Source organism: Lissotriton vulgaris, chromosome 3_1 (assembly GCF_964263255.1).
Source record: "Lissotriton vulgaris chromosome 3_1, aLisVul1.2, whole genome shotgun sequence".
NCBI lineage: Eukaryota > Metazoa > Chordata > Amphibia > Caudata > Salamandridae > Lissotriton > Lissotriton vulgaris.
This window is the reverse complement of record NC_141689.1, coordinates 1,038,997,813-1,039,141,991: the sequence shown is the minus strand read 5'-3', so window position 1 is coordinate 1,039,141,991 and position 144,179 is coordinate 1,038,997,813.

Sequence of the window (144,179 nt, the reverse complement as noted above, 5' to 3'; positions counted from 1 at the left end):
TTTGGACATCATTGTCTTTCCTTAGATTTTACTACATAAATTTGGTCATCGGCTGACCAATATAACTATACTAGTTTCATGCAATTTATGCATAATCATGTTTCTATAAAAAAATCTTTATAAATCTTTGAAGGCTTTAATGCAACTGTCTTGGCTGCTTACTCGGCTGTGAGCAACACTCATTTGAATTATATTTGTTTGTGGGTTCTAATTTTATGATTTATGTTTTTTGAGCACTTTCTTTGACAAACTATAATGTTAATATAGATGAATACTAAAATTAATCATATGCATGCCTGTGATATTTTAGACAGTAATTTTGGAGCTTCAATTATTGCGGAACAGACATAATGAATTGTGTATATACATTTAATTGGGTGACACTTGTCAAAAAATTATACATCCGTTTGTAAATGTGAATATCATTAGGACACTATGTCGAGAATATGATTATTTTCATTATTGCAATCATGGCTGATATTATTTATTTTTTATAAATTATTCACTCATTGACTGTTCTGCTTTCTTAAAACCATAAAGCGTTGGCTCTAAACAGGTATGCGTTAAGTTGAAACAATGTAACAACAATTTGTGTTACTTTAGTCATTTAAAAATGGCGTTTGTTTGCAAATTACGAGCATAACTATTCACATTGGTCTGTCATTTGTTTTTACACTACCTTCACTGCGAGGGCGTGCACTTTACTGATTTGTCCCACTATTATGTTTATTATAAAATGGCTGATCTTTCTGAGCGTGTTATGTGATCAAGCTCCCAGGAGGAGTGAAACGCATCATCGGATGGACATTTGTCCTTTATTTTAAAATAAAGAACTTATTCTGCTACCTACTCGAGGATCTGTATCTTCTTTTGGATGATTTACTCGCTGCAATAACGAGGCTGGTTGGAGGTCCGCACCTGGTGTGATTCCGTCTTTCATTGGCGGATCGTTGGTTTTATATATATATATATTCACTGAAAAAACCATAGGTTTCACACCAGTTATAGTTAGGAATTAGCATTTAAAAAACCTATTAAATTCACTGACAAAACCAGTTATAGTTAGCTGGAAATTTTACTGATATAAAACCAATGAAATTCCACGTTATAGTTAGTTGGACTCACTATAACTTGCGCGTGCAATGCACTGCTGATGACGTCACATATTACATCACTCATGACATGGTCAGTGACATCACTCATGACATCACTGATGACACCATCCAGTGAATATGTGTCTTTCTGAAAAATAAATATTAGTGAGTAATGTTTAAATATTTAAATATATATATTAGTGTTTCACTTTGTGTATAAGTGGCTACATGTGTTGGTAAGTAGCTACATGCGTATGTATATGGGTTATTAGATGTTTCTCTTAGTATCAGTATGAGTGTCTATATGGTTTGGTGGGGGTATTACTTAGCACATAGATGCATGAGTGACTGACTCTCTGTTTGTATGTGTTTTGAAGACAGCATATGTGCAGGACTGTATGGGTGGATGAGTGTGTATATGTGTTTGTTAGTGAGTGAATGACTGTCTCACTAGTGTCTTTATCAGTAACTACATATGTTTTAATCTAGTATATGTGAATATTGATGTATATAAGTGAGTATATGTGAGAGTAAGAGATTGTAAGAGTTCCTGTTTAAATAAGTATGTGTTTCTATAAGTGATTGTTTAAGAGAATAAATATGTGTAATTTTCAATACAAGTAAGGTGGAAGTGTGTGTATAACTCTATATTCAAATAAATGGATGTTCAATAGTTTATTTGCACGTGTGAGTATGTGTGTGAGTAACTTTTGGATGACTGTCGGTGTGTAACAGGATGTATAGGTGTATCACTTCATATGATGAGTGAGTATATGTATGAGTGACTATATAGAACTGTTGGTGAATGACTGGATGTGCATATAGATGGTGGAATTACTGAATTGCTTGTTGTAACTGATATGGGTATCTCCATTTTTTTTTAAATTTCAGTTTCTATTTTTGAATATGTGTTTCAAGGGTTACATTACAGTGAAAGGAGGTCTGTCACTATGTCACAAGGATGGTGTCATCAGTGATGTCATGAGTGATGTCACTGACCATGTCATGAGTGATGTAATATGTGACGTCATCAGCAGTGCATTGCACGCGCAAGTTATAGTGAGTCCAACTAACTATAACGTGGAATTTCATTGGTTTTATATCAGTAAAATTTCCAGCTAACTATAACTGGTTTTGTCAGTGAATTTAATAGGTTTTTTAAATGCTAATTCCTAACTATAACTGGTGTGAAACCTATGGTTTTTTCAGTGAATTTCAAAGGTTTTTTAAATGCTAATTCCTAACTATAACTGGTGTGAAACCTGTGGTTTTTTCAGTGAATTTCAAAGGTTTTTTTAATGCTAATTCCTAACTATATAAGACCTGAAAGCCCACCAGGAATCTCCAGTATGCGCCAGGGGACTGCATTGCAGAGAGGTGTAATGAAGCCACAACCCTTTTTACACCTCTCTGCAACGCAGCCCCCGTGCATGTTTGAAGAGGGGAAACTAATTCCCCTTGCATACTGGGGGCCCCTGGGGGCCAATTAGCCAACCTGGAACCTCCAGTATGCGCCTGGGGCTGCATTGCAGAGGTGTAATGAGACTATGCCCCTTGTTACACCTCTCTGCAACGCAGCCCACTGCCGCGTTTGCAGAGGGGGAACTAATTCCCCTTGCATACTGGGGGTCCCTGGGGTCAACTAGTCCACCAGGAGCCTCCAGTATGCGCGAGGGAGCTGCATTGCAGAGAAGTGTAATGAGGCCACACCCTTGTTACACCTCTCTGCAATGCAGGCCACTGGCGCCTTTGCAGAGGGGGGACTAATTCCCCTTGCATACTGGGGGTCCCTGGATCATATCTGCCCAAACACCGATATTCCGAACGATTGTAAATGACTTTTCTTGAGAAACATTTGGATTTGGATTATCATGTCCTATACTTTGGAATTTTTGAAAGACTGACTTTGAGGATGCTATAAATTACTCAAGTCTGCCCGAATTGTGTGGGTAAAATTGATACCTAGTCACTTTTAATAAGAATATACTTATGTCTCGTCTAACATTTGGAAGAAATATCTAGTTATATGACAACGGGATACCGACATAACTTGAAGGAAATAAGAACGCCCTGAAGAAGTTCTGTTGTACAGAACGAAACGTTTCGGCTGGCTGTGGTACATAAACTTAAGGAAAATAAAAGCATTTGAATATACACCAAGATTCAGCGCTTCAATAAGTACTCTAAGTGATATGATTTGATTGGACTCATTGTGAAAGTGGTGCTGTGCCAAACTTTGGAATATTCTCCACTACTCTCTACTACTTACTCTCTCCCACTCTCTACTACTCACTCTCTACTGCTCTCTACTACTCACTCTACTACTTACTCTCTACTACTCTCTACTACTCACTCTCTACTACTCACTCTCTACTACTCTCTACTACTCACTCTACTATTCACTCTACTACTCTCTACTACTCACTACTACTCACTCTGCTACTCTCTCTACTGCTCTCTACTACTCTCTACTACTCACTCTCTACTCTCTATTACTCACTCTCTACTCTCTACCTCTCTACCTCTCTACCTCTACACCTCTACCTCTCTACCTCTCTCTACACGCACACATATAGACATATATGCATATATATATGTGCATATGCATTTATATATATGTATGTGTATATATAAAAAAAACAACTAAACATTTTTTTTTCTAATCAGCTACTTTTAAAACTGTCATTCTTTTTCCCCATGGTACACTCCCCGGTACGCTTACCGGTGCGCGTACCGGGCGCTCACCCCGCGAAAATCAAAAATTTTTTTTTTTTTTTTTTTTGCCCCGTGGGGCCCTTTTATGGCCCCCACATCAAACCTAGGGGGTCAAGGGGGGTCTACTCTGCCCCCTTATGGTCATTTCCCCCTTTGTTTTGGCCACCTCTTGTGTCTCGATCCTACCGAGACACAAGATGGCGGCCGCTCCGGACTGTTTAGAATGTTTACAGACACCCCAGAGCCAATCAGCTTTCTCCGCGCAAGTCGCGTGACGCGCCCGGTGCGCGTACCGGTGCGCTTACCGGAGCGCTGCTATAGATATATATATTTTTTTGAACCTTAATTACTCAAAATCCACTGGAGCACATATCTTGAGACATAGCAAAGGCACATCGGGCTACCAGTCCCTACAATTTTGCCAAGTTTGGTGGAAATCCATTCAGCCGTTCGGGCTAAAAGTGAAATCGACCGCCCTATGGAAATTAACATGGGGAAAACGCGTTTTGGGACCCCCCTTTTATCTCGGCCCCCGCTTGACGAATCCCCCCCAAACTTTCAGGGAAGGACCGGACCGCCATGAGACCATTTTCCTGAAAATTTCAGGCAGATTCGTCAACCGGCGCCAAAGTTATTCAAAATAGAATGTTGAGATTTAACATTGAAAATTATCCTAACTATAACTACCTACTGGCGACCGCCAGTAGGTAATGTATATATATATATATATATATATATATATATGTATATATATATATATATATATATATATATATATATATATATATATATATATATATATATATATATATATATATATGACGTTCACTCTGCTGCTTGAACGGCCCTCGACCAGCCAACGTTGATGCCGTCGGTAGTAGCAGCCGCTACCTCAATGTATAACCGGTACTGGATCCCACCAAGTAGAAGGACACAGAGACGGCACACCAGGAAAATCTTGCACAAACCCTTTATTGTGCACTCGTTAACCAAAGAAGCTAAATGAGTTCCTCAGTAATTATGTTCGTTACTGAGTATTTTCTTTATGTCTATTATGTATTGAAACAATTGTGGGACTATAAGTTTGGCAAAACACAAAATGGTGGTTACTTGATAAAGGCTTACGCCGAAACGCGTCGTCTTTGGTTAACAAGTGCACAATAAAGGGTTTGTGGAAGATTTTCCTGGTGTGCCGTCTCTGTGTCCTTCTACTTGGTGGGATCCAGTACCGGTTATATATATATATATATATATATATATATATATATATATATATATATATATATATATATATATATATATATATATATTAACGCTCCACAGTCAATAAGACAAAACCAACACTCGCGGTAGGTTAAACCTTCTCAGGGTTTATTGCACAAAAAGAAATTCGAACAGACGCGTTTCAGGACTTGCCTTATACACTATTCCTATAGATTCTTTCTTTACCTTTTTAACCCTTGTATGAAATGTTATATTAATTTCTTCCTTTTGTCAAAGGGGTATTGATACAGCAACTACCCCAGAAGAACCTTTTGTTCGGCTTCTTTTGGTGGTAAGTATATATATATATATATATATATATATATATATATATATATATATATATATATATATATATATATATATATATATATATATTCACTGAAAAAACCATAGGTTTCACACCAGTTATAGTTAGGAATTAGCATTTAAAAAACCTATCAAATTCACTGAAAAAACCATAGGTTTAACACCAGTTATAGTTAGCTGGAAATTTTACTGACATAAAACTATTGAAATTCCCACGTTATAGTTAGTTGGACTCACTATAACTTGCACGTGTAATGCACTGATGACACCATCCAGTGAATGTGTGTCTTTCAGATAAATAAATATGTTTTATATATGTATGTTAAGGTCGATGGAAGAATATTTGTTTAAATTATTGTCTTAATGGATGTTTTTTTTTTTTAAATGATTGGATAAGTGTATCTTAGTGAATACATATATTAGCGAGTGAAAGTAGGTCAGTCTCTCTGTCATCAGTGATGTCATGAGTGATGTCACTGACGATGTCATGAGTGATGTCACTGACCATGTCATGAGTGATGTAATATGTGATGTCATCAGCAGTGCATTACACGTGCAAGTTATAGTGAGTCCAACTAACTATAACGTGGGAATTTCAATGGTTTTATGTCAGTAAAATTTCCAGCTAACTATAACTGGTGTTAAACCTATGGTTTTTTCAGTGAATTTGATAGGTTTTTTAAATGCTAATTCCTAACTATAACTGGTGTGAAACCTATGTTTTTTTCAGTGAATTTCATAGGTTTTTTAAATGCTAATTCCTTTCTATATCGAGTTTCTAACCTTTTTTTTTTTTTTACAATTTGCTGTTTTTTTGTAAGTATTCATTTTTTTTTTATATAATTTTTTTCTTTTGCGCTCTGGGTGCGCGCTCCGGGAAGCTTTCAGCTAAGCTCTCCGGTAAGCTTTCCGGTGAGCTCACCTGAAAGCGCACCCAGAGCGCTACTGTCGTTCGTGAAAAAAAATATGAATGAAAAGTTAATAATAATGCAAAACATTTCGTACCATACAAATAAAATCAGTTTTTTTTTATAAGGAAAATGATTATGCATTTCCGTAAAAGTTTGATGACGTCACTTCGGCGCGCAACGTAAGTGCCCTCGGAAGCGCCTACGTTCACGCCGCGTAAACGCACGCAGAAGCGCCTACGATCGCGCCACGTTTGCGCCCCGGAAGCGCCTACGATCGCGCCGCGTAAACGCACCCGGAAGTGCTCCGGAGCGCGCAGCGTAAACGCGTCGGGTCATGCGAGCCTAAAATAACACTTTTCATTGGTTGCTAACAGTTTTTTTTTACAAAGAATGAAATCCCCACCCCTTTCCTTCACTACTGCTTTGTACTTGGAGAGAGCAAGAGCTGTTCTGTGTACTATCTTCATCTCCTACTTTCCTGATCTACAGCAATGGCTGCAAGAGAGTCATCCAGCAGTGATTCCGAGGCATTTTTAGAGGAGGACCCTCCTAGGCAGAAGAAAAAAATCCATTTCATGTGGAAATTTTATAACATCCCTGAAGGACAAAAAAAAGTCAACGCTCCAAAAGTAACCTGCAAAATATGTGGTAGTACTTTATCCAGAGGCAATCCTCTGAAAAAATATAGTTTGGGAAATGCCAATTTAATCAGGCATGTCAAAAGAAGACACCCAAACAACTTTGCGAGGGAGAGTGTCAGAGAGCTGGCACGGAAATTACCCACAGATGGCGGCAGCACCTCCACTGGTGGAGCATCACCTTCGGGACCATCCCGTCGAAGAATGGTCCCTAACATACAGCCAGAGTTTGCAGGCATCAAATTTCTGTGCACGGACTGTGACAAACTGCTCTGCTATGGGGAGCAGAGTGTTGAACTCATTGCCCTAAAGAAACAGCAACACCGCTGCCCTGACAGTCCCTAAATTTTCACATTTTTTTGCTCCTGTTGAGCCATTTTGGAATCCCTGTTTTTAGTTTTTCCCTTGACAAAAATCCAAAAAAATTATAAAATTGTTTTAAAAAGTCTAAATAAAAAAATCAAAAAAAAGTTCTTTTCAGAACTACCTCTAATTTATAAAAAAATGCAATTTTTTTGTGAAAAAAAATCTGTCATTTTTTATCTCCATTGTACGCTCCCCAGTAAGCTCTCCGGTACGCGTACCAGGTGCGCCCCCCGCGGAAATCGAATTTTTATTTATTTATTTTTTTTACCCGCGGGACCCTTTTATGGCCCCCACATCAAAACTAGGGGGTCAGAGGGGTCTACTCTTTCCCCTTATGGTCATTTGCCCCTTTTCTTTTCAAACCCCTTGTGTCTCGATTTTACCGAGACACAAGATGGCGGCCGCTCCAGACTGTTTAGAATGTTTACAGACACCCAAGAGCCAATCAGCTTTCTGCGCGCAAGTCGCGTGTCGCGCCTGGAGAGCGCCTATAGATATATATATTTTTTTGAACCTAAATTACTCAAAATCCACTGGAGCACATATCTTGAGACATAGCAAAGGCACATCGGGCTACCAGTACCTACAATTTTGCCAAGTTTGCTGTATATCCATTCAGCCGTTCGAGCTAAAAGTGAAATCGACCGCCCTATGGAAATTAACATGGGGAAAACGCGTTTTGGGACCCCCCTTTTATCTCGGCCCCCGCTTGACGTATCCCCCCCAAACTTTCAAGGAAGAACCGGAGCTCGACAAGGCCATTTTCAGGAAATTTTCAGGCCGATTCGTCAACCGGTGCCAAAGTTATTCCAAATAGAATTTTGAGATTTAACATTGAAAAAAATCCTAACTATAACTACCTACTGGCGACCGCCAGTAGGTAATATATATATATATATATATCCACTCAACACTCTATCATAAAGAAACTTCTTCAAACAGCATTTTGCATGGAACTAGCTTCCACCCAAAACCATTAATGGCAAGTATCCCCTACGGGGAATTCATGAGAATGAAAAGGAACTGCTCAAACGCTAAAGATGCAGAAAACAAGATAGAGGAGTCGTTGGAAATATTGAAAGCCAGAGGATATAAAGATCATACCTTGAAAAAGTGCAAAAAAATAATAGATCTAAAAACAAGAGACGAGATCCTGATTCCAAAAATGAAAAAACAAACAGAAGAAGAAAAACCACGCTTTATTACAACATACAGTAAAGAAAGTGGCAAAATTATGGGAAAATTGAAAAAATACTGGCATTTAATAAAAAAATAAAAAAATACTGGCATTTAATAGAAAAAGATCCTGAAATAGGAAAACTGGTAGGACCAAAACCAACTGTAACCTATCGGAAAACAAAATCATTGAAGGACATGCTTGTGAAAAGTCACTTCACTCAAAAAATCATCAACAATTGGCTATCTACACAACAAAATGGATTCTGTAAATGCAACTCCTGCAAGGCGTGCAAGATTGGAAAAAATAAAAAATCCATAATTGACCCAAATGGTAATACAATCACCATAAACGAAAAAATCACATGTACTTCAACATACATGATATATGTCATCGAATGTGAATGTGGCAGTAAATATATAGGGAGTACAACTTGCACCCTGCGCAAACGCATCCTGGAACACATTCGTGCAGTGAAAAACAAAGATTTATCATATGCAACTGTGAAACATATGATGCTTTGCCAGAAGGGAGAATGGAAATCAATGTGTTACTATGGTATAAAATCAGTCACCTTAAATGAACGAGGTGGGAATAGAACCAGAACATTGCGTCAAATGGAATCCGGTTGGGTTTGTTGTTGCTGAATAAACAAACTTAAGACTTCCATTCCTGAGTGCTTTGCATCTTTGCTGGTAAAATTGGTTTCGGGGCCAGGGTCCGGCTCCCACGCATAGCACCGACTGAGAGAGCGCGCTGTATACAGGATCACTTTGTTGGACATATATATACATATATAACACACCTACATGAAGAATTTTCTCGAAAGATGAGTTTATGAATCAGTTCTGAAATGTCTCTGCACAATGTCTCTCAGTTTTAAGTTCACCGAGTATGCTGGAGCCAATAATTCTTGAACACCTTTGCTGAATGAAGAGATGCTAGAAATTCTAATTCAGAGGTAACTGTAAGGTATTCCCTGATGCAATACCTTAACACAACTGAAACAGGAATCTTTTCGCAAGTTCAAATCATAATGAAGTGGAATGCCTTCGCTGAGGCGAGTCTCCTCACAAGTCTATTAACGAAAATGCCTTTACAACAGGAAAAAATATGCTAGATACGCACTCACGTTCTGCCAATAACTAGTTCTTAGCTCTCCTTCCGTGAAATAATCACAAAACCGGAATTGCTTGAATGAAGCGCCGCGAAAGGAAAAGGCGACCGCTTCGTCAGGAAAATCAGTTGAAGTGCGCAGTTCCGAGTCACTAGGACCGGGAAACCAGCTGCGCGCATTACTGATCTTAAACACTAGACCGACAACCTTGCTGAAAGATGGGCTGCCATCTTGGAAAAACGCTGCCATCGCCTAAGCAAAGACCTATGCAAAAGCACAGACCAACGCCTGGAGATGGAGCTTAAAGGCTTGAAATGTCGAAACTGATGGATTTTAAACACTACTGGAAGTAAATGAGGGTTCAAATTAGAGATACCATGTGCAGTCCTGACAGGTGGTGGTAGCATCACCGTGACGCCTTTTGGAGATCATCCTGTTGATCCAGATAATTTGGACACCTCTACTGAATGTACACTCATAGAACTCCCGCTGCCTGACTGGAAGCAGCTCCATCATGTCGCCACTTCGGACCTTACACGACAGATCTACATTACATTCCCACGCATGAGGCTGAATGACACCGCTTAAGTGACTTAGATTCAACTCTTCCCCCCTACTGAGATTTCAGATTGCTCACTATATGTCCTGAAGATGATCTTAATTAACTAAAAGATCGAAACGCCGTCGACCCTTACATATTCATGTGGAGTTCCTATTTTGTTGTCATTGTGATGCTATGTTTTTTAGTTCACCCTTACTTTGTCACAATACGCACGTTTTCACTTATGTGAGCCCCTGACAATACTTTGAAGTATCAATGCAAACCAATGGAAAATAAACCATATACGTTTCCCTACATTTCTGATCCCTTTATGATTAACTGTCTAGTTTAAATTGATTGTACATTGCCCCCCTCGGGTTTTTGCTCTGGACCTATTGAGGCCATCCCTGAACCATTGTTCTCTTCAAACACTTTTGACAGTTCCTGCACATAAGGCGGAACTGCACCAAGAGATCAGATTACATCCAGGAATCTGATGTACTGATCAAGAAATTGACAGAACATGGCTATCCCAGATATCTCGTCAAATAGGCAAGCAGGAGAGTCTGGTTTACCCATACAGACACAATTTTAGAACCACAACAAAGAGGCAACAAATGTGGATGCATTATTTGCATTAGCACCTTTAACCCGAATTAAAGACATTGTCAGAAAACATTGGAAACTAATGGAATAGCATTTAACCACGAAATAATTATCCATGTTTTCCTTTAAGAGAAGAAATAACTTGAGGGACAACCTTGTTAGAGCTGCCCTCCATACACCACCCAGAATTACACTAACTTCCCAGAGGGGATTCACACCATTCTAAGTGTGGTCATTGCTTGGTGTGCAAGTACTGCTTGAACACCAAAGTCTTTGTGCAGGTGAATGTAAACATTACGCGGACTTCCTTCATGAATTGCAATACTAGCAATGTAATGTATGCAATATTGTGTCAATGCAATCTCATCTACATCGGACAAACTATGCAAAAAATCAAGTGCTGCATCCTACAGCACCAAAGCAGTGCCGGTACACCTCTTGTGAAACATTTTCAACAAGCACAACACACACGTGATGATATCACATGGCAAGTAATTGAACATGTTTCTCTGGGTCCTCCAGGAGGTAATAATGACAATTCCTTAACTCGCGAGAACTAAATTGGATTGACAAAGTGGACTCGATAGCACATGATCTTAAGTCGGTGAACGACTGGTGACAGGTGGCCCTTAACTGAACTTTGTTCATTGTTTCATATTTTTAACGGGTTTATGGTAAATGTATGACATATATTTTATTAACCATAGCAGAGTCTAGGAACATCAAGGAGAAATTTTCGCCTCACTCTGCACTAAATATGCCCCTTTGCTTTGCATTCATTCATTAATGACATTTTATTAACCACTGCAGGGTCTAAGTACATCATGGAGGAATTTTCAACTCACTATGCACCAAAGATGTCCCTTTGTCTTCCATTCATACATTATGTGCCAATTGACATTACATTTGCTGACATATATCTTTATAGGCACATGCTGCCATAAGCCACATGCATGCCCTGTGCCTTTTGAGAATTATTTTGGATGCTCATAATCCTTGCTCGCATTTTCCCACAAGTTTTATATTTTTTGTGAAGTCCCTTAGTTGGTTGTACTACAAGTTCTACAGTCGTGTTTCTTTAAATACATTTTTGGCAGATCATGATTGACCGGCTATTTTTATTTTTACACATTTCCAGGTCTAACAATTGTTGGGCCCCTGCAGGAGTTGGTCAATGAGCTGCACCATGTGTGCGCTCTCTGCTGAAGCTGCCCATATTAGGCAGCGATCTACTTAGGTGCTGGACCTGCACCATCCTGGCTTGACCGGCGCCAGGCTGCGAATCACGGTGAAGAAGGGCTGAGAGTCCAGCCCAGACCCTGTGTAACTGGACCCTAAGCCTAGACCTTCGTTCTCTGGCTTGCCCGGAGCAATGCTGCATTGAGGATTAAGGGAACAAAAGGGGAAGGGATCCAATAGACGCTAAGGCCCCCTGAACTGAGCTGTAGGACCACCAGGAGTGGCAACTGAACTCATATATCCACCTAAAGAGCTCACACTCCATCTCAAACAAAGGATCATCAACGATGAATGGAGAACCCATAGCTCAACCTACTGTCGCAGTGGACAAAATGGAATGGCACACAAAAACAAAGAGAGGACGTGACTTGTGCCCAGATTCACCGGAAAGAGCCCCGAAGCTTGCCCGTGCACCTCCCGGAAGCTCTGAAATTGCAACCGCAAATCGCTTTCAGGTTCTACAAAATGTCCAGGATTGCGATGCCGACCATCACAACCACAAGACGGCTGAAGTTGGAACCTCTGGTGTGAGAAAAATCCCAGGACGTCTAAATGTACAGTGTGAACAATCGGGATAGATCAGTGGTCAAGAAGGAAAAATCGAAGAATTAACAATGTTTATATAAAATAAATATTTTTAATGAGTATTTGTTTAAAAAAACATATAGTGTATGACCGAAAGGTCAAACCATATGATAAGGGTAAAAAATGCTTCAATTACATACAATTCTAATAATCATGCAACATAAAATTCATAATCAATACATGAAATTTATACACAAAAATACACGTAATAAATCAAATAGTAAAAAAGAGCATAAAAACTCGACGCGCGTTTCGGCAGTGAACCGCCTTCTTCAGGAAACATAGAATAAATCCTGAAAATACATATGTGAAAGAGAAATGTATATTAAAATATAATCCATATATATATATATATATAATCATTTATTCAAATGTCAGCTAGTATGTAATTAGTAGTAGTTGCAAATGGCTACAAACACATTTTAAACAATATCAACACATCAAACACGACATTCCTTACTATCTAACTGACCCTCCATTACAATTTGTTCACTCAGTGGCAATGATTAGCAGAAAGGTGTCTAACGATTGTACAGTATCTGACTAAACAGGAACTGATCATAGATTGATCATTCGTAACCGGTCCCCACCTTTTATCATAGAAGAACATAACTGATAACCTCTTCATTGACAGCCATATGCTTGCTATATTTCAAACTTTACGTTTTATCACCCCATTGGTGGAGGTTGTAGATATGAGGTGAATCGACTCCTCATATATTTTTAGATAAAAATGCAGACAAAAAATGCTTACAATACATGATAAATTACTTACAACATTAGACGCTCTATCCATGCAGTAACAATGATGAAAGGTAAAATCCTCTGCAATTTTGATAGGACTAGTATAGATTCAAGGTGGAGATAGTCCTGGTAATATAAGAGGGGACATAACTGAGATAGGAACAAAACCTGAGATATATTTATTACAAGCTGCGACAGAATGGGTCAAATGCACTGCGCAAGACATGTGGATAGCCCTACAGTTTTGAAGAATTGGATACTAATATGGGAGGCAAAGAAGGGATGGGAGAAGGGGAATTTCAGTGTGAGCGAGCCTGTAGGTTGTAACATATTTGGTTACTAACTATTCTTATAGAAGGCCGCGGATATGTATTTACCTGATCTCCACAGTAGTAGGTAGAAATCGATACTAGGGATAAACGATGTCTTGTCCAGATGTGGTTTTATACGGTTTCCAAGTACACTCACATAGCTGGTAGATGGCCAGAAGCGGACGATATGGAAAAGAGGGAAGAGAATATCGGGCGATAACTAGTCAGCATTATAACTGTATTTATATATATGGTAGATAGTACGTGTTATTTTGACCCACCACAGTTCTACTATTATGTACACGTGCGCAACATAAATACCTGGGTATTTCCAATAGAGCTGGCAATGTAACTATACTAGTCCTATCAAAATTGCAGAGGATTTTACCTTCCATCATTGTTACTGCATGGATAGAGCGTCTAATGTTGTAAGTAATTTATCATGTATTGTAAGCATTTTTTGTCTGCATTTTTATCTAAAAATATATGAGGAGTCGATTCACCTCATATCTACAACCTCCACCAATGGGGTGATAAAACGTAAAGTTTGAAATATAGCAAGCATATGGCTGTCAATGAAGAGGTTATCAGTTATGTTCTTCTATGATAAAAGGTGGGGACCGGTTACGAATGATCAATCTATGATCAGTTCCTGTTTAGTCAGATACTGTACAATCGTTAGACACCTTTCTGCTAATCATTGCCACTGAGTGAACAAATTGTAATGGAGGGTCAGTTAGATAGTAAGGAATGTCGTGTTTGATGTGTTGATATTGTTTAAAATGTGTTTGTAGCCATTTGCAACTACTACTAATTACATACTAGCTGATATTTGAATAAATGATTATATATATATATGGATTATATTTGAATATACATTTCTCTTTCACATATGTATTTTCAGGATTTATTCTATGTCTCCTGAAGAAGGCGGTTCACTGCCGAAACGCGCGTCGAGTTTTTATGCTCTTTTTTACTATTTGATTTATTACGTGTATTTTTGTGTATAAATTTCATGTATTGATTATGAATTTTATGTTGCATGATTATTAGAATTGTATGTCATTGAAGCATTTTTTACCCTTATCATATGGTTTGACCTTTCGGTCATACACTATATGTTTTTTTAAACAAATACTCATTAAAAATATTTATTTTATATAAACATTGTTAATTCTTCGATTTTTCCTTCTTGACCACTGATCTATCCCGATTGTTCACACTGTACATTTAGACGTCCTGGGATTTTTCTCACACCAGTTGTTACCCTGCCCTAGGAGTCTATATACTACCCAGGGGGTCCTTGTTGTCTTCACTTGTTTACCCACAGCTTGTCTGTGTAGGGCTGTGCTTCTTCTGTATCACTACAATTGTTATCAAAGATTGTCAGTACTGACTGTATCATTAGCTTGTCCCTTGGTTGTTTATATATCTTCTCTATATTCACATCCTTCATATTATGGCCCAACTACCTACTTTTGGGTTCTCTGACAATGTATTTGCTTCCCTGGTAGGAATTAGTTCTGCAGCTAATAACAGTGGCGCTACTAACATAACCAATAATGAAGACAGTCGCAAACTTCTTGAGCTTAAAAAGAAATTAACACGCATGGAAGCCCATGGGGAATTTATGTTAGCATATCTTAAAAATGGCATCATCCCCATGGGACTCAGAGTACGGAATATCCCAGGCCTTTTTGTTCATCACAAGCCATTCCTTGAAAAATGGAGCCTTATTGCGAACAGGTGCTCCCGCGATCTTATGATCCTCATTATTGAAACCGCCAAAGAACTAGCCGCAGATATTAAGAAGGAAATTGATGATTTAGAGACCAAACTTAAAAACTCTGGCAGTATAGACGAAGCAATGAAGAAAATTGAAGAGGCTAATAAAGAACTAGAGTCATTCAGTGCGTATCTTAACAAACGCAAAAACGACAAATTAACAAAGGACAAACGTTTTTAAACACTGGAAGGCACTTACCCATATTTGAGGCAAGACTTCTACAAACAAAATCACTATAATGATGAAACTAGACCCACTCCCCAGAGAGTCAACAACTTCACAGACTCCTCAGACTCAGAGAATGAGGGAAATAGCAATTATTATGAGGCAGAGAACTATAATCAACATAATGGACCTCGTGCTAAACAGCCTTTTTTAGCCAACCGGGGCCCACGACGAGGCAGACCCAGAGTCCACTTTCAGAATCAATCCAGAGGCAATTTCCAGCAAGCCCATCATCACCAGCAACAACATCAACAATACCAACATCAACCACAGGAACCCCAATTCATCCGCGAAACGCGCAATCGTCAATATTGGGGCCAGGGGATGTGATCCCCATCTTTAATCTGTCCTCTAAACATCTAGACATCCATACTGAGTCATTACTCTCGAAAGGTCTATCATATGTCCCCCATGCACAAGTCAATGTGTTCGAACTACAAAAAGACATTATCTCTTTTTTTCGAAAAATCAGATTGAAAAAGTTTTTTTCGGCCTCCAGTTTAGACACTAATGATATAACCCAGACAACCAGCCAGCTATCGCTACCTTCCACTTTCAATCCCTCCCTAGACCAATTAGGACCAGAGGTGGCCAGCTTTGAACTTGTTGTTCTTCAACAACTAGAAAGATCCCTTAGATTCATACCAAAACCCATATACAATCTAAGTAGAGACGAATCAGAAGCCCTCCAAAACCTTAGAAAAGATAACAAGCTAATAATCAAGAGCTGTGATAAGGGAGGTGGCATCGTCTTGCTAGACAGTGTTCAATATGAACAAAAAATGATAACCATGCTGTCAGATACTGCTACTTATTCTAAGATAAAAATGAACCCGATTAATTCAATCTCAAAAAAGATACATAATCTAACACTAACAGCACTTTCCTCGGGAGAGATCAACCAAAAAGAATTTGACTACCTCAACAATCATCAACATAAAATTGCATGCATTTATGGCATGCCTAAGATTCATAAAGACCAAACAGATCCGCCCTACAGACCCATCGTGTCCACGATAGGCACTAATACGGAACCACTTTCTAAATTTATTGACTCCCACTTACGTCCTCATGTGCCCAAAATCACCTCGTATATTAGAGATACAGGCGCAATGATATCAAAAATAGAAAATTTACCATTTGATCCCAACAAAGATCTGTTGGTGACGATGGACATTGAGGCGCTGTACAGCAACATCCCGCAGCAGGAAGCAGTATCAGCAACTAGTTGGTTTATTGATACCTTTAACATCTCATGTCCTAAAGACTTCCTACTAGACCTGTTAGATTGTCCTCTCTGAGAATATTGTTGAGTTTGGAAATTCCTTATTTCGCCAAGTTAAAGGCGTCAGTATGGGGGCATCTGTGGCTCCCTCTATTGCCAATATCTACATGGCAGCCTTTGAAACTAGATTCATCTACAATGAGGTAGCCCCTTTCTATGAATCTATCTCCCATTGGTCCAGATATATAGACGACATCTTCTTTATCTGGACCAATGGGAAAGATTCGCTCCTTGAATTTCTTGAGTGGATCAATCTGACAGATGTGAATCTCAAATTCACTGCTCAATACAGCGAAACACAGGTCGAATTATTAGATATCTTTATTAAGAATCAAAACAATAAACTCATTGTTGATTTGTTCATTAAATCGACAGCGAGAAACACCCTACTTCATTTCAAAAGTTTTCACCCGCGGTGCCAAAGAGAGAGTATCCCCTTCTCCCAATTTCTCCGAGTTAGGAGGAACTGTTTGAATCTAGCAGACTTTGACACCCAAGCCAAAATAATGAGACAGAAATTTCTCAATAGGGGGTACCCACATAGATTGATACGAGACTCATATAAACGAGCGAGATTCTACGATCGCGACCACCTCCTAAGAACTAAGCCACCCGCAACCAATGACCAACTGGTATGTATCACAAAACATTCCACTCTTGACAATACAGTCAGACACATTGTCAATTCAAACTGGCATATCCTCAATTCTAACCCCACCAGTAGTAAATTAGATAAGCCTATCTTTGCCCATAGGAGAAACAAAAATCTTAAAGATCTCATAGTACATTCTCGCTTTACAACAAGTAATACTCAATCAGAATTTCTGCAGAGATCAATCAGTAACAATTTCCCTGTTAGAGGCACTGTCAAATGCTCATCCTGTAAATCCTGCAGTAACATCATTGAAGGTGAGTTTTTTTAACATAATGGCTGTCGGACCTCTGCCCAAGACATGTGGAACTGTAAGACTATGAACTGTATCTATTTTATTTTGTGCCCATGCCAGCTTGGCTATGTAGGTGAAACCTCAAGGTCGGTCCAAACCAGGCTTACAGAGCATAGGTCAGCTATTCGTACAAATAAACAACTAGCCCCATTAGTGAAACATTTTAATGAAAATCGCCATGCTCCAGATGACTTTAAATGGCGCATTTTGGAGAAAATTAGACTTCCAAATAATAAAGGCGGCGATCAAGTCAGAAAGAAAAGGGAAGTGTTTTGGATTTTCTCCCTGGGAACTTTCAAAAAGGGCCTTAATGCCGAAATTCCCTGGGAGAATGCCATCCTTTAGCATCCTTCAGTAGCCTATTTTGAGTCATCTCTAGGTTTATTCGCTGCGACAGGTTTTTTGGCGAAACTGCCATGAAACCATGAATTTACTGAACCTATTTAGAAAGCTATACCTTTCCGACAATGGTTTTTCTTAATACTTATATGTCTTATGCATATCGTTCGCATGAAAGACATAACTAACATCATGTAAACACTCTATGCTACTAACTAAGATTCTACTAACTAGGAATCAGCATATCTATTTAGGAAATCATATCACTCCCCCGTATCGGTTTGCATACATGTATATAATTGATACATATATATTTATTGTTAGACGTGACCAAGAATATAGAGTCACACTATCTCAGTCCTGAGTGTAACGATCTCCAGGATCTATAACATTGTTAATATTGTCAATTTGGGGGTATTTAAGTATAACTATGAGTATGTAAAAGATTCAGATGAATATACTTTATATACCTTCCATGAATGGAGAAGTCCTGTTCTATAAATCAATATGTCGACATGTAAAAACACCTTCCTTAAATGTGTCCTTTCTCTGAACTCTCCATCATCATTAAGGATAAACATACACTATAAATGATGTTTTTCCCCCCATTTCGTTATATGGATATATGTTTGAACTACATATATATGCCTAATGATAAATAGTATCGACACTTCTGTTAAAGATGGATAATTCTAGAATTTAAAAAGAATATTTCAAATAGCGCACTATGGTGCCTCATAATACCAGGCTTTACACAAATTATATATCCATTTAAAAGGAAACCGCTATCACTTTGGAAGCGATTGTAAACTTTAAAATAATCAAACAAACCCGAGAGTGTTTAGGCGCCATTTTAGATTGGGACGTATTAAGGACTTCTATCTTCCTAGTAGTCCTTCGTTTAGATCTACTGAGATCAGCAGTAACGCTGGGACTTTCGCGCCAAGAACTGCGTTTAAATTGGACACCAATTAACAGGCGGCTATCTTCTCTTTGCGTGGAGGTCGGGTCCCCACATCACGAGCGTCGGAGCAGCACCACCCTGCTGTCCGTTTATCGTCTACTTTCTTAAGGTAAGAATTCCGTCGCGCTGGGCGCTCTGAGATCTCTAGCATTATGCTCTATCACGGATTGAGATGTAAATTTAACTGATCCTCAATTGTGAATCTTTTTACAGAGACGGCTTATCTTCTTTTTGTGTGGAGGTCGGATCCCCACAACACGAGCGTCGGAGCAGCACCACCCTGCTGTCCGTCTACTGTTTATTTATTTAAGGTAAGAATCCCGGTTCGCTAGGCACTCTAAAAATTTCTAGCATCATGCTTTAGCACGGATTGCGGTTTAAACCGTTATTGACCCGCATTCGTGACTCTATTCACAGAAACTTCTTTTACCATTCCTTCGAGTCAACCAATACCGGGCAATACTCACCGGAACTGCAATCTTTTATATCGCGTGAATATCCAAGGTAACTTAGACGCTTAGCAGTTTTCCAGTTATATAGGTTCTATCAATAGATAAAGTCCGCAATAATTACGACATTTCTAGCAACTATCAAGTCTATGTATCACTGCCATTAATATTGCTTTTTATGAACTCTTTTATTTTGTCCTACCAGCAATATTGTGATCAACGTTTTTAGAACTGTCTACATCTGCGCTACTTACATTGCCAGCTCTATTGGAAATACCCAGGTATTTATGTTGCGCACGTGTACATAATAGTAGAACTGTGGTGGGTCAAAATAACACGTACTATCTACCATATATATAAATACAGTTATAATGCTGACTAGTTATCGCCCGATATTCTCTTCCCTCTTTTCCATATCGTCCGCTTCTGGCCATCAACCAGCTATGTGAGTGTACTTGGAAACCGTATAAAACCACATCTGGACAAGACATCGTTTATCCCTAGTATCGATTTCTACCTACTACTGTGGAGATCAGGTAAATACATATCCGCGGCCTTCTATAAGAATAGTTAGTAACCAAATATGTTACAACCTACAGGCTCGCTCACACTGAAATTCCCCTTCTCCCATCCCTTCTTTGCCTCCCATATTAGTATCCAATTCTTCAAAACTGTAGGGCTATCCACATGTCTTGCGCAGTGCATTTGACCCATTCTGTCGCAGCTTGTAATAAATATATCTCAGGTTTTGTTCCTATCTCAGTTATGTCCCCTCTTATATTACCAGGACTATCTCCACCTTGAATCTATACTAGTCCTATCAAAATTGCAGAGGATTTTACCTTCCATCATTGTTACTGCATGGATAGAGCGTCTAATGTTGTAAGTAATTTATCATGTATTGTAAGCATTTTTTATCTGCATTTTTATCTAAAAATATATGAGGAGTCGATTCACCTCATATCTACAACCTCCACCAATGGGGTGATAAAACGTAAAGTTTGAAATATAGCAAGCATATGGCTGTCAATGAAGAGGTTATCAGTTATGTTCTTCTATGATAAAAGGTGGGGACCGGTTACGAATGATCAATCTATGATCAGTTCCTGTTTAGTCAGATACTGTACAATCGTTAGACACCTTTCTGCTAATCATTGCCACTGAGTGAACAAATTGTAACGGAGGGTCAGTTAGATAGTAAGGAATGTCGTGTTTGATGTGTTGATATTGTTTAAAATGTGTTTGTAGCCATTTGCAACTACTACTAATTACATACTAGCTGATATTTGAATAAATGATTATATATATATATGGATTATATTTGAATATACATTTCTCTTTCACATATGTATTTTCAGGATTTATTCTATGTCTCCTGAAGAAGGCGGTTCACTGCCGAAACGCGCGTCGAGTTTTTATGCTCTTTTTTACTATTTGATTTATTACGTGTATTTTTGTGTATAAATTTCATCTATTGATTATGAATTTTATGTTGCATGATTATTAGAATTGTATGTAATTGAAGCATTTTTTACCCTTATCATATGGTTTGACCTTTCGGTCATACACTATATGTTTTTTTAAACAAATACTCATTAAAAATATTTATTTTATATAAACATTGTTAATTCTTCAATTTTTCCTTCTTGACCACTGATCTATCCCGATTGTTCACACTGTACATTTAGACGTCCTGGGATTTTTCTCACGCCAGTTGTTACCCTGCCCCAGGAGTCTATATACTACCCAGGGGGTCCTTGTTGTCTTCACTTGAAGTTGGAACCTCTTCATGTTCTAAAGAGCGATTGCGGATCCCTCCCATTATCTTGAAGAACCTGTCCACTCACAGCGATCTCGTGGAGCTACTGGAGGAACACTGCACTTCCACTTTCACTGTCAAGCCCTGGTAGGACCACGCCAGAATCATGCTCACCGCACCAGAAGACTACAGGAGTGTGACCAGCATACTCACGGATCAGAAACTGGAATATCACACCTTCTCCGTGACAAAAGTAAAAGCCCCGTGCTTTCTAATACGGGGACTTCCAAAACATGCATCCCTTGGACACATCACTCTGGTTTTAGCTGAACTTGGACTTCCTGTTAAAAAATATTACCTAGATTGCCTCACCTAGGGACAAGAACAAGAAGCTTCCCTTGTGCGTCGTAACCCTGTGTGCAAGCCAGGATGGAAAACCTGTAGATCTCTCAGCAGTCACAAGGCTCTGCTGCTGCACCATCACCACATAAGCACTTAGGGGGAGACGTCATGTGCTACAACTGCCAACGCTTGGGGCACACCTCTGCATTTTGCCACCGAAAGCCAAGGTGTGTATGCTGTGGAGGCAAGCAAACCTTCAACCAGTGCAACGGGAATAGAGAAACTGAACCAGCAAAATGTGCAAATTGCACAGGAACTCACACAGCAACCTATTGAGACTGTCCCTACCTGTAGAAAGCAAAAAAGGACAGACCATGTAAGCAACTCACCCAACCACAAAAGGTTTCTTCCATTCACCAGCAACAGACCAGGGTCGCCGGAAGACATAAATCCACAATCCTGGATTGTCACACAGGATCCCAATCCACACTTCAACCAACAGCCATAGAAAAGCGCACGTGAATGGAAGCATATATGCAGAAGTTGCAAGACCCAAACAAGACAACGCACCAAAAACAACCACCCCAGCTTCGTCCTGTGAAATAAGCACTGCTATCAACTGGCAGGAACTCTTCATGAAGATTGCAAAAGTAGTCGCAGACATGAACATTCACCCTGTGGTGACAACAGTGGCGAATCTTTCGCCAGACTTTTCCACCGTGAAGAAAACAACCAACATGGCAGCCAAAACTAAAAGAAACTCCCTCTTCTTGATGTAGAATGCCAGCAGCATTCAAAAGAAAACTGCGGAACTCCTGCACCTGATGGAAACTAAGGAGTGGGTATAGCACTCATCTCAGAGACCCATCTCCAAGGAAACCAGAAGCTCAACTTAGCAAACCACAGGGTGTTTCCGCACAGATCGCACCACTGGAGTCAAGGGCGGTGGAACAATGGTGATCGTCAGCACAAAAATGAAGCACCATGAGATTGCATTACCACCAGTGGGAAGAATTGAAGAAACTAGTATACAGATCAAGTCATCTGCAGGTCCTCTAAGGTTGATTGCCGCCTACTCATCCCCAGACTAGCTTCGCTCAAAGGGCCGAGATGCTTTATTGTACTTCAGCATCCAAGCATTAATTGGAGACGACCTTAATGCCAAGCACCAGTGCTGGAACTCTCGCAATGCAAACAGGAAAGGACACGCTTTTCTTGCCCACTCAGGGGAGAATAACTTTGTAGTCACTGGCCCAACTCATCCAACACACTATCCAGGCCCTGCACAGCATAAACCGGATGTTCTGGACATAGTCGTCATGAAGAACCTTCCCCAGTCTATGGAGCTGGAGACTTTGACAGCACTGACGTCTGACCACTGCCTAGTATTGATCACAGCTGGAGACGTGATTGAAAACCAACAACAGAACACCAGGCACAACTTCAAGAAGGGAGACTGGAGCCTTTGCAAGAGAAGACTGGAGGAAACACTAGTCCCTCATGCTGTATTGAAGACATTGACCAAGAGGTTCACCACTTTACAGCTGCAGTCCACACAGCTATTGAATGCAGCGTTACTCAGCAAAAAGTCCAACGCTGCTCCACCTATGACCTTCAGAATTGATTCAAGCAGTCAATAGCCTACAAAAACAGAGCTCGAAAACAGTGGCAAACGACCTGTACCCCCGACCTGTTGAAGAAGTACAACGTGCTGACAAAACTGCTAAAGATGCAAGTAAGCCAGCACAGAGGTGAAAAATGGGTAGCAGCTACAGCTAACTTGATGGACTCCAACAACTCTCTCTGGAGAATGATCAGACGTTTGACTGGAAAAAAAGGAACCAACCCCACTGATACAAGGAAAGACTAACCTGGTATGCAACAACAGGGACAAGGCTGAGGTCTTTGCTAACACACTAGAGGCATCCTTCAAGCCTAACCAGGCAAGCAAAATGGCAGCAGAAGTTGAGCTAGAGGTCACTAAGCACCATCTGGGGCACCTGCCAGAAACTGAAGCATCGACCATTGAGGAATTCTCAACTGATGAAGTACTAGCCCTGGTAAAGAAAATGAAAAACAAGACTCCAGGAAAGGATGGAATAACCAAAAAAGCCATCAATATGCTCCCAGATGACGCAGTGGATCGTCTTGCTGAGATCTTCAATGCATGTATGCAGCACGAGTACTTCCCTAACGCCTGGAAAGAAGCAAAAAATTCCTAATTTTCCCTAAGGCTGGGAAGCCACTACAAGATCCTGCTAATTACCGCCCTATAAGTCTGCTATCTGGCCTAACTTGGCTCTTCGAAAAAGTTATTCCTGCCCGTCTCATCGGCTTTCCAGCAAGTGAAAACCAACTTTCAAAAGAACAGTTTGGGTTTCGGAAAGAACACTCAACAAATCACCAACTTCTCAGAGTTGTGGACATTATTAGCCATCAATTTAACATCCGTAAGTCTACTGGAGAGGTTTTCATGGTTGTAGCCAAAGCATTCGACCAAGTATGGCACAGGAGACTGCTTTACAAGCTTATCTAGCTCAAGTTTTCAACCTACCTGGTCAAACTGCTGACTAGCTACTCTTGTCAGAATGGAAAGGGGCGACCACTCGGTCCCCCCGCACGTATGGCAGAGTACCACGATCCCCCCGGGAAGCCATCTTGGGCGGGAGGCGTGTCTCGGCTGGTATGCCCGAAGCGGCGTAGCCGGGGCGCGCCTTTTCCCGCCCTAGAGTGGGCTGGCCTAGACACTGACGCAGCTGGCCACGCCCTCGGGGCAGGTAGGGGCGGGTTCACGCCCGCCCTGAAGACGGATAAAAGGAGAAGCAAGATCCGAAGGCATCCTCTTGTTCCTGTGCTCTGAAGCTGCACCTCCTCGCTGCACGTGAGCTCGAGACGGAACGAAGAGCCAATTTTTGAGCGTTGTAATCTCTCTTTTATCTTACAGATACTCTGTCGGAGAAATGCCCAAGAAAGGCGGGAAGAGAATGACGACTGAACAGATGGTTCGGGTCCTCATGAAGGAGATGACCGAGCTGAAGAAGCGGGTGGCGGAGAGAGACGGGGAAGGGGGGCCGGAACGTCCGCCGGCTGGAGCAGCCCCAGGAGGGAGAGCCAAGAGGCCAAGGAGGGGACCGGCTGGGGGAGACGTCCCGGTTCCCTGTACCCCGCTCGAAGCGCCAACCCCAGTACCGGCGGAGGGGAACCCGATTCCCGTGGTGGTCACACCGGTGTCCAATGAGGATATGCCGCCCGAGCTGGCAGCACAACTTGCAGCGTGGTTGGGCGAGAGTAGTGAGGGCGCCACGGCTGCCGAGGCGCAGACGCTGATGAAGCAATTGCGCGAGAATCGGGGTGCAGCCAAGGTGTCCACACCGGTTGCAGTAATTGACAAGCCACAAGGGACGATTGCGACCGCAGAGGCAGCGTCCGGTGCAGGTAAGCGGCCATTGCCGATTGCGAGGGATGAGTCAGCACCCTCTCGTAGAGAAAGGTTGGGTCAACATGTGCCATTGGCAATTAAGGAGAAGATTTGGGCGGGGGAATATGTGAACATCTTCTCGTTGCTTGTTGATCATTATGAGGTGGAGCATGTTAAGGGTCAGAAGGACCTCATGCATCCGAGTGTTTGGCGCGCAAAAATGGCCGCCTTTAAAGTGAATGAAAATATTGGCAATTGGGGCAATGCATGGGGAATCTTTACGTCGATCTTGGGGGAACGTAGGCCCGAGTTGCTTGCCGAGTTGCCGACCTATCAGTCGCGAATCATGGGGTACTCGACATCATACCAGGGTAACCATTGGTTTTGCTACGATAATCTTTTTAGAAAGGCTAAAGAGCATAATAAAAGCTTAACCTGGGATTGTTACGATTCTTTGACATGGGATAAAATGAAGGAGACAGGTATGTTGAAAATGCCATTGGTAGGAAGTAATGTTGGCGAATCCTCCCGCCAATATGGGGGGACGCCCTTTCGTTCAGGTACGGGTACCGACGATTACTCGAGACCTGCCGGCAATACAGGAAAAAAGGGGTTATGCTTTAATTTCAACAGAGGTAAATGTACTAGGCCACAGGGATCGTGTAAATTTAAACATGAATGTAGTGGGTGCGGGTCGCCCCATCCTGAGTCCACGTGCAGAGCCAAAACGGGTGATAACGGGGGGAGAGGAGGCGCCAAACAGGTCTAACATAGTCCGAGGGGCGCCTTTACCTACCCCGATTGATACCTTGGCGATGATTCCATGGCTCAGTGAATACCCGGATCGTACTTCTGCTGGGGTGCTGCGGAACGGGTTTTCGTATGGTTTCCGCATCCCGGTAGGGGACTTTCAGGGTGTGGAGAAGTGTAAAAATCAACTTTCGGTCCTGCAGCATACGACTGTGGTACAGGATAAGATCCGGAAAGAGGTTAATCGGGGTCGGGTTGCTGGCCCGTTTAGTATACCCCCGGTACAGAATTTTGTTTGTTCTCCTTTAGGGGTGGTCCCCAAGAAGGACCCGGGTGAGTTCCGACTGATTCATAATTTATCAGCTCCACGTGGTCTTTCTGTGAACGATGCAATAGATCCAGAAGTGTGTTCGGTGCGGTACGCATCCTTCGATGAGGCCGTAGCCATTTTGAATCGCCTGGGGCCCGGGGCGCTGATGGCGAAGTCAGATATCGAGTCAGCGTTCCGATTGCTCCCGGTACACCCAGACGACCAGCGTCTCCTAGGTTTCATGTTTCAGGGTTATTATTACATGGATAGGTGTATGCCAATGGGGTGCTCTATATCTTGTGCCTATTTCGAGAGATTCAGTAGTTTTCTACAATGGGTCTTCACAAAGAAGACGGGTTTCCAACATGTAATGCATTACCTTGATGATTTTCTGTTCCTTGGGGCAGCCGGGGATCTCGAATGTGGCCAGGCCTTGGCCGAATTTTGTGTGTTAATGAAGCAGTTTGGTGTGCCATTGGCACCAGGTAAGACGGTGGGTCCTGCGACTTGCCTCGAGTTTCTGGGGATCGAGTTAGACTCCGATGAGGGTTGTTTTCGTTTACCAGCTGACAAAGTGGGGAAGTTCAGGGCAGCTCTGCAAATGTGCATAAATGGAGCTAAAGTCACGCTGCATCAATTACAGCAGTTGGTGGGACAGTTGAATTTTGCCCTGAGGGTTATACCGATGGCCCGCCCCTTTTCCCGTTCTATTGCCCAAGCTATGGTCGGCCTAAAGGAGGGTCATCATCGAACGAGACTATCGGCTGAGGTCCGCCAGGACATGCGCATTTGGTTAGCATTTCTGGCGGATTTTAATGGTCGAGTCATCTGGAACAAACCGGCCGTGTCCTCTGAAGAGCTGGGGCTATGGACAGATTCGGCAGGTAGCATAGGTTTTGGTGCCATCTTCGGCACGAAATGGTCGGCACAAAGATGGCCGGCATGGTGGCATGACAATGGACTAACAAGTAATATTGCTTTCCTAGAACTTTTCCCCATTTTGGTGGCCCTGAGAACCTGGCCCGAAGGGTTCAAAGATCACTCTGTGATATTTTGGTCTGACAATATGACCGTGGTCGAGTGCATCAATAGCCAGGCAGCACGATGTAAACTGCTTTTACGACTGCTCAAAGAAATTGTTTTACTGTGTATGCGACTGAATGTGCTATTCAGAGCAAAACATGTCCCGGGGGTGATGAATCAGGCGGCTGATGCACTGTCTCGTTTTCATATGCAGGCTTTCTCGGGTTTCCTTCCCACAGCGGACCCAGAGCCGGCACCCTTTCCCGAAGCTCTCTGGTCTCTCGGTGCCCCGAACTTCGTCACCTCGTGGGAGAGAGCCTAGCACCAAGGACAAGGAAGGCATATGAAGGGGCGTTTCGGTCCTATTTAGCCTTTTTGGGGACTCATAGAGAGGGGCTTTGGGGCCACGAGGAATGGGTAGTGAATTTTCTGATGTCCTTACGTAGGGCTGGGAAATCGGTGGCTACGGCCCAGAGGCATCGTGCTGCCATTTCCTTTGTTGCCAGGGCTCATGGTATCCAGGACCCGACAGCGTCTTTCGTTGTACAGAAAGCGCTGCGTGGGTGGCAACGCCTTGAGGGTCGCAGAATAGATGAGAGGCGCCCGATAGGTTTGGATAGGTTGGCCCAGTTGTTGGCCGCACTCCCTGCCACATGTTCATCTCAGTTTGAGACGGTGTTGTTCCGAGCCGCTTTTACGCTGGCATTTCATGGAGCGATGCGGGTAAGCGAACTGGTGGCAAGGAACAAACGGGATGTGACAGGGGGTTTGTGCCAGGAACACGTTCAGATCAGAGGAGAGACAATGACTGTCTCCTTTGTCAGGTCCAAGACCGATCAAGATGGGATGGGTGACTGCGTACTCATACGCAGGATTCCCGGGTCCTCCATGTGTCCGGTAAAGTGTTTAGAAGACTACCTAGCACGAAGGGTGGCATCATGGGGGGGGACCTTGTTAAGACACGCGGACGCCACCCCACTGACGAAATTTCAGTTTCAGCGGGTGCTTGCGTTGTCAATTACCGCTGCGGGCTTGAACCCGGGCGAGTTTGGGACCCATTCCTTTCGGATAGGGGCTGCTACGGAAGCTACAGCTAGGGGTCTTAATGTTGAACAAGTGAAACGAGTGGGGCGTTGGTCCTCCAAGTGTTATAAGAGGTATGTGCGGTTGCACATGTTGTGAAGCTGTAATGATGTACTCACGCTTCTTGTCTTTGTTTGGTTTTCAGTTGCGCAAGCCTACGAGGCGGGGCGAACTATGCAGTCGACCCAACACCGGGCCAGCGGTCAGACATCACCGGCTGCGAAGAAGGAGGTGTGGGTCGTGGGCCACTCATACGTGAGGCGTGCCGCGGACGTATTCAAAGCAGGTGACATGATTCACGTAGCTGGGGAATACGGGTACAGGGTGTCCTTCTACGGAAGAGGCGGGCTCTGTATTGACCAGTTTCAAGAATTTTTCGAGGGTTTGTTAGGGCGGACGAGGTCACCGCCGTCTGTAGTCATAGTGCATCTAGGGGGCAATGATTTGGTCACCACCGGTAGACGACTTCTCCTGGAGGCAATGCTTTCCACAGTAAGTTGGTTGGCGAGGAGAGTTCCGGGGTGTACAATTGCGTGGTCACATATCGTCCCACGAAGGGTGTGGCGAGGGGCTATTTCTGTTCCGGCTTTGAATCACTCTGTGAGAAAGCTTAATAACAAAGTGAGTAGGTTGTTCCGTTCCAGGACATTGCATTCTATTTCGCATGGCTGTATTAATGATGACAGTATGTATTTGGGGGATGGTGTGCACTTGTCTTGGGTGGGGAATGAGTTACTCATAGGAGACTTCGTAGCATGGTTAAAAACGTTAAAACATGACCTTTAGGTAGGAGCTTTGTGGGGGGTCCGGATAGCCGGTCAACTATCCGGCCTGTGGCGGTAAGGTCATGATCGGTGAGCACTAATTGGAAGATCCCTATGAGTGGGCGTCACCCAACACGGATGGGAGCGCTCGGGAGAGGTGGCCATTGGCCCCTCAACGGGGAGGCGGTCCCTTCTAAGGATGGGTCGCCGAAAGTAAAGGAAAGGCGGTCAAGGCCCCTTCCTGTGTAGGAGGGGTTACAGCCCCCTCCTGGGGAATTTCCCGGGGCCAGTGACGTCTGCGACGGCAGATGTGGTAAGTTGTGCGGGATTTGGGGGGGGGGTCTACGCTACCTTCTAGATACCTCACACGAGTCCTCGAACGACCTTTAAGTGGCGTCGAGTTTTATTGGTGCCCCCGTCAAGTCAAAGGGAAATTGGTAGTTGCACTTGAGGTACGCCTCAGTGCTGTCGCCCCTCACAAGTGGGGGGGGTATTTGTGGTTAGGGATCTTGACACCGGTTACGACCTTGCCGTTGGCCCTTAAACGTTAGGATGTACAATTTCATAATTTCAAGTAAATGTTTGTAGGATGTTAGTTCGGCTAGGAGAACCTCTGTATTAGAGAATCTGTTAAGGTTAGCCAACATCGCAATGTGGTAATGAAATTGTACATAATATAAAAATGTTGATTTAATGTTTTAATTTTGTTTTAATAAATACGGCCGGGAGGGTCACTCCCTCCCTCTTCCAAAAACTTCAAGAACTGTTTCCGGTTTCCCTCCTTTGGGGATTGTGTTGAGAGGGGGTGGCGGGTATCTCAGCCATATGGAAAGGGGCGACCACTCGGTCCCCCCGCACGTATGGCAGAGTACCACGATCCCCCCGGGAAGCCATCTTGGGCGGGAGGCGTGTCTCGGCTGGTATGCCCGAAGCGGCGTAGCCGGGGCGCGCCTTTTCCCGCCCTAGAGTGGGCTGGCCTAGACACTGACGCAGCTGGCCACGCCCTCGGGGCAGGTAGGGGCGGGTTCACGCCCGCCCTGAAGACGGATAAAAGGAGAAGCAAGATCCGAAGGCATCCTCTTGTTCCTGTGCTCTGAAGCTGCACCTCCTCGCTGCACGTGAGCTCGAGACGGAACGAAGAGCCAATTTTTGACCCACCCACCAGCCCCTGAAGACAGCAAGTGGTTTTGAATAAAGTTGTTGGATAACTCTGATTTTCGTTTACAGGTTGCGGTATTATCGTGATAATTTGGAGTATGTAATAAAGAATGGTCGATTTGTGTTACGTTTCGCAAATAAAGTAATTCTGCTTTAGTGTTTATTGGTAAGCATGCCTTTAATAAAAGTGTAGTTGCTACTGTCTTTTTTAGTTTGGTAATTTAGTTAGCATTGTCGTATTTATTTTGGTCGGGCGGTAAGGTCATGATCGGTGAGCACTAATTGGAAGATCCCTATGAGTGGGCGTCACCCAACACGGATGGGAGCGCTCGGGAGAGGTGGCCATTGGCCCCTCAACGGGGAGGCGGTCCCTTCTAAGGATGGGTCGCCGAAAGTAAAGGAAAGGCGGTCAAGGCCCCTTCCTGTGTAGGAGGGGTTACAGCCCCCTCCTGGGGAATTTCCCGGGGCCAGTGACGTCTTTTCACGTGGCGATACGAGAAGAATGCTCAACAGTACGCCCTATTCTTGCTGGAGTGCCTCAGGGATCAACTCTTGGCCCATTCCTCTTTAATCTATTTACAAACGATATCCCCACGGACTTAAAGAAAACAGGTCTTTCTCTTTACGCTGATGATGTTGCAGTCTCCCAATCCTTTAGTGAGAAGGAAGTGGCTAAGAACCTTGAAACATCGCTCAGCAGACTCTGAATGGTACAGCGACTGGCAGATAACTTTGTACACAAGCAAATCACAGCAACATTATTCACCAGAAAGCAGAACAGGAAGCATCCACAGATCCTCCTCAAGGGAGGAGATCAAATGGGAAAACAGCAGCTCCTAAGTAGGGTTGATTCTTGACTACAAACTCAGCTGGAGAAACCACATAGCGAAGACTTGCCAGAAAGCAACAACCAAACTACCCACGACCCATCACAGTGCTGACTGTGTGAACCAACTTCAAGTGTGACAAAGTGTCACAGATCAATAAAAAATAAAACAGACTACAAAACTCAAAAGGAGGAGTAATGAGGCTACCACGCACAGCCACTTATTATATTTATTATATAAGTCTTGGTTTGCTCCTCTCAGCCCAGCGATAATCTTAACCCTTTTTACGTGTTACACTGCTTTTAAAACAAATATCTGATCAATTGCTTTTTACCTACCTTGCTGCTACTCTTGCACTTGCTCTTGCTGATCACGCCCACACCTCAGTCCACCGCTGGGTTTCCCAGTTTGATGTGGAGGGTGCTGGCGTGTCTGATCACTTGCCTCTCTGGTTGGTGGGGATTTGTGGGCGCAGAGCTTGGACGGTCAGTAACCCAGAGCCTGTTGCCTATTTAAACCTGATGGCTTCCTCCTCGCGCCAAAGGCAAGCCTGTTTACACCCGTCCGCACCCAACCGGGACTAGGGGCCACGACCCCTGGTCCAAATGGGATGCACAGACTTGTGTATTCATCAAGTCAATTAATGGCTTACCGCTTCCCCCGTACCTTTTTACAACTAGGAACAGGGAGGAAATATGCCTATGCTGTGGTCCATCTCTCAATACAACCCAGAAACTTTCAACCACTCCAAAAGGCAACATAAATAATACCAAACCTGCTACACCAACAATAAAGGAATTCTCTTTTTTCAGCACAAACTGCTGCTCTCTCCCGAAGCATAAAGCCGACATCTTCGAACTTCTGATCAATGACCAACCAGACGCCTTATTTCTCACGGAAACATGGCTGCATGAGAGTTCTGGCCCTGATGTTGTTGTCTCTCTGTTGCCAAACTACGCTATAGTTAGAAAGGATAGGGGCCGCAAAATTGGTGGGGGTATAGCCATCATTTTTATAAAAGAATTTTCAGTGGAAATTCGAGCCTTTAACATTCACAAATTGTGAAGCAGCATTATTCAAACTGGACCTAACCCCGAAATTCACCCTCTCTGGAATACTTGTGTACCGCCACCCGGCTCTCTGCTCCTTGGGCCTCATCTTTTCCCAGCCTAATAACCCCTCTGCTCATGAGCACCGCCAATTTCTCAATTCTGGGCAATTTAAACCTACACCTGGATGAACCAACATGTAAAATCAGCACAAATCTAATCTCTGATTTGGCAGCCATAAATATTAACTTACACAATTCTGGCGCCACGCACGAGGCAGGTCACTTACTGGATACTATTTTCTCCAGCTTATCCAGCATTCACTGTTCCTCTGCGCTCCCCCTTTGCTGGTTGGACCATTTTATCACCAGGTTCAGTCTGGTACCCCCTGGTAACTCTGTTCACTACTCCTACCTTAAGGACATCAACAAGAGACTGGAAAGAACTTGACATGACAGTCTTAAACAATATCTTGTGCTCGAACATGCCCATCTCTAACCATAGGGTGAATATGCTCTCTGACACCGTGCAAAAATGGCTTCTCAATGCCATACACGCATAAACAAAGAGAGAGAGAGAGAGAGAGAGAGAGTAGAGAAACACTCTTCAACCCCTACTAACTTTATTCAAAAAACAAAAGAGTGATCAAGGGTGTGCATTTAAACCAAACTATAGCTTATACTCCCCAAGACGGAAGACAAACAAACGAGGTGGGGAAGGGTTAGTGAGGGGACATGTTTCTGCTCAATTTGGCTAAGCCTGCCAAGCTTCCATCAGGACCAGTAGGTACCCCGGGCGGTTTACACACACTAAGGTGTTACCTAACCTCGGGGTATGATTGGTCAATGAACCAGACTAACGATTTTGTGGACCGTCCTGGAATTTCCCCAGCGTCCAATACACTGGAAAGAAAAGAAAGGGACAAAGCGGCGCGCAGTGACATCAGAATTGTTTAATTGCTTCCCACGTGGTAAATGCAGACACACACTTACTTTAACTATCGTGGGTTGTTGCTAAACCATCCTCCACCTTTAACAAAACCACACTGTGCTATTTTGTGGCTAGACAAACTTTCTGAGCAAAAAAGATGCCGCATACGAGCCATCCTACACGGCACAATGATAAGAGAATACCTGAAAAACAACACAGCACCGAAAGGACTTTTGGTGACTAATGCCCCCAGAATTTTCCTAGACGATGCTACATTCAGAAAAGAGTGGCCCCAAATAGCGTGGCACTGCACCCGTGACTGGGGAGAGCTCATTATGAAGACAGCACTTCGTCTTTCAGAGGCTCTCCTAGTTGAAATCCAAATGACCGAGAGCCACTTCCGTACCACTCTTACAGGGTATAAAAAAAGACTAGACAAACTCAACAAGGAGGTGAATGAGTATAAAGATAATCTCACTCAATCTAAGACTCAACAATTACAGAAAGATCTTAAGCGCTGGTCTTTTGAAAAAACCTATCCCTATTCTAGCCCAGATTACACACTATCTAATAGAACAACTGCAGACACCGACACTTCAGGGGATGAGGGCTTCACGACTAGCGGATCTAGTTCCGGCAGCATAGGAAATAGATCGCAAGGGAGAGGTAGAGCTAGAAGAACACAGCACCTCACAACCATGGTACCCCTTTAACCAAATGGGGGGTGGGAACTTCCACCCAAATTACCAACAACCTCCTTTTCCATCAATGATGGGTTGGAATCCTCTCCCGATCCCCTTTCCCCAATACCAACAGAATATGTATCCTCAACCTTTTTTAGGCCGGGGCAGGGGCAGAAGAAGAGGGGGCAACCAAGTACACTGGGAACAAGAAGAGGCAGTGGGGACAACATCAGGAACAAGACCCTGGAGCAACGAGCGGGCCCCAGCAACCTAAGAGCTTAATTACCAATCTTTCCACAACGACTCTGAGCAGGGATGAGGGTAAGGGGGACGGTGGCAGCTTCTCCCCGACTCCGTTTGGCACCATTTGCGAGCATTCTGCTCTTCTTATGTTTTAAATTGCTCTAAACCAGCTCGTGTAGAATTTTAATTGTGTACTTCAAATAATTGTTTTAAAAGGGGCAAAATAGCTTGTTGCTTGTGCTTCACTCTGTTGAAGTGTTGCACTTTGTGAAATCTGTTTAAAATTGTACCGCATTCACACACGCACTGAGGGACCTGCTGTTTGTAGTTTGTCCTGTGCCTGCACGCACAGTCCGACCCTCAGCCAATCACGGGTGCGGAAGGCGGGGCAGAGGCAGGAACATCCAGGGAGGCGAGCGGTTAGCGCTCTAGCTCTCCCCTAACTCGAGGGCTATAAAGTCAGCGAGGCGGCAGCCGACTTTGCGGTAAGGGGGACGGTGGCAGCTTCTCCCCGACTCCGTTTGGCGCCATTTGCGAGCATTCTGCTCTTCTTATGTTTTAAATTGCTCTAAACCAGCTCGTGTAGAATTTTAATTGTGTACTTCAAATAATTGTTTTAAAAGGGGCAAAATAGCTTGTTGCTTGTGCTTCACTCTGTTGAAGTGTTGCACTTTGTGAAATCTGTTTAAAATTGTACCGCATTCACACACGCACTGAGGGACCTGCTGTTTGTAGTTTGTCCTGTGCCTGCACGCACAGTCCGACCCTCAGCCAATCACGGGTGCGGAAGGCGGGGCAGAGGCAGGAACATCCAGGGAGGCGAGCGGTTAGCGCTCTAGCTCTCCCCTAACTCGAGGGCTATAAAGTCAGCGAGGCGGCAGCCGACTTTGCGGTAAGGGGGACGGTGGCAGCTTCTCCCCGACTCCGTTTGGCGCCATTTGCGAGCATTCTGCTCTTCTTATGTTTTAAATTGCTCTAAACCAGCTCGTGTAGAATTTTAATTGTGTACTTCAAATAATTGTTTTAAAAGGGGCAAAATAGCTTGTTGCTTGTGCTTCACTCTGTTGAAGTGTTGCACTTTGTGAAATCTGTTTAAAATTGTACCGCATTCACACACGCACTGAGGGACCTGCTGTTTGTAGTTTGTCCTGTGCCTGCACGCACAGTCCGACCCTCAGCCAATCACGGGTGCGGAAGGCGGGGCAGAGGCAGGAACATCCAGGGAGGCGAGCGGTTAGCGCTCTAGCTCTCCCCTAACTCAAGGGCTATAAAGCACCTCGGCGGCTCAACGCGCAGTGTTGACGCGCAGTGTGGCGCCTACTCCTGCGCCTAAGACGAGCCCAAGACCAGCCCGTCTGCGCCCGTCCGCGACTGGACGGGGCCAGGGGCAGGGGGCTATGGCAGTTTCTACACATACCCTCGAGTCGCTTCATCGGCATGGTCTCACGTACACCAGTCATTCCCTATATGCCTTAAACAGGTATGCCACCACACGGTGCTCACATAAGGTACTGGGGAGTCTGGAGGGACCGTTTTCCTGTAGGATTTGTTGCACTCAATTTACTAGCACTGCTGTAATAACTCCTTGCCAGCTAAACTCTACTAACTGTCAGCCAAATCCGCTTGACATTCCAAATGATTTAACTCTTTCTTGCAAAAACCTACTGTGTAATGTTCGCTCCTTAGTCACCCATTCTACCCAGGTCTGGGATCTGATAACATCAGAAAAGCCACATCTATGCTTTTTAACAGAGACGTGGTTGAAGCCCCACTCTGTTCCGGCCATTACTATGGGGGTACCACAAGGATACAAATTAGTAAGGATGGACAGGCCTATTAAAACTGGAGGGGGATTAGCCATTGTTTTTAAACAAGAAATTGAGGTAGTGGTCACTGAGACCGTTTGTAATCCGCATATGGAGCTCCTCATTTTCACTGTAAACCCTAATTCTAGAGAAACAAGGAAGGGAGCATTAGTCTATCGACCCCCAGGTCCACCCGGGAATTTTTCTCTTCAACTTGTCGAAATACTGGCCCCACATATACAGATGGACTCTGATTTCATCTTGGTAGGGGATTTCAATGTCCATAGTGAACTTTCCTCCTGTGTGGAGGCACAGACACTCTTGGCAGATCTAACCACCTTAGGTCTTCACCAAGTTAATCAGGGACCCACGCATTTAGCCGGTCACACTTTGGACCTTGTGCTATACAATTCCACCTCCATAAAGTGTCTTCCTCCCTGCCAAGTGGATTGGACTGACCACTCTATCATTGAGTTTTATACTCGACTCAATCATGTGCCCAAGGGAGTACAGAAAACCTTGGCCGATGTCAGAAGACCCTGGAATAAATTAACGCCTGTGAGTTTTAGGGAGAAATTTGTTGAACCTAACTGGGCTGAATGTGGCGAAAATGTCACTGTGGCACTAGCCGCTCTCAATGAAGCGGTAACTATCTCCATTAATCATGTTGTTCCTTTTAGAACATACACACCCCGACCTGCCCCATGACAAGAAGTCTGGTACACAGATGATCTCAGGCAACTAAAAATCACGGCACAGAAATCGGAAAAACGATGGAGAGTCACACATAAGGCTGAGGATAAAGACTTTTATAGGACTTCCCAGAAAAATTATCACAAAGCCATTTGCTCTGCCCGGAAACATCATATAGCAGACCAAATAACATCTGCGGGTAAAAATGCGAAAGTCCTTTATCAGATCCTACAGACCTTTGTCAAACCTGCAGCTTGCGAAACAGAGGGGATTGAGTCCCAAGAACTCTGTAACAACATCTCACAGTTTTTTGTAATGAAAATAGAAGGCATTTATGCCAAGATCTTAGCCTCGAAATCCTCCTCTAACACCTTGAGAACTGTTGATAGTATGGCTCCCCCACACTTCTGTACCACAGAAGACAATGCTAACAAGCTTGTTGAATTCCCCCCTATGTCAATCGAGGACATTGGCACTCTAATTAATCAAACCAAGAGTGGATGCCCATCGGACATTCTTCCAGCTCGGATCATGTCTCTCTTAAGGGAGGATCTAGGAGAGGGGATTCAACGGGTGCTTAATCTATCCTTAGGATCAGGTGAAGTTCCTCTTGATTGGAAGCGTGCCTTGGTGAGGCCTCTACGGAAGAACAACTCCATTCCGTGGACTGACCTCACTAACCTGAGACCCATCTCTCTTCTCCCTTTCTTAGGGAAGCTTGCCGAGAAGTTTGTTAACCGGCACTTATCTAATTACATCGAGAGTGCAGGGGGACTAGATCCCTCTCAATCGGGTTTCAGACCTAGGCAAAGCACCGAGACCGCCTTGCTGTCCGTCGCTGACAACCTTCATATGCTTCAGGATAAGGGGTACTCCGTTATCCTGGTGTCATTAGATTTGTCAGCGGCGTTTGACACTGTGTCACATGAGATCATGACCTCCAGACTAGCTGACATCGGTCTGGGTGGCAAGGCGCTGGCATGGCTAAGGAGCTTTTTCAGCAAACGCACTCAGAGAGTTTGTTAACCGGCACTTATCTAATTACATCGAGAGTGCAGGGGGACTAGATCCCTCTCAATCGGGTTTCAGACCTAGGCAAAGCACCGAGACCGCCTTGCTGTCCGTCGCTGACAACCTTCATATGCTTCAAGATAAGGGGTACTCCGTTATCCTGGTGTCATTAGATTTGTCAGCGGCGTTTGACACTGTGTCACATGAGATCATGACCTCCAGACTAGCTGACATCGGTCTGGGTGGCAAGGCGCTGGCATGGCTAAGGAGCTTTTTCAGCAAACGCACTCAGAGAGTAATACTGGGCCCCTACCAGTCAGAGGAGGTGGAGATCTCAAAGGGGGTGCCACAGGGCTCCTGCTTGAGCCCAACGTTATTCAACATCTATGTGGCACCCCTAGCTAACATCATGAGATCCCACGGGTTTATCCCTGTATCGTATGCAGACGATACACAACTCCTCTTTCCGTTTAAAATCATGACTCCTGAAGCGCGTCACTCCTTTGCCCAAGGGATGAAAGAAGTAGCACATTGGATGGCAGCAAACCTCCTTCAGTGCAACGTCTCCAAGACGGAGGTGATGCTCTTTGGGGAAGCCAAACGACTGTGGACTCCGGACTGGTGGCCTTGTGATCTTGGCCCAGTCCCTGAGCCAAAAATGGTAGTGAAAGACCTGGGAGTCAAACTGGATCAGGAGCTCATCCTAAAACATCATGCTACTCATGTAGTAAGCTCCTGTTTCCATGTCATTGGACTTCTCCGAAGGGTGTTCCCCTTGCTGCCGGATTCCACCAGGAAAACTTTAGTTCAGTCGCTCGTGCTGAGTAGACTGGACTACTGTAACGGTCTGCTGCTAGCTGCCAATGAAGGGGTCATCGCTAGACTTCAAGTCGTGCAGAACACGGCTGCCCGCCTTGTTCTCAATGCTCCGGCCAGGACTCCTTCAAAGCCGCTTCTCAAAAAACTCCACTGGCTCACCATAAAACAAAGAGTGCTGTTTAAAACTTGCTGCATTATTCACAAGTGCCTTTCTGGTAGAGGCCCGGAGGATTTAAATAAGAAATTCATCCCATATATTCCCGCAAGAACCCTGAGATCCGGAGACCATGAACTATTATGCGTCCCCAGATTCTGGAAGACACGACAAGGTGGAAGAGCTTTGTCAGTGGCAGGCCCGAAACTTTGGAATGAACTTCCATTGGAAATCCGAGCATGCAGGGAACATTTTCCCTTCAGGAAAAAGTTAAAAACGTTCTTGTTTAATTATTGATTCTGTTGATATTAATAAACACATGACAGGGCCATTTGCTTTCTGATGTTGCCAAAGGCGCGGAGATACTCCCCAGGGAGTCGATTCCCAGCGCGGTATAAGTTTGCAAATAAACAAATAAATAAAATATCCCCATTGGAAAAGGACTTGGGGTTCATCCCCCACAGCTAGGCTGGACCGCTTCAAATTACACTGCGAATTAGCGGATTTCTTTCGCAAACTGAAACTAAAGAGTTTCTTTGAAAATCAAAGTATGGAAAGCTCCCAATTGAATACGAGTGATACCGGCTTCAGACCCAAGTCCTTTTTTACACCACTTCCTCACACGATTCCTCCTGAGCTAACAGCTTTTGAACAAGCTGTTTTTTATGAAGTGGAAAGCATACCAGATCCTTCACCCTACAAAAATCTTAAAGCGATTGAATAAAAAACTTTCGAAAAACTCCAAAATAATACCAAAATTGTAATAAAAGCCGTGGACAAAGGCTGAGGCCTGGTCATACAAGATGTGGAGGATTATGACAGAGAATGCAGAGGACTATTGAGTAACACAGACAATTATGTTATACTACAGGAAGACCCTTCACCAGCATTACGAAATGAAATCTCGGATTTGGTGACAACCGCAGAAGAAGCAGGTCACGTCACCAGGCAGGAAGCCGCTTTTCTGATGACATCGGAAGAAAAGATCCCATAATTTTATACATTGCCCAAGACACATAAAAACAGGCTACTGCCACCAGGACGACCCATTGTGTCGGGCATTGGCTCACTCCTGGAGCCTCTGTCAAAATACTGTGACTTCTTCTTAAAACCCTTAATACAAAGTACGAGTACCTACATCCTGGCCGTGTTTAGAGAGATCCAGATGCCATAAGATCCTAGTTTCTTGGTCTCCTTTGACATTGAAAGTCTCTACACCTGCATTCCCCAGGATGGCTCTATAAGGGTGATAGCAGAGACTCTGAATCAAGCAGTATGGGACTTTAAAACACCAACAAACTTTGTGGTGAGCTGTGCTACCCTGGCACTTAAATATAATTTCTTCCAATACCAGGACGACATCTACTTGCAGGCCACCGGCACTTCAATGGGCAGCACATTTGCTCCGAGTGTCGCTGGCCTGCATGTCTTTGATTTCAAATGTAAACACATTCTAGTACCTACCAATCCGTTCTCACAAAACATCTTGTTTTGGCAAAGGTACATTGACGACGTCCTCATGATCTGGAAAGGATCTGAAGCACTCCTGGAGTCTTTCTTCCAGTGGGTCAACACTCGTGGAAGAAATGGTTTTTCTGGACGTGACTATTAAGAGAGTGGGGAACCAACTAAAGACCAAGACTTACCAGAAACCCACCGCTAAGAACAATTTACTGCACTTCCCAAGCTTTCATCCACACCCACTGAGAGATAATCTCCCATTCGGGCAATATTTACGCTTAAAACGGAATTGCAGCAATTTTTCTGATTTAAAAAACCAGGCCCGAGAACTGACTGGAAGATTACAAGAAAGAGGTTACCCAAAAAGAATCATTGAAAGAAGCCGGAAGAGAGCCAGGAATCAAAACCGAGATGCCCTTTTGGGAGACATCCCCAGGGTCCCAGCGGATAATATACCTTTGACTTGTGTGACGACATACAACTCTATTTCCAATTTGGTCAGTCGTGCTATCAACAAACACTGGAAAATCCTCACCAGCAATAATCATGACTGGACAAAACCTCTGTTCTCCTACAAACGGGCACGGAGCCTTAAGGATTCCTTGGTCCACATGTGCCGCAACCACCACAGACCAGAAGACGAACGCACAGTCCTGAATGCGTGGGGCCTTCCACCTATCAGAGGGCATTACCCATGCGGTGGCTGTAGTATATGCCACCTCACATCAGCATCCAAGTTTCTGAATCTTGAGCAGGGGAAACAATGGGTACAACGCAAACATACGAATTGCAATTCGCAAAATGTGGTATACATGATTACGTGCCCATGCGGCTCAAGATATGTGGGCATGACTACAAGCAAAGTAAAACAGCGTATTGGAGAACATCGCAGTAACATACATTGCAAAAGGAACACGACTAAACTAACGGCCCATTTTATTCAACTGAACCACACCCCTGAGGATGTCCGTTGGACCGTAATAGAGCAACTGGAGAACTATGCAGGTACACAGGACCGCCTGTTCGAGAAAGAACAGTGGATTTACCGTCTGTCGACACATCTAGTGGGGCTGAATGATGATATTCCGTGGGGCACAGTAATGCGACGATGAGACGCTATTCTCTCTGTGCTCAAACGTATTTAAGATGTACGCAATTACGTTGCATAATCCTTTAAACTCACCTTAATGGATTTCCAACCTAGAAAGGATTATAGCACTTTGGACACAATCAGGCCTAAAAGCTATCAGTGCCTATTTCCATCCACACTAGACAAGCACTGTCTTAGCTCTAACACCCCCCCCTTTTCTCTAGCTCAGAGTGCCCACCGATAAATTGTTAGTTTTTTCACAATATCCTTTTAACATTCAGCTTCTGGATTACATACCCTTCTTCTGGAACAGGGCGCCAAACAGAATAGCTTCAGCTGTTTCATATTATTTGTTTGACAGTATTTGACTAAACCAAACAAAAAAGCACGTTCCTAACTTAGCCTCTGCGGACATTAATCTCCCGTGTGGTTTTTTAAGTGTCAGTGTTCAAACGACATGGTTAATAAAGGTCGCCGTTGCCACAATGAGTTTCTCTTTTAAGAAAGTTTCATCGGCGAGACGAATGACGTGTTAGTCACATGATCGCTGTGAAGCACTCTGCTTCCGCGATTTGCCTTTCCAGCAAAATTCGGGCCACGGAAGTGCCAGAGATAGATATACAGGAGGGGAGTCGCCAGGATTGAATTAAATTGATAGTCCTAGTTACCCTTGTTAATCCTTGTGGGGGTACTATTTGACATGCACCTATGTTTAAGACTAAAAACACATAGAGTACTACGAGTAAAAGCGCATGCGCTTACACCGCCATCTATCACTTGTAATAGGATACTCCGGCATTACAACCACCACCGGTTATTCAAATTAAGTTGGCTGGTGGATATAATAAGGGGCAACATGCATAAGGTAGAGCCGTATTGCGTTAGTACGCACCAGACGATGTCTGTTTAACGGGAGAGCTACAGGAGACTTCCCGGTTAGATCTAATACCCTGTAATTACTAAACCATAGGGCCGCGTTAGGCCACTAACAAATGTGGGTAGAATGGGTACGGAGATCCACATTACCACTTTACTTCTTTGACACTGGCGACTGGGTGACACATTATCGTTCTCATTTACCCTCAGAGTACAAATGCTTTGTTAGAATGTCACCTGTTTCTAAAAAGGCTGCGTGATGCCTTTAGTTCCTCTTTTGGTTACTGCGGGTTTAAATGAGGCACATACCCTGACGAGCGCTTGACCTGGGTGAAGGCCTGAATAGCCATAATGTTAGTAGTTAGAAGCGCAGGATGGGAAGGCCTGACTAGATCACAACACATTTAGGTGCCTGACCTCAGGTCTTTTGTCGCTGAATACTTACGTCCAACTGGTACTTGTTATATCAACACTTCTTGTGAGATAACTAAGAGAAGGCCCTAAGCCAGGGTATTTGATGAAATTATTGTCTACATTAATCATTAACAATCCCTTTTTTTATCTTTTTTTGCGGCTGCCACAGCAAAATACCTGACGTGAAGAACTAAACCCCCGCCGTGAGCCCATGGAAGCGGGACATTACGCTTTGACATGTAAGACCTCCCGAGCAATTAACATATACTCTCTTTTCCATACTACAGTGGCTGCACCTTTTTTCAGGATGCGGCAAATACTCGACAGAGTATTTAGGGACACACATTGTTTGACCACATGAAACTAGTAGGCACCGCACCGCACTATTACACTCCAGTAATTTTATGATCCTAGGTGATCTTAACATTCACCTGGAAGACCCCACATGTAGCGTAAGTACTAACCTACTATCGGATTTGTAAGCTCTTAATGTGGTACTACATAATAAGGGCCCAACACATAAAGGGGGCCATCTGTTGGACCCTATCTTTTCCAACTTGACCAACATACAATGCCATCCAGCACTTCCTATTCATTGGTCAAATCATTCCATGATCTGGTTTGATCTCTCCCTAAGGGATCTTCAGGTCCAGCCCAAATTCTGTACAACTCCCTTAACAAGAGATTGGAAAAAGCTTTATGCAGCCATCTTTTTTTTTTTTTTTTTTTTTTTTTAAACCTTTATTTACGAATGCACAATACACAGCGTCTGCCTACAACCCCGCAGGGCCGGCCGCTATGACATAAACAGGCTGAGTGAAAAGTAGATTATGAGACAGCACGTTGCCGAAGCAATCCTTCAAGTCCACATTATCGGTAGAGCAAAGTATCATATAAGTAGGATAAAAAAGGTTTAATTTTATGTTTTTGTCGAGAAGAACAACAACACACAAACACATGGTATCATAGTGGCAAGGGTCGCTGGGGGTGGGGGGGGCAAAGTGACGCGGTAAAAAGGACTCTGGCAAGGGGGGGGTGGGCACGAGCGGGAAAACAAAACAAGTAGTGAAAGTGGGGGAGGAACGTAAATCATGGAGAGGAGGGGAGAGGGACCTCATAGTCAAGCGGAGGGGAGCAGATATCACCGCGATAAGTATTCCACGGAGCCCAGACTCTGGACCACTTCCCTGGACGCCCCCGAGCCTCATACACAGTCTTCTCTCGGAACATGGACCAGTCCATATTCTCTTTCCAGGCACTGAGCAATGGTAATTCAGGGGAGCCCCAGAGCTGCGCGATGTCCCTTTTTGCGACCATATTGCCCAGGGTAACCCAAAGTGTCTGGGCAGCATTACAATCAGACGGTTCCCACACATTCAACAAACAGCGTCGTGCTTCGGGAAGCAGTGGGATCCCAGTGACACGACTCATAACGTCATGCACCCTGGACCAATACGCCGCAATCATCGGGCATTCCCACAGAACGTGAAGAAAGGTACCATCCATCCCACACCCACGCCTGCATCGTCCATCCGAAACCAAACCCATTCGCACCAGACGCACTCCAGTCAGATACACACGGTGAAGGACCTTCAACTGGATAAAGCAAAACCGTGCCGGAATAGCCACCTCCTTAGGGGAGGACACAGCTGACTTCCAGTCCTCGTCGTCTAATTCAAGGCCGTCAGCCGTCCAGGCAGCCCGGAGCTTCTCGAGTTGGTCAGTTCTGTTGTTGATAAGCTTTTTGTAGATTAAGGAGATGGTACTATCCGGGACGTGGCCGTCTAGAACTCGATCCTCCAAGGGGGAGGACTGCGGAATGTCGGTGCCAGGTGGGAAGACGGAAGACAAGGCGTGCCTCACTTGCATGTACCGGAAGTGCTCTCTATCATCAAGCCGGTATTCCAGTTTCAACGACTCAAAGGACTTAACCGTGCCCCGCGCCCATAGGTCCTCCACCGTGCTGATCCCAATCATGTCCCATTTCTCAAACCCTTTTGTCTTCCACAGGTTGCCCAACCGTTCCGAATCATACAGTGGCGTCTTACGTGTCAGCCTACCACCCCAGCCCGTGGCCACGGTAGCGTCCCTCCATGCCCGCACTGCACATTTCGTCGGGCCCGCAAGGAGTCGAAAGGGTGCCTTTGAATACAGAGCCCTATTAAAATTGCCACCGGGCAACAATAGCTTATCCAAGGCAAAGGCGGGGGCGGGCCCCAGAGCATAGGTCGCATGGTTGATGGCGCCCAGGTGCGAGGCCCAGTAGTACCGTCTAATATCCGGCAACGCAATACCCCCATCATACCAGGAGAGCGTGAGCTTGGACAAGGCTATGCGGGCACGGCCATCCCAAATCAGTTGACGCTGTAAACTCTCGACTTCACGGAAGTAGCGAGCTGGGACAGGGTCGAAAAAATTTTGTAGGGCGTAGAGAAATCGGGGGAGCGACATCATTTTAAAGAGAGCAGCTCGGCCCAATGGAGATAGAGGCAAATCGCGCCAGCGTCGAACATCTTGCTTGAGTCTACGGAGCGGAGCATACAAATTTCGCTCATAGCGGACCGATGAGGTCATGGATATATAGATCCCCAAATACTTAAAGCCGTCAGCCGCTACCAGGATGGGAAACCTGCGGGGCAGAGGCGGTAGAGTACCAGCTATAACGTAAACACAGGACTTGGTCCAGTTAATGATGAGTCCCGAGTTCTTACCGAAGGACGTGAGAACGTCGAAAAGAACGTTAAGCGACTTCTGAGGGGAAGTGAGATAAAGGAGGATATCATCCGCGTACAAGGAGACACGATCCTCAAGGTCTGGGGACCATTGGATCCCTTTAATAGAGGGTTCCCACCGGAGCCATGCGGCAAGGGGCTCGAGCGCAATTGCAAATAGAAGCGGGGAGAGCGGACAGCCCTGACGTGTGCCACGGCCTAAGGGAAAGGGGTCCGAGCATCTACCATTCACCGCGACCTGAGCAAGTGGCCGCTCGTAGAGGAGCTTGACCCAGGCGATGAATTTAGGGCCAAAGCCAAATTTGGCGAGGGCCGCCCATAGGTAGGGCCATTCGATAGTGTCAAAAGCCATTGTGGCGTCCAGGGAAGCGACCACTGCCGGCTCGGCGAGAATTGGAGCTCTCGCGAGAACGCTGTGAAGTCTACGCAGATTGAGGGCCGTGTTCCTATGGGGGATAAAACCGGATTGATCCGGGTGGATCAGGTCGCAAATCACCGTAAGCAACCGATTGGCCAGTACCTTGGCAAGGATTTTGGGTTCCGCGTTGAGGAGGGAAATAGGGCGGTACGAGGCGCAGCGGTCACGGGGTTTGCCGTCCTTATAAATGACAACTATAGTAGCGAGGCGCTGCTCAAGGGGGAGGCATCCGGCCTCAACCGCCTCGAGAAACATGTGACGCAGGTGGGCGGCCATCTTGTCGGGACAAAGCTTGTAAAGTTCAATGGGGAGTCCATTGGGGCCCATAGCCTTCCCCGAGCGCAAGGATCGGATAGCGAGGGCAATCTCATCAACTGTAAAAGGGGCCTCCAGGGCAAGACAGTCCTCATCCGACACGGTGGGCAGGGCAATATCACGCAACAGTAGCCTGGAATCAGCCTCGTCTCGATCACTGACAGGCGTGTAAACCGTCCGGAAATGGTCCACAAAGCAATCAACAATTTCACCCGGATCAGAGACACTCTCACCAGATTCACGAACAATGACCGGTACAACTCGACTCGCACGTTCAGTCTTATCCAGCCACGCAAGGAGCTTGCTAGCCTTGTCACCCACATCATACAGTCGGCCTAGTTGATTCGCACGCAACAGTTTAGCAGCATCCGTGACACAGGCTTTATAGTCTGCCTGCTTCAATTCCAGAGTATGCAGCAGTGCAGGCGTGTCATTCCCACCCAGCTCACTTTCAAGGGCAGTAATTTCGGTTTCAAGAGCCACAACAGCCTCCCTCTTCACCCTACGCTCTGCGGCTATAAATGATAGGGCGGAACCCCTAATAACCGTCTTGAAGGCCTCCCAAAGAACAGTGGGGGAAGTGACCGAGCCCACATTCTCAGCGAAATAGCAATCTATTGCCTTTATCAAATCTGAGCGGAGCCGGGGGTTTCGGAAATGCCAGGGAGGAATCGGGGGGACCCTGTTGCCAAGTAGACCGCCCACGGAAATCGTAATCAGCAAGGGGGAGTGGTCAGAGATACCCCGGGGAAGATGTCGCGTCTCCCGAACAGTGGATAGTGTGGAGGCCAACATAAAAAAATAATCGATACGGGAGAGACTACCATGCGCACCAGAGTGAAAGGTGTATTGCTGGAGTGTGGGGTGTAGTGAGCGCCAGACATCTACCAAGCCAAAAGTATCAGCCATCTCACTGAGCCACATCTGGGACGGCAACAACACCCTGGGGGGAAGTCGGTCACATTCACCGGACATTACAGAATTGAAGTCTCCGCCCAGGATCAACAATCCATCCGGAAGCCCAGGGAGAGTGCTGCCAAGATCGGCATAAGTGGTAGCCTGCAGTCCCGGGGGGATATAGACAACAACAAACACGATCTGTTTACCCTCCCACCTCCCAGAAACAGCAGCATACCGCCCACGGTCATCAAGGATAACATCGTCAATAGCAAGAGCAAGGGAAGACTTTATCATGATACCCACACCCCGAGAACCTGAAGTGAAACCAGCATGCGCAACCAGGCGATAACCCCGGCGGTCTAAGGCCTTACAAGCATTTCCAATCAAGTGGGTCTCCTGAAGGAATACAACATCTGGGGTGTGGCGTCTCAAGAATTGCAGTACAATGCCCCGCTTGATCCTATCACCCAATCCGTTTACGTTCCAAGAAAGAACCCGCATTTCACCCCCCCCCCCATTGCGACAAAGACATTCCACCCCCACCCCCCAGCAGAACCCACGATTCAAAGTCATTGCAGAATGTGAAATACCATGAAAACCAAGACAGAACAAACTAAACAAAACACAACCCAGTCCCCAGAAGCCAACCCCCAAACCGAAACCCGTTACAACACCCCCCTCCCTGCACCCCTGCTGACTAAAAAGCCACCCCCAACTGCAGTGTGCCTGTCGCCCCATATTATCTACACAAAGAACCCCCCGAGGAGGAAGGGAGAAATCACCCGTTCCCGCACCGCCACGGGCAGTACCATAAAGCACGAAGTAAATTTACACAGTACAATGTATAGTCTCAATCAGAACCTCTGGGGCCCCATATTACTCCTGGGCCGTTGCACCACCTTCAGCACCACCAGGGCCTCCACTTCCAAAGTCATCTGCCGGCAACGAGTCCAACCAGTCAGCAGCACGTTCAGGCTGATCAAAAAAGTAGGCACGTTCTCGAAATTCGATCCGTAGTCGGGCCGGAAACAGCATGGCGTATTTCAAGCCCCGATCTCTCAAGCGACGCTTCACTCCAAGGAAACCTGATCTTTGTCGCTGCACTTGGGGAGTGAAATCAGGATAGATGGAGACAGAGTTATTGTCGTATTTCAAAGGGCCGTGCTTACGTGCGGCCTGGAGGATAGCGTCTCTGTCCCGGTAGTGAAAAAGTCTCGCAATGATAGGCCTCGGTGGGTTTCCTGGCTTCACTTGTCCTCCTGGAAAACGATAGGCGCGCTCCACGGCAAAGAACTTACTGAGCCCTGCCGGAGCAAGTTGAGCGACAATAAGTTCCTCGACCAACAGGTCGGTCGATACAGCACCATCACATTCCGGCACTCCGACTAGGCGTATGTTGTTCCGCCTGGCCCTGTTGTCATAGTCCTCCATCCGCTTGAGTAGCAAATCGTGCGAGGCACGCAGATTACCAATCTCAGACTGCGCCTCAGCCATGTCCGTCACCAGACTCGACGTTTTAAGATCCAAAGCCTTCACCCGCTCATTAGTTTTGGCTAAGTCGGCCCGAATAAGAGTTACATCCACCGCCACAGTGTCTATTTTGGACACTACGGCTTCGAATTGCTGACTCATAGCGGCCTTAAGTCCAGTGATGGCAGCCAAAAGATCTTGGAGCGATACCTCCGAGGGGGACGGCATGTCCGTTTGAAGTCCTTCAGCACCCACACTCGTGACCCCGGGGGAGCCTCTCGGCTGGGTGTAGCGTTCGATCATATTAGACTGGATCGAACCCCCCCGGGTTGCAGCCTTCCGGCGTTTTTCGGCCTCCGCTTTCGTTGCCATCTCGCGGTCAATGTTGGGCAAGTAACCAGGAGAAACGGCGAAAAGGAGGAAAAGTCCCGAAACTTCGATGTGCCAGTGAAGTGAGAGTATCGCGGCCTCCGTGCCAGTCCTACGGAGGAAAGTGTGGGCCGTGAGGGCAGCAGGCGAAGGCAGAGTAGGAGGAGACAAGAACAATGAGGCTGGAAACCGAAAGTGAAAGCAGTACACCTCCGGAGGGCCAGATGCCAGGCAGCCGTTGTTGTTCAATTACGGGTCGGCCATAGTAGGTAGCCGAGTCCCCGGTCGCGCCCGTGGGCAGGCCAAAAAGTTGCAGATGTCAGAAAAATGGTCCCCAGGGTCCGTTTTCGACCAAAAAAGGATCGTTAGTATCAGTGAAGATATCGCTGCAAAAGCCCGTCAAAATGACCAGGATAGGTGAAGGATAGATAAGGAAGGGCGGCGCGGGTCTCGGGAGCTCTCTGCTCACGCGACCATCTTGGATGCCCGCGTAGCTCCTCCTGCCTATGCAGCCATCTTTAAGCAGCATCTCAATTCCCACCTGCCCAAGGAAAAAACTAATGGGGACAGCGTAGATGTAGTAGCTGCTAGTACTAACTCCTGGCTCACTGAAGCCATCAACAGTTGCCTGCCATTGTCTCACAAAAAAACAATTATTCATAAACCTCCAGCTCCTTGGTTTAACGACCAACTAAAAACTGATAAATCACATTGTAAAAAACTAGAAAGAGCATGGAGAAAGGATTATTCTCTTACTGCAGATCTGGCCTACAAAAAGGAATTGAAACGCAATCACAAAGCGTGCCGCCACGCCAGAACTACCTACGTCGCCAAAACGATTAACAACGCTACTAACAAATCCAAAGTGCTTTTTGGGCTAGTTAAGGACTTAGCAGGATCAGGCACAGTGGCCGGACCTCCACCCCTGGACAGCTCCCAATGTGAGGAGTTGGCCCAGTATTTCACTACAAAGATCGAGGAAATCTATCAAGATATATCTGAGCAAAATGAAGATAGAAGGTCCCCTTTCATTGACATCAGCATGAGCCCCACGAGCACGCAGCCTGTTTTACTTGCCCTCTTGGATGAATGGCCTAACCTCAACCCATCTTTGCTATCAGCACATCTGGCTAAGATTAAATATGGCTCCCCTAACGACCCTCTCCCAGTCTCTGCGCTCAGACTTCTGGAGGAGCCTCAGCTTGTCAGGATCTGCTCCATGCTCAATGCCTCACTACATCAGGCCAGTGTTCCAGCGTGTTGGAAGCACGCCATGGTTTCCCCTCTGCTGAAGAAACCTATGGCGGATACTTAAAATTCCCGCCAACTTTAGGCCGATTTCGCTACTTCCCATCTTTTCCAAAGTACTGGAAAGACAGTCCAAGCCCCTCAAATGTGGAATAAGCTACCTGAGGCCCTTCGTAAAGAAACTAACCTCCTCCTTTTCAGGAAATCTTTGAAGACACTTTTATTCAGAGACGCCTTTGGATCTCTGTGAGTTAGGCCAATAATCTGTATTCCTGTTCACTTACCTCTTGTGGCTTATCTGTCAGAAGCGCCTTGAGACCTGACGGTGATTTGTCGCAATATAAAACCCAGATAACAATAACAATAACACATCTACCAGCATTTGGCCCTGTTCGTCTCAAATAACAATCTGTTACATGACTCCCAGTCAGGGTTTTGCCCAGGTTTCTCGACAGAGACTACACTCTTGAATGTCACCGAGAATCTTCGTCGGATGCTCGACAGGGGGGATACCGACGCACTGTTTCTATTAGACCTCAGTGCGGCCTTTGACACCATCTCCCACGCCATCCTACTTAGAGCTCTGGGGTCTTTAGGCATCGGTGGTAAAGCTCTGAAATGGATTGAATCCTTTTTGGCGGACAGGACTTTCCAAGTCTTCTCCCACTCCTCGATATCTAATGTCCATGCTTCCCCATTTGGGGTTCCCCAGGGTTCAATCCTCAGCCCTATTCCTTTTAACTTATATGTAACTCCGCTAGCTCTCATTGCGAAGCGTGCTGGACTCACGCTTTTTACTTATGTGGACGATTCGCAGATTGTCTTCTCCCTCTCTCAAACAGATCAGTCCCCCACTTCCCTCCTTCAGGCGGGGCTCAGCGAAATAGCCACCTGGATGAACAAAAGTTGCTGAAGCTCAACGGGGAAAAAACAGAGATTCTTATCCTTGGGAGTAGGCCCTATCCGTGGTGCACTAAACACTGGCCGGCGGAAATGGGCCCCATCCCACCTGCATCAGCACACGTCCGCAACTTGGGAGTTACCATAGATCAGTGCTTAACAATGCAGACGCAAGTGATGAAAGTGGCGGCCACCTGCTTTGTCATCTTGCGCTGGTTGAGAAAGATACTGTGGATGTTGCCATCCGACACCCAGAGGTCTGTGGTCAACGCTTTGGTGACCTCCCGGTTGGACTACGGCAAAGTACTCTACTTGGGGGTTACCAAGGCGGTTACCCGTCGCCTCCAAATGGTCCAAAATGCCGCGACGCGACTACTCCGCGGCTGCAAAAAGAACGAACCCATTACACAACACCTTAGGGAACTTCACTGGCTCCGAGTAGAGAGCCGTGTGAAGTTCAAAGCCTTAAATTACATGCACAAAATTAAAGCAGGCACGGCCCCAAGATATTTACAATCCCTGGTGACAACGTACTCCCCCACTCGCACATTGAGGTCATCCACCCAAGATCTTTTTTGTGTACCCAAGGTCAGACTTGCTAGGATGGGCGGGAGGTCCTTTGCTTTCATGGGTCCTAGGCTCTGGAATTCCCTCCCTGCTGCCATTCGGGTGGAACGCTGCCACAGCCGTTTCCGGAAGACAGTCAAGACCTAGTTGTTTAATCAATAAATTCACCATCCACTGTATGTGCTCCAGTCTCCATTAGCGCTGGGAAACCCTATCTGGGTAGCAGTCGCGCTCTACAAGCTGAAAAAATAAATAAATAAATAAATAAATAGGCAGGCCCATAACTTTAAGGAGCACTGCCCTAGCAATCACTACAATTCGTGCCATTTTGAATGCATGCTCAATCAAGTACCTGTGCATGCTACACTGCGAAGTTTTGCGCCATTAATAATTGCAAGAATTTGAATTCACTCTAGCCACAAAATAGCACAGTGTGGTTTTGGTAAAGGTGGAGGCCAGACCCCTTACCGACTCAGAAAAGTGTGGATGCCATCTTACCCATACTCACTTGGTAAGTAGGATCCCCAGGATTGGTGATAAACTTTACAGCCTCTTAGAAACAGTGGGTCCTAAAAAACATTTTATATCTTGTTACTGAGGGTTTCTAATCTGAGATTCGAGTCACCCCTCTTAACCTAAGGGAAATATAGAATATCTAGGGTTTTGTCCTAAGAATCCCCCCCGCCCAGCCCTTTGTCCCTTTCCATTCTACCTTTGTCTTTAATCTATGGCTACAAATCAGGAGGACGCCCATACGTAATATTTGAGATGAAAAAAGAATGTATGAATGCATGAATGAGTGATAGCTGATTGTTCCACCATAACCTTGATCTAACCTGGTAGATAATGTCCTCCCCCATCTATGGGAAGGTACTTATAAATGCTGTGAGTGACTCCTTCTACATCGGAGCCTTGACTAATTGACCTGCAAATGAAAAAAATGTTTTTTATTATTGAAATTACTAAGTCTGATGACATTCATGCACAATGATCAAATGTATCTTTTGAACTTGTAATAAGAAAATGTTTTTTATTTCACAGTGTGCTTGTTCCCCCTCCTCGTCCATACACACCCCTGCCCTGAGGAAGGTGTGGCCTAGTGTGGCCCTTAACACCGAAACGCGCGTTGGCGTAAACACATTGAACTGCAGCTATATACCCCCTGTGGAATATATTATCATCTTCTGTTTGTCCATAATCCGCACCCCTGTGCAAATAACCTGTATTCTACTCTATGGTAGCCATGGGTGCCCTTCTCCATATGTCTTTGTATGAATGAATGAGAGATTGATTGAATAAGGGAACCCCAGATTGTGTGTGAGTTGCTTTGGTGTGTGTGGGAGTTTGAGGAACATGCCTAGCAATGTTTTTAAATGGTTTATACAGCCACTTGCTGTTTTTGTGTGTTATCACATATGAAAATATTAATGTATATATATGAAATATGTCCTATAAACACTTATTATTGTGTCACAAAAAACATATATACAAAATATCAATAAAAGAATTATGTTCTTAAAATACCAGTAAAGTCTTTGGCTCCGATGTGTCTTTTAAGTCACCCCACCTACAAACCTGTGGATCCCTATTGGGACCCTTGATATTTGCTTGGGCAGGGTTGCTATTTTCTATTTTGTTGTCTATTTTCCCCTATTTTCCTGCCTAGAAGTATAAATCCCATTTGGGGAACCCCCTTCTATTATATATTGTCTTCACAGCCCTGTGCTGTGGGGTGTTCTGGGTGCAGAGGTTGGGTGGACAATGTTTGGAAGTGTGTGAATGTGTGGTATTGAGATGAATGTTAAATAAAATAAATTTGGACGCCCTCTTAACAATAGACGGATAGCCATCCCTTTCCCATACAAACTCATTCTTTCTAATTTGGTATATCCCCAGTTCCCAAATTGATAGCATTAAGAGCTTTGGTTTCTCAGATGAGGAGTTTGACAAAATGATTGGTGCCCCCCTGGATGGTAACCAACAATTCTCCCTTCCTAAGGGATTAGATGGCGACTGGACTAAGCTATTAAACCTAAAGAAAAAATCAAAAAGAACTGAACTACATGCCCAATTCATCTTGGACTATTTGAAAGCAGGTACCATACCTAAAGGACTTAGAGTGCGAAATATACCGGGCTTGTTTATAGAGATCAGACAGTTCCTGGAGCGATGGGCTTTAATATCTAACCGTTGCTCCAGGGACTGGATGATGCTGATCATCGAAACTGCCAGAGCGGTCATTGACCTCCTAAACAAAGAAATATTGGAACTTGAAGAAAAACTGAAAAGCAGTGATGCTGTCGAACTTGGAAAAAAGAAACTAGAGAGATTAACCAGGAGTTGGAGTCCTTCTCGGAATATCTCTTAAAAAGAAAGACGGATAAATTCCGTAAAGATATCCGTTTATTCTCTCAAGAACGGGCATACCCCTATCTGACTCAGGGTTTCTATATCAACCAAGAAGATAAAACCCATATGGACAAGCCCCACGGTGGGGACCCAAAAAGGTGACTACCTTTTCGGATACTACCGACTCTACCGGATGAATATGATCCCAATTTGGACCAGGTCTTTAGCTCTAATAGACCCAATCGAAATGGAGGAAATGAGCGACACATCCCCCAGAATCGTTTTTTAGGCAGTCGCCGGGGCAATGCACGACAGGCTCCTCGGACTAATCAAACGAGGAACTTCCGTCCGGGTCGAGGCCAGCCCCAAATGTATGTTCAGACCCGCCATCAACAATACTGGCGAACATAAGGGGCATCCCCATTTTCAATCTAACCAACCAAGAGATTGATCCCAATGCTATCCAACTACTGACTCGTGGTCTATCCTTTGTCCCGTCAGCAAACTTTGATAAGTTTGAACTGACCAAAGACCTACAGATGTTCTTCCGTAAGATTCGTCTAAAGAAGTTCTTCTCGGAACACCCCCCTGCGAGGGACTTTGAAAACAAATCTGGATGCAAACCACCTTCTTCCTTCACTCCCACAGTGGAAATGGTTGGCCCTGAGGTCAACATTTTTGAAAAAGCTGTGATGAGAAAAATAGAAAAACTGATTCGATATGTAACTATGCCACTTACCAACATACCCATTCAGGAAAACAATGCCCTAATGGAGCTGAAGACCAACAAAAACATTATCATCAAACCCTGCGATAAGGGTGGCGGGATCGTGATGTTTGATACCGACAATTACACCACCAAGATGAAGGACCTCCTAACTGCATCAGGACACTATATTCCTGTACGACTTAACCCTGAAAACACTCTAAAACAACGCATCCTCCGAATGGTACAAAATGCAGTGGAAACCAATGCCATTTGCGAGCAAGAAGCTGAATTCCTTACCCCGAGCATCTTTGGGGTACCAAAAACTGATAAAAATAGCACAGATCCACCTCTAAGACCTATAGTTTCCACTATTGGATCTGCAACTGAACCACTCTCTAAATATATCGACACATTTCTAAAACCCCTGGTCTCTGACCTAGAGTCCTACGTCAAAGATACTGGACATTTCATTAGTTTGATTGAAGGGACCTCCTTCTTCGAAAATCGGGAACTACTGGTGACTCTTGATGTGGAGTCTCTGTACTCCAACATCCCCCAACAGGGAGCCTTTGACACCAGAGGACATCCTAATGAGACGACCAAGAAACAACAACACCAATTTCATCCTTCAATGTCTAGGAGTGGTACTGTTTGAAAACTATTTTGAATTCGATCAAATCATTTATAGACAAAAGATGGGAGTTAGCATGGGGGCCAGCTGTGCCCCCAGCATTGCCTGCCTGTACATGGGTGAATTTGAGAGGATTAATATATTCAATGAGATGGCCCCCTTCCATGAGAACGTCAGGAATTGGAAAAGATTATTTTTTATATGGAAGGGGGACCAAAGCACATTGGAAGAATTCATTCTGTGGCTCAATGCAGCAGACCCCAATATTCGCTTCACCTGTCATTCGAGTCAATCAAAAATTGAATTCCTGGACATATGGATACAGCATTCTGACAACACTCTGCAAGTGTCTTTGTACACTAACCCCACAGCCCGCAATACTTTGCTCCACTATACCAGTTTTCATCCGCGGTCCCAAAAGGACAGCATCCCGTATAGTCAATTCCTTCGAATTCGAAGGAATTGCACTGACATACAGGATTTGCTAACTCAATCTGATACCCTAAAGGAGAAATTAATACACTAAGGATATCCCCACAAGCTCGTGAAGGAATCCTTCAAAAGGGTCAGATATGCCAATCGTGACATACTGTTCCAAACCAAACCTGCAGAAACCCTAGACCAGTTAGTCTGTGTGACACGTCACTCCAACCTTAACCACAAAATACGCCAAGCCATAAACTCGAGCTGGCATCTGCTCAATTTGGAAAGAAATGATACTCCCCTTAAAAAAACGATCTTTGCATTTAAACGCAATAGGAACCTTAAAAATTTCCTAGTGAGAGGTAAGATGCCAGAAGGCCCCAGGGAGAAACAAATGGCACTAACCAACCTAAAGCCTATTTTTGGAAGCCATCGCTGTGGCACCTGCCTGCGTGCCCTCAAACCATCACCGGAGGGACCCTAAAGACATCTGAACGCACCATATCAGTGGAACGAAATCAAGAAATGACCAATTGTCGGTCGGCCAACATTGTATACGCGATCCTATGTCCCTGTGACCTCCCATATGTTGGGGAGATAGGACGCGAGTGCCGAATCCGGATGGGAGAGCACAAATCTAACATTAGAAACAAAAAGATGTCAGCACCTATTGTGGCCCACTGGCTAGAGAAATCTCATTCTGAAGCAGGCCTAAGGTGGTTTATACTTGAGAAAATCAAAGCCAGACCAGAAGTAGACCCCACAAGCCTTCGCAAAAAACGAGAGGTCTTCTGGATTTTCATGTTAAATGCTGTCACCCAGGGACTGAATGAAGAATGACCTTGGTACAATGCGCTCACGTGAGAATATGATTATGCACTCTTGGATCTTCTTCACCCCTGCCTTAAACTCCTATGGGAGAAGTAAAGAGCTCATAACTGACAGATACTCTAGGATCATACCACACCTTGGAGCCCTTAGGACAGCCCCCCCTTGATTCGACATGTGGCTGCCCACCTGATACATACATTAAAACTCTATCGGAAACCCAGATTTAACTCACTTGATTTGCTCTATTTCTATGCCAGTTATTTTTCTAATATGGCCCTCTCCTCTACATTACTACACATGATCCTTCGTTTGTTTCCATTATCTCCCACATCAACAAGGGACGTCTAAAAACCCCCTGGAGGATGCTCGAAACTACACGCCAATAGTGGGTCCTTTGTTTGTCTTTATGCTCTATACATAAACGAGGGACTCCTTTTTACTTCCCTTCGAAGATGCCCGAGAGCGGTAGTTGAAAATAATATGGCCCTCCACACCTCTACATATGATCCTTCGTTCGTTTGTTTCCATTACTCCCAACATTAACTAGGGACTTAAAAAAAAAACCCTGGAAGATACCCGAGACTACACGCCAATAGTGCGTCCTTTGTTTGTTTTTATGTTCCAGATACAAACAAGGGACTCCTTTGACTTCCTTTCTAGGAGGATACTCGAGACTACACGCCAATAGTGGGTCCTTTGTTTGTTTTTATGTTCTAGATACAAACAAGGGACTCTTTTGACTTCCTCTCTAGGATACTCGAGAGTGGTAGTTGAAAACAAGTCCCCTCTTGACATCTATGAACAGCCACACCTGTTACCTATAGACCCCAATTAGTGTGGTGTTTAAATAGGGAGATAGAAAATCGGAACGTGACACGGCGTTCTACAGGACACAGGGAGGAGGCACGAAGACGGATATCGCGGAATTTGCTCCTCGAGTGCTTGCGCGGTAAGTTTCACCCCATAATACCCTTCCCCCATAAGGCCCGCCCTGTGGAGTACGTACTCACTAGTTTACCTTCTTTTTCCCAGTAAACCCCCTCGAGCCTGCCTGAAACTTTCATCAGCATATCTGCTGGACCGACTAGGAGATCTGCCTGGGCTCGCTGTCCCCAGTGATCTTGAATTTATTGACAGGTGAGCCCGTAAAAAGGATACTAAGCTAAAGGAAACCCCTCTATGCCAACTAATAGATATACTGTCTTGGAATAGGAAGATAGGTCCTTTGTGAGTGTTTGCCAATATGGCTTAAATTCCTTGTCCGTCTCAAACCTCATAATCTGAGGTAATGAACCGTGAGCGGCATTTCATGCTTTTATCACAACATTATGTCATCTCTGGACTTTAGTTTAACCCCCTCTTTTCCCTTTCCCCCTAACTGTATCTTTTTCGTTGTTGAGAAGAACTTAAACCTACGAAATACATGACGATCTAAGTGTGAAAATACTCTGCATACTATTTAGAGCCAATTTAGAACTACCGCCGAACCGATTGGGAGAAGAGAGTCCACCCCATTGAAACAAGGAACCTCCCACTGATTCCCGCTTCTTGAGCATCTTCACGCTGATCCGTACACCCCTGCAATAGCACAGATCCAGCACTGCTATCCGAGGTATGCAACCTGATATGCCCCCATGGTTCAATCTGAACGGCTACTTCCCTCTAAATTATGCCGAGCACTACTGAGTTCGGTTAAAAAATATGGGCACTAATTAAGGGAAACTTGATGAACCTGGCCTAATCCACTAAGACATGTGGCTTAAACCCTGTATCCCCATGACACGAAGCTCTGTGTCAGATTATTACAACAAGTGCTCCTCCTCATAAGGTTACCCCCTTGTGTCTCACAGATGGTGATATAGAAACTTGCCGTTCTCGCCAAGCTTTCAGTGCCCACCTCCGGACTGATCTGCCGGACCCCTTACCGACTCAGAAAAGTGTGGATGCCATCTTACCAATACTCACTTGGTAAGTAGGATCCCCAGGATTTGTGATAAACTTTACAGCCTCTTAGAAACAGTGGGTCCTAAAAAACATTTTATATCTTGTTACTGAGGGTTTCTAATCTGAGATTCGAGTCACCCCTCTTAACCTAAGGGAAATAAAGAATATCTAGGTGTCGTAATTTGACAATGACTGGGTTAGCGTTAAGCTTTGCTACACATTATTCCCTTATCTTGACTATAGTTGTTCAACGCCATTTTATATGTTACGGCGGCCATTTTAGAGAATGCGTCGCCTCGTGATCAGCGTGCCCTTTGGTCCTTTCTCTGTACCACTGACCACTTGAGTTTGCCCAGCAACAGGCTATTTTTAGTAACGGTCAAGCCCGCACATGCGCAGTTCCGACTGACCAGTCATCGCTTAGGAATGTTCGGCCAAACTGACCAGTGGTGTTGTAACCCCTCCCATGAGTTGGCTGTGTTCCAAAAATGACCATATATGTACTTAAAACTCTGTAACCATGTACCGCCTATCTTTTAATGTATGTAAAACTGTATAAAAGAAGGACTTACACCGATGTTCGGTGTGATACTTCTTGCATTGCCGAAGGGTGCTGTAGGAATGTACCACCACCCCATGGGGTCTTAATAAATGTGCCTTTTGCATTTTCTAGTTTCCGTGCCAACTGTTCTTATGGTGTAGAGGGTATTCTGCGGAGTATGTAGGCCTGGAGAACCCAATACCACAAATTGGCGACCACGAAGGGACTCATCGGCGACTCGGATGCCCGAAGGAGAGGTCGTGACGAAGGATTGGAAACTCGCCATGGACGCGTACGCTGCCACTGAGTGACCCGAGTCTTGGCACCCACGGTGTTTTCTTCCCTTCCTTCTGATCTGACCTTCCAGGTGGCGCCGGTCCCCGACTGAGATCCTGCTCGTCTGCGTTGTCGTACAGTGCCGGTTTGGCTGATTTGATCAAAGACGTTGGCAGTTGGAACCTGGATATTTGAGATTTTGGGTAAGAATTGTGATTGGTAAGGGTAGTCTGCGGACGCTTACTGTGGTTCTATGAATATGAATATGTTTTGAGTTAGCTAACATTTGGTTCTATGAATTGATCCTATATGTCTAGTGCACTTCACATAGGCAGGCATGTAGAGATGTTTCTCTAACTTTGTTTGTATTTTGAGCTGCACATTTGTGTGAAGTATAGTAAGTGCCATTTTTACGGTATCACGTTTCCGTGGTACTTTTTGAACATCCGTGGTACTTTTTGAACATGCCTGTTTTAAGCACACTCCGAGGGATGTGCTGTCTTGGGAATGGTACCACATACCGATTAAACAAGTCTCAGCCGGCTCCCCCAGAGGGGACTCCTAACCGTGAAATGTATATTAAATTCGGCCTTCCCCCTATATTGTATAGTAAATTATGGAACAAATACACCAAGTCTGATCCCGAGTTGCAATGGCCACTACATGGGTCGTTTGATTTACGAAAGGTTCAGTTTGTGGAGCAATGTTTGTTTCAACGCAGGTCTAGACAGGATATGTTTGATTGTGTGCGAATGTGGGAGAAAGCAGTGCGTGAACATATGAAGCGTGAGATTGCCTTGGCGGAAAAAGAGCAGCGCAAGGCTGCTCGAGATAAAGCTTTACAGCTGGAGGAGAAGGAGTTGCAGGAGAAGAAAGAGAGGGAGGCACGGGAACGTAATTTGCAAACGAGTGGTCAATTTCCTATTCGACGTCCGCTTTATCCTGTCCTTACTAATGAAGTTGATGATTTTTCGTTATTAGATCGGTCTCCGCCTCCGTATGTTCTGCCTACGGCCCCGGACGAGGACTTCGGTGATGAAGATCGAGATAGTGCGAGTACGAGGTTAACTGCTGGTAGAGCCGCGGATTTGCGCAGTTTCGCTAGGAAACTGAATTTGAATAAAATAACTATGTCAGAGATTAATGCTGAAAGGAATAAGTGGTCAGAACGAGAACAGTTGTGTTTTTTGAGTACTTTTGCAGATGAAGTTGTTGAACGATTTCGTAAGAATTCAGAGGATTTAGAACCTAAGGATATATCAGTCCATCATGAGAATATGCGTAAAGGTTTATTTGTTCTTTCAGATGCGGATGCCTTTTTCTTACGATTGGTCCAGCTACGGGATGAGGAGTCCAGATTGCGGGAAGCATGAAAAGCATCAGAGAAGTCCGTACCGGGGTCGACGGAGATATCCAAAGAGTGTTCTATCTTTGGAGCAGATAAGAGTTCTAAAGTGCATGTTATGCCTATGCGTGAAGCTGCACCTTTGTATGTTCCCCCTAAAGGGCAAGGTACCAGTGATGATAAATCGTCCGGGGATGCAAAAGGGTATTTCATATATAATTGGGTGTATACGCCTTGGAATAGAGCGGATGTTATGGCATTAAAAAACGCTTTACCCGATCCCCGTAAAAAATCCGGCAGCTTTTTATGAAGGAGTGGAGGGGGCTATTTCTTCTTGTGTTATGACGCTAGTTGATATAGATCTTTTCTTTGGATTAATACTCCCCCCTGATATGTGGAGAGCGATTCGTAAGTTTGATGATCAAACGATGTTAGGAGCAAATTGGAAAGATATAAGCCAAGCTGATTTAGACAGGGAGCCTGCATGTAAACCCTGTCAGCTGATTTTAGATCTCCCAACAGCTATTTTGAATAAATTGAAAACGCTTGTTCCCCCTAAAAAGATTGATTGGACTATGTTAGCCTCGTGCAAACAGAAACAAGACGAGTCGGTATCTGACTTCTTCACACGTTTCGAAGAAGCGTTTCATGATTACAGTGGACAATTGTTAACAGATGATACGGGTAGGCATCTGTTTGTCGATAAGTATGTGGCTAATCTCCTACCGGAGATTGCAAAGCGGTTAAAAACGAGTGAAAGTTCCTGGACCACGGCGACCCCTGCGTCTTTGTTAACTATGGCTCAGTATTACGAGCAGCAGGAATTAGAGGCTAAAGAAAGTGTCGACAAGAAAGCGAAGGAGGTAAAGACGAAAGGTGATGTTGGCACAGGTTCGTGGTGCGCAATCTAGAGGGAATGATAGGGGCAGGCAAGGAGGGGGTAATGCGTCATATGGTCGTACCGATATTGCTGAGGACCAATGTGCATATTGTAAAGAGTTTGGACATTGGGCTGAAGATTGTCCGGTGCTTTGTGAGCAACGTAGCCAGCGTGGTGGAAGGTCGCGGAATGGTTATTCGGGAGCGAGAGGTGGAGGAAGTGATCGTGGTAGGTTTGAGGCGAGGGGTCGTGGCCAGGATGAACGAAATACTTTTGATCGACGAAATCAGTATCAGATATCGGAGGGTGAGAACGTGGAGAGTCAGGATTATGTGCATGCATAGGATTGCGTAGGATGGGGTGTGGAATCGGTTGAAGTGCCAGTAGATCAAAGAGGTCCATATGTATCAGCGGGCGTTTTGGGTTCTACTGATCAGTTTTTAGTTGACACAGGAGCTACTCGTAGTGCTCTGTCTAAAAACTTGGTTCCAAGGGCTCCCCTGTCTGGCAAAACGATTACATGTATAGGGTTCGATGGCACACCCTCTCCAAGCCCATTATCACAACCTCTTGCATTTTGCATTGATAAATCTTTTGGTCTATGCCCATTTTTGTTGTCGCCTCATACCCCAGACAATATTATGGGCATAGATTTGCTCAAATATTTTCGAGCAACAATACGCTGCGCTCCTGAAGGAGTGCAGGTTATTCTGAATGACAATTATCCAGATGCAGGCAGACTATGTACCATGCAAGAAATCGAAGCGTTAGCCTCTCTCTCACACACGTTATGGGCGACATCAGATACGGATGTGGGACAGATGCTCATCCCGCCTATTTGAATTACTGTCAAGGAGGGAGTATCTTTGCCACGCGTACCGCAGTATAAGATATCCAGAGAAGGTGAGATCGCCCTGACGCACATCGTTCAGGATTTGATTATAGCAGGAGTAGTGGAGGAAGTTCCCTACAATGTTTGTAACAGTCCTATTCTTCCGATCCTTAAGAAAGATACGGACGACAAAATCTATTGATTTATTATTGATTTGAGAGAAATAAACAAAATTGTAGTACCCCAGTACCCGGTGGTGTCTGACATCACCACCTTACTTACTTTGGTCCCCCCCCACTGCCACTACTTTCTCTGTCATTGATCTTAAGAATGCGTTCTTTTCCATTCCCATCCACCCTGACAGCAGATACCTATTTGGCTTCACGTTAAATAATAAATCGTATAGATTTTGTCGTGTTCCTCAAGGTTACACAGAAAGTCCTAGCATTTATAGCCAGGCTTTAAAAAGACAGCTCGACTCTTTTGAATTGCGATCTGGAGTAGCTCTTATTCAATACGTTGATGACCTCCTATTGGCTGCAGACACCTATGCACAATGTGAGGAGAGTACTCTTGCCTTGCTCTCCTTTTTGGCTCAGAATAATCACAAAGTCTCTAGGAAAAAGTTACAATATTGTAGACCAAAGGTGACCTACCTCGGTCATCTTTTGTCTAAGGAGGGACGTGCATTAGCATCTGATCGAATTCAAGCAATTTTAGATACACCAGTCCCCGGCACTCAGAGAGATGTACGTGCCTTCATAGGATTAACGTCCTTTTGTAGACAGTGGATAATAGGGTTTTCGCACATTATAAAACCTTTGTTAGCGTTACTGTCCAAAACTACACCAATGCCCCTTGAATGGACAGATGAATGTCAGAATGCTTTTGAACAATTGAGACAGGCCCTTTGTTCTGCACCCGTGTTAGGTACACCAGATTACACAAAGATTTTCACGTTGTATGTGCACAAGAAAGATGGGTGCACATTGTCAGTGTTAGTGCAGGCACACGGGGATAAGCAGAGGCCCTGTGCGTACTTTTCGGCCATTCTTGATCCTGTAGCACGAGGGTTACCTGGGTGTTTCCGAGCTGTTGCAGCAACAGCAGTAGCTATACGACAGAGTGAGGGAATAGTTTTGTCACACAAACTGTTGGTGTTAGTTCCCCATGCGGTGGACGCTCTGCTAAACCAAACGAAAACCCAGTATCTTACGAGTGCACGTTTAACAGGATATGAGCTTACACTTTTGGCGCCACATATCACACTAAAAAGATGTGCTACCCTGAACCCTGCCACTTTATTGCCGTATCCGGTTGCGGAGGGCCAAGAGGAAGAACACCATGACTGTGTTTTCCTGACTGAAGAACAAACAAAGGGTCATGTCGACTTACAGGATACGCCACTTCCAGATGTGGATGGGGAACTGTGGGTTGATGGATCGTGTTTAAGGCTGCCAGATGTAAATGTAAATGTAAATGTAAGGTGTTTTGTAGCGCGCTCAATTACTACCGGAGTATCCTGGCGCGAATGACCGCTGGGGAACCCGTCCTGGCTTTCCCTGTGAGATGGTCCCATGCTGGGTATCTCCAAGGTGAAGCCAGGCATCCCCGGCGTCTGTGGGGGGCCGTTGTAGCGATGAGGCAAGCTTAATGCCCAGAGTTACCGAGTGTGATCACTGCCCAAAGTGGGCACCGAGGCGAGAATTATCAGTCCGCTGACCCTGGTCCTCGACCCTGCCGCGTCGGGAATCAAACCCTGGTCCCGGGCCGTTCTCAGCCTCCGGGTCTGCCGCCTCTAACCAGTGAGCCACACCTCGCTGGCACAACTTCTGCAGCATATGCGATCACGACACTTAAGACAGTGGTAGAAACAGCACGAATATCACAGAAATCGGCCCAGGCAGCGGAGCTGATAGCTTTGACAAGAGCCTGCGAATTGAGTGCTGGCTTGTGTATGAATATCTACACAGACAGCCGGTACGCCTTCGGAGTAGCGCATGATTTTGGCCTACTCTGGAGAGAGCGTGGGTTTTTGACTTCGCATGGAGTACACATTATGCACGGAGAGCTAGTGCGTGATCTCTTGAATGCGTTACTTTGTCCAAAGAAAGTGGCGATAATCAAATGCAGTGCACATAAAAAGGTCACTGACAAAGTGGGACAAGGCAATGCTTTTGCAGATAGTATAGCAAGACAAACGGCTATGTCACGAAATGACTCCCCAAAGTATGTTGTGAAGTCGCAGGCTGAGCGATGGCATGATGCTAGAGCGGAGATATTAGGCATTCAGAAATCAGCGACTGAAGCAGAACTTACAACCTGGGCAGCAGAGGGAGTAGTGGATGATGAGGGTTGTTGGAGGAGCAAAGATATGGAACGATGGAAATTGCCTGCAGCTTACTTGCAAGCGATGGTCCAGATGACACATGGGTTGGCACATGTTGGAGCTCTTGCGATTACTCGATTGCTAACGCGAGTTTGGGAGCATCCTGAGATTGCCAATACGGCCAAGAGAGTAGTGCAGACCTGTTTGATATGTTTACAGCACAATCCTGCAAAAGGGATGCATACTCCGAAAGGAGGGTTCGTTCCACCCACTGCACCGTTTGAAGTACTGCAAATGGATTACATCCAGCTTGAGCGTTGCAATAACCTTAAGTATGTTTTAGTGGTGGTGTGCGCTTTCAGCAAATGGGTTGAGGCCTTCCCCACGAAGGATAATACAGCGTTGACAACAGCTAACGTTTTGCTCAAGGAGTACTTCCCTCGATACGGCGTTTGCAAATTTTTGTGGAGCGACAATGGTCCTCATTTTGTTGGGAAAATTGTGGAGTACGTGTTGAAGGGATTGGGAATCCAGCAGAAGTTTCATGCTGTGTTCCATCCTCAGTCGGCAGGTCTTGTTGAACGGTATATTGCTACTCTGAAACTAAAGTTAGCAAAGATTGTGGCATCCACGTCTTTGAAGTGGCCGGATGCCCTGTCTTTAGCATTACTCTCTATTAGATCAGTGCCCCACTCCCGAACTGGCCTCACACCTTATGAAGTGGTGTTTGGAAGGCCAATGAACATATGGGGAGTTCCTAAGCCTCGATTGTTACATGATGTGCCTTGTATAATGATGAACGATTATTTGGCACGATTAACAAATGATTTACTTTCCATTCATCAACAGGTTCGAGAAGCGCTCCCTGACAACTCCATTGGAGAGGCTCATAATCTTCGTCCTGGCGACCATGTGATGATTCGCTCGTTTGAGAGGACGAACAGTTTGGAACCGAGGTGGCGTGGCCCCGAGCAGGTATTGCTCGCAACTCGAACGGCTGTGCGAGTTACCAACAGGAAGCGGTGGGTGCACTCTACTCACTGCCGTCGTGTCTCTCCTGATCTGGTGAGCCCGACTGCGCTGTCTGACTACTGAGACATCTTGGACGAGGAGAAGAGCCCAGCTGTAACGTCTGCCGAATCGGAGGGAGCCTTCCCGGACCACACTGTTTCTGGACGAGAAAGATACAATCTGCGACCACGATAAGAAGAATTTTTTTTTTTTGGTGCGAGACTGGTTGAGTTACCGCTCCAGGTTTGTGAAACGGAAGTCGGGAATCTCAAGGGGGGGGGGATCCGTTCTGCCAAGTGTAGCGACACCCGTATTGACCCCGGAGAAGAAACCAACGGCTACCTCGGAGCTCAGCACATATTTTTATTTTTTTTAGTTGTACTTTTGAGACATTGTGAACTTTTGAACTATGGCGTTTTCTGCAGCACGAGACAAAATAATTCTTGGTGCTGTATGATTTGTGTTGACAATTGTGGTAATAGCTGTGATAGCCTGGGTAGTAGAACTTGTGGTACCTGTGCGAGAACATTTGCTGCCGACTACCCCGGCTCCATCTGAACGTTTTCATTTCACTCTACCATATCATGAAGAACGGCACCGACAGACTTACTTGAACAATAGTTTCATTCAAATTCTGCATCACACTCATAATATGACGAACACTTCTAACTGTTGGGTATGTGGGATGTTGCCTGGACATCAGAAGAAAGGAGGCACACCGCTTATCCCACTCCCGTTTTCTCATAATGGGTCTTGCAATGCCTGGTACACCCTCCTGTTCACTTTGCGATGGCCAACAAAAGGGGGACTGCTTTTTCGTTTAAATAAAATTTGTTTCAATGATCGAGATGGCTATCCACAAGCTGAAGGAACTAAGTTTGAATGGGAAGAATACTGCCCGGACAATGTGTCTGCACCACGAGTTTATAGTAATCATCGAAGTGTTAACATGTCCAATTCTTATGTTATTAATGTTATTGATACAAAAGCCGATCTCTGTGTACGTAATAAAGGTACAATCCCAGTTGGTAGAAGTATATGTAACACCACTCTTACCTTTGATACCCCGAATGGCATTTCATTTGTGGCCTCACGAAATACGTACTTCATATGTGGCAATAAAGGTTATCATCGTCTCCCTTTAGGATGGTTAGGAACATGCTATATCTCTTTTGTATTGCCCCCTGTATTTATTGCTCCGCCCATGTATCATAATGATTATGTATTGTACCATGACTTTATATTGAACAGAGTCAAGAGAGCAGTAGTTCTTGATGATATAGACCAAACAGACACTGCGTTGCAACAATATGTTGACTTCAATTTGGGTTTGTTTTCTTTTGTGGGAGCTGCTCTAAATAGCCGAAAAATACGACGATTAACTCGTGTTGTTGAAGCTGTTGCCAATGATACTGCTTTTGCATTAGGGAATTTAACTGAAGAGCTTCAGATCTCTAGAATTGTAACGCTCCAGAACCGGATGGTTCTAGATGTAGTTCTAGCCGACCGAGGGGGGGCATGCCGCATTATCGGAAGTAGTTGCTGTGTTTACGTGCCAGATAATTCACCATCTGTGTATGATGCCATATCCAAATTACATAAAATTGCTGCTGAGATACATCCTGACAATGGTACGTGGACCTTTTCGGGGTGGTTTTGGTCAATGCTTAGTACATGGGGCTGGAAGTTACTGACGATTCTATGTATAATAGTTGGGATATTCTTCTTCTTATGCTTATGTATTCAATGTGGCCCTGCATTGTGTTCTATGTGTCTATCAGCTTGTATTCCATCTAGACGAGCTTTTGCTAAAAATGAACAAATGATTCATAAAGAAGTGGCCCAGATTATGTCCATCGATATAGAAGATGAGTATCCTGATTATGTCCATTATGAGGTAGCTTCAGCTAAACGCTAAAAGGGTCGTCTGTCGTAATTTGACAATGACTGGGTTAGCGTTAAGCTTTGCTACACATTATTCCCTTATCTTGACTATAGTTGTTCAACGCCATTTTGTATGTTACGGCGGCCATTTTAGAGAATGCGTCACCTCGTGGTCAGCGTGCCCTTTGGTCCTTTCTCTGTACCACTGACCACTTGAGTTTGCCCAGCAACAGGCTATTTTTAGTAACGGTCAAGCCCGCACATGCGCAGTTCTGACTGACCAGTCATCGCTTAGGAATGTTCCGCCAAACTGACCAGTGGTGTTGTAACCCCTCCCATGAGTTGGCTGTGTTCCAAAAATGACCATATATGTACTCAAAACTCTGTAACCATGTACCGCCTATCTTTTAATGTCTGTAAAACTGTATAAAAGAAGGACTTACACCGATGTTCGGTGTGATACTTCTTGCATTGCAGAAGGGTGCTGTAGGAATGTACCACCACCCCATGGGGTCTTAATAAACTTGTCTTTTGCATTTTCTAGTTTCCGTGCCAACTGTTCTTATGGTGTAGAGGGTATTCTGCGGAGTATGTAGGCCTGGAGAACCCAATATCACATAGGGTTTTGTCCTAAGAATCCCCCCCGCCCACCCCTTTGTCCCTTTCCATTCTACCTTTGTCTTTAATCTATGGCTACAAATCAGGAGGACGCCCATACGTAATATATGAGATGAAAAAAGAATGTATGAATGCATGAATGAGTGATAGCTGATTGTTCCACCATAACCTTGATCTAACCTGGTAGATAATGTCCTCCCCCATCTATGGGAAGGTACTTATAAATGCTGTGAGTGACGCCTTCTACATCGGAGCCTTGACTAATTGACCTGCAAATGAAAAAAGTTTTTTATTATTGAAATTACTAAGTCTGATGATATTCATGCACACACAATGATCAAATGTATCTTTTGAACTTGTAATAAGAAAATGTTTTTTATTTCACAGTGTGCTTGTTCCCCCTCCTCGTCCATACACACCCCTGCCCTGAGGAAGGTGTGGCCTAGTGTGGCCCTTAACACCGAAACGCGCGTTGGCGTAAACACCTTGGACTGCAGCTATATACCCCCTGTGGAATATAGTATCATCTTCTGTATGTCCATAATCCGCACCCCTGTGCAAATAACCTGTATTCTACTCTATGGTAGCCATGGGTGCCCTCCTCCACATGTCTTTGTATGAATGAATGAGAGATTGATTGAATAAGGGAACCCCAGATTGTGTGTGAGTTGCTTTGGTGTGTGTGGGAGTTTGAGGAACATGCCTAGGAATGTTTTTAAATGGTTTATACAGCCACTTGCTGTTTTTGTGTGTTATCACATATGAAAATATTAATGTATATATATGAAATATGTCCTATAAACACTTATTATTGTGTCACAAAAAGCATATATAAAAAATATCAATAAAAGAATTATGTTCTTAAAATACCAGTAAAGTCTTTGGCTCCGATGTGTCTTTGAAGTCACCACACCTACCTATTGGGACCCTTGATATTTGCTTGGGCAGGGTTGCTATTTTCTATTTTGTTGGAGGATGGTTTAGCAACAACCCACGATAGTTAAAGTAAGTGTGTGTCTGCATTTACCACATGGGAAGCAATTGAACAATTCTGATTTTTATTTATTTTTTTAAACCGTTTTTATTGCAAATACGAATCATACATACATCATACACTTATGAGCACATAATGGTTATTATCAACGCTCATTTCTTGTATGGGTGATTCATTTCCACGGCCTATAAGCCCACAACCCGAGGGTCGGGCGGCGTCAATCAGTGAATCACCCCATCTAACAACCCCTGAGCACTTTCAAGCCCGCGTGCAAGGATTCCTTCAGTCTGCTTTTGCATTTTTCACCCCTCCCCTCCCCTCAAACCTCTCCTCCCCCAAACTTCTTAACTCCCTGACTTCTCCCCCCAACCATCTCCCAGTGCCTACGCCTACGCCTGGACTTGCAGTCAGTGTGTGTGTGTGTGTGTGTGTGAACGATGTCAGGAGTGAGTTGATATTCTCAGAGAAAGTGCTCCTGATGTGTCAATGGGATTCTCAGTTCCTGAGTCGGAGAGCCCTTCCTCCTCCCCTAGCATACTATCTCGTAGTGCTTGTACTAGCGCCTCCCATGCTGCTGCAGCCTCCAGCGCCCTTTCGTCAGAATTGCCGCGAGCCAGTTGATACCTGAGCGTACTTTCGCTCGCCGCCCATTTGAGACATTCATTAAACCAGCTTTTGTGCGTGGGACCCGTTTTTGATTTCCAGTTCCTAGTAATTTCCCTCTTAGCCAGTATTAGCCCCATATCTATAAACTTGCTCGTGATCTTATTCTTGGGTGTGTGTGGAAACCAATGCAGCACTCCAAGCTCCTTTGTGTATTGTAGTCCTCTATCCGTTGCGTTGTTCAATGTCTCGCCAATCTCCTGCCAATAGTCTCGTAGATGTGAGCAGTCCCATAGCATATGGCCTAAATCCGCCCCTGCTGTATTACACCTGGGGCAAGCTGCATTTTCCACCCCAAAATATTTTCCTATTTTCCCTGGTATGAGGTAAGCTCTACGGAGGATATAAAAATGTATCAATTGGAAGCGTGCATTCCTCGTGCTCTTCCTCGCCCGCCTAAGTAGCTGCGCCCATGTTGTGTCAGGGATCTCCAGCTGGAGATCCAGCTCCCATTTGGCCTTCAGTGTTGTCAATGGTTTTAAGGGTTCTCGCAGCATTCTAGAATAGAGGCATGTTACTGCCTTATAAGTACCAGCTGCCATCATAGTGTACTGGCAGGCCATGGACGTGGTGGGCTCCAGCAGCCCTTCCCCCCAGTGCGCCTGCATGGCTCTGGTCACAGCAGCGTGCATCAGATAGTCTCCTCTCAGAAGGTCAAATCGCTCCTGCAGGGATTGGTACGGGAATAACACCCCATCTTCGTACAAATCTCCCAACACTTGTAGTCCTGCATCTTCCCATCGCTGCAATCGCGACCAGTCACCGCCGTGAGGGAGTGCTGTCACCATTCCCAGTGGTATCTCGGGAGCATACATACGCTGCACTCCCACTCTTAGTCGTGCTCGATTCCAGCAGAGCCTAAACATCTGCTCCTCTAGGGATAAGTCTCTGAGGATGAGCCTCTGCTGTTTTGTAATGTACGCAAGCACATGTCGGGGGATGCCCCCGTCCCTTTCTTGCTCCGGGCCTCAATACACCCTTGCCACTTTCTGCGTGAAGACCTGCAATTGAGCCGCCAGGTAGTAGAACTCGAAATCCGGTACTGCCATGCCCCCCTCGTCCTTTGGTCGAATCAACGTGTCTAATGCTATTCTCCGTCTACCCGTACCCCATAGGAATGAGATCAATAATTATCTAAACTGCTGGAAGATAGAGCCAGGTATCCACACCGGCAGCGTTCGGAAGTAGTAGAGGAGGCGCGGTAGGGCTATCATTTTTATTAGGGAGATGCGGCCTGTTACCTAGAGTGGTAGAGTGGCCCAAAAGGACATACTTCCCTTCAATGCCCGGATACAACGGCCCACATTGCCTTCTAGCATATCTGCCGCCTTGTGGTACACATACACTCCCAGATATTTCAAACAAGTAGGTTCCCAGTTGAGTAGCGTGCAGGTGGTAGGTCGCTTCTCTCCTTGTCGCAGTGGGAATAAACAGGATTTAGACCAGTTAACCTTTAATCCTGATAATTTTCCGAAAAGTTTGAGAAGTCTTTCTGCACCCCCCAGCGCCTCGCTTGCATCTTCTAGGAATAATAAGAGGACGTCCGCGTATAACGAGATAGCCTGCGGGTTCCCCTGGTATACTAAGCCCCTGTAATAGCGACCCGTCCGTGCTTCCGTTGCAAATGGCTCAATCGCTAAGGCAAAGAGCAGGGGGGACAGCGAGCACCTCTGCCTGGTGCCACGGCACACTTGGTACTGGTGCGATATTAGGGTGCCTATCCGGACTCGCGCCTTCGGCGATGTGTACAGCACTTTGGTCCAGCCTATATAGCTATCGCCAAGGCCAAAGCGCCTCATGACCCTGTATAGATAGTCCCATTCCAGACTATCAAACGCCTTTTCGATATCAATTGATAACACTAAAGGCATTCGCACTTCTGGCATCGTGTCACCCATTAGCCGTATCAGCCGGCGTACATTAATGGTAGTGTTCCGCGTGGGAATGAATCCGGACTGATCGCTGTGGATTAACTCAGTCATGTGGGCCAACAGCCTAGTGGCCAGTATCGTACTCAGGATCTTATAGTCCGTTGTCAGCATGGACAGCGGGCGATAAGAGGCTAGTTTATTATTCTCTCTCCCCGGCTTCAGCAATGGGATCATCAGGGCTTCGCTCATAGATTGAGGCAGTCTTCCCCTAGCCTTAGGTTCGTTGTAAACCGCCTGGAGCCGCGGAGCTAGTTGCTCTAGGTATTTACTGTAGAACTCTATAGGCAAGCCGTCCAGGCCCGGGGTTTTGTTTCGAGCCATCTGCTTCACCTCGCTGCCTATCGCCCCCAGTTTGATATCTCTACCCAGGTCATCTGATTGTTCTTGATCTAGCTGTGGCAACTGCAGTACCTACAAAAAGGTGTCGATCTCACTCTCTTGACCTGCCAATCCGCTTTCGTATAGCGTTTCATATTATGTTCGGAAGCTGTTCAAGATTTCTGTTTGGGTGTTGCATGTGTGTCCCCCTTCTTCCTCAATGGCCAAGATCGGGTGGCTACGTCTAGTTGGGTTAGCCAGCCAAGCGAGCATCGTCCCCGCCGTAAACCCCTCGGCGTGCGCTCTCGTCAAATAATTCTTCTAACCAAAGCTCCGGAGCCGCTCCATTTCAACCGCCACAGCTTCCTTGGCCTCACTAACAACTTCCTGTAGCTCGGGATAGTTAGGGCGCGCCAACTCGGCTTTCCGCAATGCCCCCTCTGCCTTATCCAGATCGTCTAAAAGCATCTTGCGGGCTCATGCATATTTCCTGATACAGTGGCCTCTGACGACAACCTTGAAGGCATTCCATTTCATCCCTCTGGAGGCCGTGGTGCAATTATTTTCCTCAAAGTATTGCGTGATTCTCTCCCCTAGTGCCTCCCTAAACAGTGGGTCGTCCAGAGTGGCCGGACGTAGTTGCCATGTCGGGACCCGTGAGGTCTTAGTCATCCATTTTAGCGTCAGTAATAGGGGATTATGGTCGGATAGCGTGCGAGTTAAGTACTCAGCGTTTGCCACCGTAGAGACCACAAGCGGGGAGCACAAAACCACGTCTAATCGGACGTGGAGATCATGCAGACTAGAGTAGTACGAATAGTCCGTCAAGGTCGGATGCAGCGCCCTTTACATCTACCAATTCCCATCTCTCCTGCCATTCGAGCCTACGTTTCGCTAGCCGATGCACTGGCGACGCTCCCAGGGGCGGATAAGACCTGTCCAAATCAGTGTGCGCCACTGAGTTAAAGTCCCCTCCCATGACAATGGGGCCTGCTAGATAGCTCGCCAGCGAGCTTAGTTAAAAAGGCTGGTTGATCAACATTGGGTGCGTACACACTGCATAGCACTATATCACGGCCCCTAAGTTTCCCCTCTATTGCCACAAATCTGCCCTCTGGGTCGATTACTTGCTTAGTCACCTGGAAGGGGATCCCCACTCGGATCCAGATCATCGCCCCCCCCTCGCAAATGCAGAGTATGTGGTGTTGAACAGTTGTCCTCTCCACCTTCGCTGTAGCGCAATGCCCTCCTGTTTTGTCAGATGTGTTTCCTGTAATAGTGCTATCTGAACGCCCCTACGGACTAAATAAGCATGCACCTTGTGCCTTCTCGCCATTGTGTGGAGTCCCCGCACATTCCAGGTCACACATTTCATACCTCTAGAGTTAGCCATGGTCCCAGGTTAACCAATATGAAATAGCATAATTCCGCTTCCAGGCGCATGTAGCGGCATCCTCCCACCCCAGTCCCTCCCATAAAACAACAGTCCCCCACACCCCATGTTCCTCACCTCGAGTCACCCCAACTACTCTCGGTATCCTCCCCCCCACAACAGGACCTAACTTCGCAAAAGCAGCTCCCATCCAAACTTCAACAAAAGGGCCAGCTAATCCAGCCGCTATTCCCTTAATCCGCAGTCTTCACTATGGTGGCCTTATGGGCCTACGGGGCGTGACGCGTCCCCGAGGATGGTTACCACAATCCCATCCCCCCGCCCCACAATCCCCTCATAGTCACTCATGAGTTTTTGGACTTCTGAGTTGTAGACATTTGTGTCGGAGGGCTCCGGTCGCCCCGGCAACTTTGTGTAGATAGTTCTGTGCATCTCCCCCCTCAGGCTTCTATGATTTCCTCCGACGTTTGAGGCGTCACCACTGGACCTCTGGCGCCACCAAGGTCCGAAAGGTCAGTTTCCGAGCCCGAAGCATGGCCCTCCGAGTTCGAGCCCCTATATGATCGGCTGCTCACTGTCCCCGACAAGTCGACCACCGCTTGTAGTGCTGCCCTTCTCTCCTCCTCCGTTTGCGATTCCGTTGGCTTTTAGTTCTTTGTCGATGCCTTTGGAGCCTCTGCGACTTCCGGACCGGCTGTTTACGCTTCTCCTCCCTGGCTCTGAATTGGGCTCCATCCGTCCCGGCCTTGTAGGTGTCCCACCACGCCCAGGCCTCTGCTGATGTAGGAAAGAAAAGTGCCTTGTTGTCCACCACCACCCTGAGCTTAGCTGGGAAGAGGAGTGAGTACTTTATGCCCTCCACACGTAGTTCATGCTTGAGTGACAAGAAGGAGGCTCGCAGTTTCTGCGTTTCGAATGTGAAGTCAGGAAACAGTGTCACGTTGTTATTATCCACTTGGAATGGGCCCTTTTCTCTGGCCCTTTGCAATAACCAGTCCCTGTCCTTATAATGTAGCAGTTTTATCACCACTGGACGGGGTGGTTGACCCAGTTTAGGTGGTCTGGCCGGAACCTGGTGCGCTCGTTCCAGCGTAAACAAATGTGAGAGTCCCTCTGGCGCCACTTCTGTCCCTAACCATGTGTCCAGATAACCCACCATGTCGTCACCTTCTTTTTTCTCCGGCAGACCTACCAAGCATACATTATTGCACCTGCTGCCGTTTTCAGCGTCCTCTCCTCGCCGCTCCAGTACCAGTATTCGGTCTAGAGCTTCCCCTAAGCGTCCCTCCATAGATTTATGCCCTGGTGCCATCTCATGTAGGGTGTCTTCCGTGCTCTTGACCCTGGCCTTCAGTTTATCGTGATCCGCTCGCAGAAGCCCCAATCCTGTTGCCACCTGCGCTATGTCCTGCCGCAGTGAACAACACAAAGTACCCAAACCACAGTGACTCAATACGTTTTTTTGATACAGGGTAAGAAACCAATTTATTGTCGCTTCGCTAGACACCATTATTTTGTGTCAATCATTTTGTATTTTTTATATTTTCAAAGAATTGCTGACAGAAAAAGACATTGATTGCAAATATATACAAGGCTAAACAAACTTTAACAAACATTAAAGGCAAAAACTATTTACACATTTAGAAACCATTATGTCACACATTAGAAAGTATTCTCACATCAGACATTAAATAAAACAATTATTGAAAAAATAATACAAACATTTTTATCACAAACAACAAAAAACTTGCAAACTCTGAATGAGAGAAACTAGGGATTGGGAGGTTAGAATATAAGTAATTAAATGACATATATATTTTAATGCTGGACCAGCCGGTCCTAGCTTTTGTACAACAATGATACTTTGTATCTCCCAAACAACACTGCCGACGCGTTTCTAGACCAGACTGGAGTCACTGGTCTGTCATCAGGGCTGTATGTGTCTTGTATCTGTAGGATACAAAAGCAATGTTTTGCTTAGTCTAGTGTGTGGGCTCCTTATTATCATGAAGTAGCTATAATGACTGTGTGAGCTACATACCAAGGCTGCTCAATGTAGAATTTCAGAGGCGGTCTTTTGGAGGTCCGTTTAAATGAATAGCGTGGCCGAACAGAGAAGCCTAGAAAGATTTTAAGGATGTTTTTTAATTACATGATTGATTCATTCAATATGCTAGTGGCTGAGTCAGTTTGGGGAAGTGAAAGCGTACCTTTTACTTTGGGTAGTGCCGAGTGCTGGCAGGATCCATTAGGAGCGGCGTGACCATCAATTTTGATTCTGAGATATGGGAGAGATTGACATTCAGAGGCTTAGCGGCGTGCAAATGGTGTTTCACACTAGCTTGAAGAATTCGAAGAAAGGTTGCCTACCTTGATTTGATTTCTCGTTTGCGCATGAAAGGGGTTGTTAATTTCAGCGTTCTAAAGGGAAAACAAAGCGCGACCTTAGTGGGATGTTATTGCTAGTTCAGCGCTAGGCGAGCGCGTGTTAGTGCAAATGGGGCAAATACCTGTAGCTGGAGCTGCTGCTCTGTGCTGCTGGATTCGAATTTCTCTCAATAAAGATGCCCGCCGCTGTTTCCTGTTTGTTATATGCAGAAACTGTGCTGATGCATTATGGGTCATGTAGTCCCATAAATCGCAATTACTTTAAAAAAAAAATGTTGTTATTGTCAGAAAAATCCTGAGTAGGTGCTGGGCATATTATCGTCAACACCTTATCGTAGTTTGGAAGCAATGGGTACATCACTCCCAAATATTTGATGTATTGTTTGTTTTAAGGCAAAGAATGGCTCTGCTAGGATGTGCTAGCATTTTGGGTGGCTTCTCGGTCCAGGGACCTATTCTCATGAGATAGAGGACCAAGACAAGCGGGCAAACCAGGGATGTCTAATCAGTGCAAATCAGGACAGATGTAATTAGATATGCGCTATCTCAGACAGGTTATTCAAACCAGTCTGTGCACTGTTAAATTTTAAAATCAGATACGCTTCCTTTTGTAACAGAACAAGCTCGACGTCGTGGCATTTTGACCTGGAATTCATAGTGTACAGAACAGACCATTTGAATTCTTGTTCATTGTGGGACTTCTCACAGAAATGCTCCACCATTGGAGCAGACATCACCTTTTTCTTAATTCGCGATCGGTGCTGGCTTATTCTTTGGTTGACTTGCTGACTGGTTTTTCCAATGTAAATTAATTGGCACGGACATAGAATCATGTACACAACGTTCTTTGTCCTGCAATTAGAAAATTCTTTGTGCTTCCACTTGATCGCATGATGTACAAACTCGTCGCCTTCTATTCTGCTGGAGCAGGCGACGCAGTTACCACAATTGTGGTGGCCCTCGATAGGCTTGAGATTCCATTGCGCCAATAAGTCGCTCTTGGGCTTAGGAATAACCACATCAGCTCGGATGAGTTCCTGGCCAATGCTGCAGTTTTTTCTGTAGGCAAAAATGGGTTTGAGGAACGGGCAGCTCAACCCCTCCAACAAATGCCAATTTCTTAATACAGCCTGTCTTAGTTTGTGTGTGTCCGGGCAGAAGGTGGTGACGCACACGAGTTTCTCCAAAGGTGCGCGCTGTTTGGTTTGTAATAAACATTCTCTAGGCGTATATTTGGCACGCTTAAGAGAATGTTTGAGGAGCTTCCGTGGATAACCACGCTCTTGCATATCACAGCAAAATGCTTGGGCATACAGCTCATAGTCTTGTATTTCTGAGCAATTCCGTCTTTTTTTTTTTTTTTTTTAAAAGGACAACTTTATTATATTAATATACAAACAGAAATAATGGTTTCAGAGACTTTATCAAAATATAAAGGAGAAGGCCAGGAAGTAGAAGAATGAGTGGGTACTGGGGTAGTATGGTGTTACAACTGAAGATGTGCACTCCTGTGGTGTAAAATCGTGTTTCTGTCAGTGTCTTTCCTGAACAATGATGAAACCAACCGACCGTCCACACACCTCATTTCAATATCCAAACATGTCATCCGGCTAGGGCTATTTTCTATTGAGAATTTTATATCTCTGTGCCTAGTGTTGAGCCATCCGTGAAAAGGCCATTAAATCGGTCTGGCTCCCCTGCCACAGGAGCCAGACGTCGTCTATGTACCTGTACCACTGTAGTATTTGATGTTTAAAGGGATTATTCATGTCCACAAACCTTTCTTCATACTGCGCCATAAAGAGCACCGCCAATTCTGGGGCATAAGGACATCCCATGGCGGTGCCCTTCACGTGCATGTAGAACTGACCGTTAAAGGTGAAGTAATTTCTCTTCAGTGCTATTGCTGCCAATTCTAAAATGAAGGCAGTCGGAACCAGATGTGGTCTTTCTCTCATGTCCAGATATAACTGCATGACTTCTAGGGCTTCTTCCTGATGACAGACCAGTGACTCTAGTCTGGTCTAGAAACGCGTCGGCAATGTTGTTTGGGAGATACAAAGTATCATAGTTGTACAAAAGCTAGGACCGGCTGGTCCAGCATTAAAATATATATAAGTCATTTAATTACTTATATTCTAACCTCCCAACCCTAGTTTCTCTCATTCAGTGTTAGCAAGTTTTTTGCTGTTTGTGATAAAAATGTTTGTATTATTTTTTCAATAATTGTTTTATTTAATGTCTGATGTGAGAATACTTTCTGATGTGTGACATAATGGTTTCTAAATGTGTAAATAGTCTTTGCCTTTAATGTTTGTTTAGCCTTGTAAATATTTGCAATCAATGTCTTTTTCTGTCAGCAATTCTTTGAAAATATAAAAAATACAAAATGATTGACACAAAATAATGGTGTCTAGGGAAGCGACAATAAATTGGTTTCTTACCCTGTATCAAAAAAGCGTATTGAGTCACTGTGGTTTGGGTACTTTGTGTTGTTCACTATTGATATTAGGTCTAGCCTCACCACATAAAGGACCTAACCCCTTTTGTTCCCAAATGTCCTGCCGCAGAGTGTATTTCGTGGTTGTAATAGCTTCCGGGATACGGTCTTGCATTTGTTGTAATTCCGTAGGGCCCTGCACTGTACCATCCGACGTCTCAGAGCCGGCAGCCTCGTCCACTCTCCCCTTGGGTTTCCCCATCTCGGTCCGTCCGCCAGCTGATTATTTCTTCCCTGCAATGCTTGAGGGGGGTTCGCTCACTGCCCCCTTTCAAGGAAGTTAGTCTCCGCAGCCCCTCTTTAAGTCTTTTCAGGCCAGCGCTCAGTGCCTCATCCCCCTAACGGCACTCTTTTCGTGATTCTAGTGGGTCACTCACAGCACAGACCAATTTGCATGTAGCCAGGTTCTGAGCTGGGATGGTGCAGTGAGCTAAAAAACGGTGATGGATCAAGCCCTGATCTTTGGACTGGGTAAGAGTGGTCTGCTTAATTCAGACACTCTGTTCATCACCACCCCCTTTTCTGAATCGTTTTTGTCCACCATAAGCGTGGAAGGGTATACTCAGATGTGAGTTCCTTGCTCATTGCACCATCAGGATTCAAGCAAGCCGGGCCGAAGACGGCTGAAATGCCAGAAACCGGTCCCCGGAAGCTTGTTTCCTTCCCAGTATAAGAATTGGCTTGGTAGTTTGGTCAGCCCTGTTCCCATGATGCACTGGGCCAGGGTCAGACTAATTTGCATGTAGCCAGGTTCTGAGCTGGGATGGTGCAGTGAGCTAAAAAACGGTGATGGATCAAGCCCTGATCTTTGGACTGGGTAAGAGTGGTCTGCTTAATTCAGACACTCTGTTCATCACCACCCCCTTTTCTGAATCGTATTTTTTCAGTCAGCACGTTATGAAAGACGTTGCCAGACTCTGGCATCCTGGTCAGGAGGCCGATAAAGCCAACTCATACTTCATTCATTTTCGATCTTTGGGTATAGTTGGCAAATCTCCCTATTCCTCCAATGCCGTCGGGTATTTATATAATCTAATTCACAGTACCTGCTTCTATATGGGAGATGCACGATCTTTAAACGCAGTTGTGATATCTGACAGTTCTCCAGACGCTATGAAAGTTCTTGGAGGATTTCTGGGAGATGCCTTTTTCGGACAAGGATTTTTTGATCGACTAACATTTAGGAATGAACAAGATTTTATGAATCATCAGGCGGCAGAGATAGAGGAAGAAGAGTTTTTGGAGGGAATGTCTTCGGTGGGTACTGAATTTGAACTCACACAGCCTCAAAAAATTCAAGGCAATGATCCAGAAGAGGTTTTTGCAAGAATGGTTCAAGCGCGGTTCTAGCTTACAGAGTCGATGAAGGCTAGATATCGAACTGTTGCATCTACTGTTACTCCCAAGAAGGAAACATTTGCAGACTTTTTAGCCAGGATTTATGTAAAACCGTGACAATCCAATTAACTAATTGTTCAAATTTCCCAAGTGCCTTTTAACTGCTTTTCTGCTCAACTACTGTGAATCAACAGAGCGACCTCATTTTTTGATATTAAGGCGTTTTTTGAAAAAGAAAAAAAAGAAAAAAAAAAAAAAAGGATGACCAGACTCAAGCCTGGACAGACCCTGTTGACCCGGGGGAGTCACAGACTATTCCTGACACTCCTTCTTATCCTGTCAAGACTTCGCCAACAGAGGATACAGCTGAGTTTAACGCATTAATAGAAAGGGCAGCACACAATCATGATGTGGAAATGCATGCTGACCCAATTGAAGAGGACTTCCTATTTGACACTTTCTGCACTTCAGAGAAATCAGTCAAAACATTGGCAAAGTTGAAAGGTGTCCTTAAACACGCAGAAGACATTTTCAAGGAAACCACAAGAGCAAGGGTTGTTAACCCCAGAATCGAAAGAAAATACAGACCGGCACCTGTGGACCCTACATATATTAAGGGACAGCTGCCATTGGACTCTTTGGTGGTATCAAATGCTCGTAAGCGTGCCAACTCACAAACAACTGGTGATGCTCCTCCTCCAGACAAGGAGTCTAAGATATTAGAAGCTTCTGGGAAAAGGGTGGCTGCTCAAGCAGCTAATATATGGAGAATTTCTAATACACAAGCCCTATTAGCCAGATACAATAGGGCTCATTATGACACACTAGAGCAACTGCTACAACATTTGCCAGATGTCTACAAGGAGGGAGCAGAAACACTGATACAAGAGGGAAAACTCATATCTAACGCATCCATTAAATGTGCGCTAGACGCAGCAGACACCGCAGCCAGGGCCATCAATACAAGTGTCATGCTCAGAAGACATGCGTGGTTACGCATCTCTGGGTTCAAACCTGAGATTCAAACCACATTATTAAATCAACCCGTGAACCCTGATTATGTATTTGGTCCTGATGTGGACACAATATTAGAAAAGATTAAAAAGGACAGAGACAGCCAAGTCTATGGGTGCCTTGCAGTCACAACAATTCAGAGGAGGCTCCTTTCGTCGCTCCGGTAACAGAGGAGCTACACGAGGCCAGGCATCTCAGCAGACTCCATACAATAAAGGGAGCACGCAAACCACCTACAATAAAAACAATAGAGGTGGATACCGTGGCAACAGCAACAAAGGCAGAGGACGAGGGAATAACACCAGATCCTCCGCCAATACTCAACAGTGGCGTCTTGTCACTGCCCCCAGACCATGTAACACCGGTCGGGGGACGATTACAGCAGTTCCTGCCAGTCTGGGAAAGCATTACCACAGACAGGTGGGTGAGACAACTTATCCAGTATGGCTATTGTCTAGAGCAAACATCCACTCCACCCAAAATATCCCCAAGACACTGTCCTATGTCCGCAGAGCACATACACTTATTGCAGCAAGAGGTCATCAACATGCTGCAAAAAGGGGCCATAGAACTCGTACCTATAGAACAATACAGGGGTATACTCGCTGTACTTCTTAATTTCCAAAAAAGACGGGTCTCTCAGGCCAATACTGGACCTCAGGCCCCTAAACCAATACATCTTGTCAGAACATTTTCACATGCTCACATTACAGCAGGTTCTACCATTACTCAGTCAGGGAGATGTCCTTGCAACACGACATAAAAGACGCATATTTCCACATACCGATACATCCAGCACATAGGCAATATCTCAGGTTTACCATAAAGAATCAGCACTACCAGTTCAAGGTCCTGCCTTTCGGGGTGACAACAGCCCCCAGGGTGTTTACCAAGTGCCTAGCGACGGTAGCTGCGCACCTACGGAGACAGCATATTCACGTCTACCCATATCTGGACGACTGGCTTATCCAAGCAAAGTCAGCCCAGCAATGTGCCAGCCACATGTCCCGCACTATTCACCTCCTACACAGCCTCGGATTCTCATTAAACCACCCAAAGTCTCATCTTCAACCCACCCACTACGACAGTACCTGGGAGCGACAATAGACACTCTGGCAGCAAAGGCACAGCCAAACTCAGCAACAATCAACAGCATTCAATTACTGTTTCAGAAATTCAGACCTCAACACTCGCTCCCAGCACGGGTGTTTATGCAGTTGATAGGCATGATGCCTCCTGCATCTTCATAGTCCCTCACGCGAGACTACAAATGCGTCCGCTTCAGGAGTGCTTAGCACGGCAGTGGAACCAGGCTCAAGGACAATTAAAAGACCTGGGGCCAGATGTAGGTAGGCCAATACCAGTCGGTAACGGCCGAAAATATCGATTTTCGGCCGTTACCGACTGGTATTGAGCCATTGGGATGTAGGAGACCGAAAATGCTCTGATTTGGTAAATTTAACTAATCGGTAAAATACAGATTCGGAAATATTACCGAATCGGTAAAATACCGAATCGGTAAATATACTGAATCGGTATCGTTACCGAATCGGAAAAGTTACCGATTCGGTAAAATACCGAATCGGAAAATAAGAAGTGGTAAAAATGAACATTGAGATGTAGGTAAGCACTGAAATACCGAATTTGGCTCAAATTCGGTATTTAAGAGTCTGTATTTACCATGGATTGGAATCAGGTGGTAACCAGAAGCAACCAATAAAAATGGACCCAAAATGCAATTCTTCTTGCACAATGGCAGCATTTTATGTCATTGCAAGACGGCTACAGCAAGAAGGAGAGAGGGAATGGCAGAGAGAGGAGCAGGTCTACAGACAGAGGATCACCCTGTTCATGCTCACAGAGGCAGAGATCCTCCAGAGGTACAGGTTGGACCCAGACACCATCATGGACCTCTTAAGGGACCTCCAACCGCTGTTGGAGCACACTGCCCCATCCCACCACACGTGCAGGTGCTATGCAGCCTACACCTGCTTGCGTCTGGTAGCTACCAGAGTGTGGTTGCTGCGGTAGCTGGGGTGACCCAGAGCAGCCTGTCAAGGTTTTTCCACAAATTCCTTGACGCCATGTTACAGAGGATGGACCATTACATTTCATTCCCTGCAACCCATGCGGAACTGGTCCAAACAAAATCAGACTTCTACCAAATGGCACGATTCCCCAATATCATTGGCTGCATTTATGGCACGCACATTCCCATTTGTCCCCCTGCTGCCACCGAATACATATACCGCAATAGGAAGTCAACGCACACCATCAATGTGCAGGTGATTTGCAATGCAAAGAGCGTCATCACTGACCTTGTGGCAAAATTCCATGGGAGTACCCACGACTCCTATATATTTCAAAACAGTGGCATCTATGCACGGCTGACTGCAGAGGAATTTGATGAAGGATACCTCCTAGGTAAGACACAGTGTCTGACCCCCATAATACCTAATGCAGTAAGAAGTACATGTATGCATGTGAGTAATGTATTCCCTTTTCCTTTTAGGAGACAGTGCATATGCCCTCCGCTCTTTCATACTCACCCCCTACCTCAACCCCTCAACACCCAGCCAAAGAAGGTATAACCGGGCCCACAAAAGCACAAGGAATGTGGTGGAACGGACCTTTGGCATCTGGAAAAGCAGATTCAGATGCTTGCACAAGAGTGGAGGTGCAAGGCAGTATACCCCCATCACCTGCTGCAAGATTATTGCTACCTGTGCCATGTTGCACAACCTTGCGGTGAAGAAAGGTACTGAGGTGGAGTTGTCAGACTACGAGGAACATGACGACGACATTGCAGTGCCTGAAACACAACCTGCTGGAGTGTCAACACCAAGTGATGGCAGATACAGACGTAAGGAGATTACACACAACTATTTCTGAGTGAGTAATGAGACACAGACAGGTTGTGAATGAGAAGAACGTAATGTAATGTTGCCACAACGTTCAAGCACTGATGTGCAACAGAACAAACTTGTTAAACGTGGGGACTGTATGTCCCGGGTTTCCTCACCCACACCGGCATTGTCATTTGCAGCCGCGCTTCCCAGAGCCACTGGGATGTTGCTCGCTGCTTTCCGCATGGCCTGCAGGCTCAGCTGAGCGCCTGGTACTCCTACGTAGCTCAACTACAGCGCTTGCGCCAAGCTGCTGCGGCTACTGCTGTTGTCTGCCTCTGCCACATCCAGGGCAGGATTAACTGCAGTGTGTGATATTATCATCGCCTCCAGGGCACTAGTGATCCTGGCCATGCCCCTGGTGACCTCTGCTGTGTTCTGTGTGAGGCTCTCCTGCATATTGACGCCTCTACTGCATAGCTGGGATGTGGCAGTGGCCAGACGATTCATGGCCCTATTGTGAACACGGGCATCCCTGCGTCTTGTGTGTTCCAGGCTGTCCATTTTAGAGCAGAGCTGGGTGATGGAGTTGCTCATTTGCTGCATTCCTAATGCAATGTCTGCATTTGTCTTTGCTACCTCCCTATTACTGTCTACAATGTCACTGATGCCCTTCCCCATGTCTCCTATTTGTTGGTTTAGGACGCTGAATCAGCGGTGGCAGGCCTGAATGGCTTTTCCCTGCATACGCTGTATGCGCACCATGCTCCCCTCGAGGCCACGGAACACAGTGCCATCTCCAGGTGCACCTGCACTGCTGGGTCTGCGTTGGCATCTGCGCGAGGTGCTTGACTCATGGGTGGACTGCAGTGCAGCGGGAGTCACTTGTACAGTTGCTGGAGCCTCACCCTCTGCTCCCACTGTTACTGGCAGTGGGGCCACGATTCTCCTTCTGGCTGGTGAGGTTGCAGGTGCAGACAGGGACATTGATGGGGAGTTCTCTGGTGAGAATACCAATGGAGGGGATTGTGAAAGGTGTGGGGAGTGCGGAAACTTGAGGGACTGTACTGTATCATCGTCATTGGAGATGGCAGTCGTGTCTTCTTCCTCCTGCGAGGCTTGTACATGGCTTGGCCCTGCCTCCACACTCTTCTCCCTTGCTGGTGCAGTCCCTTCTGATGCTGAGGCTCGACTGCCCGATGTTGCCCCTAGGTATAAATAAGCGTATGTCAACTGAGTGCTACTGTGTCACTGTCACTACAATAAATGCTTTGCACATTTAACTATCATTTACCTGATTTACTTTCAGTGCCTTGCTGATGTCTGTGCACTTACACATGGTCCTATATTAGCTGACTACATTTCCCATACTGCATTGCTCCTGTATAGTGCTAGCAGTACTGGACTGGGGTTTGCCTGTACACAAAGGCTAAAGGGAAGCAGGTTGCTATGGGGTGTCATGCTGCGCATGCCTCTTACCTTTTCTTGTTGCTCTGGCAGAGCTGTCCAATTCTCTGAGTCCCACAACACTGTCTGGCTCGATGGTTGAGGCCACCAATTCCTCCAGGTCAGTCAGGGGGGGCGCTGGGTTCCTGCCTCCACTGGTGACACCAGCCTGATTATGAATTTCTGCCATCTTCTTTTTTGTGAGGCTCCTGATATCATAAAAGAATTTCTTCAGGTCCTCAATGTTCCTGCTTGTGACTCCCACAGCATTGACCTTTTCCCCTATTGCAAGCCAAAGTTTCCTTTTAGCAGACTCAGGTACAGTGAGGGACTGCCTGCCAAATAGTTGCTTGTGGACTCTCACAACTTCCTCCACCAGTACCTGCAGCTCCATGCTGCTGAACTTTATTTTTCTTTTCCTCTCTGCCTTCTGGCTCTCAGTGCTGCTTGCCATTTCTCTTGTTCTGAACTCCAAAACTACTCTCCCTGCTGCTCTGTGTCTGTGCTCAGCTCTGACTGCCTCTCCAGAACCTTCTAATGAGTTGCAGCTGCCTGGGTAGCCACTTCCTGGTAGTAAGGGGGAGGGTGGTAGCACCTGATTGGCTGTTTTCATTAGTTTCACTTTTGCTTGCTTTCCGATTCGGTATTTACCGAATCGGTATTTACCGAATCGGTATTTCCAATGCATTCCTATGGGCCTTTTGGCCCATAGGGATGAATGGGAATTACCGATTAGGTAATTACCGATTCGGTAAATACCGATTCTGTAAATTCCGAAAGTCCGATACCGATTTTTACCGATTCGGTATTACATATCGATTTTTTCTCTACATCTCATTTTCTGATTCTTGAATACCGAATCGGTAAAATTCGGTATTTAACAATCGGTAAATGACTTTTACCTACATCTGGTCCCTAGTGTTGGTGAACGGTCGCGCACACAACTCTCTGCATTGGTGGAACCAACAAAACCTTTGCAGGGGACGACCGTTCCAAGAGTCTGTACCACAAATAGTGCTTACGACGGACGCATCTCTCCTGGGATGGGGAGCGCATGTCCTCCATTACACAGTGCAGGGACTATGGACAACACAGCAAAAGAAGATGCACATCAACCTGCTGGAACTGATGGCAATCTTTATGGCAATAAAGGCGTTCAAAGTACATTTGTGCAACAAAGTCGTGTTGATCCGGACGGACAACATGACTGCCATGTACTACATACAGAAGCAGGGAGGGACACACTCTCCACAGTTGTCACATCTAGCGCAAAGCATGTGGAAGTGGGCCATTCAGAGAAACATATTCCTCATGGCGGAACACCTCCCAGGCAGGGAAAACCAGATGGCAGATCTGCTCAGCAGACACAGCCACTAGATGCAAGAGTGGGAGATACATCCCTCAGTGCTACAACCGTACTTCCAGCAGTGGGGTCACCCAGAGATAAACCTGTTCGCCACAAGGAAAAACACAAAATGCCAAAGCTTCGCCGCCAGGTTTCAACATCCACAGTCTCAGGGCAATGCGATATGGATGAACTCATCAGGCAGGTTTGCGTACGCTTTTCCCCCAGCCCAGCTCATACCACTAGTGGCACGCAAACTGCGACAACACTCAATGACACTCATCCTAGTTGCTCCAACGTGGGCGAGGCAACCGTGGTACACCACGTTCCTAGAACTTTCTGTGGTGCCTCATCAAAGGCTGCGACTAATACCCAGTCTTTTAACGTAGAGCCATGGAGACATTCAGCACCCAGATCCGCAACAGTTGAACCTTGCGATCTGGCTCCTGAAGTCATGAGTTTGGTTACTGTCCCTTTAATGGAACTTTACCAGCTCTGCCTTCTTGACATCATTATGAGAATGTTATGTTTTCTCCTGAAGAGTCAGTTACTGTGATCTCTTGTTGATGGTTGTACCAATAAAGCTCCTTCTACAACTTATCCTGTTTAGAGCTTTTATCACTGGCGACGAGGGTCAAGGCTTGATTGGGGACAAGCACCTACAACCATCAACTCCCCTACTCTTGGAATTTTGTTTTGGACTTGGATTTTTCAATTTTTCGTTTTTCTGGCTATTGGATTACATTGGACACACTGGACACAGTATAATTATTTTGGACTTAGTTTCCATCATCTGGATCTTTATTCTACAGACTTACTTTATTGCCTTTCTTGGATTGGATTGCCAAAGACTTTGTAGACTGATTTGGCTAACTGCCTTTCTCATCGTTTTTTTTTTTTTTTTTTGCACTGCTATTGAAACCACATTTTTATTCTACATTGGGACGCTTTGCTGTGCATTTTTGCTGACTTCGGCTTCAACAGAGAACTTACAATATTGCAAAAACAGGTACTGTCAAAGGTAATTCCTTCTCCTCGAGGCTTACCGTTACCTTTGTTGTTGTTTGAGCGACATCGCGTGTGCCATCGCGTGTGCCATCGCGTGTCCCAGCTTCGCATGTCATTGCGCGAGTGCCGTCAGCTTTCCCATTCTTTTCCTCGCTCTGGCAGCCTAAGGTGAGCGTGTGCCATTGCGCGAGTTCACCCTGAAGCGAGTGTGCACCATTGCGCAAGTCTCGGCTCTTCACTCCGGCAGCTTGAGCTCTGACCTCTGACGTCTGACGTTTGACGTCCTACGCGTGACGTCACCACGCAGCGGCCATCTTGGATTTCCCTGGCAACCACGCCGATGCGCACGGCAGCGCATATTGTTTACCTTCACAACGGATTTGACTACGCCGATGCGCACGGCAGCGCATTTTAACCATTAATCATCAGATTACCACGCTGATGCGCACAGCTGCCTGATACACCGTAATAAAACTTCGTTTTGCCCACGCTGATGCGCACAGCTGCGCATTACTTCAAAAGGAAACTTCATTTTGAAACGAAACTTCGTTTTGCCTAATCTGATTATTGATGTGCACAACAGCACATTCTTTGCCTTATTATTCAGTTAGCAGCTGTGAAGTTTTAAGTTTGGACTACTTATTATTCTGCACATAGGTATTGTATTCACCTTTCATAACTTAGATATTAGAACTTACATATTTTATCATAGTTCATTATTTTCTTTTTCTTTCCTCATCTAAGCCATAATACTTTTCACTGTTATTGTACAAAGACTTCCTGTATTTTGGTCTATTTTCATAATGGCTACTACTTCTAACATGTCACAGCCACCTCCTTTTCTTTCAGAGGAGGGGGAACCCATTCTTCCTTGGAAGAGATGGAGGAACTTGTTTGATTCGTATTTGGTTGCTATTGGGGGAGAGAAATTTTCTGCAGTCAGAAAACAAGCTATTTTGTTACACAATTTGGGTGTTGAAGGTAGACATACGTATGATAGTATGGATAGTATACCTGTGGGTGGAGCTGATGGTGAACCTGCAGATGTTTTTGAGATGTCTATGACTATGTTAGAACAGTATTTTGGTCCAAGGATAAATGTTGTTTTAGAATGACATAGATTTTTTACTCGTGTTCAAGGCTCTCGTGAACGTGTTGGAACATATGTTGCTGCCTTGAAAACTCTCTCACGCACTTGTGATTTTGGTGATCTTTCTGAATCTCTTGTTAGAGATCAACTTGTTCGATGCACGAACAGTTCTAGGGTGCAAGAAAAATTATTGTCAAAAAATCCTTCGTTGAAAGAGGCAGTAGCTATAGTAGAGGGTATGGAGAACACCTCTACATGGGTCAAAGAAATAAGAAAGAATAAAGAAGATGAGAGTCAAACTGTTGGCGATAATAAAAAGAAAACTTCTGACTCTGTACATATGCTAGAAGAAGATGAATTCACTGAATGTCTGGAGGAAGTGGCTAAAGTTAGTGTTGGACCTAAGAGTAAACCTTCTCAAAAGAATCCATCTTTCCAAAAAAGTTCTTTTTAAACTCGTCTTTCTTCCTCCAGAGAATCCACTATTTCCAAAGAATGTGATTCTCGTCAACAACGTTCTTTCACCAATCAAAAAATGCGTTGTTTTAGATGTGGGAGTTTCTTTCACACTTCCAATTTTCCTCAATGTTTTGCTAAGGACAGCATTTGTAACAATTGTGGTATCAAAGGACATTATGCACGTGTGTGCAGGTCTGGTAAAAAGAGAGAAACCAATGAACCTGTGTCTGATATTATACGTACAGTTGTGGTTTCTAGTGTTAGTGAAGGTATGGTTGACACAGAGCACATTTTCATGCCATTTTGTGATATAGGGATTGACAAGTTTGTATTCAAACTTATGGCTGATTCTGGATCCCCTTTTACCTTAATTGGGAACAATATATGGGATGAGGTGGTGGGTTTAGAAAATATTAAACTCTTACCCTCTGATATCTCTCCCTTGAGCTACACCAAGTCAAGGATAGAGATACTAGGTTATACTGTAGCTAACATTTCTTTCAGAGGTAGATGTATTTCTGGTAAGGTTTATGTTGCTGTCAGAGGTGACAACCTTCTTGGATGGCGACATCAGCATGACTTAGGGATTATCCTTAATCCAGGAGCTGATGACCCAAAAGACCAAGTCATGTTAAAGGAAGATTTTCTTGCTGCTTCTTTACCTATCTCGTTTCCTTCTCAAGTAGATTCTGTGTGTGGGAATGAGAAATATTTTGATGATTTTCCGAAGGTTTTCTCGGACACCTTGGGGTGTCTAAAAGGTTTTGAACACAGAATCATCCTCAAGAAATCTGCCAAACCATGTGTGCACAAAGTGAGAAAGGTACCTAACATGATGCTTGAGCCACTTAAGCTTGAGATTGAAAGATTGTTAAATTTAGGGGTGATCGAGGAGATCGAATCGTCTGAATGGTTAAGTCCAGTGGTTTTAGCACCCAAAGATGGTGGAAAGTAAATTAGGATGTGTGTGGACCTGCGCGGATTGAATGAATGGATCTGGGTAGATCGACAGCCTTTGCCCAACATAGCCGAGAGTATTAGTATTTTGAAAGGTGCAAGGATATTTAGAGTACTCGATCTATCTTTGGCTTACCATCAAATTGTTTTACATAAAGATTGCAGACATTTAACATCTTTTGTTACGCCTTTAGGTGCTTATCAATTTCTACGAATGCCATTTGGTTTAGCTTCGGCTGCTGCCTGTTTTCAAAGAGTAATGAAGATGGTTTTGGGGTGTCTTTCTAATGTCATGTTCTTTCAGGACGATATTTTAATATATGGAGTGAATGAGTGTGAACATGACAAGGTTTTGAGATCTGTTTTGAACAAGTTAGATGAGAGTGGACTTACTGTGAAGAAGGAAAAGTGTTGCATTGGTTTAAAGTCTGTCACATATTTTGGACATGTTATTTCTGGAAGTGGAATCCAGCCTAAATTGGAGTTAGCGGAGAGCATTGTAAAGGCACCTACTCCTGGGGACAAAGATCAGGTCAAGTCATTTTTAGGTATGGCGGAATTTTATTCCAAGTTTGTCAAAGGCTTTGCCAGTATTGTCGCGCCCATTAGGTCCCTCTTAAAGAAGGGTGTACATTTTTCCTGGTCTGCTGATTGTGGGAAGGCCTTTGAATTGGTCAAAAAAGAAATTGGTAAAATGCAACTCTGGGTCATTTTGACTCAAAACTCAAAACTATTCTCACAACGGATGCCAGCCTTAAGGGTTTAGGTGCTGTGCTTTCACAAATTGTGAATGGTGAAGAGGTTGTTGTTGCTTTTGCTTCAAGGGCCTTAAAAGAAGCTGAAATCAATTATTCTTGTATTGAGAGGGAAGCGTTGGCAGTATTTTGGTCAGTACTTCACTTTAAATTTTACTTGTGGGGGATTTCGTTTGTTGTCAAGTCTGATCATCGTCCTTTGGTCCAAATTTTCTCATGTCATCAAAGTGATCACATGACACCTAGGTTAAAAAGATGGAGTGAGGGGTTACAAGAATTCAATTTTAAAGTGCAGTATATTCCCGGATTGAACAATAAACCTGCTGATTGTCTTTCGCGTCTTCCTATTGAAAGGGATTGTGTCACAGAAGGTGTTTGTATAAATTGGGTTTTGGAGTCCAGTATTTCCAAGGAGGAATGGTCACAGAGTGTTGCTGATGACGTTAGTTTTCAACTGCTTAAAGGTGTAATTAGAGATGGTTGGCCAAACTATGCTGCTCTTGAGGGTGTCTTGAAGCCTTTTTGGACGGTAAGGGATGATTTAACTTTCATCCAGGACAATCTGATGAGAGGTGACAGAGTTGTACCTCCAGGTGATTTGAGGGAGAGAGTCATTAACCTAGCTCATGAAGGGCATTTAGGTAGGAATCTCACGAAGGCTCGTATGAGAGAGAGGTACTGGTGGCCCGGTATGGATAGCATGGTGGAGACTGTTGTCAAAGATTGTCATTTGTGTGCTGTCAATGACAAATCACGCACCACTAGTCAGTCTCCTTTGTCACCTGTTGAAGTTCCTGTTGCCGTGTGGACTAAATTGAGCCTGGACATTGCAAGTCCGTTTGAGCTTATGCCTGCGCATGAAAGATTTGTTGTATTGTTAGTTGATTTTACTTCTAAATGGGTTGTTTCCAAATGCATGAGTGTTGTTAATTCTAGAACTGTGATTGAGTTTTTGAAGGAGGTATTTGTGTTAGAGGGTGTTCCTAAATTTCTGCTCACTGACAATGGAGTGCAATTCACCTCCAGAGAGATGGATGATTTCTTGAAAAACCTTGGCATTATTCATCAGAAAACAGCTCTTTACTCTCCACAAGCTAATGGTCTCATGGAGAGGATGAATAGAGTTGTGAAGAGTTGTGCACAGAGGGCTTTGGAATCCAAAGTCTCTTTTAGGTGTTTCTTGAGGGAGACGTGGTGGGCACATCGCACAACTCCCAATGCTGTCATGCAGAGATCTCCTTTCGAGGCCTTGAGGGGTAGGTTAGCTTGTTCTAAACTCAATCCTACCTGGCTTCCTGAGAAGGGTCGTGATGACAGTGTTGAAAGAGAGGTGAGAAGGAGGGAAGCATTGACAAATTATCAGCAGAAATATAAACAACGTTATGATGCTAAGATGCATGTCAAACTTAGGAAGTGGAATGTGGGTGATGGTGTTCTGGTGAAAAAATCCAAGTGTGGTCATAAAGGTGTTTCAAACTTCACTGGTCCTTTCACCATTGTTTCCATCAGGAAAAATGTTGTCACTTTAGACAATGGTTGCACTTGGAATATGTCTAAATTGGCCAAGTGCGATGCTGTTAAGTTCTATTCCAATAGCAGTTCCAGTTCCTCCTGCAATCCTAGTGTTACTCCTTCTCCTTGTTATCAAAGAACTGTTTCTGGGAGGACTTCACACCTTCCTCGGAAATTCAATGATTATGTAATGTCTTAAGCTTTAATTTTTTCCTGTTTTTGATCTTATGAAGTGTTTTGCATTTACTTTTCTGTTTTTATTTGTTGGTAAGGGGATGTGTTGTGGTTACTGTCCCTTTAATGGAACTTTACCAGCTCTGCCGTCTTGACATCATTATGAGAATGTTATGTTTTCTCCTGAAGAGTCAGTTGCTGTGATCTCTTGTTGATGGTTGTACCAATAAAGCTCCTTCTACAACTTATCCTGTTTAGAGCTTTTATCAGTTACCTAAACTTGCCTCCTGACTGTATGACTATTATCAAGGAGGCAAGAAGACCTACTACCAGAGCATGCTATGCCTCAAAGTGGAAACGATTTGTCATTTATTGTAACAATAATGGCATAAATCCACTAGATGTCTCAACTCAAAACATCATATGTTATCTGCTACATTTACACAGATGCAATCTAGCCTACAGTTCCATACGTATACATTTAGCTGCGCTGGCAGCTTATCTTCAGAACAGGCAGCACCTTTCACTCTTCAGAGTGCCTGCTATTAAAGCTTTCATGGAGGGACTCAAACGAGTGATTCCTCCAAGACACCCACCTTCACCTGTCTGGAACCTAAACGTGGTTCTAACCAGACTGATGAGACCACCTTTTGAACCTCTACACTCGTGTGAAATACAATTCCTAACGTGGAAAGTGGCTTTTTTAGTGACGATTACATCACTTTAGGAGAGTTAGTGAGCTACAAGCCCTAACTATTCAGGAGCCATTCATCCAAATTCACGCAAATAGGGTAGTGCTACGTACAAACCCTAAATTTATGCCAAAGGCTGTATCCCAGTTTCACATCAATCAAACAATAGAACTGCCAGTGTTCTTCCCAAATCCAGATTCAGTGGCAGAAAGAGCTCTACATACACTAGACGTTAAGAGAGCTCTCCTGTACTATATAGACAGGACAAAACATTTCAGTAAAACTAAGCAACTGTTTGTTGCCTTTTCACCACAGCACAAAGGCAACCCCATTTCCAAATCAGGTGTAGCCAGATGGATTGTTAAGTGCATACAGATTTGTTATCAGAAAGCTAAACGCATGTTAACAGTTCCCCCAAGAGCGCATTCAACACGCAAGTTAGGGGCATCCATGGCTTTCCTAGGAAACATTCCTCTAGATTAAATATGTAGAGCAGCCCCATGGACAACCATACATACATTTACCAAACACTACTGTGTAGATGTACACTCCAAACAGCAAGCAGCTGTAGGACAAGCTGTACTCAAGACTCTATTTCAGATTGCTGCAGCTGGCACGGGCAACCACCGCTAAGGGGGAGACTGCTACACATTCTATGCACAGATATGAATTCAGCAGCCCACATGCCTCGAACGGAATATGCTACTTACCAGTATGCATCTGTTCTTGGCATGTAGGGCTGCTGACATTCATATCGCCCGCCCTCCTCCCCGGTGCCTGTCGCAGCTGTAGCACTCAGAATTAATCTCTAGCATGGACATCATTTACTGTATCATACTCCGTCTCTGCCACAATGGCGAAAAACAATCTGAGGATGGAGAGGATGCCCATGCGCACTGTAGTCCGGGGGAGGAGCCACCTATCTCGTGATACTTCGAAGACTCTTCCAGGACAACAATGTGCAATCATCCGGACCTAACACTAGGCGGCGATCTATGCACAGATATGAATGTCAGCAGCCCTACATGCCAAGAACAGATGCATACTGGTAAGTAGCATATTCCTTCTCTATTTACATGCCTGTGGGTTATCACTCTGTGTTCACTTCACGTGGTAAGTTCTTTCCAGCATGGGATTACTCCTCAAAAATATGAACATTTTGTGGTTCTGTAGAAATGGTGATTTTATACAAATGTTGGATCTCCACATTACATATGGCCTGAGCAACATGCCATTTATCACATGGCATTATTTACTCAATCCAAATAGACGTTTAACTTAGTTCGGTTTCCTATTTGGCCACACATTCCTTGTGCTATGTCTCCTATGTATTCATTTTTCCTCTCAATTCAGAGTCCTTTGCTCTTGAGTTCACACCATCTATCCAACTGTGACATTTGCCTAAATTGGATGTGATACTTTCCTGTCAATATGTCCGTTACATATATGTATTCTGTTCTCATGGTATATACCCTTCTTAATTAAGGGTTATCAACCCTCGAGAATACAGATTGAAATCTGCAGACACACCTGACCCCACTGGGACGTTTTGATTGATCTTCTATGCAAGGAGTCTACACCAGTGGTACATTTGACCTAATTTGCCGCTGTAACTGAGGAGTTCGTAGTCAATCATCCACTCTCTTTCCTCGTACTCTCAGGAAGTGTCATACCAAGACTGACAATCGTGTTGCAGTCCATGGACCTTGGTTTTACCCCCTCCCAAAGATTCCTCTAATAACCCTAGGAGCCTTTATTTAATTTAACTCGATGAGTCCCACACCACATTTTGTTATAAACATGTTTGTAGCCGCAATTAAGTCCAGTTGGTACTTTATTTTTTTTTCAGATCTAGATTTCAAGACCTATGATTTGTGGACCCACTCATGAATCTGTTTATCATTTGGTGCATGAGTACTGCCTAATGGGTAGGTTTCCTCTTCTAGTTTTTAATTAACTTACAATACATGTGGATTATCCCAAACCCACTGACGTGGTTTCCACTTTATAGGTGTTTCCCATTCTTCATCCTGATGATCACCCTGTGCAAGTAACCTCAAGGGGGCGAAACGTTGACACTATAGTAGTGTACTGTACTCTTTATGAAGTTTAGGAGCCTGCAACTTTATGTTTGGGTTTAGATCAAGCACCTGTGCATAATCCACAGTCACCATTTATGTATATACTGTATAGAAATAGCGCACTTTACTGTGCCACTGCGTCGTTTGGGAACACCCCGCTAATTTTGAATGTATGTGTTAACAGAGTTAAATGATTTCATCTTCACAAGACTCCAAATGTTGAGTAATTTTTAAAACAAAATATTCTTTCCAGAAAAAACAATATATTGATGGTTAATTAGTAGGTTTCCATGTAAGTTGAGGACACACTTCCACCCTTCAGGGACTATTGTTTCCTATATTACGTTACTTTCAAGAAACTTTCCATTTCAAAATAAGTTTTGTGCGGGAAAGTAAATCTAAAATAAACATTTTGCTCTAGTTTGTGTCAAACACAGTGTAAAGTTAGTTGATTTGCCTCTCTTTATCCAACAACCTGCACTTGCACACAGATGCTGCTATAGCTGTCAAGATGTGGTAGCTAAGGCCTTTTCTTCCTATTGACTCTGCAGCTATAAGACTTGCCTTGGTTTACTCAGCTCACTGTTTTATCCTTGCTGGATGTCATCCACTGAGGGTCAGGATGCCCTGAGACAAGGACCACCTCCAGGAGGGAGCATGCGCAGCAGTTTGCAACTACAGTGCTTAATTTGAAAAACAATAAATAGTGGGACCCAAATTTTTGTTCAGAACTCTGTGGATGGTGCTACTGCAAGGGGGTGTGCCTAATACCAAAGCTGCATAGCCTTGCTTCAACCTCCTGCCTCTTTGGTCTACCACCAGATACTTCCTGATCCTTTATCTCATTTTTACAGGATCTTTTTTAATCCCTGCTTTCCACTTGTCCCTGTTTTCTGTATCACTCCCTCTTCCGTTCCTCCTTTTGTGCATTTCTCTGTTTTACTCTAGGCCAAAATATAAGGGAAAATAAGTTCAGGTTGGCCCCACCTACAACCACTGCCTCAAATTAAGCACTTGTGAAACATCTCGTTTTTAATAATACTTGTTTCTTAGATGCAGACAAACCTGTCAGGAAAGTGAGCACTTTCATCAGTTCATGGTAAACAGACCATCTACACTCCCTTGCAGAATGAAAACAGTATCAAATAGCAAAGCAAAAACTAGAGGAAGAATGCGCCGTGAATGGAGCAACTGGGCAGCTTTTTAATACAGTCTCAGCTGACCATGCATTACAAATTATTACATGATAATTGGTACGAGGAGTAAGCAGTAATGACTTCTTCTATTTTTTACCTAATGCGTCATTCCTTATGTTGTGCATCTGTAAGTACTGTAGATAGACGTGACATACCCAAATTAATGCGACTCAATGTATGAACTATAAGAAGAAGTGTGGGTGATTCTTCCCTTCCACCCTCCGACACTAAGACTTTGAAAGACTAGGCTGGTTCCTGATCAAAGGGTATGGGGCTTAAAAGGTATTCGTTTGAAGAAGATGCTGCAAACAAAGAAGCAACGGGCAGGCTGTTTAAAAGAAGCTTGACTTTAGTCACTGATTGCAATTTTCTAGCTTACTTTATTTTCAGTGTTTTATTCCTTTTTAGCACTGTTCCTTGATCGATTCAGTGTACTTACAAACTATCATGTGATAGAGAAAAAGAGTAGGGAGGAGATAAGAAGGGGTGGTGCATGTATATGAAGGGGGAGATGGGAGAGACTGATACAGAGCAAATCAAAAGACAATGGAACAAAGAGTAAGAGTGAAAAAGACAGAAGAAAGTGAGAGAAATAGTATGAGAAAAACAGGGGCAGAGAGCGAATAAGGCCAATAGGAAGGAAGGAAGGATAGAATGTCTAATACAGAGAGTAAAGAGAAAAAAATGGAAAGAAAGTGTGAGAAAGTGTGTGAGAAAGTGGACAGGCAAAGGAAGAGTGATTGAACAAGAAAAGATATGGAAAAATGAAGGAGAAAATTCAAAGACTGCCTTACAGAGAAAATGAGACACAGAAAAGACAGTGAGATAAGAAAACAGTACGAAAAGGGGGAGATAAGGAACTAGAAAAAGGTATAGGATAGAAAATGATTGACGAGGTGTCCAATTCTCTCCACACAGATGAAGTTGATCAAAAATCGGAAATTACTATCTAACAACTTTTTGGGCACACCAAAAGCCTGGAAGCAAGAGGTGTGGGTGGGCAGTGCTCTCTGTACTATCCAGTCAGCCCTGCTTTAGACATGCAGGGCGCCTTCCTAACAGGGTGACCCTGTAGTGACACATTCAGGTACAGGTCTGAGGCTAGTGTTACAGGACCAAGGTCATGAATAGCCAAGGCACGCACCCCCCTTTTCTCCCAGATGACAACGGTGGATTAGTCCCAGCCTGGCTGCAGCTTGGACAGCGTTCATGGATAAGGCACAAGGAAAGGACTGTGCAATGGGCATCATGAAAGCTCAGGAGTTCGTGGATTCCAGCGTTGAGGAAGATGGACGGAGCGGGCAGCAGCCCACGCAGGTGGACCTAGAGCCAATAAGGATGAAGATGGCAAGCAAGCCAGCTGATAACAGTGGTCAAAGCAAGTCCCCTGAGAGCGCGGCCACACCCCTTGCAAAACAACATTTGGACAGCACTAGTAATGCTTACACTAGTTCAAGACTCTAATAATGTGGCATCAGCAAATCTGGAAAGTTTGGACATAAATGGGTTGATGAACACAATGATGAGTTTGTGATGAACTTCAAATCAGTGGTCTGTTACTCTATGCCCAAGCATCAACAAGGGGCCCATTCTATTACTGTGGGGGGCGGCCCACATATAGAAAGAGTTTGGGAAAATGAGGGGGGGTAGCAGGTGATTACCCTGGCCACCACAGATGCTATTTACCATTCCACAACCGACACCAAAGGCCTCATGGTGTCATCCAGTGTTGGCACAAGCGCTAACACCAGTTCACTGTGTACCCAGCTATCCGCATTGGCAGGCGCTACCCCCACCCCTCCCGCCAACAGCAGGAGATGCGCCTAGCACACTGGAGTTGGATATGGGGTGCATTGATAACACAGTGAAGGCTAGCTCAAATAGCACTGTTGCCCCACCCACCCTGAACCAGGTGAGTAATGAGAGATCCTCAATGGTGGGGTGCCCTACCCTTGATCACACTCGCTCCACTGCTTGTTGGCTTGGCAAGCTAATGAGGAGATATGGTGGTATAAATTCCTAGACATCCTCATACACTTAATGCATGGCAAAGATGGCACAGACACTAGGTGCATGGGTGGTAAAAAGGAGGACAAGGGGCAGTATCAAGTGTGGCCAAAAAAGACCATCGAAAATTGTCGTAAGGCGTTTTCTATCCTTTCAGCAGTAGTGATGGAAACCATCGATAAACTGATCGATCAAGCGCTGTTTCAGTACTCGAGTACCATCCATAATGAGGCCATCAATATGGGGAGCATACATTTGGTTTGTGTATGACAGAGTTTAGGAAGAAGAGGGCCATGTTGCCTGAGCTGGGATGGGATCAGAAGGAAGTCCATCTCTGGATGGAATGCATGGGCTAATTCACCCCCCTCCCCTCCACAGAAGGATCCCTACCACAGGAATACATTTGGTCAAACAACCTTCTACAAGCAGCCCTTTCTGGGTTTGCGCTGGGGGGCAAAGAAGGGGGTTAGATGCCATCACAAGGGACATGCAGATTCTTTAGCGCTGAGTCTTGCGCATGGGGAAAAGCATGCAACTAGCGAACAGGTGTTTTAAGTGCTGTGCCTCCCACCAAGGAACCCAGAAATCCCCAATCTCCCCAACCAACAAATACATGTTAACCACCCTGTATCATGCCCGGCAACACAGGAGCAATGCCCCTCCCCCACTCCATTCACCCGGCCATCCCAGATAACCACACCTCCACTGCCACCCCCTGGGATCAAAGAAAAGGGACCCTTGCCAATCATCCTCCACACTCTCCTGCACCCAAACTCGGGGACAGGGAACTGTCAGCAAACCGTTTTATGGACGGTTCCAGGATACCATACGCCTGTCCCATGGTAGGTAGGAATGCCAGGAACCGGAGATCGACCCATGAGCTACCTGCTGTAGTCCAAGAGAAGATAGCAAAAGAACTAGCGGTAGGGAGAATAGTTGGTCCATTCCCGTACCTCCGCTGGAGAATTATGTGGCGTCACCCCTGGGTGTGGTCCCAAAGAGAGAAGCAGGAAAATTCATCCCTCAAGAGCAATCCAGTAAACAACTGGCTAAAAATGGTTTGAGTTCTGTAAATAACAAGTTTTGACAAAGCAGTGGACTTGGTAAGGAGGGTGAGTACAGATACATGGCTTGGAAAGGCAGACATAGAAGCTGCTTTCCACCTACTGCCTGTGGATCAGGACACTTCCATCTTTTAGGTTTCAAGTGGGCAGCAATGTTTCATTACAATGTATGCCTATGGGTCACTTAGTGTCATGTGCCTACTTTGATGCCTTCAGCACCTTCCTGCAATGGACACTCGTGCGGGCACACAAGGCAGGCAAGGTCACTCACTATCTAGATTACTTTCTCTTCATTGGGGAGGTGGGAACACAATTCTTGACTGATTTCAATGGGACATTTGTAGGGAGATCGCCATGGGCTGGCAGATATAAACTGTGCCTTTCTACTGATGCTTCTGACAGAGAAGGTTTTGGAGCTAATACTAAGGAATGAGTGGTGCATGCAAAAATGGCCCAATGCTTGGCAACAAAGGAAAATTACTGCACATATCACTGTGCTGGTACTCTTTCCCATTGTATTTGCTTTTCATTTGTGGCCAGAAACAATGTCTGCTAAAAGGGTGTTGTCTGGTTTGACAATATAGCGGTGGTGCAGGCCATCTGGTTGGACAATATAGCGGTGGTGCAGGCCATCAATTCTCAATCAATCATCAAATCTCAATCCGTCAGCTACCCACTGATACTTAGACTGTTGAGGGAACTTGTGAGGGCCTGCCTATGCAAACATCTAGAATGCGTGACACATTGAGGTGGTAAAAAATGTGGCGAATGATGCTCTCTCTCGTTTTCAGTGCTTCTGTTTCCAAGAGGCTTGGCTAAGAGCAACAGCAGAGATTTCCCCCATTCTCTCCGCAGCTTTGACACCTATTGCAGTGGATCCATGCCTCATGAGACTAGCTGAGAAATTGTTTGCCCCCAGGACTAGGAGGGGATACAAAATCTGCTTTTCTGCATTCTGTAGGATGACAGCGACCGACGGCAGCCGGGGGAGAACCCTTGAGAGTAAGGCCCAGCAATTTGTTTTTTGGGGTAGGGATCAGAACGAGTCATTCATGTGCCACGATGCACCTAGCAGCTGTTAAATCATCACGCAAAACTGACTGGTCATCAAGACTCCACCAGAGCGTTCCCCATAAGAGCAGCACTTAAAGGTTGGGCCAGAGGTGTAGGGAAGGTACCCATCAAGTATTTGAATTTGAATTTGAAGGGATTTGTATAGCGCTCATACACCTGGCGGTTTCTTGGCGCTCACTGGCAACAGCTACTCAATCGGTCGGAAAAGGGGAAAGGTGAAGAGATTCAGGATGGGAAGGCTTGGGTAAAGAGGAAGGTCTTGAGATTTCTGCGAAAGAGGGGGTATTGAGTGCAGGTTCTGAGGGACAGTGGGAGAGAATTCCAAAAAGCTGGGCCCGTGGTAGCAAATTTGGAACCACCCCATTTCTTCCGTTTGAAACGGGGAACCACGAGAAGGTGGTGGGAGGAGGATCGGAGGTCTCGTGAAGGAGTATAGGATTGAATAGCTGAGTTGATGAAGGAAGGGGCGGAGCCTGTCCTGGCTTTAAAGATAGTGCAGCCGAGCTTGAATAGGACACGCTGCCGGACAGGGAGCCAGTGGAGAGAAAGGAGAAGAGGAGTGACATGGTGTGATTTAGAAAGGTTAAAAACCAGCCGAGCGGCCTGGTTTTGAACCAGCTGGAGGCGCCTCATGAGGTAGTCAGGCATGCCATGGTAGAGGACATTGCCATAATCAAGGCAAGATGTCACCATGGCCAGAAGAATTAGTTTGAGCGCGTCTGGGGCGAAAAATCGTGAGACTCTGCGGATAGTCCTGAGTGAAAGAAAGGCTGATGACACCACAGCAGAGACTTGGGAGTGTAAGGAAAGTTGGTTATTGATTTTGAAACCAAGGGTTTTGACAGAGGATACAGGAGTGGGTGGGGGACCTAATGATGGGGGCCAGAGGAGGGGGACCAGGGACTGGAGCAACCACCTGTCAACACCAACTCCGTTTTATCGGGGTTGAGTTTCAGGTGGTTGAAGTTCATCCAGTCCTGGATAAAGGTCATGATGGATTGAACCTTAGACATGGACTCTGGGGCAGAGGAAAGGTGGAAGATGAGCTGGAGATCATCTGCATAGTTGTACACAGAGACCTCCAGCTGCTGTAAAGCAAAGATAAGGGGGGCGATGTAGAGATTAAATAAAAGGGGGGATAGTGAGGAAACCTGGGGGACACCACACTGGATGGGTAAAGATTCCGCAGAGAACTCTCCCAGACGAACCGCCTGAGTCCGACCGCTCAAGAAGGAGGACAACCATAGTAGGGCTGTACCTCGGATTCCCGCCGCCTCGACCCGTGAAAGTAAGATGGTATGGTCCACGGTGTCGAATGCGGCGGAAAGGTCTAAGAGGATCAGGGCCTGATGTTGATTGGTGTCCATTCCTTGTCGGAGGTTATCCAGAACCGATGTTATGACGGACTCAGTTGAGTGGGCTGGGCGGAAGCCAGCCTGTCTTGGGGCCAAGGCACCATGACATTCCACAAAGTCACTCAGTGTTTTGACCACGTGTCGTTCCAATACCTTTGCCAGGAAAGGCAAGAGGGAGATTGGACGGAAGTTAGCAGGGTCGGAGGGGCCCGCTCCAGGTTTTTTGAGGATCGGTACGATCACTGCCCATTTAAGTACCACATTCTTCATGGGCAGATTGTGTTCACAAGACCACATACTCAAATTACAAGGCCACTCTGTGTGCAGCAACACATAGCTTGGCATATTTTGGGGCCATCCGATGTAGCAAGTTGGTAGCCAGCTCGAAGTAAAACGAGACCAATGATGTACTAGGCATACAGGACCTTAGTGTGGAAGGGAGCGTCCTAACAATAGTGCTGCGTAGATCCAAAATCAACCAGAAGGGGTTTGGTAAGTCAATAGTGTTGCACACCTTGGACATCCAAAGCTACTACCCAGTGGCATTCCTAACATCTTATTTGGCTGGCAACTCTTGCGGGAGGTTGCCTACTAGTGCATGCAGGTCATTGCCCCCTCACCAGATACCAGTTTGGGAAAGTCATGAATTCTTGCTTGGAACTGTTGAGGAACACTGGCAAACACTAACCCATGCACTCTTTCCATATTGGGGCAGCCACCACAACTTTTAGGGCTGGTCTCCTCCGACAGTATTAAGCAAGGCCTGTAAGATTTGGATTGTTACAGACGTTACATCCAACAATTAAGTATCAGGTAGCGCATAAGGACGGTCACTGCAACTGCAAAATCATCATGTACAAAAAAAGAGTTGGATGTGGGTTTTCATGTATTATAATTCAGCAGCCATTATTTGTTATTAGTAAGACCAGCACTGTGCAATTTTTAGTAGCAAGTATCTAATGTGTTGTGCAACCAATTAAATCTGCATTGAGCATTTCTTTATTTCAATAAGGTTCAAAGTGTGGGTGATCGGCCATTCATTCAGTGTTTGGGAGGCAAGATGGGCCAAAACCAGAACCTGGAATCATGGCTTCGCATATACACGGATAGTATGGATGAGTTTTCCTGGCATGCACTGGCTCAGCTTGATCCCTAAGCTGCAACAGAGAGTAGTGGCGGAGGTCTCTCGACCCCACATTTTGGTAACCTATCTAGGGGGCAATGACCTCACCTCCCTGGGGGCTATGCACTAATCCAGGCGATGAGGGCAAACATGGGTGAAATAAGCAAGTTCATGGGACATTATAGGGTATGGTGGTCTGAGATAATCCCCTGCAGGTTCTAACACAGAGCCAAGTCTGGGGATGCCATTGAACATTCACGCAAAAGGGTAAAAAATGCACAAGTTCACAGAACAGAGGGGCTTTGGTTTCGTAAGGCATGGCTTATTAAACGCAAGCACCGAGGGGAACTTAGATAAGGACGGGGCACACGTTTTGGATGTGCAAGAATAACTAGAAGCTACTAGTTGCAGGTGATTACAAAGCCTGCCGTGGTGGGGAGGGGGCCCGGATGTGGTGGCTTCCCCATCCGAGGCATTGGCGGAGTTGCAGGGCAATCTGCAGGTATTTTGGTATGTAATGGTACCATCTCAGGGAGCAGAGCAGGGGTGCTCTATGTCAGAACCCGGGAATCTTTATGACAGGACCACTGGACAGAAGCAACGGTACCCTGTTAGTCCCTCTGGTGGTTGCAAGCAGGAGCAACTGGAGGCTAGCCTTGTGACACTCTGCCATCCAAAGGTGTGAATTCTACTTCTGGACATGTGGTCCACAGTCTGTAAGGGAGGAAAACTCCCCAAGTGAAGTTGAGGCACAGATTGGAGTGTTCCACAGTGTTGGTTGGCTCATCAGGTGGATGGGCAGCTTAGGTACTCAGCGCTGCTTGCACCTGGATTACTGTGTACCAACCCTACAAGCCTGGCTTATCCAGGTTCACCACCTGCTGTATGATAGCCAACGTACTAGTCAGTGAACCATTTTTGATTGACGGCGCACCCTGAGGTTCTTCGGTTTCTGACTTTGTCCCGAATTTAGCCGCCATTTTGTGTCTCGTCGCCAATTTGTGTTGCCCTCACTCAGGCAGCACGGCGAACTGAGTGTTTTTGCTTTTCTCAGCTGCTATGTGTCTCTTCGGTTAAAGAGTAACCCCCTGCCCTTGTTTACGAAACCGATGTCAGGGTCTGGCTGAGTTCGCTAATCCATGTCTGGGTTGATTGATCCCTGTCTCGACTGACTATTTGGCTTCTCCTATTCTTTCCTTACATTATCTTATCTGACTGGCCTTCGCTATTCTCTCCTTGTATTCTCTTGTTATAAAACTATCCTTTGAGGCACACAAATACATCCTGCCACCTGCAAATTGGATTGTCGGTACAAGCACTGATTAATTTGTTGGGAGAGGTAACACACGGGGTTTGAGAGAGGGTCGTATTTGGGACATCTGATAGCTTGTTTTCCAACTTTTCCTATTGGCTTGCTTTGTATGTACAGGGAGTAAACGCTGTAAATATGTGTGCTATAAAAGATTGTGCGCCACGGACTAAAGTGGCAGTCTCCTCAGAATCTACTCTGTACGTTCTTCTGGGACAACTGTGCTTCGCTGCAGCTAATAAACCTGGTTTTCTACGCCCAACAGAGTGTCTCGTGTCTCTGTTCGACAAGGCAGGTGAATTTGGGGATTTAAGGCGTGCCCTGCGCCACCAGGCCCATAAGGCCTGGTTTTGAAACTGGCGCCCAACGTGGGGCGGCTTCAGTGGTAGCGGTTCAGCCCGAGGGTCGTGAGAAGCCTCGCAAGAAAATTCTGGAGGATTCGCAAAACCACGTCAAGCGACCCCTGTATGTCGAAGTGGACCGAAGGTCTTTTTCAGCAGGTTACTCCTTTCCGGCGGCTGCTGACGACTGCTGCCCTGACTGCCGCCCTGCCTTGGTCCCTCTGGTGATGACTGGTATCGCGAGATGTTAGACGGACCTCTGTTGGCATGAGAGACCACTTAGTTAAGTATTCGTGGGTAGCGCCCACTTATTTGTTTTGTTTTTGAGTATTGTTATTCGACCATTGCAATAGCCGAAGCCAAGGGGAGAGTACGTTTGTGCTGTGTTATTTGCTTTAAACCCCTTGAAGTTGGTAAACGGACCAGTGAATTTAAGATGCCTGGTCTTAGCAAATTTAGGAAGTTTTGTTGTTTTGGTTGTAATAGGGATTCCCGGCTCGAGGACTCATGTCCGATTCCTCCGGTTGGAACTCCTACTTATGAGCTCTATTCTAAACATGGTGTTGGCCCGATTGCCTTTAATGAGGCATGGATCTGATACACGAAGAAAGATGGTGTTTTGCAGTGGCCAAAAAATGGTAGCTTTGAGCCTGATATATTAGACAATTTGGAAGCAATTTTGTTCAAAAGAAAAGCCCGGCCGGCAATGTTTTACTCTTTCCGCCTTTGGCGTATTGAAGCCAAACAGAGAGAAATTAAGCAGGCAAAAAGAGATAGAAAATCGAAATATATGACGATCATACAGGCTGCTCAGCAGTTTAAGGACAATGAGACTGATCGAGCGATTGAAGTCTCAGACAGACAACATCGTATGGTAATAGATAGATGCTACCCTGTGTTGCCTACTTCTCCACAGAATAAGGATCTTGACGAAGATCCCTTAATGTCCCATTTGTTGAGATTACCTCCGCCTTATGTACCAGGAGCTAATGCATCCTTATTGCTGCCACCTGTCCAGCAACCTGTTGTTCAGCCACTTGGTCCGGCTCTTCCGCAATTGCCTCTTCCTGCATTGCCACCCCTGCCTCCTTTGCCACTAACTTCTGTACTTCAGTCTCCTTCATCTTCGGTTTCTCTTGTCGCGACTAGTCCTTCTCTTCCTTTGCTTAATACTGTGTCTCCAGTTTTACTGTCTGCTTCTTCCCCAACTCGCAATCGGTTGGTTGATACTATTTCTGGTCTTTTCTCCCCCCTCTTTGGGCCTTTTAATCGGACTCCTGCTTTTTCTCGAAGGCAATCCCGTAGTCAAATCCCAGATTCTGACGAATGAGTTGCAGTGGACTCTCTTGCTCATAAATGGATCATGAGTGGTCCATAGTATAGTGTACCCGATATCCTGAGTACCTTTCTCCAGTGGAATGCGCCCACGCAGAGATATGTTTTTAATGTCATTTGTGATATTCTTGTCAAAGGATGGGAAAATATGGAGTTGGATTTAGCCCCTCAGGGTCTGTTAGATATACAGGATAAGTTTGATAAAGGGCGTATTCTGGGTTCCGAAGTTGAGGACGCTGTAAGAACACTTGCTCATTCCAGCATATATGGGTACATGTCCCCTGGAAACGATCTGAAGTTTTGGCGCTCAAACAGTCTCTACCGGACCCTCGTAACAATCCTGCTGGGTATTATAAAGAGCTGTCCCAGACTGTTGATGCTTGTATTATGAATCTGGCCGATATTGATATGCTGATGGGGAATGTAGTTCCCCAAGCGTTGCGGGCTCAGATTCGTAGTGAAGACCACAACCAAGCTTTAGGTGGTAATTGGGCTGCTATAAGTGCCGCAGATGCAGCACAAGTGGGTGGTGCTAAGCCAAATGATTTGATTGCACAATTGCCTGGTAGAATCATCGCTTTAATGAAGACGATGATGCCTGCCTTACGTGTTAACTGGGATAAGTTAGCTGCGTGTAAGCAGAAGAAAGATGAGTGTCTCTGATTTCTTTACTCGTTTTGAGGAGATGTTTATTGACCACAGTGGTCAAGATTTGAGTACTGAAGGTGGCCAGCGATTGTTTGTGGATAAATTTGTATTTAATTTGCTTCCAGAATTATCGCATAAGTTGAAAGATTCAGAAAGTTCATGGGCTGTTTCTTCCTCTGCACAGATATTAGCTACTGCTCAGTATTATGAGAATAGGGAGAAAGATAAGATCGAGAAGAAGACTAAGGAATTAAAAACAAAAGTCCTTTTGCAACAGACTTATCCCCCTCGTTCTGCCCAGCGCCAGTTTCAACAGCCTCCCCAGTTTCAGAGGTTGTTACAAAAACCTGACTTTTGTTCTGCGACCTTTGCTAGGTCCTAATCAATGTGCCTATTGTAAAGAGGAAGGTCATTTTAAGAATAGCTGTCCTGTTTTATTACAGCGTAATTGTGGATTCCCAGGGCCGCGAGGCCGTGGCGGTTTTTAATTAGCACCTAGAGGTAGAGGGCGTGGTGCGTTGCCTCAGGGACAGCGTTCCTTTCCCCCCTCAGAATTCTTTGAATTATTTTGATCAGCAGAATACTCAGTCTGCGCAATATTATAATGACGATAATTGTGTTGAGGGTGAGGTTCAGGATTTTCATTCTAGATAGGACAGCCATGGACAAAGTAAGGGAGTCGTATCAGTTTCAGTGGATCAGAATGGGCCTTATGTTGAAGTTGTTACATTGGGTGTTGCTGAGCCATTTCTTTTGGATACTGGTGCAATGAGAAGTTCCATCATTCACTCCAAACTCCCTGGGGCACCTTTGTCTGGCTTAACTAACGTTTCTGTAGGATTTTCTAGCGCCCCAGTTAGTAACCCGGTTTCTTGTCCTTTGCCTCTTTCGATTGGTCCTTACAATTTGGAACCTCTGCTTATTTTAACGACTGGTTGCGGAGAGAACTTGTTGGGTTTGGACTTGTTGAAACGTCTTCATGCAAAACTGTATTGTTCCCCCTCTGGTGTGCATCTTTCTTTAGGTGAGAAATTGGTTTCTCCTATGTATTTATCTAAAGACCGATTCCCACCTGAATTGCATTCTCTTCCTTCTAGCTTTGGGCTACAGGTCCGAATGATGTTGGTCTGCTCCAGATTTCGCCATACGTGGTTACTATTAAGCCTAATGTTAAATTACCACACATTTCTCAGTATAAGATTTCCAATGATGGTGAACGAGCTTTGTTGGCTATTATCTATGATCTGGTTCAGAAGGGTGAGGTTGAAGAGACGAGAGGTAATGTTTGTAACAGTCCTGTTCTACCTGTCCTTAAACCCACTGATCCTTCTCAGCCTCCTATACATTGCTTTGTGATTGATCTTCGGGAGGTCAACAAGATTGTTGTCCCCCAGTTTCCTGTTGTCCCAGATATCACTGCCTTGCTTACTATGATACCCGCTTTAGCGGCATGGTTCTCGGTTATTGATCTCAAAAATGCTTTCTTCAGTATTCCTATTGATGAGGAAAGTAGGGATATTTTTGGCTTCTCTCTTGGAGGTCGAGGTTTCCGATTCAAACGTGCACCTCAAGGCTATTGTGAGAGCCCCTCCATTTACAGTCAGGCTTTGAAATCTCAGCTCGATGCTTTCATTTTGCCCCCAGGTACCACTTTTATTCAGTATGTGGACGACTTGTTAGTAGCTGCTGATTCAGAGGATGTTTGTGAGGATGTGACTGTTTCACTGTTGCGTCATTTGTCTGATCTGCATCACAAGGTGTAATTTGCAATATTGCCACCAAGAGGTTACCTATTTAGGTCATCTCTTGTCGAAGGAGGGAAGACGATTGACCCCAGAACGAATTCAAGCAATCGCGCAAATGTCTGTACCATCCACACAAAGAGAGGTGCGTGCTGTCCTGGGCATTACCCTTATTGTAGACAGTTAAACCTCTGCTGGCACTTACTCTGAAAGATACACCCCAACCTCTTCCTTGGACTGATGAATGTCAGAAGAGTTTTTCTGACTTACGTACTGCCTTGTGTTCTGCTCCTGTGTTAGGTACTCCAGATTACAGTAAGCCTTTCTCACTTTACGTTCACGAAAGGGAAGGTTGCGCATTGTCAGTTTTAACACAACCATTTGGAGACAAACAACGGCCATGTGCCTATTTTTCGGCTACGTTGGATCCAGTAGCCAAGGCATTGTCTAGTTGTCTCAGAGCTACAGCAGCAGTGGCGATCTCCATTCGCCAATCTGCTGGATTGGTACTAGATAACACTCTTGTGGTTATGGTACCACATGCAGTGGATACTCTTTTGAACAGAACGAAAACACAACACCTCATGAGTGCTCACTTGTCTGGACATGAGCTGGCGCTCTTGGCTAGCCATATACACATCAAGCGGTGTAATACTTTGACTCCAGCAACGTTGCTGCCCATTCCGGAAGAGAAAGACACTCAAGAACAGCATTATTGTTTTCTCCGAACAGAGGAGGAAACGAAAGGCAGAATAGACTTAAAAGACACACCACTTGTGGATCCGGATGGGATCCTATGGGTGGAAGGGTCTTGTTTCAAGCTTCCAAATGGCGAGACGACTGCGGCGTATGCTGTTACCACCTTATATACGGTAGTGAAGACAGCACGCATTGCACAGAATTCAGCCCAAGCAGCTGAACTAATTGCCTTGACGAGAGCGTGTGTGTTGGCTAAGGGAAAGAGAGTAAATGTTTACACTGATAGCCAATACGCCTTTGGCGTGGCTCACAGCTTCGGTGGTTTGTGGAAGGAAAGAGGATTCTTTACTTCCCATGGGACTAAGATACAGCATGGTCAGTTGGTGACTGACCTTCTTGAATCACTTGCTTTGCCTACACAAATAGCGATAATAAAGTGTAGTGCACATAAGAAGATCACTGATGATGTGGGTCGCAGGAATGCTTTTGCAGACGAGGTAGCGAAAGAAACAGCAAGAGATGCTACGAGTCGCATGTGTGTTGCAGGCCCTGCAAGATGGGTGAGAGAGGGAGGAATGTGTGACGACACAACAGAAAGTGTGAGTACGATTCAAGAAGAGGCTACTGAGAAGGAATTGAGTAAGTGGAAAGGAAGTACAGGAATGTTGGACGCGACAGGGTGTTGACGAAATTGTCAGAACATCAGCGTTGGCTGTTACCAGACACCTACGTACTACCTGTAGTTACTGTGGCGCATGGTCCAGCCCACATCAGTGCGAAAGGCATATGTAAACTTCTTGCTCTAGTATGGCAGAATGAAGGAATTCCTAAATGTGCAGAAAATGTGGTGAAACATTGCATCGTTTGTTTAATGCATAATCCAGGAAAGGGAACCCCACCTCCAGCAGGTCATTTTGCTCCCCCTAAGTACCCTTTTGAGGTGTTGCAAATCGATTACATTCATATGGACCATTGTAACAATTTAAAGAATGTTCTGGTGGTGGTGTGTGCCTTTTCCAGATGGATAGAGGCCTACCCCCTAAAGGACAATACTGCTTTGTCTACTGCCAAAGTCCTTTTAAAGGAATTTTTCCCGAGGTTTGGTTTGCCGCGAATTGTCTGGAGTGACAATGGAAGTGAATTTGTATGCCAAATTATGCCGAAAGTGTGTGCGGATCTTGGTATTAGGCAGAAATTCCATGCGGCAAACCACCCTCAGTCAGCAGGTTTGGTAGAGTGCTATAATGGCACTCAAGCTTAAATTGGCGAAGATTCAGGCCAGCACGGGTCTTGCTTGGCCTGACGCGCTACCTTTGGCACTTTTATCCACGAGAACTACTGTACATTCTCGTTTAGGACTCAGCCCATATGAGATCGTTTTTGGGCGCCCAGCCAACGTCTGGGGAGTCCCTCAACCTAAAAAGTATTATGACATCCCATACCCAATGTTGATTGACTACTTGCATGACCTCACCACTAAATTGCATGTTCTTCACCAACAGGTTCAAAACTCTTTGCCGGAGGCCTCTGCAGATCCAGGTCACTCCATCCAACCCGGTGACTGGGTCTGTCTGAAGAAATTCCAGCGGAAAAAGAATCTGGAACCTCGTTGGGGCCCGCCTCTGCAAGTCTTGTTAGCAACACGTATAGCAGTAAAGGTCGTCGGGAAGAAGAACTGGGTCCATGGCGTGCACTGTAAGAGAGTACCTTTGCCTTTACCTTTTGATCAGTGGGTTCGTTAGGGTATAAGTGACAGTGAAGGCGAAAGGGTCCCTCGATTTGTACCTTTCAGTAGTGCACGCCTGGATCGAACGAACTCTGAGAAAGAGGACAACGACGTGTTGCAAGAAGCTGTATCATCACATCTACGACTGAACACAGTAAATCCAGAGACTTTGTTTCAAGAACAAACGATACCTAATAAGACTCGGTACAATTTAAGATCCAGATCAACGAAAGACAATTGAACTTTCTTTTTCCCTTTTCTGATTACACTTTTTTAGAGACATTTCTTTTTCCACTATCCATCAAGTTGCAGGGTCACAGTAGGAGTCTTAGGCTGTGACCTGAGTAGTGACAGTAGGTCTGCAGGACCTGCAGTGTCATAGGACGGCTAATAATCACAGCTAAGTGATCTAGGAAGATTGCCGTGAGCAACGCTTTAGAGAATGGATATTAAAGTGGAAAGCAGTGATAAGAATGCAGAAATTAAAAGTAAACATAAGAGATTATTGGTTAGTCCATGTGGCATAACCTTATGTATTTTAATATGTTCATGTATTTTATTGGCTTGTGTAAGTTGGGTTGTTCACACTATGCAGCAAGCACCTGTTCCAACATCTGTTTCCTTGTCTTTTCCTACCACTGCCTCCCCACATCCGTTTCATTCACTCCCAGAACATGAACAAATTAGGAGAACGGAATACTTCAATAATTCATTTATTCAGTTATTGCATCAGCATCAATTGGTAACCAACACCACTGACTGTTGGGTCTGTGGGCTCATGCCCCATAACACAGAGAGAGGGATGCCATATTTAGTTATTTTATTTTCCTATGAAGGCTCCGCTTGGGCCTATTTGGCCATGTTTTGTAATTTATATCAGAATCAACTTCGATATCCTCCTGGTAGTCCATATGGTGGGGGGAGCAGATTTTAGTCACAGTTCTTTGATAAAGGGAATAGTGGCCATGGCTAGAATTGCTCAGAGTAGATGAGAAACGAGCATATGATGGCTGGAACCTGACTCGTGATGTTACTAGCCTTACAGATAAGGCTAGACGAAGGAGATCCCCACCAATTTGGACTGTACTTCATCGAGGTAATTTCTGTTTGCAGATTAATGGCCAAAATGTTAAAAATCCACAGGAGAAGAGTGTCTGTTCCCATACATATATCTATTCACCTCAGACTTCTTCACCGTTAGTGCCATCACAAGGCGCATATTTTGTCTGTCATGATAGAGCTTATACGTGGCTTCCAACCTATTTTTCAGGCACTTGCTATGTGGCTTTTCTTCTTCCTCCAACATATACTGCTCCTTCAGGTCTTCATAGGAAAAGACATGGCAGAGGAGTTATTGATTCTTCTAAGGACACGGCAGGACAAGAAGGAGGTGACTTTATTTATTTATTTATTTATTTGTTGGTTTGTATAGCGCTGGAATCAACTCCAGCTGGAGTATCTCTGCGCTTCTGGAGCCAGTGGTAACGGAAGAGATGGATGGGTGGAGTCTAGATTTCATTTCTGAACAAAGCGGTTTTCGGAAAGCAAGATGTTCTTTGCATTGTCTCAAGGACAGAGGGAGTTTGTTCCATAGAGTGGGTCCAGTAATGGAAAGAGCTTTACACCCGTGTCTGGTCTTTTTTGCACGGGGAACTACTAAAAGGAGATTGTTACTGGACCTGAGGGATCGAGTCGGAATGTATGGAACAAATTTTCTTTCTAGGTAGGCAGGTCCTTTTCCATGTAGGTACTTATGGATGAGACCGCATATTTTAAATTTGGCTCTTTGTCGGATCGAAAGCCAGTGCAGTTGCTCAAGGAGGGGTTTAGAGGCAGTTCTCGGGGGAGAGATTGAGAACAAGGCGAGCTGCCGTATTCTGAATGACCTGAAGCTTGGCCAGCACGCCTTCGTTAGCGCAAGCAGCAGGCCATTGCAATAGTCGATCCGACTAAGGATCAGTGTCTGAACAAGAGTTTTCCTAACAGAGTCAGGCAGTAGTGGGAAGACCTTACGTAACAGGCTGATGGTGTGGAAACATATTCCTGAAATGTAGTTGGTGTGTTGTTTCATTGACAAATCTTGGTGGAATCGAATCCCCAAATTCTTTTCGACCTGTTTGGGCTCAGGAACTGTTCCAAGGTCTTGTGGCCACCACTCAGGGGTCCATAGCATTTTGGCCTCGCCAAACAACATAACCTCGGTTTTGTTGACATTACACTGGAGGCAGTTGGAGGACATCCAGTTTGCCACTGCTTTCATGCCAGATGAAAAGGAGCTCTTAACATCAGTGGAGAGAGTCTTAAAAGGGAAGAGGAGCTGTGTGTCATCTGCGTAAGATACGGGGATGAAACCGTACCTACGCATCACTCTTGCCAGGGGTGCCACATAGATGTTAAAGAGGGTTGGGCTTAAACAAGAGCCCTGTGGCACCCCCTTTGAGATCTCCACTTCCGCTGAACGATAGGCTCCCATGGTGACTCTCTGGATGCGATCAGATAGGAAGCTCTTCAACCAGTCAAGGGCGTTGTTCTTAATGCCAGCGTTCGACAACCGATCAGTCAGGATGGTATGAGACACGGTGTCGAACGCTGCCGTACCAGGATGACTGAAAGGCCCTTGTCTTGGTACATCTGCAGATCATCAGTGACAGACAGGAGGGTGGACTCTGTGCTATGTTTTGGCCGGAACCCTGACTGAGAGTAGTCTAAGGCGCCCGCAAGTTCAATGTATCCAGACAAATGATGGTTTACATGTTTCTCAATTAGTTTTCCTAGAAATGGTAATAAGGAGATGGGTCTGAGGTTAGTTAGGTCAGTCCAGGGGGTGGCAGTATTTTTCCTGATGGGTCTTACAAGGGCTCGTTTCCATTCTTTGGGAACGGTACCTGAACTGAGTGAAAGATTCATCAGGTTAGCAATAATGGGGCAAAGTTGTTCTGCTAGGATGGGCATTGTTCTGGCCGGGATGGTGTCATCAGGGCTTCCACTCTTAATCTGTAGCATTAGAGAGGAAGTATCTTGTAAGGAAATGGGAGGGAAGGTATCTAAAGAGTGTGTGTCCAGTTTCAATTCTATATCCACCTGGGGAGAAGTCAAGTTTATCAAAGGGTTGCTTCCTTTCTGGGGCAAATGGCCAACAGCAGAGACATTAGACAGCTAGTTCGTGTTGTTGAGGCTACCACAAATGTAACTTCTGGAGCCTTGAGTAATTTGACAGCTGTGCTTCAGGAGGATCGTCTTATGACTTTGCAGAACCGGATGGTTCTAGACATTGTCCTTTGCAGATCGTGGAGGAGTCTGTAAATTGATTGGGTCTAGTTGCTGCATTTACATTCCTGATAATGCCCCTACGGTATACCAAGTCATCTCTAAGTTGCATATAATTTACGAGTCTTTACATCAGGACACAGGAGATTGGTCTGTGATGGGATGGTTTTGGGGACTACTGTCCTCTTGGGGATGGAAGATACTAACTTTCCTTGGAATGATTTTGGCCATCATTTTCCCTTGTTGTCTCTGTATATAGTGTGGCCCTGCCATCTGCGGTCTTTGTGCCACCATGTGTGTCCCAAGGCCTGTGTCACAGAAAACAGAGAATATTAAAATGTTGTTGCAGCAACAGCTCCATGACCTCATGGCCATTGGCATCGACTAAGATTAACTTGAGTCCTTTGTGTTTTGCCTGAGTAATGGCAAAAGGAGGGTCTGAGGTTCTTCGGTTTCTGACTTTGTCCCGTATTTAGCCTCCATTTTGTGTCTCGTCGCCATTTTGTGTTGCCCTCACTCAGGCAGCACGGCGAACGGAGTGTTTTTGCTTTTCTCAGCTGCTACGTGTCTCTTCGGTTAAAGAGTGACCCCCTGCCCTTGTTTACGAAACCGATGTCAGGGTCTGGCCGAGTTCGCTAATCCATGTCTGGGTTGATTGATCCCTGTCTCGACTGAATATTTGGCTTCTCCAGTTCTTTCCTTACATTATCTTATCCGACTGGCCTTCGCTATTCTCTCCTTGTATTCTCTTGTTACACAATTGATCCAGCGCTCCGATTGAAAAACTGTCTCATAGACGCTACCCATCACCACAATACTCACCATTAATCATGAAACACTTATAAAGGCCCATAAACCAATGAGACAATTTTTGAGCAACTGAATCAGGTGGTATGATTAATAAAACTATTCACATATTATTTACAATATTATATACAACTGCAGTTTATCTCTCTTTACCATAGTTTTAAACATTCTTTAATCAGACCATTAAGGCGATTGAATCAACTGATGGTAACTAGACCATGAATAAACAAGACCAGCTTGTCTCTTCAAATCTAATTTTATTAATTTTATTTTTCATAAGGAAAAAGCATTTCCGTTTTAGAATCTTTATTTTATATGTAATTAAGAAAGCAGCATTTTATTAAGTAAATGTCTGCAGCTCTGTCAGCCATATTTTCTGAACCATCTTTTAGGCCTCACTTTGGAAACTATTATTAAACAAACACAAGACATCAATTAATTAAAGAATTGAGACCCATTCTGTTACCCTCGCCCTTTACTAATTAATCTTGTTAATTATATTACCTAGCATTAAGCACATACAAGCAGCATTATATTTACTTTTTCTTCTCGAACAGCGTGAACTTCATAGGCTCTTCAACACATAAAAACATAACATAAGCACATGAAATAAGCACATGCCATTAATTTAACTGCCGCATTTAATACTGACAAAGACAATAGACAAGGTTAGTTTATTATTTTTTCTTTGCGTATGCAACAGAGCACATGAACATGTTTTGGACTTTCTTAATATTAGTATTTCTAAACTTTAGATTCATCTGATTTTCTGCATTTTTCATATTGAATTCTCCGAAACTCTTCTAATTCTATTTCTTTTTCTTTCTCTTTCTTTAGTTTGAAAATTCTTTTCTTTTACATGTTTTCTTTTTTTGTGTCATGCAACTAATTTTTAACAAAAGTATCACTATAGCTATAATTATTAAAGGAAAAACTATTTTACCTATAATTGAACTACCAATCTCTTGAAACCAGTGTTTAATTGCTGCAAATCTTTTACTTAAACGTTCTGAAAAACTTTCTTCTTCTAAAGGTTCAATTTCAGTGTGTAACTCAGTAATTTATTTTATATACATTTCTATATTCTGACTTTTGTCAGGTATGTAAGTACAGCAATGTTGAGCATGCAAAATTCTAGACTCCACCCTCTTTTGCCAGCAAAATGTCTAGGGTAAGACGATTTTGCATCACCATAGTTCTCATAGCAACAAGCTATGTGTTTACTAATTGAAATCCACTTGCAGTATCTGTTGACAATCTATCAACAATTGTGGACATTTTTCTAATTTTGTTTGCATTCAGGGTTATTCCTACCATAGGTATTAATCTGCCAAAATCTAGACTTAATAGGTTTTAACATCTCATTTCGCTTGTAAATTGCCCTTCTCTCTTCCACCATATTTAAGAACGTCTTCTCTTCTGTTCTCAATTTACATGTTAAATTATTTCTGAAAGCATATTCATAAGTGAGTTCACTAGTCGTTAGGAAAAATTCCCTCATCTGTTTAGCATGTTCAACTTTATTCAAGTTATCTACAACTTTTAAATTCGCAAAAATCTCATCAAAATCTGAATAGTAGTATTCCAAATGTCCAGTTTTATAAAACAAACTAGCTATTACACTACATGTTATACCATAAGTAAGAAGAAGCATGTTATATGTAACACCTTCAGATACAGAAGTAGGTAACTTCACACAAATGTAGCAGTCTTTTGCATCCATCACCTTAACATATTCAGATAAAAGTCTTGAAAAGGTATTACTAGAAAAATCTCCCACAGATCTATCTTGATGAATCTCAGGTTTATGTACAATAATTGTATTAGTCTTATCAACTTTATCATGATTAACCATAACTTTACTAGTCATGTTAGTTTTATACATCTCTGTCTATTCCAAAAGGAAAAATGACAGCTAAAATTAACCAAACTAAAATTATCAAAATTACACATATTGAAGACAATTTGCAACATCTTTTGAGAATCGAGCATCTCGAATTATTATTAGTATAAGGCATCTTTACTTTCAAACAAAAGCCCTAAAAAAAAAAGAAAAATGAAACATTACTAAATATACTCCCCTCTTTTTTGTTCTTTCTTTTTTTTTATCAGAAAACTTTATCTTCTAAGAGCTTTTCTTCAACCTTATGTCATACATCAATGTGTTTTCCAGCTAACACAATTTCTTCGACCTTGAGTCACCTAACACAATTTCTTCAACCTTGTGTCATCTAATGAACAAATTCAATCATTATCACTTGCATCATCTAAATTTTCTTGACTACTATTTACTTCTACTACTGGTGGAATTATAATATAGGTCCACTGAGGTGATTTGTACTTCTGATTTGGCTTTATAATTCTCTTTGCTCTGCTGTTTATCACTTCTATTTTCTTTCCTGCTTGTTTTTTCTTATTTAAATCTTCTTTTTGACTTGTGATCTCATTCACCTGCTCCTTTGCTTTATTCACTAATTTGAATTTTAGGCCTTTGTTTTCATTTGGCCAATTATCTCCTTTTTCTTGATAATTTTCTTTTTGGTTCCGCTAAATTATACTCCACTCTCCAAGCTCTTTTCCTTGATCTTTTCAATCTTGATTCATCTCCACTATCATCTGTTTCACTTTCTGTGTTATCAGCTGTTTCATTAATATTCAGTTTTATTGTATCAGATTTTTCTTCAGATTCAGGTTCTTCTTTACTCAGCAGTTTCACTCTGTTAGGAACAACATCCTTATGGCTGGTACTTGGAATTTCTTCTTCTTCTTCAATTACTTCCAATTCACCAGTTTCAGAATTTTCGTTCCTTCTTCCAGAGCTTCCAATCTGCTTTTCAATACTCTCCTGATCTTGATCTTGAATCACTTCTTGTTCAGTTTCTTTTTCTGCTTCTTGATCTAGCAGATTTTTATCATTTTCTTCTTCAGAATCTTGTATCATAATTTCTTCATTTTCTGCTTCATTTTCATTTGAATTTTCCAGATGTCGACTTTCTTGTCGATCTTCAGGATCTGGATTTCTTTCAGGTTCTTCTTCTGAATCTGAATCAGCTGTTGTTTCACCTTCGTCGGGATTCTCAGGTGTTGCCACACGTATGGTATGACTAGCATAAGTCCATCTCTTCAATCCACTATACTTTACTGCATTTGTTGTGACTAATATCACCTGTCTTGCCTTTTGCCACCTTGGTACTAGGCAATTTCTTCTTCGATGAACTTTTGTCCTTACCCAGTCTCCTGGTAACAGATCATGAGCTTGTTCTTTTGAAAATACTTCGGTTCCTACCTGATGGAACACAGAAGTCACCACATCAGATAGATTTTTGCAATAATCCATAATGATGCTATCATTAATGCTTAACAGTTTATCAACTGGAACAAATGCTTGCATCATAACTCTGCCCATTAGGATTTCGTGAGGACTTAATCCTGTTTTTCTATCTGGAATGCTTCTCAAAGACATCAAAACAAGTGGAAGTGCATCTGTCCACTTCATTCCTGTTGCTAAACACATTTTTGCTATTCGGTTTTTTATTGTACCATTCACTTTCTCAACAACACCTGATGCTTCTGGTCTGTAGGCACAATGTAATTTTTGCTTTATATCCAGTGCTTCACAAATCAATTTTAGCAATCTGTTTTCAAAATGTGTACCACGATCTGTCTCGACCGTCACCGGGAAACCATACCTTGGTATGATTTCTCTCAAAAGCAATTTTGCCACAGTAACTGAATCATTGTGACGTGTTGGGAATGCTTCTACCCATCTTGAAAACTAACAGATTATCACCAAGACATATCTGAGTTTGTTGTGAGGTGACATGTAAATGATGTCAAGCTGTATTCTGGTAAATGGTCCACCCTCCGTCCTATGGTTCCCATGCTTACAACTGTTTTTCTGTTTGGATTGATCTGTTGGCAGATAAGACACCTTTGACAAAGGGATTCTTCAATTATTCTGAACTTTGGATTGTACCATATCTGTCGGAATAACCTAATCATTGAATCTCTGCCAATATGTCTTGGACCATGGTACATGCGTGCTATGTCAGAAATCATACTGTCTGGCATTACTACTCAGTCATCTTTGTAAACCCAAACCTCATCTTCTTATCTTTGTCTGCATCCTGCCTTTAACCATGTGTTTTTCTCTTCATCATTTGCCTCATCTTGCAACTGTTTTACTCCCTGCCAAGTCTCAACTACAGATGTTAGCATAAGTGAGTTCAAAACATGTTCATTTTCTTTTTTCCGATTAACAGACACATTATGTTTTGCACAGAATTTTGCTATTGAATCAGCATATGAATTTCCTTTTGTTATGTAATCCTCTCCTCTCTTATGTGCTGTTCATTTTACTACTGCAATTTTTTCTGGTAGCTGAATTCCATCAATCAATCTTTTGATTAATTGAGCATTTCTTATTGGTGATCCTGCAGTAGTTAAATAACCTCTTTGAGACCAGAGCTGGCCATAGTCATGGACTACACCTTAACCATATTGACTATCAGTCACTATGGTAATTTTTAGCTCTTTTCCCAATTCACAAGCACGAATCAAAGCAATTAATTCTGCTACTTGAGCTGAACGAATTCCTTTGAGACAGCAAGCTTCAATCACATCTGCACATACTGAATATGCTGCACTCAGAGCACCTTCATTTGTTCTTAGGCATGAACCATCAACAAACAGAACATAATCTGATTCAGCTAATGGGACATCTTTAATGTCTTGCCTTGGTTTAGTGCAATAATCTAATGCATCCAGGCATTCATGATCAACTTCATTTCTGATTTCTGTTTCAGTAGTGTCCGGTAATAATGTGGAAGGATTTAAATTCACACATCTTGCAATTGAAACATTGTCTGAGCCAAGAATAATCTTTTCATATTTTGTTAACCTATTATTTGTCAAATGTTGTGTTCTGCTTCTGGTGAGGAGAATTTCAATTGAGTGCTGTACATATACTTTTACAGGAAATCCCATTATTATTCCTTCACTTTGTTCCAAACTTACACTTGTTGCAGCTACTGCTTTTAAGCAACCTGGTAATGCTTTTGCAACAGGGTCAAGAACAGCTGAGAAATATGCTATTGGCTTTCTCAGTTTTCCATGTCTTTGAATCAGAACTGATAATGCACATCCTTCCCTTTCACTGCAATACAGCTTAAATTATTTTTCATAATCAGGCATTCCCAATGCTGGAGCTTCACACAAACTTTTCTTTAACTGTTCAAAAGCTTCTAATTCAGTTTTTGTTAGTCTATTTGGGTCCTTTATGTCTGCTTTTGTCAGTCTCTGCAGTGGTTTTGCGATTACTGAAAATCCACTAATCCATTGGCGACAATAACCTACCATTCCTAGAAACATTCTAACTTGTTTCTGTGTTTTTGGAGGTTGCATTGCTTGAATCTTTTTTGTTCTTTCTGTTGTCACTTGTCTCATTCCTTTTGCAATTCTATGACCAAGATATTTTACTTCTTGTTTGCAAAACTGTAATTTCGCAGGAGATACTTTATGTCCCTCATCTGCCAGATGATTTAAAAGAGTAATGGTATCTGTTACACAATTATCTCTTGTTTTTGCGGCCACAAGGAGATCATCAATATATTGCACTAACGTAGATTTTCCAGGAAAATCTAGATTTTCCAATGATTTCTTTAGCAACTGATTAAAAATAGATGGACTTTCGGTGTACCCTTGAGGGATTCTACACCATGCTAAAATACGCTCTTTGAACCGGAACGCAAAAATCTGTTGGTTTTCTGGATTCAATGGAACAGTAAAGAATGCATTACACAAATCAATAACTGTATACCATTCTGCATCATGCGGAATCTGATATAAAATTACAGCTGGATTTGGTACAACTGGGCAGCATGGAACAACGATTTTATTAACCTTTCTCAGGTCTTGAACAATTTTGAAAGTTCCATTTCGCTTATTGATTCCCATAATTGGTGAATTACATGGACTACTCTCAATTTCTTTTAAAACACCTTGTTTTATGAATTTGTCTATTACAGGAATTACTCCTTCAATCACTTCTGCTTTCATTTTATACTGAGGAATGTTTGGATAATCTACTCCTTGTTTTACTGATATTTTTTCTGGATCCACATTTTTCATCAAACCCATCTCATCTCCAGTGAAATCCCACATTTTTACATTCACTGTGTTTTTTAATTCTTCAGGTAAATTATTCTTATCAAACACAGGAAATAATTTATTTTCTTCTGCCTCAACCATTGACATTGTTAATTTGTAAAGCCCATCTTCTCCTGGAGTTTGAAGCTCTATACCATCCGGTGAGCAATATATTGCACAGTTCATTTTACAAAGAATATCCCTACCTAATAGATTTACAGGACTGCTATCACAAACTACAAATCTATGCATATCTTTAAATTTACTTATTTCAACTTCAACTGGTTCAGTTAAATCTGTTTTTATTTGCTGATTAGCTACACCTACTACTTGGATTTTATCTCCAGAGAGAGGAAGGTTTTCTATTTCCACTGATCTAACAGTAGAACGGGTAGCACCTGTATCCACTAGGAAAGTAATTTCTACATCATTCACTTTACCATTTTTAAATGGACCAGATTGATCTACCTCAAGAGTGGCTCCAAGCACACACTCTTCCTCCTCTCTCAGGCACCGTCAGAAATATTCTTCAGATTCACTCCCTCCATCTTCTTTCAACCAATATTGTTGAGACACACTTGACACATTCACTCTTGGTGATCGGTTTACCTGTTCACCTCCGCTGAATCCTGTTTCTGCACTGCACTGCACATTTACACAGTTTGGAAGTGGCGGTTGTGGTAACTGACTTTGCTGAATCACTACCTGTCGCTGTAGCTGTTGCTGCTCATTTATCTCATTCTGCATCTGTGGATTTAATGATGTATTTTTTAAATAAGTTCTGGGCGGATTCTTACATTCGCGCTTTCAGTGTCCAATTTCGCCACAATTAAAACATGGGAGTTTCTGTTTTAACTCTTCTATATTTCCCATCAATTTTGGTTTATTATAATTACCTTTAAATTTCCCTTGATTCTGATCAACATTTTTGTTTCCTAAACCTGCTAATTGTTGTTAAGCCACTTTTACCTGTGCCCACATAGCCTTTTCTTTCAACTTCTTTTGTTTAGCTTCTATTTCATCACTACAGTATTTTGCTTTTCTCAAGATCTCATCTACTGTGTTTGATTGCCAACCAACTATTCCTGTTCTCACCATTTCACTAATTTCAGGTCTCAAGCCATATACAAATCTGTATATAAAATGGCTCATGTCTTTCTCACTTTAATGTTCATAACCAATGTATTATTTAAATACCAGCAGTAATCTTTCATAAAATGAATGTACTGATTCCTTTGATTCTTGGATTGTTCTATCTATTTTAACCCAATCTATCTCTTTTGGAGGAATCTTGTTTTCAAAAACACAATTACCTGTTCATAGTTTCTCATTCCATCTGGAGAAGGAGCACCTGTTACTTTATCTCGAGCATATTCTTCTTTAGGCCAATCTATAGTAATTTTACATTCTGCCCAAAGATCTGATGGAACAACTATATCAAAGAATCCATCAAGATCAATCCACAAAACTTTTGAAACTTTCACAAATCTGTCTACCTGTCGATACCATTCAACAGGTTTTTCTCTTAATCGAGGAAAATCATTTGTAAACATTAAGATGTCCTGTCTTGTCCATGGGACATGCACATACCCTCCTCCCGCTATTTCTCTCATTGGAAACTCATTTACTACTTTTTCCTTTTCTCTAACTGGAAAAGGTAAACTTGTTCTGTCTTTATCTCTTTTCTTTGTTCATTTCGCTCTCCATTTACTTAATTCACCCCATTTTCTCAAAATCACAATTAAGTCTTTTATATGAATGATTCTTCCTGTGGTATTCATATTTTCAATGTCTTTTTCAGAGAAATCCACCCTATAATTTTTCTGCAAATTCTTCTGCTTACTTAAATCTATTTCTAATTCATAAGCGATATCCTCTAATTGATCATATTTGTTTTTCGTTTTCCATGTTATGCTTTTGCAAATAAATAATAATTCATCATCCTGATATGCCTTCAATCTGTCAGTTCCAATCGTTTCATTTATTAATTCCTCTAAATCTGCTTTCAATTTTCCAACATCAAGTAATTTACATTCTGGGGTTTGTGTTAAATCTATTTTACTCAGACTCTTTTCCGGAGTTCCAGAGTCAGATTCTGCACCAGATGGAGTTTTACATGACAAACTTTGATTAAAAGTTAAGTCAGGCATCATTATTTTCTCTTGGTGTATTTCAGACAAGTCTGAATAACATTTTATAGTCACTTTCTGTATTTCTGAATTTAATGGAACAGTTAAAGCTGAATGCATAATTTCCTTTTGATCAAATACTGGGAGAACAGGCCCAATCGTTACTGGTACTGTTACTGCTTCCATACTTTTAGTTAACTGCTGTATTAATTCATTCGTAGAACGAATATATTCTGAGGTATTTGGTAATTTCTTATACCTTTCTGTTCTATTTCTATTTCCATTTCTTGGAGTTTCATTTCTTTGAACTGGGGTTTTAGTATAATCTCTATTTTCTCCTGATATATTTGAATTACATCTTGTTTCTACTCTTTCAGGTGTTTCTCTATAATTCGGGTTTGTTTCAGGGGATGTCTCATCAATAATTTCTCTTTGAGGGGCACTTGGAGAACACCATGAACAAACTGGTTGATAAGGTGGCGGTTTTTAGTATAAATTTCTTCTAATACCGCATTTTCCGAATCACTTCTTCACTATTTCTATTTTTCTTTTGAGCACTCTTTTGTCCAGTTACCTCATCAATTAATCTCACTGGATACAAGCCATCACACATGTCTGCACTTCTCCATCGACGCATTCTATCCTCATGCGTTTCTCTATCAAGAGCTAATTTTGTTCCTCTTGATATTCCTCCATTCTCTCGTTCTAATTCAAACATCTAATCCTCATATTCAACTAAAGCTTCAAATTGAGTAAGTCTAGGCTTTGGTACAAGTTTCATCATTTTTTCTCTTAGGTTTTTCAAAACTGCCACATTAAATGATCCATCTTCTGGCCATGCTAATACACCATCATTCTGAGTGTACGTCATCCAATTCTCAATCCAAAGACAAGTATGATAACCATATTCACCCAACATGTAAGCTGCAGGTCTTCTGCACTTATGAAGTAATCTTCCACCTCGAGTTGAAATTTTCTTGTCAGGTTTAATTTTGTTTTTCAATTTCTGAAACCATGAAAGCTTCTTTTTCTCTTTCATGTAATAATAATCCATGTAATCCATGTTTTTAAACAATTCCCCTTACTTCGGAAAAGATCGTAACAACTTCCTTGTTATTCCGCAACACCAACCAATCCGTGCGCGAAACTAACCAACAAACCAATCAAGTTAAGCTTCGTCACTATTTTGCTCAACCAATAGAATTACTGTTTTCAGGATAAGCCAATCAGCTGTAAGCTTGCCTTAGTCACATGAACCAATCTGTGCGCGAATACTGTGACATATGTTAGCCAATCACAGCGCAACACTTGTGACTTATGCTACCGCTGCAGCTGCTCTGTTACTCGTTTCACTCCTAAAACTGACCCCTCCTTTACAAATTTTTTTCACAGCGCCATATTTACAAATCCTTCAATTAAATTCAGTTAATAACTCCACAAAAAACAAACCATTTGTCTGTTTGGCTAAAATAAAGTGATAGTTTTCTCAAACATTCAAGTATTCTTTTCGCGTGAAATAGACAACACTATTTTCACAGACTATATAAATTTGTCGATAAAGTAAGGCTACTTTACCCTTCTAGCAGGTAATAATGAATCGTTTTTCTCTAAATGCACATACAGAGATATTTTACACCTCCTTAGAGACAATTTAGAGTTTCACTCGATCGTATATTACAAATTTATTTACGCACATTCATACAGAAAAATCCCTAATCATGCATACATGAATCTTTAGTAGGACTTTAACCCACAATAGAAATCCTCACTCACCAGTAAAGTAGACGACGCTTCCTTACCCTTCACTCAAGCTTAGATAAATTCTACTACTCTTTTCACAGTGAGTTTTAAAACAGGACACAAGTCCCTATACTCAAAAGCTACAATTTCATAGACAATCCTCACTATGCATTCTACCTTACACACCTAAAATCCCTAAACTTGTGCTGTACGACCACAACACTTGTGATATACGGCGATACCACTATTTTTAAACAGAACAAATGCACTGTGTAACTTCACCTGTCACACTTCTCATGCCGGCACAAACCAGGAATTTTCACACTGCTGGAAAAAACCTTTCGACTACATATAACAACTGAACAAACGTAACATGTTTTAGACATCAATCCTATGTATTACCATGTAACACGTTAGTTACCATAGAAACCGTAACTCTGCTACCAAGTTATTGATCCAGCGCTCCGATTGAAAAACTGTCTCAAAGACGCTACCTATCACCACAATACTCACCATTAATCATGAAACACTTATAAAGGCCCATAAACCAATGAGACAATTTTTGAGCAACTGAATCAGGTGGTATGATTAATAAAACTATTCACATATTATTTACAATATTATATACAACTGCAGTTTATCTCTCTTTACCATAGTTTTAAACATTATTTAATCAGACCATTAAGGCGATTGAATCAACTGATGGTAACTAGACCATGAATAAACAAGACCAGCTTGTCTTTTCAAATCTAATTTTATTAATTTTATTTTTCATAAGGAAAAAGCATTTACGTTTTAGAATCTTTATTTTATATGTAATTAAGAAAGCAGCATTTTATTAAGGAAAGGAAATGAATTAAAACTGACATCATCAAAACTAGCTCAGAAAAACGAAGTATTAGCAAATAACAGTTTCCCATTCCCTAAATCTATTTCCCTGACTATATCTCGCTTTACATAGAAAGGAAAAAATCATTTAAAAGTCTGCTGTCCTTGCATGCGCCAAATGTCCAACAGCATGTCACGCCACTCAGGAATCGGAAAGTAAGAAGTTTTTTCCCTGCTCATAACGTCAGACTTTATACCTTTCTCTCTAGCTAAACTTCCACATTTTACATTCTTTTAAGCAAATCCGAGCTTTTCATTGGCTGTCCTGTGTCAGTCCATGATAAAAATGTCAGGTCATCTCCGACTCTTGACCAAGTCCAGGCTTCATATAAGCCCTATTGTCTTTTATTTCCACATCCTTCAGTTTCCTCAAGAAAGTTACTTTTTCCTCCAATTTCGAACATTTACTTCCTAGCCTTGGCAGACACTTTAAGTTCCTGTCCTTGAGCCTTTATCCATGAGCACGTTCAAATACGACCAAAGAACTACTTTTTCAATCAGCGATGACAATGCAGTAAAATCTTCACTGCTACGCATGTGCAAATGCTTCACTCTGGACAAGCTTTCACGTCTGCAGCTCTGTCAGCCATATTTTCTGAACCATCTTTTAGGCCTCACTTTGGAAACTATTATTAAACAAACACAAGGCATCAATTAATTAAAGAATTGAGACCCATTCTGTTACCCTCCCCTTTACTAATTAATCTTGTTAATTATGTTACCTAGCATTAAGCACATACAAGCAGCATTATATTTACTTTTTCTTCTCGAACAGCGTGAACTTCATAGGCACTTCATCACAGAAAAACATAACGTAAGCACATGAAATAAGCACATGCCATTAATTTAACTGCCGCATTTAATACTGACAAAGACAATAGACAAGGTTAGTTTATTATTTGTTCTTTGCGTATGCAACATAGAGCACATTAGTTTATCCCGCGTGTATCGATGAATGTATTCTTAAACTAAGTTGATTAGTAATTTCACCACATGCTTATTAATTTCATTATGGTTATGGGAGATTGACTTCACAAGTTTGAACAAAATTTTGTTCTTCACCTTGCTCCATCACAACTATCCTTTGAGGCACACAAATACATCCTGCCACCTGCAAATTGGATTGTCGGTACTAGCACTGATTAATTTGTTGGGAGGGGTTACACACGGGGTTTGAGAGAGGGTCATATTTGGGACACCTGATAGCTTGTTTTCCAACTTTTCGTATAGGCTTGCTTTGTATGTACAGGGAGTAAACGCTGTAAATATGTGTGCTATAAAAGATTGTGCGCCACGGACTAAAGTGGCAGTCTCCTCAGAATCTACTCTGTACGTACTTCTGGGACAACTGTGCTTAGCTGCAGCTAATAAACCTGGTTTTCTACACCCAACAGAGTGTCTCGTGTCTCTGTTCGACAAGGCAGGTGAACTCGGGGATTTAAGGCGTGCCCTGCGCCACCAGGCCCATAATGCCCGGTTCTCCAACCCTCGAAGCAAGCCCCCAGATGGAGAGATGGGGTGTAACATCTAGTACTGTACTTCGAAGCCACAGAGGTTTCTGACGAGACGCAGAACACATCTGCTCCACTTGCAGGGTAAAGAGATGCACAAAATATACAAAACCTTAACAGAAGCGGTTCACAAATCCTACGACACACTAGTTGCAGCCCTGAACACACAGTTCAAGCCTATTGCAAACCAAGACTATGAACGATTTAGATTTCCTCAAGCCCACCATTGACAGTTTCTATGACAGGCTCAAGTACCTTGCTAGTACCTGTGGATTTACAGACAAGCAATCTTCGATACCGATACCGAAGAAACTGTTCCACTACAGATATTTACAATGAGCAAGCACAGGTTCTATGTAACAAATTGGAAAAGAGAAATTACCCTGTGAAAATCATAAAACAAGCCAAAAAAAGAGCACTTAATACACCTAGGAGTGCTCTTCTGGAGGTTAACCACAAACACAAGGAGGACTGTCTTCCAGTAGTGATGACTTTTGACCCATTGGCCACTAAAATAAGGCAATCGATACGGAAGCATTGGTCTTTGCTGTCAAATAAAGATTTTAAAATGCCGCCGCCCAGGTTTGCTTTCAAGCGTTCAAGCAATTTGAAAGATAAACTAATACATACACGCATACAAGTCTGTAAAGCAACAAGGAACAGTACGGTCCCCACGGGACATTACCCCTGTGGAACATGTCCTGTCTGCCCTTTAACGTCTAAGGTGACAAGTGTTGTGTTACAATCTGCCAAGGAATGGAGTTTGAGGCATTTTAGCAATTGTAACACGACAAATGTGATATACAGGCTAGACTGTGAGTGTGGTCTACAATATATTAGACTTACCACACGCAAGATAAAAACGCGGATCCAAGAACATTTGAGTACAATAAGGTCAGGGAAACTTACCATGAAGCTGGTTCAACATTGCCACACTAATAAACATACATTTAAGTGGGTGGTGCTAGAGAAGGTTACAGGAGACTCCAGAACGGTAGAGCGGTAGCTCATCACTAAAGAGGCCAGATAGATTTATCAGGAGAAGAGTGAAAGAGTAGGGCTCAACGAGCTTCTGGAATGAAACAAAGTGCACTAAGCTTTCCTTTCATCCCCCTTAAATAGTGAGCTGAGAGTTGTTTGGTGTTTGTGAAGGTGTTCAAAGCAATTAATTTGTTGATAATGCATATTGTTCCTGAAATATACAGTCATTTGAGCTTTTCATGGGTTATTCTCAAAGCTCGCACATTGAACCCAATTAATGGATATATATATACACTCGATATGAGGTTATGTGCGAGTGAATACCTCTAGTGACTGCACCTCTATGCAATTGAATAATACACCAAACAACAATGTTTGGGTTCAGTTCCAGGCGTTTCATAAATTTGTTTCAAGAAAAGGAACACATTTGTGAATTTAACGTCATACAGCCGATCAGAACAGGAGGTTACATAACCCCGAGTCTGTTTCTATAGCTTTGCATTAAGAACATTTTGGTCTTTACATGCTTAATATTTGCCTAAACCTCGAGTCTACTGCATGTGAATAAATATGTACATTTTTGACCCAGTTTAAGAAAACAATTTTTTGCCTAATTTCACAGCGTAGATTGTTGCGCTAATAACAAAGATCGATCTAAAGTTGCTGAATAAAGTTTTGCCCGAAATATATTGCGAGATCATGCGAGTCTTTGTACCTATGACGCGCGCTGGCCATAGAGTGGACTTAGTTCTGTCCCGCTCTAAGATGGCGCCCTTTTTCTCGCGATATTTCGCGTGGCAATCGCGAACCCGATGGAGTTACCAACTTTAAATAGAGGAAGGCTGTGGCAGTGATGGCACACGGGCTGAGTAAACGCCGCTTGTCATCTTCCCTATCGGTAAGGAGTATGAGAACCAGAGACGGGGGCTGTGAAGGTCTTTTACTTGACATACAGGAGCGTTGTTCAGCTTTGGGGTGGAGGTTATAGATCATCACACGCTCGCAGGGTAAGCAGTTTAGCCACGAGATAAAAGAAAGGGTTTTAAAGAAATGAAATTTTTCGCAGTGAAAGAGGAGAGATATTGGTTATTCTAATAATCTGCAGTAAAGGGAAGTGATTCCTTAGAAGGCTTGAAAGAGGCGAGATAATTTATGCATATAAACTGAATATGCTCTATCCCTTGCAGATAATTATCGAAGGGAAGGAGAAGTGACTCACATTTGGAGTCATTCAGAAACCCACGAGGGTTCCGTCCTCTCGACTGGTATGAGCAAAGTTGGTCGATTGAGGGTAAATACTGTGTATTTATGTGCTTTTGGGATCACTGATACCTAAAGCCTTTTACCAAAAGGTTTTTTTAAAGGAAGATTGACAATTATGTGTTTTTTTCATGTTGTTTACATGTTTGTTACAGTTGTGAAGACTATGTATGTCCAATGCAGTGGCTTAAAAATGTGTGACGCCCTGAAGAAATTGCCTAAATTTGAATGGCAATGAAACATGTTGGCAAGTAGAGTATGGTTGGATAAGCAGTAGCTATACTCACTTTTTTAGAGCCCACAACCAACACGAAAGAGACAGAATAAAAGTAAAGATCCGTGTTGTTTGTGGTTTATGTTGTTTTGACACTATTTGTGTTGTTCGTGGTTCATTTACACTGCACATTTTCAAAAACACACTTTTGGTTTGTTACTGGACACATTTCTTCTTTTGAGCTTGATGGTACCAATGATGAGATCAGGGCAATCCTGGTGAGTACCTGCTAGGTTCCCGTTGGTGGTGCGCCCGTGAGGCACCATCTTGCTCACACACACTTTTTTCTGTTTGTCTGAGTTTGGCACATAGGTGTGTGTTATTCGTTGTCCCACAACTGTTGTTTTATATGAAGGGATTGGGCAATTTTAAATATGGCACAATATGGATGTACCTCCTACCTCAGTAATTAAAATAGAGGAGTTAGTTGCAAACGTTTTGCAACGTATGGTACAACATAAAAATGAGTAATTCATAGGTGCCTCTGTGGCCTAGGTCATTTGTGTGAAAGTATATATTGAGTGGAGGGCGACCTATGACCTCATTTCCCTCTAAGCTCCTTGTTGTCAGTTATAGTGTGAACAGCGGCTCAGCCGTGAGAGCATTCCTTGCCCAAGTATATCACTTCCTTTTTTTATATAACACGTCACCATACCTGTCCTTTTCAGGTGAGTCCCACTGCACACAATACCAGTATACAATTAGTCTAGACTATGGACAAGAACTGTCTAGCATTTACAGACGAGCAGATAGCCGCAATCTTAGCAGGACCTTCACTCTTTTCAGACTCTCCATTACTAGGGAATACTACAGTCAGAGAGGAGTGGGAAAAACTCTGTAATCTTACAAAGAAGCAAGTGAGGATAGCCCTTCTTGGGGCATTAATGTCCGAATATTACACATCAGGAGCTTCACCAGCGAGCCTCCTTGTGAGAATAGAGCCTAGAATTTTTCTAGACGACAAGAAATTCAGGTTGGATTGGAGCTATATAGCCAACAAATGCACCAGGGATTGGCTAATTCTCATTATTAGTACAGCTCAAAGGTTGAGTGAAAAACTTTAGAAAGAAATTTTAGAACTAGAAGAAAGCATTAGTCGCGATAACACCTTCACGAACGCTAAAGAACACCTTAGCAAAATACAAGATGACCTGAACGAATATAAGAATGATATGATTAATCAGTAGATCAAAGGACTCCAAAGAAATCTACAAAAATACTCACACGAATGGGCTTTTCCTTACGTCACTGACTCACACTATCAGTCAGCCCCAGAACAAGCCAACCAAGGTGGTCAGTGTAGAGGGTGGGGTGGCAGACAGCAACAGAAACACACCCCCTCAAACTGGACATTTGACAACACATCCAGCGAGGACAAGCAGGACAGGCCTCAAACTAACAGAGTAAGGTTCAACCCTCAGGAACAAAGCAACGCTATTCTTGGGGTATTGCTACGCTCTTTTTTAGGGCAGGGCCAAGGGGCCAACAGGGGGACAGGACAAGCAGGAAGAGGAAAAGGACGTGGCAATCGTTCTCCACCTCAATGGCAGACTTTCTCCCCACGACAAACTCGGAGCAGAGGCAGACAACCCCTGTAAACAACATAGTGGTAAACCTGTCAATTACACTTTGTCAGAGAGTGAAGAAACAGTTTTAAATAAAGGACTAGGCTTTGTCCCCAACACCCACTCATGAATCCTTTAAGTGCAGAGTTGAGTTTTTCGACCCGATCCAAAAAAATCAAACTTAAAAAGTTTTTTGCAAACCAACCACAAGACGACCAAGGGGGGTTTAATACCAACTTAAGGAAACCATCCACATTGATGCCAACCAGTGGGTTGTTGGGTCCTGAAATTGCAGTTTGAGTCCAAAGTTCTGCAAGACATTGAAATCTATGGCAGGACGGAGGCTCCGATTATGCTTGTCTCTATTTCTTTACTGAAAAACACAGCAGTCAATCAGCACACAGTAAAGAAAAACGAAAACTACATTACCCATAAACCCTGGGTAACCATAGAGTACATAAACAGTATATAAAGAGTCATAGAGGTAACCACTTCCTCTTTCTTTGCTGCTCCTCAGCCAGTTAAATGCACCTTTTCCTCTACTTTACAATTGTGCTTCTTTATTATTGTTATACTTAGCGCGCTTTCGTTAATGCGTTTTGCGCTGTTGTTGTATGCAAATTTGAACCTCTCAGGTTCCTGTGCTTTGCGCTGCTGCTGTGGTGCGCATTACCTTGTTGCCGTTCTCGGCGTGGCTTCGGGGGCGTTTGCTCACCCCCCGGTTACAGGCTTGCTTTCTGTGCCTGTGTATCTTTTCTGTGGAGCGGGAGACAGGGCTGAGAGACGCCCGTCCTTCTCACGCGTCTCTCATTTTCGACAGGCACGCTTGTCGCGCATGCGCAGTACCACCTGTCATATTGCCAGGCGGCCGACGGTGGAACTGCGCTTCGTGTCCTTCTCTTGAGGAGACTTCTGTGAGGACTATCCAGCGCACTACAAGTTTTTCTCCGGAGGAGATAAGTGAATTGGCTTTTCAGCCTTTGCCCACCTGCCAGGTCGTTAGGCCCCTCACGCCCTGGTTCACTCATAGAACGAGGGTTGTAAAATTTGGAATAGGCTTTGTCTAGAGTGTTACAGCAAGCCCTCCCTCCACATTTTAAAATATTTTTGACAGGTTGGTTCCTGTTGTGTTTGGCTTGCTTTGGGGTGTACACTCCCCCTGCATTGCCCTTTGGGTGTTAATACCTATTGCTTCTCCTCCTTTGGGCATATTACCTTTTTAAAGGTCGAAATGGGTGACTATTATGAGGATGAAGAAAATTATTATTACGCTGAGGAAGAGCCCGCAGGCTCTGAGGGTGCTGAGTATATGGATCAGGCTTTATACCACGCTATTGCCCCTCTCAAAAGGCATTTGTCTGAGTATGCCACTCAGCAAGGCTGGTTGCCTAAGTTGGGACGTTCGAAGAAGTCACCAAAAAATCCACACATGGCAGATTTTGTTAAATTAGCGAAGACTCTGTCCTTCTAAATAATCTTCTACACCTGTCCAGGCGCAACAGGATTCTCCCATGACTGATGATTCTTCGTCCACGGATACATCTTCTGACCATGTGGCTCCGCCACCTAAGAAGAAGGCTCGCAAGGAGCACTTAGTTGATGCCCCGTCCATTCCCCAGGTGTTAACCTTTGACCCAGACGACATAATACATCCCAATTCTTCGGCCTGGCTTCCCTCTCCTGAGGTAGCTGACTATGTGCAGATGCACATTTGTCGCCCTTTTGATAAGGATGTTCGCGCTCGCTTGCGCTCGGAGTGTCCCCGACCAGATCTTGCGGACATATTGGCGGACACTCCCGGGGTGGACCCGACTATGGTCACCTACATGCGCAAATATTCCAAAGATCCGAAAAAAGGTCTGGACAGGTCCTGGAGGTCCTGCCAGGACAAGCTTTTGGATCTTTTGGGTCCCCTGACCAAGATTTTGGACCTGGCATATTGTGCCAAGAATTCTAAGACATTGATTGACCCTGAAGAACTGGTGGGATGGTCTCAGAGGGCCATCTGCATTCTGGGCAATGCCAATTGTGCCCTGTCCTGCGAGAGTCGTCGCTCCATTCTAATGAAGTTAGACCCTAAATTGACGGATCTCGCCCCTTCAGAATCAGGTTCCATGGCGCAAGGTTTTCTCTTTGGGCCTCATTTTCTCAAGGAATTGACTAGCTTTGTGGCAACGTTCAGTGGCCTTGATAAAGCGCAGTTCAATCTGCGTCGTGCCTTCCGCCCGGTTTTCGGACAGGCTGTACCAAGGGGACGTTCGTCCGGCCGGGGAGGTAATCAACCTAACCAATGAGGTGGTCAGTCCCAGAGAGGCGGCGGACAGGACAACTACGGTTCTGGCAAATCCAGGTTCTATCCTTCGCGCAAAGGCAGAGGCCACTACAACAAGGGCAGTTACGGAGGTGCCCAAGGAGGACGTCAGGATTCCTCCAAATCAGGTGAGCTTGATTCTGGCTCCCGAAGTTGTTTTAGGGGGCAGACTGAAGTATTTTCTCCACAATTGGCGGCTAATCTCCAGCGATGCCTGGGTGTTGGAGACGGTACAAGGCTACAAACTCGAGTTTTACGAACGCCCTCTCCAACACTCACTTCCGCAACCCCATGTTTTTTCCCGACTAGATCAGGACTTCATCTCCGAGGTAATCGAATCTCTTCTGGCGAAAGGAGCCATCTTTCCTTCTTCCCGTCATCCCGACGGCTTCGTCAGCAACATTTTTCTAGTGGAGAAAAAAGGGGGAGGTTCCCATCTGGTCCTCAATCTCAAAGACTTCAACGGCGGAGTAGTGTACCGTCATTTCAAGATGGAGGGTATCCATCTTCTTCGAGATCTACTTCAGGAGGGGGACTGGATGGTCCGTTTAGACCTGAAGGACGCTTACCTGTCTGTTCCGATTTATGTTCCTCACCGTCGCTTCCTTCAGTTTCAGTGGCTGGGGAAATGGTTCGAGTATACTGTCCTCCCTTTCGGTCTCTCTTCCGCTCCGTGGTGCTTCACGAAGCTGATGCGTCCAGTGGTAGAATCTTTGCGAGCCAGTGGGGTCAGTTTGATTATCTACCTCGACTACCTTCTTTTGATGGCTCAGTGCCCTCTCCTTTTGCAACATCATTTACAATGGTCCATAGAACTCTTACAGTCTCTGGGATTTCTTGTGAATCTTCTGAAGTCAGACTTTCAGCCCTCTCAGACGATGGATTTTCTCGGGTTCTGCATCGATTCGGTGGCCTGCCAGCTCCTTCTTTCCGGTCAGAAGATCAGAGCGATCAAACGGGAGTTGCGCATGGTGTTGTCCAAACAAGTGGTCTCTTTGCGGTCGGTGGCTCGGATTTTGGGTCTGTTGTCCTCTTCAATTCAGGCCATTTTCCCGGGCCCCTTACACTATCGCGCTCTTCAGCGCCTCAAGATCAGGCATCTTCAGAAGGGACTTCGTTACTCCGATCTCATTCCTCTTTCGGAGGATACTCGCTGGGAGATGTTGTGGTGGCTGGACTACATGGAGTCTTGGAACGGTCGTGCGGTGTTCGGGAAGACTACAGACGTGGTAATCGAGTCGGATGCGAGTCTTTGGGGTTGGGGAGCCCGGTGCGGTTCTCTGACGACAGGGGGCCGTTGGTCCCAGGAGGAGTTATCCCTCCACATCAATTGTCTGGAGCTTCTTGCGGGCTCTTTCGCGATCCGTTGTCTTTCACCTCAGGCGTCGAAGTGTTGCATTCTCCTCCGCATGGACAATATCTCGGCAGTGAGATATGTCAAAAAGCTCGGGGGCACCAAGTCCAAATTCCTGGCGGAGATTGCAAAGGACTTTTGGCATCTTTGTCTGCAACGCCAGATCACGATTATTGCAGAGTACCTTCCTGGTCGCGACAATCTTATAGCGGATTGGAACTCTCGCCATCTGCGGGATTACAGCAATTGGCGGCTTCAGCCTCGGGTGTTTCGGACTTTGTCCCGGTCTTGGGGACAGTGTCACATGGACCTCTTTGCCTCTCGTCTGAACAGACAGCTTCTCCTGTTTTACAGTTGGCGTCCGGATCCGGAGGCTCTTGCCACGGATGCATTTCTCCAGTCTTGGCCTCCTCTCCTGTGCTATGCATTTCCTCCCTTCATGATGATTCCCAGGGTTCTGGCCCGCACAAGGCGTTTTCTTTCGGAGCTCATTCTCATCACTCCTCTTTGGAGGGCTCAGGCGTGGTTTCCAGTTCTTCTGGAGATGAGTTGCTCCCCGCTGCTCCTTCTCCCCAACAGGTGGACCCTGTTGCTGGACCCTCTGCTGGAGCCTCATCCCTTCATTCTTTCGGGGCATCTCCGTCTTGTGGTGTGGCGGATTTCGGGGGACGCTGGCAAATCTCAGGCCTTTCTTCAGACGCTGCCCGATTTATCGGTGAAGCTTGGGCCCCAACACACACAAACGTTATGCGTCAGCTTGGAAACATGGTGTGATTGGTGTACACAACGGTCAGTGGATCCCTCTTCTGCAGATGTCCCTTTAGTTCTGAATTTTCTCGCATCTCTTGCTTCTTCTGGTTTGGCATGCAGAACGGTAAATAAATTCGTTCTGCTATTACTCAGAGGCATTCGGATGGTAAAACCTCCTTGTCCTAAGTATGTCGCCTTATGGGATGTCTCAGTGGTTTTGCGTTTCTTGAATTCCTGGCCTTCTAATACTTTGCTCTCTCGCAAGCGTCTGCCAAGTTGACTATGTTGCTATGCCTATTTTCCTGCAAGCGCGTGTCGGATGTTCGTGCTTTGGATCTTGCCGGGCGCACGTTCTCTCCGGAGGGTGTTTCATTTGCCATTTCTCGCCGTACTAAGTGTAACACTTCTTCTGTGTCTTATCCTTCTTTTCCACACAATCCGAAGCTTTGTGTGGTTCAATGCATCAAGGATTACGAGGTGAGTACTGCACATTTTCGGCAGGATTTGCAGGGTCAACTGCTTATAGCTTCACAGAAGCCTTTTAAGCCTGTCTCTCCCGCTACCTTGGCACGTTGGGTGCGCTGGCTCATGTTGGAGGCGGGCATTGACGTTTCCGTCTTTGGGGCCCACTCTGCTTGGGGAGCCATGGCTTCTAAGGCTTTTTCCTTGGGGGGTCGGCCTCCAGGATATCATGAAGGCTGCTGATTGGTCTTCGAAATCTGTATTTAAAATGTTTTATTTCAAACCTATTGTTGATGTTGCTTCTGTTGTGGTGGCTAAGCTTTGAACAAGCATAATCGAGCCTCCGTCCTGCCATTGAATTTAAAATTTGCTAACATTCGTGCCAAGAATTTTCAATTCTATTAAGGACAGGAGGCGAGGATTATCCCACTCTTATTTACAGTCTTTATATTGTGTTGATTTTCTGCATTACTGCTGTGCCATTATGTTGATTATTATATGATTTGTTTCCTGCCCTGTTTTGAACTTTGTGCTTATTCCTTTTGGAATGGCTTTTACGGCTCTGTTTTTACTTCTTCCAGGCTCCGACCTTAAATGAAGTGTGCTGCAAATTTCTCCTATTCGGTGGTCTGTTGTTCCTGTGGCTATGGGAGGTTCCTTCGTCTCTACAACCGGATGAGGACTTCTCCGTGGGACGTCCTTAATGGATTGCTGGAGTTACCGTTGATCTTTTCTGACTGGTTCTGGACAAAGAAAGAGGAGTTGTAACCTCTATGACTCTTTATATACTGTTTATGTACTCTATGGTTACCCAGGGTTTATGGGTTATGTAGTTTTTTGTTTTTCTTTACTGTGTTCTGATTGGCTGCTGTGTTTTCAGGAAAGAAATAGAGATAAGCATAATCCTCGCCTCCTGTCCTTAATAGAATGTTAGCAAATTTTTAATTGTTCCTTGAATGTCCACTTCTAATGTTTCATGGAGCTCCTACTTATTTATATAAGGCTGTACTCCTTGTGTCAATTTATACAGCGATTTAAGTAAAGTGGTTATATTTATATTGATATAAGCAGCAATTAGTGATGATTCTTGCAATAATTTAAATGTGATTCTACTGTTTGCGATAAGTTATGCAGCAAATTTAAGTAGGATTGATATATTTATACATTTATAGTATTTCATTCAGCATTTTTAGTAAGACTGCTATATGTGTATTACAGCAATTTAAATGGTATTGTACTGTTTGGGTTAAGCTATGCAGCGTGTTAAGTAAGACTGATTTATTTTAATGTTATTAGCAGCAATTTTAGTAAGACTGTTATGTTGGTGATGTGCTTTGAATTTCTCCTATTTGTTCGTCTTTTGTTGTTCCTGTGGCTATGGGAGGTTCCTTCGTCTCTACAACCGGATGATGACCTATCCGCGGGACGTCCTTAATGGATTGTTGGTGCTACCGTTTGAACTTTTCCTGGATGGTTCTGGACAAAGAAAGAGGAAGTGGTTACCTCTATGACTCTTTATATACTGTTTATGTACTCTATGGTTACCCAGGATTTATGGGTAATGTAGTTTTCGTTTTTCTTTACTGTGTGCTGATTGGCTGCTGTGTTTTTCAGTAAAGAAATAGAGATAAGCATAATCTTCACCTCCTGTCCTTAATAGAACTGAAAATTCTTGGCACGAATGTTAGCAAATTTTAAATTGTTAGAAACAAAAGAGAGAAATACTAACTATAAAAACATGTCTAGGCTGGATTGGGAAGCAGTGAAGAGCCTGCAGATTAATTCCGATTTGACTATAAAAAGTGCTGATAAGGGTGGAGCGGTAGTTGTGCTTAACACCTGTGATTATGAGACAGAGGTCTACCGTCTACTTAATGTCTGTGCAAATTACTAACCAATAAATAAAGACCCTACCCCTGAATTACTTACAATCATAAAGGGGATGGTAGGCGAGGCAAAAGAGAAGAAATGGATTTCCTCTAAGGAGGCGGAGTTCTTGGTGAGCACCAACCCCAGAACTCCCGCATTCTATATTTTGCCAAAAATACATAAGCCTGCCCGGCCACCGCCGGGCAGGCCCATTGTGTCTGGAATACAATCAGTCCTCGAACCTTTATCCCAATTCGCAGACTATTTTCTGCGAGAATCCGTGGTAACACAGAGATCATTTGTGAAGGACACTATGGACATCCTAAATGTTATCAAGGATATGACTTTTGATCAGTCTAAGGAAATATTGGTGACCATAGATATTGAGTCCTGGTATTCCTGCATTCCTCAGGACGCCGCACTGGTGGCAGCAGCGCGTGCCCTGAGGATGCAGGAATGGTTTTATGATGCACCTCAAACTTTTGTACTACAGTGCATTGAACTGGCCTTAACTAAAAAAAATGTAGTTATAAGGACAAGATGATCCTGCAGGTCACAGGGACCTCCATGGGGTCTACTATGGCGCCCAGCCTGGCCTGCATATATGTAGGCCAGTTTGAAGAGCACGTCGTCTATCCCTCCACCAATCCCTTCAGAGACCATGTACGTCTTTGGAGGAGATATAAAGACGACGTGCTCTGCATCTGGACTGGAGAGGAATCCAGACTATTGGAATTCCTAAATTGGCTCAATGTGCAAGATCAAAGCCTTCGCTTTACATGGTTCCATAGTCGGGAATCAGCAGTGTATCTGGATTTGGATATCATAGCCAGTGAGGGTGGTCTTATGACGAGTGTCCATCACAAACCCACCGACAGGAACTCTTTGCTGTCCTATGATTCATACCTGGTCAATACCAACAAGAGAGGAAGGGCATGAGTAGGCACTCCTGTACCCCTTTTTTTTTTTAATAACAGAAGAGAGAGTGAGGGAAATTTTACAAGTATTATGTGAGGTGGGAACTCCTGGTCCCCGAAATAAATTACAAAAACAATGGAGGAGTATCCCCTCGTAGGCAGAGAAATGTTTCTCTGGATCTAGGCTTGAGTGCTCTAGTCAGCACAATATGCCCCAACCTGTTATCGGATATTATTATTATTATTATTATTATATTTGGGTTTGTAAAGCGTGCAGATACCCAGGGGTTTCCCGGCGCTGACAGAGGAGAAGAAGCAGGGAGACAGAAAAATGGGAGAGGATTAAGCAGAGAACAGCCAGGTTTTCAGGCCTTTCCTGAATTTCAGGTAGCAGGTTTCAAAGCACAAAGAGATGGGGAGTGTGTTCCAGAGTGATGGCGCCAGATAGGAAAAGGAGCGACCACCAACTCTGGTGCGTTTGAAACGGGGCACGGGGAAGGTGCCAAGAGAGGAGGATCTGAGGGTGCGTGCTGGACAGTACGGTTGAACCAAAATGAAGAGATAGGGGGGGGGAGTTGCCTGTTTTTATCCGGTGCATATAGCAGAGGGCTTTGAATTTCGCTCTTGATTCGATACGCAGCCAATGAAGGCTGCGCAGGGAAACGGTGGCAGAGGCAGTTCTGGGCAGGTTGCAGAGCAGGCGGGCTGCCATATTTTGCACCACCTGCAATTTACGTGTTACCTCCTTGCTTGCCCCAAGGAGGAGTACGTTACCGTAGTCTAACCTGGAGGTTACTAAGGCCTGGACCACAGTTCTTTGAGTGTCTGGCGGAAGCATCCATGCTATTTTTCTCAGCCACCGCATGATGTTTGTACAGGTGGCTGAGACTTTCACAACATGCTGCTTCATGGACAGTTGGTCGTCAAATGTAACTCCCAGGTTGCGAGCCTTGGTGGATGGAACCGGCAGGGGACCCATTTGCTGAGGCCAGTGTTTAGGGCCCCAGAGAGTGGTGTCAGGACCGAATAGAAGGAGTTCGGTTTTATCGCCGTTTAGTTTTAGTTTATTGGTCTGCATCCAGTTGGCAATATTGGTGAGCCCAGATCGGAGAGATGAAATGGGGGCGTGTTTATTGGAGGAGAGGGAAAAGATGATTTGGGTGTCGTCCGCATATGAAAAAATAGAAAGACCAGATTGTTCTGCCAGAGAGGCGAGAGGACTAACATAGATATTGAAAAAAAGAGGACTTAAGATAGAACCTTGGGGTACACCGTGGGGGGAGGGGAGGGGAGGGCAGTAGAGGAAGAAGTGGAGGAAAAGACCTGAAAAGTGCGTACGGACAGAAAACTGGCGATTCAGGCCAGGGCAGTGCCATGGATACCGGCGGCCTTTAGGGTGGATAGGAGGATGTCATGGGAGACGGTATCGAACGCGGCGCTTAAGTCCAACAGGATAAGCGCCACCGTCTCCCCTCTATCCACCTGCCGTTTGATAGTCTCTGTGACACCCAAGAGGGTGGATTCGGTGGAGAATCCAGCCCTGAAGCCAGACTGGGAAGGATGTAAAAATTTCGTGGCCTCGGTGTGAGAGGAGAGACAGAGGTTAATGTGTTTTTCTAATACCTTGGACAGTCAAGGGAGTAGGGATATGGGACGGAAATTAGAGGGGTTATTGGGATCGGCGTTAGTTTTTTTGAGAAGGGGAACCACCATGGCGTGTTTCCAAGCTGCAGGAACAATGGCTTCCGACAGAGATGCATTCAAGAGGGCTAGGATAGGTAAAAGAGCGGGAGTGTCAAGGGTGCTTAGAATTTGAGGGGGCATGGCATCAAGTGGGGATAATGCATATCCTTATAGAAGACCCCTCACTCACCAACCTAGTTGGTGACATGCTTCATCATCGGGGTCCCACCCCATAGGCCGAGTGCCTACAGGGTGTGCTGCGACACCTGACTACAGTGGAGCTGGTTAATATTTTCTGTTATGTGTGCATAACTATCAAGAAGTGTGTTTAAAAAGGGCCAAAACTACTCACTACAAGTATTTATTCTTGAGTGCTTGAACCCTTATTAAAAATGGTGTGGCACCTGTGCCTAATTAGGTAGGCTTTGGTGTCATAAGTAGTGTATTAAAAATAGCGAAGTGTGCTATGTGAGATGTGAAATTTGCAAAACTATTGATTAAAAAGGTCTACATGTTTCAACCATTAAATACATTCATAGGTTTTCGTCAGGACCGTGGTATTTTGAACTGGGTGGTCCGCACACGCTAAGGCGCGTCCTGCCCTAGTCCAAATAAGAGACCGCAAATTGCGATCTTGTGTAAAAGGGTGCGTTTTTCCTTGTTCGGGAAAAAAACCTGTAAGGAAATAGGAGAACAAAAGACAGGAAGGGGTCACATACCAGGGTAGACAAAACAAATGTACAACATTTAACACATAGGTCACTAGTCTTTTCCCCAATTGTATGATCAATAGATGGGGTCATGCCAGCGTTTGAAATCAAACAATAGGGTCCATCTATTGCGGTCACGCAACAGTGCTTCAGTGATTATTACCGGACTGTGCCTTTCGGTAAAGAACCAGCGCCAAACAAAGAGGTGTCGGACTGGTTTTGGCGTCTGGGAATATGGTGTAAAAAGGGGGGGTGTAATATGGGAGAGTGATCTTTTATCGTGCTGCAATGTGGGCGGCTGCAAAAGTTAGTTTGTGAGCAGTCGTGACGTCGCTATCGTGAATCATAGAAGCGACTTGTTTTTAGCTTACGCTTAGTTGCGGCACTACCGCTTCATGGGCACCAGCGTTTCCAAGACGGCAAGAGTCCGTCTCCTGTAAAGTGATAAAGAACAGATGCCAAATGTAAGATCATCAAGCGGAAAACCTACTTGGTTCCTGCTGGAGGTGCCCCGAGGAATGACCGGGGTATCCGTGCAGTGCCGGTAAAGTAAACCGATTGCATTTCCTGGTTGGGCGTGGCCTCGTCACGTGGTCTTAGCACGTGGTTCGGTGAGAGCCAATCGGATCGTTTTGATGGAGAAGGTAGGAAGTCTACTCCTTCCCCGAGCGCCGATTGTTAGAGGCCTGTTTACGTTGCCATGGGGATTATGCTGGCTTTATATTCATTAACATGAGAGGGTAATGGTATGGGAACCTACCATGCAGGCTCTCAGTATCAGTGGGAGTTTACTAGAACAGAGGACAGAAAAAAGGGGTTAAAAACCACAGGGGTTGGTTTCGCAATATTGGCTGAATAATCAGAGGATAGTGCGTGTAGCAATTGAGAATAGCTGCTTGGTTTAATAATCGTATGGCTATGAGGACAGCACTTAAGTCATCACGCTATTCCACAGGATATTATCGTTCAAACCGGACTTATGGGTGGAGAGTCTATAAACCCACCTCTGTTCTTTTTCGAATAATCGTTGGGTCAGGTTGGCTCCTGGTTTGACTTGTTCAATGATAGTCCATTGGAGATCATCTGGTGTATGACCTACGGACAAAAAGAGTGGGAAGATCAAGTTACGCATCGGAGAGCACAGAAGCACTATTAGATGCAAAAACTAATACAAGACCTACTGAACACTTTTTGTCCGTAGGTCATGCTCTCCAATTTGGCGGGTGATATTAGTTTGGAAATTGTTGCTGACCCCGCCCTCGTCCTTTGCCTCTGCCCCTCCCTCTAGGTCTTCTCCCGGTGCTCTCAGTGCTAGAACCACTGGTGTTAGAATCTACTGAGGTGTCGGAATTATATCCAACACTCGTAGAGGGGGTAAAATCAGGAGTAGAGTAGGGATAGACTTTGGCGTAGGACCATCTCTTCAGGTCTTTCTGTAGCTTCTGCGATTTGGATTGGGCCAGGTTCTCTTTGAACTCATTCTGCTCTTTGTTGAGCTCATCGGGTCTCTTCTTGTACCCCGTAATGGTGGTTTTGAAATGGGCTTCTGTGGTCTGTGGTCTGTATTTCCACCAACAGGGCATCAGAAAAGCGTAGTGCAGTCTTTATAATTAAAATGCCCCAATCCCGCGTGCAGTGCCACGCTATCTGCGCCCACTCTTTGCGAAAAACTGCATCCTCAAGGAATATTCTCGGTGCATTTGTAACTAATAACCCCTTCGGTGCTGCGTTGTTGTTCAAGTATTCTTTGATCATGGTTCCGTGTAATATGGCCCTAATCCTGCTACGCTTGAGTTCACCTAACTTTTCCCAGTCCCCAGTTTGCGAGATGGCATGCGCCAATAATGGGTCAGAGAAAAGGGAATCATCCCCTAGTATAGCATCTGCTTCCTCCCTAGTGAAAGAGAGACCCTGATCCTCCATGTTATGGTGAAAAAGGTATGACACTGCAGCAAATTAATTATTTGCAAAGAAAACTATATAATACTCTCACAGCTGCACGCTGCTCAGTAATAGTCAATACATGGTAATACTCATACAGGGTTCTAAATTAATGAATTTACATTTGCTCTCTCAGGAATGTTAGCCCTATGATTTTTAAGTGGTCAGGGCGGGTCAACCCCCAATGCGTTTGTATCTGCGCCGGGATTCGAACCTTCACTTTCAGCCATCTCCCGGGCCTGTGTAGCTTTAAGGCGTTGGGCGCGTCATCTACCCATTGACGTCATCCACCCACGAGGGCCCGCCGAGCCAATCACGCAACCGTTGCATTTAAGCCGATCCCTCTAGCTCTCCGGTACTCCCGGAAGACAGCAGCCGAGAGAGCAGGTACACTGAGGGGAGTCGCGGGTGCCGAAGTAAGTCCTTCCTGCCACCTATTCTCCTAAATCTTGATTTCTTGAACCTCTTGCTCGGGCTGACTCCTTGCGGTTTCTTTTTCCACCAGACAGACACCCCGTGAAGGAGTCCCACGTTGTCTTTACCGAAGGGGCGTGATTATGCCTCTAAGGAAGTGAGTTTACTAACTTTCACGACCATTGCAATTGCTTCGTATTCCTCCTGCTTGTAGATGGGAGTTCCCGGACTGCTCCCCGTATTCTGATCCTAACCATTTAAGCATGATGAAAATTTTCTAAAAACACTGCATTTTCAACTTAACGTTTCACGACCTAGAAAGATTAGTACATTGCTTGCGATGATCTAATAGCTAAGCAATTACTTGATGCCGGTCCTTCTAAATAGACGGTTATTCAAGTTGATTTAGGTGCAATTAACCCCAGGGCCTGGGCGAGCACCTTACAGTTGGTGGGATATAAAACAAATATTACGCCAAAGCCTGCACAGTCAAAGACTAATGCTAACAATTGCATCTCATTGAAGAAATTAATTATTTAATTTCCCTTCATGTGTTTTTTGTCTGTCCTTTTTCTCCCTACAGGTTTTTGATGTATCCCTACTAAAATTGTAGTGGGTCAATCACGGAAAACATCCGGAACTTTATCGCTGTATATATTTTTCACATTTCGAGCCTCCCGGGAGGGTACGCCGTAGCGCGCGTACACCACCGGATGACTTTTGCGTAGGTCCTGACGAATGCTGAGCTAATTGCAAATTTACAGCAGAAACATGTTGACCAACTTCTGATCTTTACTAGGACTCCGGTTCCTTAACTCAGAACCTTGAGGAGTCCGTCCACTTTGTTTTTACTCAATGCAAGTTGGCCATTATTAAAGATT